This window comes from Euleptes europaea, chromosome 3 (genome assembly GCF_029931775.1).
Source record: "Euleptes europaea isolate rEulEur1 chromosome 3, rEulEur1.hap1, whole genome shotgun sequence".
In the NCBI taxonomy this organism is placed as follows: domain Eukaryota; kingdom Metazoa; phylum Chordata; class Lepidosauria; order Squamata; family Sphaerodactylidae; genus Euleptes; species Euleptes europaea.
In genome coordinates this window covers 23,908,129-24,051,916 of record NC_079314.1, presented here as the reverse complement: position 1 = coordinate 24,051,916, position 143,788 = coordinate 23,908,129, and the positions used below count along the sequence as shown (strand labels likewise).

Sequence of the window (143,788 nt, the reverse complement as noted above, 5' to 3'; positions counted from 1 at the left end):
CTAGCCTCCTCGCCTCATAATCTTTCTGTTCTGCACTTAGGCCAGGGACTTCCTGGAACTCTGCTCAAATACGGCTAAAAGCTGCAGGAGGAGGGACGGTTCTTGCATTGAACTTGCCCAGGCAGCTGCTGCCTTAGGGCAGAAGATGGCAAGGAGACCTTCCGCTTGTAACTAATAGTTCAGATAGGGTATAAGAAGGCCTCAGATCCCATTAACAAGTAGGGTTGCCAGGTCCCTTTTTGCCACTGGCGGAAAGTTTTTGGGGCAGAGCCTGAGGAGGGCAGGGCTTTGGGGAGGGATTTCCATGCCACAGAGTCCAGTGGCCAAAGCAGCCACTTTCTCCAGGCGAACTGATCTCTATCGGCTGGAGATCTGTTGCAATAGCTGGAGCTCTCCAGCTAGTACCTGGAGGTTGGCAACCCTATTAACAAGGTGAAGTGCAAAGCTCCAGGTGTGCGCATGGCAGCTTTTCTCTTGTAAGTTGGCTCTGTCAGCACGTTAGGAAAGCCAACAGGTCAGCCCTTAAGTGCAAGCCAAACACTTTCCCCACCTCCTATTTGAGTTGCCTCCTGTCTCCAGAGTGTCCGGTACTTACAGCAGCGTGCCTCTCCTTGTGTTTTCAGGTGGTCCGCAGCCGTCTAGAAAAGAAGGGGGTTGCTGTCCATAACGTGAGGCTGAATGGCTCGGCGGCCAGCCACGTCCTGCATCACGACAGTGGTCTGGGATACAAAGATCTCGATCTCATTTTCAGGGTGGACCTGAAAAGCGAGGATGTCTTCCAGCTGGTGAAAGACGTCGTGATGGACTGCCTCCTGGACTTCCTCCCAGAAGGGGTAAACAAAGATAAGATCACTCCCATGACTCTGAAAGAGGCCTATGTGCAGAAGCTGGTGAAAGTGTGCAATGAAACGGACCGCTGGAGCCTTATCTCGTTGTCAAACAACAGCGGCAAGAACGTAGAGCTCAAATTTGTAGACACTCTCCGGCGGCAGTTCGAGTTCAGCGTTGATTCCTTCCAGATCATATTGGACTCGCTGTTGCTCTTTGGGGAGTGTTCGGAGAACCCGATGTCTAAGAACTTCCACCCTACGGTCACTGGGGAGAGCATGTACGGGGACTTCGAAGAGGCAATGGACCACCTGAAGCACCGAATCATTGCCACTAGGAATCCAGAGGAGATCAGAGGCGGTGGACTCTTGAAGTACTGCAACCTCCTTGTGAGGGGGTTCAAGGCCAAATCGGAGGTAGACATGAAGGCGCTGCAGAGATACATGTGCTCCAGGTTTTTTATAGACTTCCCCGACATCGGGGAGCAGCAGCGGAAGCTAGAGTCCTACCTACAGAGCCACTTTGTCGGGATGGAGAGTAAGAGGTACGATTGCCTGATGACTCTGCACCGGGTGGTGAACGAGAGTACGGTGTGCCTGATGGGACACGAGAGGCGGCAGACGCTGAACCTCATCGCCATGTTGGCGGTGAGGGTCTTGGCTGAGCAGAACATAATCCCGACGGTCACGAACGTGACCTGCTATTATCAGCCGGCACCCTACGTCAGCGAGATAAATGTCAACTACTATGTAACCCACATGCAACCCCTCATGCCTTGCAGTCACTCCTACCCAACTTGGCTCCCCTGCAACTGAGTTTGGCAATGCCTCAATACTCTGGGGAGGGTGGCGAGGGGGGTTAAAGGCCATTCGCCCCTGAGAAGAAACATAACCAGAACTCTTGCTCCTACATTGGAATGAAGTCAGTCTGCTGTATACTGTGGGGGGGAACTGTGCAGTGTTATGAGTAGTTAACCGGAGATGTTTACAGTAAGAAAATGCTTGAGTTATGTATGGGGTGAGTAGAATTAGGTTAAAAGGTAGAGCTGCACTACCTGAGTTGAAAGATGGATATATTTTTCTTTTTTTTAAGTACAAGAAGTGTTAAGGGCTGTGCAGACTATTTCTGAAGAGATGCCAGAGTGGCTAATTCCTTTTAAAGGACCAAAGAAAATCCTATTCAAGTGCCTGCAACCAAAAAAAGAAAAAAAAGAATTGTACTGTAACCTTGATTTTGTTTTTTGGTAGGGGCAGAGCTCCCTCTTGGTAGATCAAGTAGGGATATCTGGTTTTTGTGTGGGGGGGATAGGGTCACCTGATCATTTCTGTCAAGGGAACCGATGTAGGCTGTGGCTGGAAAGGGCAGCCGTTGCCTCCTGGCTCGCTGTTAGAAGTGGGGCCAGCCCTACTGATCGCAATCAGCGCGTGGGGAGCCGGAGGGGCGTGACGTGACACTTAGAAATGTGGTGTTTTTTTAATGTCATACAGAATCCTCGCAAAGGCTGAAAGGAAGGCGAGGAACCTGTCTCCAAAGTATGGCTCCACTAAAAGCGCGGTGCCCCCCCCAAAAAAAATCTGACTTCAGGAAGTGAATGTCCTGGAGGGGAAGGGGGAAATGCTGGGAATTGTGCGGTAATAAAGAAGCCACTGATTGGTAGGCTGTTGGGGATGAAACAAGCTTGACCTGAAACACCAGCAGAATTGGGCAGACTGATCTGTTCTTGGTGGGGGGGAGGTTTGGCTGTGGCAGAGTTTTGGGCAAAGAGCCCCGGGAGTCTTACTGAGAACTGCGGCTCGTTCTTTGTAACCCCATTCCCCTCCCGCTCTGAGAATGGCAATCCTCTCCTTTTAACTAGATGCCTGTGTCCTGCTGCTTGGGCTCCGTGCCGGAGTAAGATGGCATTTTATGTAACGTAGTGATGGACCTCTGTTAGCCAAGACTTAGGAGGAGAGAAATTGTAGAGTTTCCCTTTTTTCTTTTTTGGCAACTGGAAGGAAGTGGGAGATCTCAGTTAAAGCCAAATCAGACTTGTCTCTGACAGGATTTTAGTGTCATGTATAAATACTGGAGGTGGGAAGTGGCTGCCTGCGCGGCACACAATAGCCCTTCCCTGATGTGTGGGAGCGCATAGCAGTTCCTGTCTAATGTGTTGGTTCGGGTTAACGTGCCCGTGCTTTTTTAGAAAGCCGAAGCAGTCGAATGCTTTAGCTTTTTGGGGTCGTGCCTGCTATAGAAGGGGCTGCGTTAAAACGTTTCATGGTACATCCTTGGAAGGTCGACTTATTTACCAATGTTTGTTTGCAGTAAAGTTGTACCATGTTTGGGGGCAGTTTGGGGGGGAAATGAAATAAAATATCATACTTGGATTGTTGTCTAGGTAAAATTCTGCCTCTTTTCCTGCAAAAAGTGTGAGCTGGGTTGGCAATGACCAAACTGTTCTCAAGCCTGTGGCCACGCTGAGAAAAACACCTGCTCCAGCCATTGCCTCTTCCGCCATTCTTCCTGGACGAGGAGGTGCCACTCATTTCTAAAGAGGTCCAATGAAAGTGTAAATAGGGAGTTCTTCTGCAATATAAATAGCTCTTGGGCTGGCGGGGAGAGGGCTTCCTCTACATACCAGTGATTTCTTCCACGCACAGGAAAATGTGGCTGCGGTGCCTGATATCAGGGGCTTAACTGAGTGTTTTTTCCTCTTTCCACTCGAAAAAGCTGCTTTTCAATATTGTAACTTTGGCAGCTTTTCCGTAATTCACATTTTAAGGCGGGGGGCGGGCGAAATGGGTTTGCACTAATCAAAGTAGCACAGATATCTAGCAGCACTTAACTCTTCTGGCTGAGTTCTCGAGAGGGAAGCTTAAAGGACAGAACTGCCTCTTCCACAAATAAAAAAGCAAATGCAAATACTGTTAATTAAAAAAAAAACTTTCCCCTGTAACCAAGGGCTTTATGGGAGAATTAAAAAAAAAAGTTGCACTTTTTGTAGGGTGTGTATGCGTACAGTGAAATTCCTACAAATGGAAGCTGTGTTGGACATTTTTTTTTTGCCGTGATTGTGCTGTTCTTTTGTATGTGTGAGGGGGTTATCTTAACGGTTTGAAGAGCTGGGCACCTCCAGACTTGTGTTTGACTGTGTTCTGCAGCTACCACACCTGTCATGCGGTAGGCCTGACAAGACTTGCTAGATTCTTTAGAATCTGTCACCATAAATAAATACAATGTATTGAAATCTGTTGGGTTATTCTTCTTGCTTTGATCGCAGAAGTGGGGGGACTGAGGCCGAAGCTTCTGGGCCCGTCACACCCCCTTTCTGTATCCTACCAGTTTGATTGCAACAAGTTGAATTGAGGCGCACACACGCACACACAAAAGGCTCTGCGCTTGTCCAGTGCCAGAGACCATTCTTCCCATGGTGCCACGTACTTCCCGGAGTGTATCAAGAGTTCGAGGGCAGTTGCAAAGAGAATTAAAGCTGCAGATGCCTTATGTAGCATCGGGTGGTATCGGCACAGGGGCAGATGGGAGCACAGCAACAACCTTCTCTTTTGCAAGGGCGCTGTACAGGCCCTCTTAAAGGTAAAGGTCCCCTGTGCACGCACCGGGTCATTCCTGACCGGTGGGGTGACGTCACATCCCGACATTTCCTAGGCAGACTTTGTTTACGGGGGTGGTTTGCCAGTGCCTTCCCCAGTCATCTTCCCTTTACCCCCAGCAAGCTGGGTACTCATTTTACTGACCTCAGGCGGATGGGAGGCTGAGTCAGCCTTGAGCCGGCTACCTGAAACCGACTTCCGTCGGGATCGAACTCAGGTTGTGAGCAGGCTTTGGACTGCAGTACTGCAGCTTACTAGTGAGCCCTCTTAGGGGAAGGGAATGTTGGTCCGGAGCAGGTGTGCCCCTCTCAGGAGTACAAATTCCTGCTGCCCCTTCAGCCCCTGACTTAAAATGAAAGCACCTCTTACCCTTTGGCATTTTATGCAGGGACGTTTCCCCGCAGTCACCCCCCACCCCCGCCGACTACTTCGGAGCTTCCATTTGATTTTGTGTGCCTTTTCCGCCCATCAGAAGTCGCCTTGCTCTCCCTGCACGGTTTGCCCATGTTTTTCAGATGCTGCTTTAGCCATAATCTGGAAAATTTGGGCAAAACGTGCGGGGGAGAGTGAGGCGACCTCTGATGGGCGGGAAAGGCATGCATAATCAAAAGGAAGCCCAGAAGCAGATGGCAGGGGGGTGACCGTGGGGAAACGTCCCTGCATGAAAGGGCCTATATGTAACAAGATGTGATTGCCCTGTTTTTATTGAAATCGTTTGGGACTACTACTGCTTAGGCAGTTAAGGCACAATACACAGCCCTTCTGTGTTGGGAACAATACAGAACCCTGAACTTACCTTCTTCCAAACCTGTTTCCCTCCCTCAGCTGTCAACCTCTGTGGGTGGGGCTGAAGAAGAAAATCGGATGTGGATGGGAGGATTTATGGAGCATGCCTGGCCAATGCTGGCTAAGGAGCTCGTGGTATAACCTATATCCTCTAACCTTAGCCTCTTTGCATAAGTAATTTATAAGCAGGGCTTGGGAGAACGAGCATGTATAAGTGGTAATAGAAGTCAAATATAGGCTATGAATTGCGGGTGGGGGAATACTTAGAGGGGCTGGTTCTCAGCTTCTAATGTGGCCCTGTCGTAATTCTCGATTGCTTTTGATAACCATCAGCAGCATCGGTAAGAGTGTATTTATCTCTGAATGGGCTTTTCAGCACCAGGTTTTTTCCTCCAGCTTTGCTTCTTCACTACATCGTTTTTCCTTCCTTCCTTACACAGTGCATTTTTCTTTTAAGTTTTCCCCATTTTTTTTTCAATCTCCCATTTGTTGTGGCCTGAAAAATACAGGGGAAAACTGGGTGGGGAGGGGTGCGACAAACAAGACTGTGTCTAAAAGTGCGGGGGGGGGGAGGGAACCATTTTTTTAAAGAAATCCAGTAGTAGTGAAAAGCCTGATGTGAGGATCTACCCCTTCCCATTATTGTGCCTTAGTTACCGCCCTGCTAAGGTTTTAGTGCTCTGCTGTTCCTCAAACTCGGTCTCTTCCCACCCCTGCTCCATCACAGCCTGGCTGCCTGTCTCTTCGAATCTGGCCACAGCAGCAAAAACGAGTCACCTGACATGGCTGGCTCTTTTTCATTGTTGGGACAGATCAAGCTAAAACAAAAGGATGCTCGTGGAAAGCACTGGTTGTGATCCGAAAGCGGCTCTTGATGTTTAAGCCTTCTTTGTTTCATATCCAATAATAAAAAAAAATCTATTTTCTCAGAAGGTGGGTCTGTCCTTTTTATTTTTTGGCTAAGCTGAAGCTCCCAGAGCAAAACGATACAGGTGATGGTTACTGTAGCTTTCAAGCATACCAGATCTCGCTACTGCTAGAAGCCAAGCGGGTAGGTGAAGGGGGAAACTCTCAGCCTAGAGCAGAGGTTCCCAAACTGCTCTGTGGAGCACTCGGTGCTCCACAAAGAAGAGTTGGTTTTTATATGCCGACTTTCTCTACCACTTAAGGAAGAATCAAACTGGCTTACAACCACCTTCCCTTCCCCTCCCCACAACAGACACCCTGCGAGGTAGGTGGGGCTGAGAGAGCTCTAACAGAGCTGTAACTTGCCCAAGGTCACCCAGCTGGCTTCGTGTGTAGGAGTGGGGAAACCAATCCAGTTCACCAGATTAGCCTCCGCCGCTCATGTGGAGGGGTGGGAAACCAAACCCGGTTCTCCAGATCAGAGTCCACCGCTCTTAACCACTACACCAGGCTAGCTCCACGAAACATCTAGTGTTCCATGAGACTGGAAAGAAAAATACTACTGTCCTGTCTGGGACGGTCGTCCTCTTCCACTGAGTGTGCAGCTTTTCGGGAACCTCTGCATATGGAGGGTGGTGGGGGCGATCTGGCTGTGACATCTGTCACCCCATTGATCGGCATCAACCCTGCCGATCAATGGGGTGACAGATGTCACAGCCAGATCGCCCTCACATCCTGCTGTCATTTGGTTTAGTATATAGGTGCTAGGTGAAAATTAATGCTCCATGACAAACTTCTCTCCTGAAAAGTGCTCCATGACTCAAAACGTTTGGGAACCTCAAGCCTAGAGGGTTGGCAGCAACACTTACAGCTGCTTCTCTGAAGGGAGGGGCTGCGAAACCCTGAGCTGACTGAACAGCAATTCTTTTATGTATTGTTTAATACTGATTTGCTGTCCTTGGAGGGAGTTGACTGGCTTCTAGCCTGTGGGAAATTAGGAGCTCTTAAGTCTTGTGGGTATACCTGTTTTGAGTGTGTCATGACTTGTTAGCATGTTAGCAGAATTGATTCTTCACCCAGCTGCCAGCTGAACGCTTTGGCTCCTGTTTTTGTTTTGCTGCAGGATCAAAATGGCCTGGCAGCGGTTGATGTGCAGATGTTTATTCAGATTGGGGGGGGGGAAGCAGTTAGCATACATCAACATAGTGGTTAAGAGCGGTGGTTTGGAGCAGTGGACTCTGATCTGAAGAACCGGGTTTGATTCCCCGCTCCTCCACGTGAGCGGCGCAGGCTAATCTGGTGAACTGGATTTGTTTCCCCACTCCTACGCGAAGCCAGCTGGGTGACCTTGGGCTAGTCACACTCTCAGCCCCACCTACCTCCCAGGGTGTCTGTTGTGGGGAGGGGAAGGGGATTGTGAGCTGGTTTGGTTTTCCCTTGTGGTAGAGGAAGTCGGCATATAAAAACCAGCTCTTCTTTAAAAGGCGGGGGGCTGAGACACCCTTCCCTCCGCCTGAGGTCCTGCAGAGCCTCAGCCCATCAGAAGAGACAGTTCCATTGCAAGATGGTCGGAGGTCCCTTCATATGCGCCTGTCTATGGCAAGAGGCTGTGTGTGGGAGTCCTCTCACAGCTGTGTTCTGGAATATGCGGCCTTCTCGAATGCAGCCGACCAGACCACATCTCATCTCAGCATCTAGCGGCTCGCTGCTGTTATCCAGTTTGGGGGATTAAGCGGAGCTTAATTCCCACAAATGGGATTTCAGAATGTCCTAGCATCAGCGCTTGGAAACTGGTCCTAAACAAACAAAAATGTTTGGGAATTGATGTTTTCTCAGTGCTGGGGGCAGCGGGGCTCAGCAGATAACCTGGGCTATATCCTGCTCGCCCATGGAGCTCATTTTGGGTAATCCGGGGCCAGCTGCTGCATTCTTAGCCTGCCCTACCTTGGAGTTGTGAGGATAAATCGGGGGGCACTGTATACTACCCCAAGCTCCTTAGTAGAAAACAAAAGCAGTTTCCTATCACTCTGTTTCTGGTATGATTTCTCCCTCCCCCCCCCAAAAAAAATCTTGGACTGAACTGGTACATATTTTAGCAGATGTTACCATTTGGGGGAGTAGTTCCCCTTCCCCCAAATAACCTATTTACTGATATTGCAGGACAGAAGAGTAACAGCCTTTTTTCCGGGAACAGGTTTTGACATGAGGGTTGCCAACTTCCAGGTATTAACACAACTAAAAACACCTATGCTGTATCTGGGAATGGCCAGAGAACAACCAGCAAATAGGCTCAGGGATATATATAATCAAAATCTAAGTAATTTTTTTTAATCAATGAACCAAATCACAACCATGTGTCAAGGAATACCAGCACCATTCTCCAAACAGTGAATATGCAAAAAAACTAAACACTAATAGCTATAAGTAGAAAGTCCAAGAAATATACAAAAACCCAAACACCAAGAACTACAAGTAAAAAGTCCACAATTATAATTGGCACTTGGTCCAATGTCTTGATTCCAAACGATTTCAGTAGCCTTGTCGAGGGCTGGAAATGTATCTTGTCTTCTTCACCAAAAAGTTCTTCCAAATATCAAATTGCTCAGAAAAGCTAGGGAAATATGCAGGGAACAGGCTTTGACATTAAGGTTGCCAACCTCCAGGTGCTAGCTGGAGAGCTCCTGCTATTACAACTGATCTCCAGCTGATAGAAATCAGCTCACCTGGAGAAAATGGCTGCTTTGGCAATTAGACTCTATGGCATTGAAGTCCCTCCCCAAACCCCATCCTCCTCAGGCTCCACCCCAAAAACCTCCCGCCGGTAACGAAGAGGGACCTGGCAACCCTATTTGACATTCAGTCTGTACATGCTTACAAAGTATGAAATGGTGAGGTGAACTGTAGGATATTCTTGTAAACTATGGCTTTAGTTTTGCAAAGGATGCAAGTAGGCCTTGAAATGCAGGAGGCTGAAGTTGGTTACTTATTCCCAGTTCGTTCCCTATTCCCAGTTCCTTATTCACATTTCCTAGTTCCTGAATGTTTTTGAGGACAATTCAAAAGCTCTGCACCCCAAAATATGGGTCTTATGACGAACTGCCTGGGCTAATGCAAGCGCACTAGCAACTTGGTGACTATTCAAGCAAATGGCAGCCAGGAGCCTCAACTTCCCTAGCAGCAGAAACCACCCACCATGACATCAAAGCTGGCAGTAGCACCACCATAAACCAGTGGGGTATAGTGGTTAAGAGTGGTGGTTTGGAGCGGTGGACTTTAATCTGGTGAACCGGGTTGGTTTCCCCACTCCTACACATGAAGCCAGCTGGGTGACCTTGGGCTAGTCACAGCTCTCTTAGAGCTTTCTCAGCCCCACCTACCTCACGGGGTGACTGTTGTGGGGAGAGGAAGGGAAGGAGATTGTAAACTGGTTTGATTCTCCCTTAAGTGGTAGAGAAAGTCGGCATATAAAAACCAACTCTTCTTATAGTTTGATGGCTATCAAAGCCCATGGCCTAGCAAAGAGTCCACAATTGGCAGGCCAATCTTGTAACTGGCTGAAGTGGAAAAAGTTAAGCACCAGAGAATTGTACACACTGCAGTTTCCATCAGGAACTGGGAGACTGCTGGAGGTTAGCTTGACATCTTTTGGGGGAGGGGCTCTCTCTGGGGTAGTTTCCAATTTCCTGAGAGGCCAGCAGCTCTGGAAAGCATGTAGCTGAGCTCTGCAATCCTTTCAGATCTGCTGGCAAATCTGGGGCATAAGTAGGGTTGTCAACCTACAGGTAGCACCTGGAGATCTCCTAGGGCTGCCAACTTCCAGGTACTAGCTGGAGATCACCTGCTATTACAACTGATCTCCAGCCGATAGAGATCAGTTCACTTGGAGAAAATGGCCGATTTGGCAATTGGACTCTATGGCATTGAAGTCCCTCCCCAAACCCTGCCCTCCTCAGGCTCTGCCCCAAAAACCTCCCACCGGTGGCGAAGAGGAACCTGGCAACTCTAAGATCTCCTGCTATTACAATTGCTCTCCAGACAACCAAGACCAGTTCCCCTGGAGAAAATGGCTGCTTTGGAAGATGGATAGAGTTGCCAAGTGCCCGGCGGTGGCGGGCAAAATCCCGCCAATCCACCTGGCTGCCGGCCTACCAGCTGAGGGACGGCGGGCAATGCAGGAACGTGCACCCGCATGCTGCGCCCACATCACTTCTGGGTTTGCAGGGAAGCGATGTAGACGCTCTAGCAACCTCTGCCGAAACTCTGTGAAAAATTTAGAGTTTCGGTGGAGATGGCTAGAGCATCCGTGTCTTTTCTGGGTAAACCCGGAAGTGACGTAGGTGCAGTGTGCGGGTGCCCCAGCCACGCCCCGGAAAAGCTCCCACCGATGGAGCTAAGGGACCTGGCAGACTCTATGGGACTATATCCTACCAAGGTCCCTCCCCAAGCTCCACCCCCAAAATCTCCAAGTATTTCCCAAGCCAGAGCTAGCAATCCTAGGCTTAAGGAGGTGTATCTGCAGTAATGGTGGGAGGAGGAAGCTATAAAGAAGCCCCCCTGCGGGGGGCGGGGGGGGGCGCTGCTCTGTGCCCACAGGACAATAACATGCGAAAGTAGGAGAGGATTCAGGGGAACACAGCACAAAGAGGCCTGCTGATTGTTAATTCATTCCAGAAAGCTCCCAGGATCTATGAAGAATTCAGCGCTATTCCCATGCTGCTTATGCAGATGTGCAACAGAAAGAGGATGTGCTGAGCACCCCGAGAGAAGCCAAACGGAAGGCCCAAAGGTGCAATTAAAAGTCTACTGTGAAATTCCTGACACATTTCAAAATGCTTCCTCGGGGGAATTTTTTTTTTTTTTTTAACAGACATGTGTAACTTTTCCTTCTGGTAAAACGGAAGTTGCCGCTCCTCCAATTTACCAAAAGGAGAAGTTACAAAAACAAAACCAAATTTCCCCGAGGATGCATCTGGGAACGTGTTAGGATTTTTACATTTAACATCAAATTGTACCTTTGGGCCTTGCCTTCGGGGCTTCTTAGCATATGGCTGGGCCTGCTGCTGATTTTATGTAGGAGAGATGGGGGTCGTCGCAGACACCTGCATCTGGCCTTGGTCTCACTTCCATGCTGAGCAACTGAGTTAAACCATGTTAATAGTAGAACTCTGCTTAGGATTTTCAGCAGCGGGGAGAGGTGGCCATGTTAGTCTGTTGTAGTAAAATAAAACACAGGTCCAGTGGCACCTTCAAGACATTTATTTCAATATCACAGCTCACTTATTTAGATGTGTGACTATCCGCCCCAAAAACCTCCCGCCTGTGGTGAAGAGGGACCTGGCAACCCTAGAAGTAGGATTTCCAGGTCCCTCTTGACAACCGGCGGGAGGTTTTTGGAGCGGAGCCTGAGGTGGGCGGGGTTTGGGAAGGGGAGGGACCTCAATGCCATAGAGTCCAATGGCCAAAGCGGCCATTTTCTCCAGGGGAACTGTTCTCTACCAGCTGGAGATCGGTTGTAATAGCAGGAGATCTCCAGCTAGTACCTGGAGGTTGGCAACCCTACCTAGAAGCAGTCCAAAGATAGTAATGGGGATTTATGAGAAGCTCTACTACGATCTGGGAGGTTCAAATCCCTGTTTTGCCATGGAAGCTTGCTTGGTGACATTGGGCCACTTTCCCAGCCTAACCTACCTCACACAGTTATTGTAAGGATAAAATGGAGGGCAGGAGAACGATGTACGCTGCTTTGGCTGCCCATTGAGAACAGCAAGGTGTAAATAAAATAAAATAAAATAAATAGGTAAATACTACATGAGTAAAGATCCTGAGACAGTAAATACTCCCCCCCCCCAAAAAAAAACCTATTACATGAAGGATTTGGTTTTTGGTATGTCGTGGCAAATATTGAATCCTGTCTGAACATCCTGCCCCTTCCCTGCTCTCCAGTGGTTGTGTGAAAAGGTTTTGGGTGCAACGAAACATTCAGGAACTGGGATGAAGCGTTTTGATTTGTTTTAAGAAAATAGGGGTACGATATCCAGAATGTGGAGAAACACTTGGATTTTCTCCAAAACGCATTTGTGTTCTTGTGAACTCACGTTAATAGCACCACTTGCAATTCCACGCAAATATTTTAATAGGGGAGCATCTCTCCCTTCCAAAATCCCAGATACTCTGAATCCCTACGAAGGAAGCATGCGGGCTACCTAGGTTAATAAGGTGAACAAAGATATTTCAGCAAGCGCAATGTCAGGGATAAACATGACGAGTTTTTAATCCCTTTTGTCAGACGGAGCGATTTGGCCGGAAGAACGCGATCTGTTTCCAGAACAGCACCTCAAGAGTTTTGCCATCCTGGTGACACTTTGGAAACTCTCGCCATTTGAGTATTCCAAGAGCAAATACATTTGTGGCCTTTAAAATGTACAGCTGGATGACATATAATAGCTCCATCGGGTGGTTGTTCTCTGGGCGTGGGCCCATGAGCCAGTGTCCCGTCTGATCAGCGCCATGCTCCGCTTGCTCCACCCGTCTGCACGACAGACAGGCAGGGCGGCGAGAGTTGCCAGGGGTGGTGTCAGCGCGCACTCCACCCACAAGGCATTGTTCTTGCCTAAAGAGGTTACAGGCATCTCGTAACCCATCCTCCCACATGAGACCTATTGGAATTGATAGTGGAAACCCTGCCGAAAACTTGGCAACACAACCAGCACAGAGCGTCCTTTGATTCTTTCCGTCTTCATTCTCTCCGGGATTTTTTCCCCTGAGTGGTTTTAACTTGGCTGTGCTTTTCTAATGTCTGCCTAGACATTTATTGATTAGACGTGGGTGGATTTTTTTTTTTTAAAGAAAGGAAACCTAAAAATTGAAAATGCAATTTTTGAGTTATATGGAAATATTGACTTAGTGGTTACTAGGTATTCAGCTGCCCATAAAACTGACCCTCATAGACCCTCAAAGAGAGCAGCTAGATGGCTGTAAGGAAGGAGTCTGCATGGTATAGTGGTTAAGAGCGGTGGTTTGGAGCAGTGGACTCTGATCTGGAGAACCGGGTTTGATTCCCCGCTCCTCCACATGAGCAGCGGAGGCTAATCTGGTGAACTGGATTTGTTTCCCCACTCCTCCACATGAAGACAGCTGGGTGACCTTGGGCTATCTCCAGCTGATAGAGATCAGTTCCCCTGGAGAAAAGGGCCGCTTTGGCCATTGGATTCTATGGCATTGAAGTCCCTCCCCTCCCCAAACCCCGCCCTCCTCAGGCTCCGCCCCAAAATCCTCCCGCCGGTGGTGAAGAGAGATCTGGCAACTAGGCTTACCAGGTCCCTCTTCTTCTTCAGTGGGAGGTTTTTAGAGTAGAGGTGTGGGGGGTCACGTGCACCCGGAAGTGGTGCATTGCAAAGGGCCAATTTCCACTCAAGCTCCCAGTTTGAGTGGTAAAGGCCTGTTGCGATGCACCACTTCCGGGTGTAAAACGCATCACAAGGGGGCATTTTCCACTCCCAGTTTGAGTGTAAAACAGCCCCTTGTGATGCATTTTACACCCGGAAGTGCTGCATCGCAACAGGCCTTTACCACTCAAACTGGGAGCTTGAGTGGAAACCGGCCCTTTGCAGTGCACCACTTCCTGATGTGAACCGTTAGTGACGTGTTGCCGGTTGCACGGATTGCCCGCCGACCCTCACCTGGTCAGCGGGCAGCCAGGTGGATTGGTGGGGGTTTGCCCGCCACCACCTGGCACTTGGCAACCCTACTGGCAACCCTAGTGGGTAGAGCCCCTGCTTTCTACGTCAAAGGGCCCTGGTTATTTCCTGAAATCTCTGGTTAAAAAAATCAGGTGGTAGGGCAATGTAAAAGACTTTAATCTTTTTTATATATAGTTTTATTTCTTTTATAAACATACAAACATAACATCAGATAATGACATATACACATTCACAATTATCATCATATTATAGTTTACATGGAGCTTGCTTGTTATTATTTTTAAACGTTACATCTTAATAATTACTTGTGACCTGGAGAGCTGCTGTTAGTTTAAGTAAGACTGATGTTGATAGATAGACCTGAGGGTCTGATTCAAGATAAGGCAGCTTCATATGTTCACATGACGAACATAAAATAGGTCTCGTGCAGAGCAAAACTTAACCAGCAGATGTAGTTAGAAAAGAACAAGCAGGGGACCTGCAAAGACTTGCAGAGGATATCTAATTTTCCCCTCTTGCGCTATTTTCTCTTTCCCCTCCCTGAAAGCCTCCATAGCCTCTCCTCATTTCCTGCTTCCTTCTCTCCTTCTCACCCAACAGACAACCTACTTTTATCTGCCCTCCCCGTCTTCAGCTGTTCCTCCCACCCTGGCAGCCTCTACCTAGGAAAATTATGGCCCAGTTGTGTGGTGCTGGCTGCTAGGCCAGGCCCACTTGCATGGTAGGGAACCTACAAGGACTTCTGGGGGGCACATCACTTCACCCGATTCTCCTCCCATTAATATTTCGTCTTTCCCTCCTCCCGGCAACCCCCATATCCTCTCCCATTTCCCTGCCTCGTTCTCTCCTCAGTCATTCACCAAACTACCATTTATCTGCCTCCCATCTCCAGCTATATTTATTATTTATTTACTTCCTTTATACTATGCCTTTCTCCACAGTGGGAGCCAACCCTGTGAGGTAGGTTAGGCTGAACAGTAGCAAGCAGCCAGGCCTAGGTGAGTCATACAGGTTGGGTGGTAGCATCTCACCTGGTGGTTGCTGGGCCTGGTCCCAATGAGTCCTCCCTTGAAGACCAAAACATCCCTAGAAAGAGACCTGCCCCCTCCATCTGCCTTTCACTGACAGAAACCAAGTCTGGAATGCTGGTAAAACAGTTGTAGTTGCCTAGCAATGGCCACTGATGGCATCCATTTCTTAAAGCTACAGGTGCTCTTTTATCATTTTGGGGTTTTAAATCCCCTCCCTGTTTTGTTTTTGTTTTGTTTTTTAAATTTCCGGTTTTTCTGAAAACCTGGGGCATTTTTTGGGTTCATAGAAAGATCTGTTTTGTCCATTCACGGCTCCAGTCTCTGGATTTAAGTATCCTTCGATTTGGCCAGGCTGAAAATCAGAATATATGATGTTTATATGATGATGATGATGTTTGCAGTATAGCTGAACTAATTAGCGTCTGTGGGGGCTGGAATGTGCTATTAGCAGCTATAGCGAGTGGCAAACTCTGGGTCCTTATTAAGACATGATAGGGAGAGGTTAACCAGACGGGAGAGGGATTTAAAAAGGTAAAGGTCCCCTGTGCAAGCACCGGGTCGTTCCTGACCCATGGGGTGACGTCACATCCCAACGTTTACCAGGCAGACTTTGTTTATGGGGTGGTTTGCCAGTGCCTTCCCCAGTCATCTTCCCTTTACCCCCAGCAAGCTGGCTTCTCATTTTACCGACCTCAGAAGGATGGAAGGCTGAGTCAACCTTGAGCCGGCTACCTGAAACCACTCAGGTCGTGAGCAGAGCTTGCAGTACTTCAGCTTACCACTCTGCGCCACGGGGCTGAGAGGGATTTAGCCAACAAAGAAAGAGGAAAGGATAGTAGGTACACTTTTTCTGCTTTGGGGGGATGTGAGCCAATTATCATACGTTTCATGCCATTGGGCGGGTTTGCACCGAGAAGGGAGCAGAGCCTCAATCTCTTTGAGGATATTTGCAAAAGCTGCCGCCTCAGCCAACAGGGTTTGGTTTGGGCCATTCGCAAATGCCCTTAGTGACAAGACTAGGGGTTCGTTACTTGATTGATGGGAGAGTCGCCAGCAGTATGTCACAGCTGGGGTCTCTCAGGCACACTCAAAATGGCAATTTAAAAAAATAGCAAGAAAGGCAGGGTGCTTCTCTGTGCTTGATCACGGGAACAGGCAACATTCACAAGCTTTTCCCACAATCAGCACCTTAAATAGTCATGCAAGAAAGTTGGTGTTGCCATTTGGACCCTCACTTCTGTCTTTTGGGAACAGAGAGAGGCTGCCCGAGCTCTGATCTTTCCAGGTGGATGAAAATGCAGGCTTCTGACTTTTAGGAACAAGTGATTATTCTAAAATGTCATTGTAGCCATTGTATAATATCGTTAGGATTATTTCATCCCCTCATCTACTTCTCCGGCACCTAGAATCCTCTCCCACAGATCCTCCAACCTCACCGACCATCATTCTGTGGAGGAGGGAGATACGAGGGAGATACGGGCACAGGAATGCTGGGCACACCTTACAGCGAACATTGGGCATGGTTTGGATTGTGCCCTTATTTGTCGAGATGTGTTTACATTTCACCCTTTCCCCGAGGCTCAGGGTAGCTCACAACTGAAAGGAAACTCTCCAGAGGAAAACTAATTTTCCCACTGCCTTACCTTTCTGCCCACCCCCCAAGAACAGATAAGCAAGACAATCATTCCCTAAAGCAGTGGTTCCCAACCTTTTTTTGACCAGGGACCACTAGGACTTTTTTGTTCGGTCCAGGGACCCCAAGGTTCAAAATAAAAATTCAGAGAATTTGAAAATAAACTTTAATCGTAACTGTTAGTTAAACATTAAACTTAGAATAATATTTGAATATATATATTTTATATTAGAGAACTTTTAATTGAAAATATTAATTTATTATGGGTTTATAACTTTGTTTCGCGGACCTTAATTTAGTTCTCGCGGACCCCTGGGGGTCCACGGACCCCTGGTTGGGAACCAGTGCCCTAGAGAAACAACCCTCCATTAACTTTCTCTGTCACATCTGCATCCCCTTTCCCCTGCACGCTGTCGCAAATCCTGCCCTGATCCCGATGTTCCTCATAGTGCCCCCCACTCCCATTCCTCATTACTGCCTGATGTTCCCAAAATAGGTCCCGATCAACACGGAAGTTCTTCAGACCTCGAAATCAATGGCTTCATCTTCATGAAGCCAAATCTAACCTAACTGTTCTGCACGAGAGGTGAGAAATATGGCTATAAGGATTACGTTTTATTTCTAGGGAGGAGAGTGCGTGTGAGGGGTCTTCTGCCCACACAACATCTGTGAGTCAGGGGTGGAACTATGACTCAGTGGCAGAGTGTCTCCTTCGTATGGGGAAGGTCCCAGCTTCCATCCCCAGTATCTCTAGTTTATTTATTACAACTCGTCTTTCTAGAATCTAGAACCATCTGTTTAGCTAGACTGAATGCTAACCCCTCAATGGTTATGCAAGGCAGAATTTTGAATATACCTGTCCTTGCTCTTCTGGCTCTATTGATTCCTTTTGGAATGCCGCTTTTATGAGGAACTTAGATCATGTTATATCTCTCCCCTTTTACGATATAAATCTAATGCCTCTGTGTCTACAATGCCTTTTTTATTAAGTGACCGGGATCCCAAGGCTACACTGTCAGTGGCAAGATTTATTTCAGTCCTTATATCCCTCAAACATTAGATTTAAAATTATGCTGCTCAAGATCAATGGATCAAGGAGCTTCTAAGGGGGAAAGGAAAGGAAAGTTTATTTATTATTTTATTCATTCAAAAGGGTCAGGATGTAGGTGATGGGAAAGATCTGTACCTGAGCCCCCGGAGAGCAGCTGCCAGTCAGATAGGACTGATCCTGATAGTCCAAGGGTGTGATACATTGTGTTCAATTTTGTCCTGGACTCTGTATGACAGAGACCTCTTCAGTCTGGCAAAGCCAATCCCTGCTTTCTGGCTGATCTCTTGCTGCTTAACCAGAGGAGTGGCCTTTGGAAATGACTGACAGTCCGCCTCGAGCTGTGCCCCCCACATCAGATCCCTGCGTCCCACATCCCAGCCCAGGCCCTGATCCTTGCCCCCTTCCTGCCACCAGGACATGTTTACCCTTCTTATCTTGGCCACTATCACAAGGGAGTTTCAGCTAGAACAGTGTCACCCTGCCTCCAAAGCCCAAGCGAGCGACTTCAGTTCGTTCCACGGGCTGTTTAGAGCATGCCCTACATTTAGCTGCTTTCAATAGGAGGAGGAGTCGGCAGGCAGGCGAGAGCCGTCCATCTCCTCTTCCCTTAAAATCAAACGAGGCGGTGGAGTTTGGAACCTCTGATTACTTTCAAGCATCTCTGGGCTCCGGCGTGCAATTAAGGCCCTGCTTGAAGCAGGAGCTCACTCCGCAAGGCTGCCGGATGAGTCATGCAAGCACCGCACTCTTAATGAATGCTAACTAAATTCATTAACAGCCAGACAGAATGTTAACATGCTCTCTGCCATCCTCTTCCCCAACCCCTGTGTGTGCGCGTGTGTTTTTTTAATAGCCCTTGAGTACACGTTGAGCCAGTCTTTCCGTATCAACAGCCATCAATGGCTCACACTACACGCACATTCCCATATACGGCCAGCCTGGAAATTGCTTTGCAAAAAGGGTATAATTAAGGCTGAGCAAAGGGGTTTTCCTCATCGGAAAAAGCTTTCAAGTGCCTTGTGCATCTCGCGGTGGAGCACCCCATGGTGTTCCTGTGTGATGTCATGTGTTTATTCACGGCAGCGGTTCCCATGCTCACGGAGGCTCATGGGAATGTTTGAGTGGTTTGTCAGAGAGAACCACTTCTGTCCCAGAATGCTTTGGCCCTCCCAAAGAGAACAACAATAGGTGTACCCTTCTTCGTGACTGGTTGTGATTAATAATAATAAAAAAAAAAAGATCTGGGGAGAGGTGTATTCTGCTGTGGGTTTCCAGGGCTAGAAAGAACTATCTGATGGACGAATGTGTCAGAGAGGTGCTTTAAAAATGTTCTGCACCAAAGCGAGCCAGGTTTGATGCCGACAACTGGGCCAGTCACTCTCTCTTAGACAAATCTACTTCACAGGGTTGTGGTTGTGAGGCTATCATGGACGAAGGGATAAAGATGTTTTGAGCCTCGTTGGGTACCCATTAGGGAGAAAACTTGAGTGTCAGTATCTAAATAAATAAATAAATTCTGTGGTTGGTATAAGTTATGCAGACTAAGCCTTCCTCTCTCTCTCTTTCTTGCTAGCAAGGTGTACTGGTTAAGAGCAATGGTTTGGAGTGGTGGAGTCTGAAATGGAGAACCGAGTTTGATTCCTCACTCCTCCACATGAGCGGCGGAGGCTAATCTGGTGAACTGGGTTGGTTTCCCCACTCTTCCACATGAAGCCAGCTGGGTGACCTTGGGCTAGTCACACTCACTCGGCCCCACCTACCTCACAGAGTGTCTGTTGTGAGGAGGGGAAGGGGATTGTAAGCCGGTTTGAGTCTCCCTTAAGTGGTAGAGAAAGTCAGCATCTAAAAACCAACTCTTCTTCTGACCTACAGGCCTTGAGTAGTATCAATCAATCCCAACTAGGAAAAAGAGGAAGAAAGGAAGAATTCAAGCCAGAGAAGGCAGGCTATAACATATTAGAGAAGATGTCTTGTCACCGGCTGCCCGTTCGCTAATGGATGCAAACCAAGCTCGTTCATCTATTGACAAGAACAAAATTGATTTTAGGAAGGAGACAATATACTGAAGCTCTACCCCTGTAATCACTAGAGACACTCCACAATGTTGTACACATTTACATGGGAGGGAAACTTACTTCTGAGTATACATGCACAGAATCAGACTTCCTCCAGTCCTCATCAGGGATTGCATCAAGTACATCATTACAAGCTCATCTTCGCATTCACAGAGGGCTAGAAACTTGGGTTGTTTATTTTTCAGTGAAACCTTGACATTCTCAGGGTGCGGAACTGTATGCCTAGCAACAAATTCTATGATTGGCTGGCAATCACAGAAAACAGACAAACCTGGGCATGTAATTTTAAAATAATGTGAATGACGTGTAAGTCTTAGGATGGTTTTACAGCATAATTTATAGCAACACTAAAGTATATGATAATTGTATTGCATACGAAGGAGAACTGGAAGATTTTTGCTACCAAGTGAGTTTGGTGTTTGTTTTTAGGGACTGTTGCTCTGGGCAAGAGGCATTTAATTGCTATTTTCAGAAGAATGACAATCAGAAATGCGACCTGAGTGTCATAGTTAAGGTTTTCTTACTCATTCATGCCTTATGCAATGAATAACCTTTTGATACAACCTGAGTAAGGTTGTTAAAATCTGGCTTGGAATGTCCTATGGGCCCAGCCCTTGAAAGAGCTGAGCCCCCGTGATGCCACTGGAAAAACAATCCCCAACATTCAAACCCATGCATGGCCATGTACACATTGCTGTATGAAGACACTGACCCAGTGGTCAGAAAAAAGGTCCAGAGATCAGCTAGTATCTCTTAGTTCTAGGGTTGCCAACCGGCCTGGAGAAAAACGTTCTGTCCCTTTAACATGTGGAAATGGGCAGCTGAAGTTTTTAATGGCATGAAGGTAAAGAACATTGTCTGGTCGATATCAGCCTCTATTAAAGGGACAGGGCATTTATCACCAGGCCAGTTGACACTTACTTAAATGTCAAAGGATGCTGTGTGGGTAGGGTTGCCAGGTTCCTTTTTGCCAACAGTGGGAGATTTTTGGGGTGGAGCCTGAGGAGGGTGGGGTTTGGGGGAGGGGAGGGACTTCAATGCCATAGAGTCCAATTGCCAAAGCAGCCATTTTCTCCAGGGGAACTGATCTCTATCGGTTGAAGATCCGTTGTAATAGCAGGAGATCTCCAGTTAGTACCTGGAAGCTGGCAACCCTATGTGCGGGTTTATGCAAAATGGCAGCGCAGTGGGTAGGGCTGCCAACCTCCATTTGGGTCTTGGAGCTCTCCTAGAATGATAACTGATCTCCAGACTACAGAGATCAGTTTAGGGTTGCCAGCTTCAGGTTGGGAAATACCTGGAGATTTTGGGGGTGGAGGCTGAGGAGGGCGGAGATTGGGGAGGGGAGAGACATCAATGAGGTATAATGCCATAGAGTCCAATTGCCAAAGCAGCCATTTTCTCCAGGTGAACTGATCTCTGTCTCCTGAAGATCAGCTTTAATAGCTGGAGATCTCCTCCTACCATGTGGAGGCTGGCAACCCTAGATCAGTTCCCCTGAAGAAAACGGCTCTGGGTAGGATCTAAATGTAAGGAAATTAAGGGGGGGGGGAGAGAAGCAACCAATGAGTGATATATTTATTATTTATGTGAACAGCAGAGTGTGACTAGCTCAAGTTGGTTTCTATATGCCGACTTTCTCTACCACTTAAGGGAGAATCAAACCGGCTTACAATCACCTTCCCTTCCCCGCCCCACAACTGACACCCTGTGAGGTAGGTGGGGCTGAAAGAGTGTGATTAGCTCAAGGTCACCCAGCTGGCTTCATGTTTAGGGGTGGGGAAACAAATCCAGTTCACCAGATTAGCATCCGTCACTCATGTGGAGGAGTGGGGAATCAAACCCGGTTCTCCAGATCAGAGTCCTCCACTCCAAACCTCCACTCTTAATCACTACACCACACAAGGCAAGGTATAAATGTTTTATATATGTACATACTCAGGGTTAATTAGGATTGGTCACCAGTGTAACATGTTTAGTGGACTAGCCCCATCTGGCTCTTCTCCAATTAATCAGTTAATGCACTGGTTGTTTTTGTATATTGCACCGGCAGGAGGCTTCCAAACATGAGTCCCCAGCTAGTTAGCTGGCTCCTGAAGTGTTCTGTCAATCAATTAAACTCTGATCTATGACAGGAAGCTGCTGAAAGCTCATGAGCTTCTCCCCTCCCTTAACCCTTAAATCTGTTCTCTTCCCCAAAGGTTTAGCATCTGGGCTGCTGACAATTATTATACTTCGCATTTAAGTTCAGACATATGGTGAAACTGCCTACTGCTGATTCAGGCTTTTGGTGTATTGATGTCAGTCATGTCTACTTTGACTGACAGCAGCTCTCTGAGATTAGATTTCAGAGGTCTTCCACATCGCCTACTTATCTGATCCTTTTAAGTGGAGATGCCAGGTATTGAACTTGGGACCTTCTGCATGCCAAGAAGACACTCTGCTCCTAGGGTGGCCAGGTCCCTCTTAGCTACGGGTGAGAGGTTTTGGGGGTGGTGCCTGAGGAGGGCGGGGTTCAGGGAATGGAGGGACTTCAGTGCCATAGAGTCCAATTGCCAACACGGCCATTTTCTCCAGGTGAACTATATCGGCTGGAGATCGCTGGTAATAGCAGGAGATCTCCAGCTAGTACCTGGAGGTGGGCAACCCTATCTGCTCCAGAACTATGGCCCCCTCCCTCATTGCCTCAGTAATTCCTTACAATAACCCTGTAAGGTTGTCTGGTGTTGCTATCCTCGTAGGCAGAGAAAAGCGGCTACTCTAAGGCTACAGTGAATTTGTGACTGTGTTGAGATTTAAACTGGAGGCCCCACATTCCTCGGAGAGTATGTCCCATGAGGCTCATAGCTGCTGTTGGTTCAATCGGGTCTGTAAATCGGAACGTGAAGCCTGCCTCAGACAAAAATGCTCCTTTGCAATATGAAAAGGCTTTCTTTCCTCTGTTTTCTCTCCTGCATGGACATCAGACAGCTGTTAGAATGAGTTCTGCGAGAGAAGCCCACAGCGGAAGCAAAGCTCCTTAGCCTCTCTGTCACCTTCTCCCCAACCCTGGCTGAGCTGTTGCATTGTCCCAGAATTCGCTGCAGCATTCTCATGACTGACAGGGTGTGTGGGGGAAGTTGAGCGAGTCATGAAAGGTGGGTCACTGCAGACGCTGTTTTGGGAAATGGAAGGTCTGTTCAGCTGAGGAAAAACGGCACATGGCACCAGGGTCTTAGGAAAAACTACTTACATCAAAGTTTAACATTCTTTACAGTATAGTAGAAAAGAGCAAGAGTCCAGTAGCACCTTGTGTGTCTGTGTAAAGTGCTGTCAAGTCGCAGCCGACCTATGGCGACCCCTTTTTGGGGTTTTCATGGCAAGAGACTAACAGAGGTGGTTTGCCAGTGCCTTCCTCTGCACAGCAGTCCTAGTATTCCTTGGTGGTCTCCCATCCAAATACTACCTAGGGCTGACCCTGCTTAGCTTCTGAGATCTGAAGAGATCAGGCTAGCCTGGGCCATCCAGGTCAGGGCAGTAGCACCTTAAAGACTAACAAAATTCCTGGCAGGGTACGAGTTTCAGTGAGTATAGAATCATAGGATCATAGAATCATAGAGTTGGAAGGGGCCATAAAGGCCATCTAGTCCAACCCCCTGCTTAATGCAGGATCAGCCTAGAGCATCCCTGACAAGTGCTTGTCCAGCCTCTGCTTTAAGACTGCCAGTGAAGGGAAGCTTACCACCTCCCTATCTGAAGAAGTGAGCTGTGAGTCACGAAAGCTCATAGCTTGCCAGAATTTTGTTAGTCTTTAAGGTCCTGCTGGACTCTTGCTCTTTTCTACTGCTACAGACAGACTAAAACTGCTACCCATCGTGATCTGTTTAGAGTTTAGTAATTTGCCTCGGTAGTGATAAATCAGAACATGTACAGATTTGTGGTGTCGAAATCCTATACAACTGGGTGCTTTCTAGCTTCTTCAATAAAGTTTTTTTTTATTTGAGGTACATTCCCTTTTGTAGAAGCAGTTTACTCGAATCCCTATTATGACTGTGCTGCTTAATGTAAAACCACGTATTTAATTACACCCCATGTTTCTCCCCAGTGGGAACCCAAGGGGCTTACATCATTCTCCTTTCCTCCGTTTTATCCTCACAACAGCCCTGTGAGGTAGGTTAGGCTGACAGTGTCTGATGGCCCAAGGTCAACCAGCAAGCTTCTAGGGTAAAGCAGGGATTCAAACCTGGGTCTCCTAGATCCCAGCCTGACACTCAAACCACTACACCATACTGACCCTCTTTGTAGATCAAAAGAGTTTCCGTCTAAACATTAGGCAGAACTTTCTAACAGTTAGAGCAGTTCCTCAGTGGAACAGACTTCCTCAGGAGGTGGTGAGCTCTCCTTCCCTGGAGGTTTTTAAGCAGAGGCTAGATGGCCATCTGTCAGCAATGCTGATTCTATGACCTTAGGCAGAGAGGGAGGTCATCTTGGCCATCTTCTGGGCATGGAGTAGGGGTCACTGGAGGTGTGGGGGGAGGTAGTTGTGAGTTTCCTGCATTGTGCAGGAGGTTGGACTAGATGACCTTGGTGGTCCCTTCCAACTCTATGATTCTTTTCTGTCTAACAAATGCCCTTGAACTCTCTTGGCATGTGTGAATGTAGGCAGAGCAGAGAGAATGGCTCAAAAGAGGTTCCTCAGAATGCAGTCGGGTTGGGCTGTTGGGTGTTTCCATGAGTGTAGTCAGTGACATCCTAAACAGAGCTCCTCCTTCCAAGGGCCATCAAAGTCAATGGGCGTCGAAGGGTGTAACTTTGCTTAGGATGGCCCTGTGAGTCACAGTCAGGGCCTGCAGCACCAGCAGCGGGTAACTGGATCTCCTCAGACCTTGCAAAGTGTTGCTAAGCAGGGGAAATATTAGAGCGCTTTGACAAACGATCCGTGGCCGGAGACGTCATTGTCCCGCATAGCTTGCTTTCGGCGCTCTGGTTTCCCAGCAGGCTTCCAGCACATGGGTACCCCAGAACGGGCAGCGACAGGTCGACAGAGGAAGACTGGACTTCATCTGCATGTGTCGATGACAAGTTCTACCCTATGACCCCACCCGCAGCTTCCTTGTACAGTGCTAGCAATGAGAAATGGACAGGGGCCAATGTCAAAAGGTTTGCACAACCCAGCAAAAAAGTAGTAGAAGCTGAAGGTGCGGAGGGTGGTGGTGGTATTGCATAACCAGCCCAGGGCCTAATTTAGGAAACTGGAATGGAAAGGGCCTTTAATTGGCTATGAGAGGGAAACGGTGTGTGGCTTTGTACCTGGGCTTCCAAGAGAAGAATTCATCAGCTCCGCAGGCTTAATTGCATGCGTACAGTGCCATTAGGGTTGCCAACCTCCAGGTACTCTGCCATTTAGACGACTTACTATGACATCCATGTAAATCTGTGAAGTACACATTCAATTTCTGGATAAGCACCTTGTCCCGCAGCCACCCAAGGTTTTCTTGGATTGATGAAGCCTGAATAGGCGAAATGGGTAGAGAAATTCCGGAAACCCATCTTTTTTGGAATCCAGTGGCATCTTTGGTGCAATGAGCTACTATATGCATATTTGGAACTTTAATACAATTGTATAATTACTTTGTAAATATTGCAAACGTTGCAATTGGGAATTTTATTGCTGACTGTGTGTTTTGTATCCTGTTATTGGATCTTGTATCCATGTAACTAAAATCAATCTGATAAATAATTCTGATTAGAACTCATAGAATTGGTATAATTTATTATTTATTAGTGCTGTTTCTTTATAAAACCTCCAGGTACTAGCTGGCGATCCCCTGCTTTTACAATGGATCTCCAGCCAATAGAGATCAGTTCGCCTGGAGAAAATGGCCGCTTTGGGAGGTGAGCTCCATGGCAATGAAGTCCCCTCCCCAAACCCCACCCTCCTTAGGCTCCGCCCCAAAAATCTGCCGCCGGCGAAGAGGGACCTGGCAACCCTAAATGCCATCGAGTCGCACCTGACTTATGACAACCCCCCACAAGGGGCTTTCAGTGCAAGAGAGAAGCAGAGGTGGTTTGCCATCGCCTTCCTCTGGTCAGGTTGCCAGCTCCTGGTTGGGAAGTTCCTGGAGATTTGGGGGTGGAGCCTAGGGAGGGCAGGGTTTGGGGAGGGGAGGGGCCTCAGCAGGGTAATATGCCATAGAGTCTATCCACTGAAGCTGCCATTTTCTCCAGAGGAACTGATATCTGTCATCTGGACATCAGTAGTAATTCTTGCGAGATCTCCAGGCTCCACTTGGAAGTTGGCAACCCTGCTCTGCAGAATCTTCCTTGGTGGTCTCCCTTCCAAGTACTGACCCCGCTTAGCTTCCAAGATCTAACAAAATTGGGCTATACCATGCCACTTTCCTTCCCTCATACGGTTGCCAGGTCCCTCTTCGCCACCGGTGGGAGATTTTTGGGGCAGAGCCTGAGGAGGGCACAGTTTTGGGAGGAAAGGGACTTCAATGCCATAGAGTCCAGTTGCCAATGTGGCCATTTTCTCCAGAGAGCTGATCTCTGTCGCCTGGAGATCAGTTGAAATAGCAGGAGATCTCCAGCTAGTATCTGGAGGTTGGCAACCCTACATCCACAGGCTTCATTGGGAGGGGTTTCTAATTAGATAAAACAAATGGGTCCCTATAATGAATTGCTAGCAGAAGGACAGGAAGGGAATGGACTCTTTTTAAAAAATCCACCTTCCCCACACAGGCTTTCCCCTGGCTACGAGTTGATTGTTGGAAGAGAAATGAGGTTCAGAAAACACTTTCTGTTGGCCCCAATCCACTCTACCCTTACCACGGTGTTTTCAGCTGCATGTTCTCTGTCTTGGGAATGACAAGGGGGAAGTAAATTCACCTCAGAAACCAGCCTCCTCTTGTGGTAGTTCTCGCGCTGGAGAAAGGTGAAGCCTACCTAACTTGTGGGTGTATAAAGTGCCGTCACAGCTGACTTCGGGCGACCCCGTAGGGTTTTCAAGGCAAGAGACGTTCAGAGGTGTTTTGCCATTGCCTGCCTCTGCGTGGGCTGAGAGAGTTCTGAGAGAACTGTGACTGGCCCAAGATCACCTAGCAGGCTTCATGTGGAGGAGTGGGGAATTGAACCCGGTTATCCATATTAGAGTCTGCTGCTCTTAACCACTACACCACTCTGGCTCTCCTACCTAACTCCCCCCACCCCAAAACCCGTGGCAAGAAGTCCTTGCATCCTTTTCTCCACTGAAGTGGAGGAAAGCCAGAATTGGTTTAGCCTGAAGAGGAGAAGATTGAGAGGGGATATAATTACCATCTTCAAGTACTTGAAGGGCTGTCATATGGAGGATGGGGCCGAGTTGTTTTCTGTTGCCCCAGAAGGTCGGACCAGAACCAACGGGTTGAAATTAAATCAAAGGAGTTTCCGTTTGCTAATAGTTAGAGCGGTTCCTCAGTGGAACAGGCTTCCTCAGGAGGTGGTGAGCTCTCCTTCCCTGGAAATTTTTAAGAAGAGGCTAGATGGCCATCTGTCAGCAGTGCTGACTCTGTGAACTTAGGCAGATGATGACAGGGAGGGCATCTTGGCCATCTTCTGGGCATGGAGTAGAGAGGTCACTGGGGTGTGTGTGGGGGGGAGTAGTGGTGAATTTCCTGCATTGTGCTGGGGGTTGGACTAGATGGCTCTAGTGGCCCCTTCCAAGTCTATGATTCTATGGTGTTGGGGAAGAAGCAAGAGGGCACCTGGGAACACAGCGGCAGGTGCCATGGTACCCACAGGCACCCTGCCGGGTTTCACCGCCTCACCTCATCCAAAGAATTTTTTTTTAATTTGTGCTATGTGTCTACCCACCTCCCATTGTGACTTCCGGAGAAGCACCTCTTAGCTTTATATCATCCGCTATATAATTGAATTTTCTTTAATCCAATATCTTGATTTCATTTACAGCTCTTCCACAATCTTCATAAAGTCAGTCTTTGCCGTGTCAACCCAGTGCACAAAGGCCTTATGCCAGTCTCTCTTGAAGTCTTCTATATCATATCCATGTAGACTATTAGTTAATTTGGCCATTTGTACAAAATATAACATTTTGTCTCTCCAATCTTTTAACCTCATCCAAAGAATTTCAAGACATTCTGAATGTTGAGTCCTCCCCCTCCCCCAAAAAATTGTTTGTTTCTTTGAGTGCAAACTGGACTGGACACAAGGAGAGGTCACTTGTAATTTCTTTTTGTTCCTTTTCGGCAATCGCACTAGAACATTGGGCTCCAGAGGGCAGTGAGCCTTGGGGGACGGTGACCGGCTGGGGTCATTCATTGAGCAAAATAAGATGGCATTAAGTACTGCCTTCTGATTCTCCCACTTGGACTGTTTGTGATCCTCTTGTTTGCATTCACAGAAAAAAAGGTGAATCTGCCAGGTTTAATATTTGACCGTTGCGGTGGGCAGTTGCCAACAGGCCGCTCTTCCTCCTTGTCCCAAACTCATAGGACATGAAGGACAACAAAGTAACGCAACCATTTGTAGGCAAAACTGGAAGCTAGAAGTCTTGAGCATCAAAGCCACATCTACCACCACAAATCATTTGCATCAGAATAATAGAAATCACAGAGTTGGAAGGGGTCACACAGGCCATCTAGTCCAACCCCCTGCTTAATGCAGGATCAGCCTAGAGCATCCCTGACAAGTGCTTGTCCAGCCTCTGTTTAAAGGCTGAGAGTATGTGAGTGACTCAGGGTCGCCCAGCGAGCTTCCATGGCAGAGCAGGAATTCTAACCCAGGGCTCCCGGATCCTAGTCCGATGCTCTAACTTCTGTGCCATGCTGGCTTTCTCTGTATAGGCAACAAAGAGTTGCCAACCTCCAGGTACTAGCTGGAAACCTCCTGCTATTACAACTGATCTCCAGCCGATAGAGTCAGTTCCCCTGGAGAAAATGGCCGCTTTGGCCATTGAACTCTATGGCATTGAAGTCCCTCCCCTCCCCAAACCCCAACCTCCTCAGGCTCTGCCCAAAAAACCTCCCGCTGGTGGCAAAGAGGGACCTGGCAACCCCAACATCATTTCTTGGGTCATACAGGTAACAGTGGCTCGCATCCTAAGCTGTTCTTCTGCTCTTGGTAAGAACATCACCGTACCAAAGCGTGTGGGTTTTTTGCTGATTCCCCCTTCTCACTGCAGCCCCCTATTTTGATTCACATGATATTCCTGAGAGTCTACTGACTCATGGGGCACAGTATCAGGCACATGAACACATAAAGATGCCTTATACCGAATCAGACCCTTGGTCCATCATAGTCAGTATTGTCTGCTCAGACTGGCAGTGGCTCTCCAGAGTCTCAGGCAGGGGTCTTTCACATCCCCTACTTGCCTAGTCCCGTTAACTGGAGATGCTGGGGATTGAACCTGGGACCTTCTGCATGCCAAGAAGATGCTCTACAAACTGAGCCACAGCCCTTCCCCATAAATGAATGCAGGGGAAGGGGGCAGTTATCACTCACGTGGTGCAGCTGTGCTTGCTTTGCACTGGATCCAAGCTAGTCGACTAGTTATGGCATTCTTTTGCCATGGAGCTTTACAGAGGACCACTGAGAACCAGGAAGGATCGATGGATAGAAATGAACAGGCGACTTGTGGCGCTTTGAATAATTGCTGCATCCACACAGCAGTTTTCCATATGCTTTTCTTGCCTCAGACCCCCCAAAGCCACCATTCCTCCTTGTCACCATTCCTCCTTGTACAAAAACAACAACAACAATCAGGAGTTTTTGGATCACTATAGCATGATGATGATCTGTTGCCAAAATTTAAAAATTCCCAGCTTTCATTTTTTTAAAAATTAACCCTCCAACCCTTTTTGTTGCAGAACTATAAGGAGAAATGGGCAGCCTGCCCTTTTCTGCTTATAACTGTGCAATGAAAAGTGCTAGAGTTTAAAAAAAACATGAAAGCTGAGAACTAGTACATTATAGCAACAGATGATTATAATGCTATATAACAATCTATCAGTTACCTCCCCCCCACCTTTTATGAAAGCCTCAAAAAAGAACCCTTCAGTTGGGGAATGGGGGATGGTGGCTGGGAGAAATGGTGCCAGTATAACATGTAAAAATGTGCACCTGCACATTCAAAAGTGCTTGGACTGTGATCTTTCTACAAAGATCAAACCAAATCAGGTTTTGGAAAGATCAGAGCAAAGCAGGGGGGACACACAGAAAGAGTATAAATAGAGGACAACGTCATGTGGATGCTAAAACGCTTCCGCAGTAAGGAAGCCAAGGCTAAATGAAATATCTGTGTGCAAGCCGCCATGGAAACAGAAAGGTGTAGATGAGGTGTAATCAAATACTAATGGAGGGAGCAGATGAAGATAACTTTTTTATATTTTTGGGGTGAACAACTGTTTTGGTTTTCGGGTTGCCAACCTCATGGTACTAGCTGGAGACCTCCCGCTATTACAACTGATCTCCAGCCGATAGAGATCAGTTCCCCTGGAGAAAAATGGCCGCTTTGGCAATTGGACTCTATGGCATTGAAGTCCCTCCCCTCCCCAAACCCCACCCTCCTCAGGCTCCGCCCCCAAAACCTCCCGCCGTTGGCAAAGAGGGACCTGGCAACCCTATTTGGTTTTAAAGTATAATGCTGATTTTTTGGCTGACAAGTAGGGTTGGGAAATACATCCATTTAGGTGGGGTTTGGAGTTCTCCTGGAATTACAACGGATCGCCAGATTACCGATGTCATTTCCCATGAAGGAAATGGCAGTTCCCCTGGAGGAAATGGCATCACATCTCCACTGAGCTTCCTCCTGAGCACAGACTCCAGCCTCCCTAGGCGTTGGCACTGCCCGGTAATCTCTAGCAATTCCCTACACAGGAGTTGGCAGTCCTGCGCGGTGGAGATCTGTGCCGAGAAACAGAATTGGAGAAAATAAATTATCTCGGGCGTGATTCATGTGAGGGGGAAGGTAAATCACAATGAGACTTTTTTGGGTTGAAACAGCAGGGATGAACCATTTGAAACCATCCCTAACTGAGGCCTTTCTCGTCACCGGAGACATCTGTCCTGCTCCCCAGCCCAAACCACTCCCTGTTCGTTCTGCTAGGGTGTACTTTCTGTTCCCTCTGCCCTCTGTCTCATCCTTCTCTGCTGGGAGGTGTTTGGCAGGCACAGGTGCTTTGGTGAACCGTCTCCTGAAAGGGGGGGGGGAAGGAGGGCAGAGATAGGGTTGCCAACCTCCAGGTAGTAGCAGGAGATTTCCTGCTGTTACAACGGATCTCCAGGCAACAGAGATCAGTTCACCTGGAGAAAATGGCCGCTTTGGCCATTGGACTCTATGGCATTGAAGTCCCTCCCCTCCCCAAACCCCGCCCTCCTCAGGCTCCACCCCAAAAACCTCCCACCGGTGCTGAGGAGGGACCTGGCAAGCCTAGGCAGAGACCATCCCCCAAATCTCCCTGCATTTGCAGAGGCGATGTTGGGAACCCCAGAAACCTGCCATGTGGAAACCAGGGCAATAGGGTTGCCAGGTACCTCTTTGCCACCGGTGGGAGGTTTTTGGGGCAGAGCCTGAGGAGGGTGGGGTTTGGGAAGGGGAGGGGCTTCAATGCCATAGAGTGCAATTACCAAAGCGGCCATTTTCTCCAGGGCAACTGAACCCTATTGGCTGGTGATCAGTTGTAACAGCAGGAGATCTCCAGGTACTACCTGGAGGTTGGCAAGAAAAAAACAGTGCAGGCTGAAAAAAACTGAAAAAAGCAGTGCAGCTGATCACGATTTCTTAAAGGGGACAGCTTCTATTTCAGGCGCTAGCATCATTTCAATTCTTACAAAAAGCAGGATAAATCAATTTCGTTGTTTAATCCATTTGGAATCATGGAATCTAAGAGATGGATAAATTTCATTTCGTGTTGAAGAAGAATTTTGTGCATGTCATTAATATCATGGGAGTGGTCTTTATATTTCCATAGCACAAAGAATCTCAGGTCATTTTCAGAATGTTTTTGTTCTAAAAAATGCCTAGTAAGGGGGGCCTCGAAATTCACCGTGCGTATTCTTGATCTTTGTTCTCCTATGCGGAGTCGTATTTGGCGGGTCATGCTTCCAATATAAAGTTTTGAGCATTTGCATGTAACCGCGTAAACCACGCGGCTTGTGGGACAATTCGAAAAGTGTTGCAGCTTAAATGTAAATTTGGAGGTTGCTGAGCTAAATTCCTTTACAGGTAAGCTTAAGGGACAAACTGAACACCGGCCACATTTAAAATGGCCGACTGCCGAAGAGTGTTGTGTAGGTTTACTCAGATCTGAATGGACCAGGCGATCATGTAGGGAACTAGTTCTGCGCATTCCAAAAATTGGTGGAGACTCACAGCCAGGAATGCCTTGAATCACATGCCAGTGTCTTCTAATGGCTCGCTGTATTTCATAGGAATGCTTACTATAAGTTAAAGAACAAAAAATCTTTCTGTCCCTGTTAGCATTAGGTCTATTCACAAATAAACTAGAACGGTCCCTGTTTCTGGCTTTCTGGCGAGCATCTGATAAGACCGCTATAGGATAATTGCGTTTAAGTAAAGAGGCAGTCATTCTGTTGGAGGCTGCTTCAAAATCCTCATTAAGGGTGGAGTTTCTTTTTAATCTAAGAAAATGGCTGAAAGGCAGGTTATTTTTCAGCGAGACGGGGTGATTTGAAGAGTAATGCAAACCCAAGTCTCTTGCCATACTTTTCCGATAGGGTTTAACAACCAGTTTACCTGTTTGCTGGACGTAGATTTCTAAGTCAAGGAAAGTTATGCTTCTGGGATCACAATTCCCAGAGAACGTTAGATGTTCGTTACGGGAGTTTAGCCAAATGGTAAATTCATGAAAGGTTTGAGCCAAATAAAAAATAAAAAATAAATCATCAACGTAACGTTTAAATAGAAGCATATGTTCACTGAAAGGATTATTATGTAGAATGTTGCTCAATTCAAATTGAATCATAAATAAATTGGCTATTGCCGGGGCGCAAGCAGCGCCCATGGCCACACCTTTAGCTTGTAAAAAGAAATCAAATTCAAACCTAAAAAAATTATTCTCAAACAGCAGATCAACCAGTTGTAACAAAAAGTGCGTGGAGGGAGAAAGCTCTACTTGGGAGTCTAATTTTTCGGCTATGATGTTGCTTGCCTCATCGAGTGGCACGTTGGTATAAAGAGCACTAACGTCCAGTGTAGCCAACACTGCGTTAGTGGGTAACACCATGTTCTCAACATACCATATGAAATCTCTAGAATCCAACACGTATGAAGGTGTTTTATTAGCAAACGGTTGGAGGAAGTGATCAAGATATTTAGTCAGAGGTTCCAAAGAGGATCCTCGGGAGGAGACTATGGGTCTTCCGGGAACAGGGTCAATGTTTTTGTGAATCTTAGGAAGTGTGTAAAATAAAGGCACCTTGGGAAAGGGAACAGTCAAAAAATCAGCAATTTGTTGGTTGATGTATCCTAAATGTAAACCTTCAGATATAACAGTTTGAATTAATTTGGTAAGTTTAGAAGTAATATTAGTAGCCAATTTGGTGTAAAATCTCATATCTGACAATTGTCTTATGATTTCATTTCTATAAGATTCCGTATTCTGGACCACAATGGCTCCGCCCTTATCGGCGGGCCGAATCACGATGGTATCATCATTAGATAATTCTCGAAGGATCTCAAATTGTCGTGGGGTCATATTGGATTGCGGTTGCCACCTATGTCTTTCAATTCTATTAACATCTTGGGAGACTAGATGTTGAAACGTACTAATCAGATGATTTGACGTGTTCGGAATAAAAGTAGATTTACCCCTGAATTGAAGTGGGTCACATGTTTATTTTGGGGGGGAAATCACGCAGTTTTATATTACGGTACAATTTAAACAGCTCTATTCTGGCTCCTTGTATCACGTGATCAACCCTAGTAAGTATATGTGTTTAACGCCGAGTTTCTAACAGTAATCGCTAGCAGCCCACTTCTTTGGGAGCTATAAAATTAAAATTAAAATTCAAAAATCAAACAAATAAAAATACAATTGAAATCCTTTGATTCCTCCAAAAGAACCTCCTTGAAAGTACATATTGTGGGCTTTGTCCTCTACCGCTGAGGTAAGAATTGACTTGCACAGTCTTTTATTCAGTAGTCTTTATTTTTCTGAAGAATGGCATAGCATATTACATGAAAATGTTTTGCATGTTTAATATTTTCAGGCTAATGAAGCCAAGCTTATGGTGAAAGCGCTACAATATCCAGGATAGTGTTTCCTCCCTCTGTTACTTTCACTCACCTTCAAACGTGAAGCAGCCTTGGTCCCTGCAGACGACGATATATCAAGCTATTAGCTTTGGACTTTTATACATTGAACTCCTTTTGTTTTGCTGGAGCGAGCCATTGTGCCTTATTGCATTTTGCTGTCAATTTAGAACAGCCTTTGTACATATTGTGTATACTTTAGATCATTGATGGCAAACCTTTTAGAGACCGAGTGCCCAAACTGCAACCCAAAACCCACTTATTTATCGCCGAGTGCCAATGTGGCAATTTAACCTGAATACTGAGGTTTTAGTTTAGTAAAAACAACTCATACATTAACATCTTTTGCCTTAAAGGAAAAACACAATAACAGAGCTTTCAATGATACAAACAACTTTTTAAAATGCCACTATGTTTTGTGTACATGTAGCTGCCTTATACTGAATCAGACCCTCGGTCCATCAAAGTCAGTATTGTCTGCTCAGACAGGCAGCAGCTCTCCAGGGTCTCAGGCAGAGGTCTTTCACATCACCTAATTGCCCAGTCCCTTGAACTGGAGATGCCAGGGATTGAACCTGGGGCCTTCTGCATGCCAAGCAGATGCTCTACCGCTGAGCCACGGCCCCTCCCCTCCTGGACACGCAGCCGTGCCCAGCTGTTTGATGTTTTCAGAGCCGTGGGTGGGAAGGATTTTCCCCCCCCCCCGCCCATCAAAGATGAACATCCCGCGGCGGCACAGACAGCATGCCCCAGTGGCTGGGCATTGCGCCTCTCCTGGGCGGGAGAACCACAGCAGGATTGGGGCCTGGCAGGCAGCAGCCTCAGCACCCTGTGGTGTGGGGGGGTGGCGGCAGCTGCGAGCTCGCCGCTCATGGGGGGGTCTCCCTCCCTCCTTCCCCCCGACCTTGCTTTGCCTTGCGGTGCAGGGCCGGCGCCGGCTTCCCAGTCTGTCCAGGCTCTGCGGCCAGAGCGCCAGGAAGGCGTGGCCAAGGCCTCCCTCCTGCAGAGCGGCGGCCGCCGCTTGCCCGCCCGAGACCCCCGGCCGCTTCCCCAGCCCTGGAAAGGGCCTGATCCTCAGCCGAGTGCGGGCCGATCGCAAGGGCCAGGGGGGCAGGCAAGGCAAGCGGCCGATGGTGCGGCCCCCGGGGCAACACCCCCGCCCTCGCTCCAGCCCAGGCGACGGGCCCGCCCCTCCCCATGCCGCTGCAGGGCGAGTGGGGGGGGCATACTGGCAGCCTTGGGCCTGGCGCGCTCCTTGGCCCACTGGCGGAGCCTCCACAGCACCTGGCCCGGCCTGCGGAGGGAGGCGTCGGAGAGGGCGCCCCCTCTGAAGGGAGCGCAGTGCAGCCGCCATGCAGAAAGGTTCCGGCTGCCGCAAGCGGAGGAGCGCCTCGCCCGCCCCGTCCATGGCACCGCCAGTACTGCTCCCGGGGGCCCCGGCCCTGCTGCCCCTCGCCGCCCAGCCCCGCGGCCCCCGATGGCAGCGCCGCCTCGACGGAGGTGATCCCGCTGGCAGCCCTGCCAGAGTATAACCCGAGCTACCCCTGTGCCTGGCTGTGTGTGGGCCCCTCACCCAGCTGGGCCCTGAAGGCGCTGGTGGGGAACAGCAGCAGAGTGAGGGCGGGCAGGGGCAGAGCTGGAGAGGCAAGCGACGCCGACCATCAGCTGAGCTGTGGCCGACCCTTCGCCTTCCGCCCCGCCAGCGCTTGTCCGATGCCCAGCTGGCCGGCGGGCCGCTCAGAAGCTGGCGGCGCATGTCTTCGCCTCCCCCTCGCTCGTCCTCCTGTCTCCCAGCCGTTTGTGGGGAGGTCCCTCGCTGTGCTCCTCTCGTGCCGGCCGCAGCTCAACTGAGAGAGAGGGAGAGAGCTGCTTGCCGGCAGAGAGGGCTACGCGTGCCGGAAATGGCACGCGTGCCATAGGTTCGCCAACACGGCCTTAGATAGATACCTTGTTAGTGTTAGCACTGTTGTGTGTTTTTGCACTGTTTGTTGAATCCTGAATATATGTATTTGATATAGTTTGCATGCACTGTTTTTTTCTTGCCAATACTATATAACAGTGATAGTGAGTTTTTCCTTTTTACTACCTGGAGGTTGGCAACCCTACAGGGCGACAACAGGAAAACCACAGAGAGCTGTTCCCACCATGGGGAACAGACCTCTGAGGTAGTTAAACCCGCTGTTAGTGGTATATCTCTGAACTACGAGCTCGCCTTTGAATCATTTTTTCCCCTTCTTCTGGTTGTTCAGGTTTCCTAAACGGTATTAAATGTGTCAGCACTGGGCAATTAAGGCCCAACAACCACAGCCGAAAAGCATTTAAGAGCTGCATTGTGCTTACTTGTTTCCATAGGCTCTAATTACTGCCACGATGTGCATAAAAATATGCTAGGCACAGGCCCATAACCGGGGGACATGTCACTGGCGTTTGATGACACCGCCTGTGTAGTTTGCAACATAACACAGCCGTTCAATTCTTCAGATGATTCGGGGAGATGATCACTGGTTAATTGAGTGCTCAGTTTAGATTTAATAAGGTTCAGCCATGAAAACATTGACTCACAGATGCACCTGCTTCTAAATGGAGCTGGAGTGTACATCACTCTCCGCCCGAGCATTTCTATCAAGCGACCCATTCAGGGGGCCATTTAAAGCTTTGCCAAGTAATAACTGATGTTGCAACGCTTTTATTGACCAGTGGGAATCTAAAGCATTAAGGAACATCAAAGGCCCAAGGATCTAAATTCTGCATTAACCAATTTGGTGAATGGGCTTTTTCAGATTGCAGGGCTATTTCTCATTTCTCTGGGGCAAGTATGTATCATTTAGGCTGTGGTCTTCCTCTTCTTGACAGCCGGTGTACATTAAAATGGGTATGCAGGTGAAGACCGCTGGATTGTGTGGTTTGCAAAAGGAAAGTGCCATATCTAGCTACATGGAATAGCAGTAGGGTTGCCAACCTCCAGGTACTAGCTGGAGATCTCCTGCTGTTACAACTGATCTCCAGCTAATAGAGATCAGTCCCCCTGGAGAAAATGGCCGCTTTGGCTATTGGACTCTATGGCATTGAAGTCCCTCCCCTCCCCTCCCCAAACCCCGCCCCAGAAAACCTCCCACCAATGGCGAAGAGGGACCTGGCATCCCTAAATAGCAGACATCCAAGAGGAAATCCTTAGATTGCCCTTCTGATTTAAGAGAAAAAGCTAGCGGAGACCAATGTACAGGAACAGAACTTTTGTGTTCCCCACGAAAAGTCTTTCAGGTTACTTACATAGGGGTTCAAATCAAAGCCTGAACTGACCCTAGAAGCTAAAATGAGTAAACTGCGGCTATCATATTTTGGTCGTGCCATGAGATGACAAGAGTCACTGGAAAAGACAGTCATGCTAGGAAAGTTTGAGGGCAGCAGGAAAAGAGGAAGACCCAACAAGAGATGGATTGACTCAATAAAGGAAGCCACAGCCTTCAGTTTGCAAGATCTGAGCAAGGCTGTCAAAGATAGGACATTTTGGAGAACTTTCATTCATAGGGTCGCCATGAGTCGGAAGCGACTTGACGGCACTTAACACACACACACATAGGGGTTGTTTCCCCTGGCTTGGATGCTATAGGGAAGTAGTTCCCCCTGCCACTTCCCCACAGGACTGTAGTGTTTCCACACGCCTCCTGCTTTTCCCTGTCTTTCCTGCAGTCTTTTCCAAACCTGCTTTGCTGTGATGGTTTGAGAAAGATCACAGGGAAGTTGGGGCATCTCCCAGGTAAGCAGGAAAGTCTGGATCATCGCAGTCCCATGCACACTGGTACCATTTTCCCTGCCCCAGGCCCACACAGCAGCCATATCCCCCCAATGAGAACTTTTTGGGGGGAGGATAATTGTCAACTTATATTGTTAAAGTAGGATTGCCAGGTCCCTCTTCTCCACCAGTGGGAGGTTTTTTGGGTGGAACCTGAGGAGGGCGGGGTATGGAGAGGGGAGGGACTTCAATGCCATAGAGTCCAACTGCCAAAGTGGCCATTTTCTCCAGGGGGAACTGATCTCTATCAGCTAGAGATCAGTTGTAATAGCAGGAGATCTCTAGCTAGTACCTGGAGGTTGGCAATCCTATGTTAAAGGCAGATTGTTATAACATTAAAATGCTATCCTGTTCTCCGAACTCCCGACTATATGGTTGCCAGGTCCCTCTTTGCCACCGGCAGGAGGCTTTTGGGGCAGAACTCGAGGAGGGCGGGGTTTGGGGAGGGGAGGGACTTCAATGCCATAGAGTCCAATTGTGAAAGCGGCCATTTCCTCCAGGCGGACTGATCTCTATAGGCTGGAGATCCGTTGTAATAGCAGGAGATGTCCAGCTAGTACCTGGAGGTTGGCAACCCTACCCAACTATAATTTTTTTTAAAGAAAGTCCCTTGCCTTTTTCATGGCAGAGATATACCTTTCCCCTGCCATCTTTGAAATCTTTTTTTTAAGAGAAAACAGGCCCTGTGAGCAGCAGATACCCAAACATATTCTTGTGAAAATCGAGTATCGCTGATAAGCAGGACTCTTGTATGACGGTGTGTAACGCGTTGCCAGACTCTGAAGTCATGCTCAGGTGTGGGCTCGATCGAGAGACAGAATTCTGGGAACTGGCTATTACCAAAGCAGAAAGTCAGCAGGAGCCACCTGGCAGAAATCCTGCATAGTCTTCCCCACGCCCTGAGCGCCATTTCACCTTCCCCATCGCCTATTGATACCCTCCGTTCTGAGCACACCCACACCCACACACCACATCGTTGTTAACATGATATTAAATAGAGGTTCCCTCTAATTGTTGCAGGGAAGTCCTTGTAATTGGCTCAGCCTGTCCACTGATGGACAGGGTTTCCACCCCCCCCCCCCAAGTGAAGCGACCGGCCTGCGGTGGGCTCTTTCTCCCTGGTTTATTTATCGTCCGCCTTTCTTGTTGAGACACAAGATGGGTTGCAGAATTATAAAAGCCGAGCAACGAAAGACAAGCAATAACAATACAATAAAACTGGATTACATCATTAGAGAACAATGGAATTTAAGGGCAGTATGGTATGTAAGCAATGCAGTATAAGGGGAAGAGATGACACTGTTGCCAGGTCCCTCTTCACCACCGGCAGGAGAGTTTTGGGGCAGAGCCTGAGGAGCGCGGGGTTTGAGGAGGGGAGGGACTTCAATGCCATAGAGTCCAATTGCTAAAGCTGCCATTTTCTCCAGGGGAACTGATCTCTATTGGCTGGAGATCGCTTGGAGTAGCAGGAGATCTCCAGCTAGTACCTGGAGGTTGGCAACCCTAGATACACTGCAGATTTCACAGACCATTAAATCTACAACCCTATTCCCTAAATTTAAAAGTGCCCTAACCCTCCTGAGTCCCGTGACGCAGAGTGGTAAGCTGCAGTACTGCAGTCCAAAGCTTTGCTCACGACCTGAGTTCGATCCCGACGGAAGTTGGTTTCAGGTAGCCGGCTCAAGGTTGACTCAGCCTTCCATCCTTCCGAGGTCGGTCAAATGAGTACCCAGCTTGCTGGGGGTAAAGGGAAGATGACTGGGGAAGGCACTGGCAAACCACCCCGCAAACAAAGTCTGCCTAGAAAATGTCGGGATGTAACATCACCTAACCCTCCTGACCTGCTAGAGGCTACCACAGCAATGCTAATGCGATGGCTCAGCCAAGTGACCAAAATTTTTTATGGCTGACAGATGCACAAAGTGGTAGGCAGAAATGGGCTCAGGTAAAGGGTAATAGAAAAGAAGAACCATGTCATCCTCAAAACTAGCAGATTTATTGTGGTAGGAGTTATTTTTTCTCTTTTTCATAATACTGGGATTTGGGCTTACGCAATAACGATGACAGGCAGTAAATTTAGGGCAGATGGAAAGAAATACTTTTCCACATGAAGCAGAATCAACCTGTGGAACTCACTACCACAAGATGTCATGATGGCCACTAGCTTAGGGACAAAATACACAACACAGTTTTTATCTGGTTGGGTCCATGACTTGTTTTCTCTGCAACCACACAGCCAGCTTTAGGTTCTTTAGATTCTCTTTAGTTCTTGTGCTTTCACTTTAAATTTTCTTATTTCACATTGCCTCCAACTGGGATAAGGACGAGGGAATCGGTATTGTGAATATAAAACAGAGGAGGGGAGAACCCCAATCTGCTTGAAGTAAGGGTGGAATAAACAGATGATTGTCCTGCGCTGCAGTCAAGAATGAGTTTAAAGTAAAAACTTCTACCATACTTTTGCTACATTAACATTATCCATAACGGCTTCTCCCAAAGAGTGCTGCAAGAAATTGGTGACGGAAGCAATGTGACGATTCGGTTAGAGATTATTGACCTCTCCTTTGCAAAACTATAGTTCCCAGAATTCCAGGGAGAGAGAGGCAAAGGCTTTGATATAGGGTTGCCAGGTCCCTCTTCGCCACCGGAGGGAGGATTTTGTGGTGGAGCCTGAGGAGGGAGGGGTTTTGGGGAGGGGAGGGACTTCAGTGCCAAGGCCCATAGAGTCCAATTGCCAAAGGGGCCATTTTCTCCAGGGAACTGATCTCTATCGAATGAAGATCAGTTGTAACAGCGGGAGAGCTCCAGCTAGCACCTGGAGGTTGGCAACCCTAGCTGTGAAACCAGTCTAAAGCTATGCCTATTTTATTAATTTTCCTGGAGAATGTTACTCCCCACTGATGTGCTGTCCCCCCTTTGCTAACCGTTTATTTTCTACAGTTACGGGGCTGTGTGTGTGGAGATGAAGTGCTTCCTTTCAGCAAAAGTGCAGATGTGCAAGCCCAAACCATTTATCCACGGTGAATGTTGCTCACATGTTCTGGGCTGGACCAGCAATGCATAATGTTGGGAAAGATTTTTCTCCCAAGGCGACCTCAGTAGGCATGTTGTTGGGGAGTAGCCAGGAGACCGCCTTCCTGGGCAGTGTGGCACTTGGTAAAACCAGGGAGGCGGGCCTGACCTCAATTCCCAGTGTGTCTAGCAAGAGGAGGAGAGCCTCAGTTCAGTTTATTTACAGTCGTTGGACCAGAAAATATCAGTACAAAATCACAATTTTAAAACCTCAACTGAATCAGAATCAGATTTATTAGTACGGCATATGCCAGTAAAACATTTGTATCATCTATACATGAGATAAAAGATTACATAGATTTTAAAAAGACAATACCTGGCTAAAATTCTTGACTAATATTTAAGAAACTAAAATTCACTATATATTAAAAGAAATTTTTTAAAAAAAATCTAGTTGCCATGACCCAACTTTAAGCAGCGGACTTTATATATAACTGCTAATCAGATTTTTGAATACGGCGAAGCCACCAAAACACCCATATCAATTACAAAATAGAATTAAAAGATACAATTTCTAAAGCTATGGATATATAATTCTTAAATAGATAAATAAATTAGCTAAAAACATCAGATTAAAATAACATTCTCCATTTTAGGTTTGATTACCAAGCCCCTGCTTTATCTGTCGGATCTTGTATATTGCAGCACAAAATTTAGCTACTTGTTTCATCGTCTGGGCTGACCCTTCCCATAAGGAGATTCCTCAGCCTCCCTTCCTCAGAGCTATCCTTTGTTATATTAAGGAGAGGGGAAATTTAGCTTAAATATTGCCTCCTCATAGAAAGATCATCTGAAGAAAACGTGCGCAATAGACTCGACTTCACCCGGTTTACAGGGACACCCCATTCTGATCTCGATAGCCTCTTAAATCTGGCTTCTAGAATCGCCGAAGGTAGGGCAGAACAAACCCCAACTGAGGATCTCTGTATCTTACTGGCTACATAACAGAACTTTGCCACTGAACAAGAGATAAAAGTATCTTTTATCTTCTAGTGAAAATTTAACAATAAAATCATCTGAATGGCTAACATTCCTAAAATTTCTGGTCAACACAGGTAAAATCAACTTATTTCTAAATGTAGTCCAACTATGATGTCACTTCTGGTTTGCTGGGAAATGGCCATATTGTCCCAACTCCTCATGACTGGCAGCTGCTGTGCCTTCCGGCACCTCCTCACACAGGTGTGTAAAGTATAGGTAACTGGAGGCTCAGGTGCATCCAGCAAGCCCTTGATCCCCAAAATGTTCTATATTATCCACCCATTTTCTACTGGGTGGCTAAAGAGTCTGGGACTTCTCAGTTTAGAAAAAAAGATGACTATGGGGGGAAATGATAAGAGGTTTATAAAATTATGCCTAGGGTGGAGAATGTGGATAAAAAGAGCTTTGTCTCCCTCTTCCGTAACACTAGAACTGGGGGACACCCAAAGCAGTTGATGGGGAATAGATATAGGACAGAATGCCAGTGGTAAGAGGCAACATCAGGGAAGGCCTTGGTTTCTGTGTAGGGTTGCCAACCTCCAGGTACTAGCTGGAGATCTCCTGCTATTACAACAGATCTCCAGCTGACAGAGATCAGTTCACTGGGAGAAAATGGCCACTTTGGCAATTGGACTCCAAACCCCGCCCTCCTCACGGTTCCACCTCCAAAACCTCCTGCCGGTGGTGAAGAGGGACCCTATTTCTGTGTTCTATTTGTTGGTCCTCCAGGTGGGCCACAGGATGAAAAAGAAGGGTGGACTGGATAGATCAGTGGTTGGATCCAGCAGGACTCTTCATCGATTCATGTAACTCCAGGTCTTGAAGCTAGCCTCTTCACTGAGTGGGACAGGTCTGCTGCTGGTGCTGGACGTAGGGTTGCCAGGTCGCCACCAGCAGGAGGTTTTTGGGGCAGAACTGAGGAGGGCGGGGCTTGGGGAGGGGGGGGACTTCAGTTCCATAGAATCCAATTGGCAAAGCGGCCATTTTCTCCAGGGGAACTGATCTCTATCAGCTGGAGATCAGTTGTAATAGCAGGAGATCTCCAGCTAGTACCTGGATGTTGGCAACCCTAGCAGGAAGAGACAACCTGTGACCACAAAACTCTCTTGTGGGCTGCAGATTACTGAGGGGGACAGGGTTGGCAGCCGTTTGGAAGGGGTGGGGATCCCTCATCCCCAATTCCTTTTTCTGATGCTACTCTAACAGTGGGAAATTTTTTTGAAGTCTGTTGAGCCAACAGCATCACATCATTTCTGAGGAAAAAAACCAGAAGAGATGCCACACCTCTCTATAAATTGCCGGAAACTCTGTGGTAAAACCATGGTGTTTCTGGTGATTCCTAGAGAGGACATGTATCACTTCCGAGTTTTCCTGAGAAGTGACATCATGCAGTCGCGGACAGGCACCCCTCCCATCCCCCCATCCCCTGGTTTCCTGCTGGTTGCCAGGCTGGCAATCCTACTCTGGGGTGTGGGGCATAACACCACAATAAATAGAATCATCTTTCCCCCCCCCCACTAATTTGGCATACTCTCCCAGTCATGCTTTCTCTTGAACGAGAGAGATGCTGATGTCTGAAAAGCAGCTAGCGCCTAAATTAGTGCTGCATTGAGCAAGCCCGAATTTTCCGTCTATTCGTGTCTGACGGGGCAAAGGTTCTCCTACGTTGCACTGACGCCCTTCGGTGAGAATTCTCACTCAGCTGGCAACCAAGGTGGATGGTTGCCAGTCAACTATGCCCTTAAGGGAGTAGCTTTGGATTATAATAATAATAACAATAATAACAATAATAATAAAAGGAGCCCCGTGGTGCAGAGCGGTAAGCTGCAGAGAGACCTGGCAACCCTAACGCATAAGTTTGATAGAAAAGAGCAAGAGTCCAGTAGCACCTTAAAGACTAACAAAAATATTTTCTGGCAGGGTCTGAGCTTCCGTGAGCCACAGCTCACTTCTTCAGATACACCTAGAATGTGAATCCATCTGTCTTTAAGTAGAGGAGAGTGAATTCAGACCAGCATTAGTATGTCAATGTTAACAGTATGTCAATGTGAATAGCAGGCGTGATGGGATGAGGGGTGGTATGCAGAAGAGTCTGTGTTGTCCAGGGGAGAGATGGGTGTGGAGAAATCAGCATTGGTAATGAGCCATGAATGCAAGGTCTTTATTCAGCCCAGGTAAATGCATTGACTTTAGTTTGAATATCAACTGTAATTTAGCAGTTTCTCTTTCCAATCTCCCTTTGAAATTCCTTTGTAAGAGAACTGCTACTCTTAAATCTGCAACAGAATGTCCTGGAAGGTTGAAATGTTCTCCCACTGGTTTTTGAATATTGTGGTTTCTGATGTCAGACTTATGTCCATTTAATCCTTGTCTAAGAGACTGACCTGTTTGTCCAATGTAGATTGTGGAAGAGCATTGCTGGCACGTGATGGCATAAATCACATTAGAAGATGAGCAGGAGTATGAACCAGAGATAGTATGGCTGACATTGGTGGGTCCAGAGACATAAGTTTGATGTGACTTGATGGCACACATGTATGAACGTGCGTACTGTCACAAACCCGCCCTGGTTTGTGTGTGTGAGTGCATGTCTGTTCTTCGGTTTCCACCACCTCAAACTAAAATCCAGCCATTTATGTTTATTAGCAGTCTGAGGAGAACCAGTAAAGGCTGTCTCTGTGCATGTGCAAAGGGCAGTTCCCCAACTACCACTCCCCTTTCTTTGTGTGTGTGAATTGAGAGCTAGGTGTGTAGGAAGGTCCATGAACACAGTTGGCTTTCTTAAACAGGAAAGACTTTATTTACTAACTGCAGCTTAACAAACTAGAACACAAGCCAAGGGGGAAATAACAGTATACAATAGGCTACAGCAGATCTAGAGAAAGAAAAGGAAAAAATAATATCTCTAAGCTAACCTTAATGTTACAGATGTTTACCTCAGCATCCCTCTCTTAGGACGCCTTGTGGAACAAATGCTCTCTTGCTTTTTACCTGCTCTCTGCATTAGAACCCAGTCCTTGGGGTTTGAACAATGTTAACAACTGGAGCCTGTTCGGGGAAGAGCCTGAGGAAGGTGGAGTTTGGGGAGGGGAGGGACTTTAATGCCTTAGAGCAGGGGTGGGGAACCTTTTTCCTGCCAAGGGCCATTTGCACATTTATAACATCATTCGGGGGCCATAACCAGGTGTAGATCTCCCTGTGAGGGGGGGAGGCTAGGGTTGCCAGGTCTCCAGCCACCACCTGGAGGCTGGCAACCCCAGGGGAGGCCACGCAGAGAAGGCCTGGAGGGCACCCCCGCTCCCCCATCCTCCCCCCTCCCAGGTGGGAGGGCAGCCAGCGGTGGGCCCGAGCAAACGAGGCGCCAGGGGGGCGCAGCCCGCAGCCGATCCGCAGGGAAGGAAGGGAGGAAGCAAAGAAAACAGAGAACGAGGAAAAGGGAGGGAGGGGAAAAGAGAGAGAAAGGGAGAAAGAAATGGAGGGAGGGGAAGAAAGAAAGAAAAAAAGAAAGAAAAGGACAGAGGGAGACAGACGAAGAGTCAGAAAAAGAGGGAGAGAGGGAGAGAAAGGAGAGTGACAGAAAAAGAGGAAGAAAAGGAAGAAAAGCCTTCCCCCACACACACACACCTGCGCACGCCGGCCCCACGCGACCAGGCCCCAGCCTCCATGCCTCACACACACACACACACACCTGTCCCCGGAGCTACCGAGGGCCAAGGAAAATGTCCTCGGGGGCCGCATACGGCCACCAGGCCGGAGGTTCCCCATCCCTGCCTTAGAGTCCAATTGCCAAAGCGGCCATTTTATCCAGGTGAACTGATCTCTGTCCGTTGGAGATCAGTTGTAATAGCAGATCACCAGCTAGTACCTGGAAGCTGGCAACCCTATGCATCAGACTCTAATGGAGTCCTCTGGACTAGCTTTTAGAGCCCTTTTGTCCTGCCCTATTTGTCTTGTCTTTCGAGATTGCGGCTGCCTTTGCGCAAATTCCTTCCCCGGGTTTAAGGGCAGAGAGTATACGTTCATTTGTGTACAGAATCGCTCTGGAGGTTATCAACAGGGTTGGTTGGTAGGCAGATAGCGACCTTTTAAAAAGCCTTCAACTAATGCAGGGCAGTTATGAGAGCAGATTAATGGGCCGATAGGGCTGAACCATGTTGAGTGCAAACAGCCGTCTCCATTAGAGAGCCTCGACCAGGGAGAACAGCTTGGTTGAAGCCCTTAAGCAGTGGTTATCTCAGACAAATGTTGATGTTGTAGCTGGTTTTTGATTGGCTAAGAAGGAGGAGGTTTTGTTTTGTTTTTGCCTGGCAGGTTTCCTGTGCCTTTAACAGGTATGTGACAGGTGGGAATTCAACAGAGGAAACGTTTCCCCACATGACTGTATTGCCACACAGGGAGGTGTTGCTATACCCGTTGGGTTAATTTAGTTTTTTACTTCATTTATACCTTACCTTTCTCCCCATCAGGTACCCACAGGGCCTTATATCATTTGGCCCTCCTGCATTTTATCTTCACGACAACCCTGTAAAGTAGGTTAGGCTGAGAAACAGAGTGACTAGCTCACGGCCACCCCAACGAACTTCTGTGGCAGAGTGGGGATTCAAATGTGAGTCTCCAAGATACTAGTCCGACACTCTAACTACTATATAGGGTTGCCAGGTGCCCGCTGGTGGCAGGCAAACCCCCGGGAATTTGCTCCTCTGCCCGCCGACCACCTGAGGGTCGGCGGGCAAACGTGCGCGCGCTCGTGCACACCGCACGCGTCACTTCCGGTTTAGAACCAGAAGTGCCGACTCGCAAGGGGCCTTATACCTCTTAGTTTGAGTGGTAAAGGGCCGCATTAGCACTCAAACTTAGAGGTATAAGCTCCCTTGCGAGGCGGTACTTCCCGTTCTAAACTGCAAGCACACACTTTCACACTACAGCCTCCCACTGGAGGAGAAGAAGGACCGGGCAACCCTACTACCATACCACACTGGCTCTTATTTGTTTCTTATTGAGTCAAAGCAAACAAATAGGGTTGCCAGGTCCCTCTTGGCCACCAGCAAGAGGTTTGGGGGGCGGAGTTTGAGGAGGGCAGGGTTTGGAGAGGGAAGGGATTTCAATGCTATAGAGTCCAATTGGCAAAGCAGTCATTTTCTCCAGGTGATACGATCTCTATCAGCTGGAGATCGTATAGCAGGAAATCTCCTGCCACCACCTGGAGGTTTTGGCAATCAAAATTGGATCTAGTGCCCCAAGCAAAAGTTACTGAAAATCTCAAGCACTTATGGCAAAAAAACAAATTACAGACAAAAATTATGCTGTTAAGAATCTATTCAAAATACAAAGTGCACACACATTAATCTGTACAAAATATAATTGATGCAATAACATGCAGTACATGTGTAAGATCTGTTTGGAGATGCATCAACTCGTCCGTGAGACTCTAGGTCCTTCTAGGTTCCAGTTGCGCTATGAAGTATGGTTCTCAGAGAGGTCTCATGAGACACAGGGCGTCTGTGAAAGGATCTTCCCAGCTTTTATTGCATCTGTAAAGTACCATCAAGTCACAGCTGACTTATGGTGACCCCACAGGGTTTTCAAGGCAAGTGATTAAGCAGAGGTGGTTTACCATTGCCTTCCTCTGCAAAGTCTTCCTTGGTGGTCTCCCATCCAAGTACCGACCCAGATTAGCTTCCGAGATCTGACGACATCAAGCCATACCATACCATTCCTCATCCCCAGCTTTTATTATTTATTTTAAATAAACCGCCTCTCCAGAGACCTGTTTGGGGTAAGTCTCAAGGTGTAAAAAAAATACAATAAAAACAATAAAAAGCAGACCAGAGAAACGGCTTAGAAACAGGTGAACGCCCCTATCCCCCGTTAAAAGCCTGGGTGAAAAGAAACATTTTGGCTTGGCACCTAAAGGATAGCACGGTAGGTGCCAGATGAGCCTCAAGGGGGAAGATCATTCTATAGGCAAGGCACCACCACTGAAAATGCCCTGCCTCTAGTCTCCACCTGTCTCACTTCTTCAGGCAGGCATACAGAGAACACTCCAGGGTCTTCATCTCACTTACTACCTTTTTTTTTTTTTAACTGGAGAGGGTGGAGATTGAACCTGGGACTTTCTGCATACAAAGCTTCTGCTTTACCACTGAGCAGTGACCTCCTCCTTTCGATATTTCTGTGTCCTCTGTAAGGTGTTCCAGCTGCAGCAGGAACCGCTCCTCAGAACACTCCTCGTTAATAATGGGGCTGTGTTCAGACACCCTTCGGGGGGCTGCCTCCCTTCCCTTCCTATTTGCATTTGCAGGATCCTAAATATGGTTCCCAGAATTATCGGAAAGGCCTAGCATGCCTGCTGTAGCTATCGCTCGGGTCTCCTTTTCTTCCTCTAAACTGAAAAGGTCATTCCAATAAAGAACTATTCAATATTGACATTTGGAGTTGGTTGTGGTTTTTTTTTTTTTTTTTTTCAGGTTGTTCACACTGAACAAAGGAAAATCCTTATTCAATAGCAAATCAGTGTGGACGGTGAAAGGCTAATGCATCGCTGTACATACACACTTCTTCAAATATACAACATCCAGGATAAAACTTACTGCAAATAATGCAGGGGGTGGATGGAGTGAAGAGTATGATCAGTAAGCATATGGTCAGAAAGGAACGAGAACCTTGTGCTACTACAATGATACCAAAGCATTTTTCCTTCCCCTTCCTAGCTTGGGATTTGACTGAATTGTTCTCCAGTATTCTTAGCCTAGAGTAAATAAAAACACCTTTAGGAAGTTGGTAACTCTGCTCACGACCTGAGTTCGATCCCAACAGAAGTTGGTTTCAGGTAGCCGGCTCAAGGTTGACTCAGCCTTCCATCCTTCCAAGGTTGGTAAAATGAGTCCCCAGCTTGCTGGGGGTAAAGGGAAGATGACTGGGGAAGGCACTGGCAAACCACCCCCGTAAACATAGTCTGCCTAGTAAATGTTGGGATGTGATGTCACCCCATGGGTCAGGAATGACCAGGTGCTTGCACAGGTGCTTGCACCTTAACCTTTAACTAAATAATTAGGGAGAGATACAGCAGTGGATTCAATCAATCCATATTTTGATCAGTTACTCTGTTTCCTTGGCTCCTGGAGCCTCTGGAATTTTATCCCCCTAGTATAGTCCTGCTACTGGAAGGGTGATTCACACGTTACAAATTCTGCGATTACTTCTGACCAGATATGTTTAGGAGTTCTGCGACCGCTTTCCCCAGGCTCTTATGGGGCCTAATTCCAAATAGAACCACACTATGTGAGGAAAGGGGTCTTACGCCTACCCCCTCATGCTATATTCCCAATTTGAAATGGCCCTGTTTTCCTTAGGGTTGCCAACCTCCAGGTACTAGCTGGAGATCTCCTGCTATTACAATTGATTTCCAGCCGATAGAGATCAGTTCACCTGGAGAAAATGGCTGCTTTGGCAATTGGACTCTATGGCACTGAAGTCCCTTTCCCTAACCCCACCCTCCTTAAGCTCGGCCCCCCCCCAAAAAAAAAATCTCCTGCTGGTGGCGACCTGGCAACCCTAGTTTTCCTGGATGAGGAAATTTACCTGCAGCAATGGGTACAATTCATTTTCCCCAGAATAGCAAATAGCAATGCCCAGGGCCATCTCAGGTTGGGGAAAGGGTGCAGGAGACGCTTTAGCCCCTTCTCCCCCCATCCAAATCAGACACCACCCTTCCAGGAATTAGGTTTCTAGCATGGAACTCTAAGCACACATCTGACTAAAATCATCCTGGCGGCTGCAAGGGCTTTGTAATGTGTGAATTGGTCCGGTCTGAATTCCTTAAATCAGGGACCTGCCTGACAAAAAACAAATCACAGAAAATCTGTCGCTCTCTAAGGAGGTGCTGTGTAGACACATGTTAAAAGGCAAGGAAAGGGGAACCAGGGAGGACAGGCCCCAGAATGCTGTGGTTCAGTGGCAGAGAGTCTGCTTAGTATGCAGAAAGTCCTAGTTTCCATTATTGGCATTTCCACAGAAATCTGGGAGCACGTGATGTGAAAGGGCTCTTGACCAGAGGCCCTGGAAAGCTGTGGCAAGCCAGCGTAGACATGACTGACCACGATAGAGCAACGGTCTTACTCCAGGGATACCAGCCTGCAGGTGGGACCTGGGGATCCCCTGGAATTACAGCTCATCTGTACAGAGTTCAGTTCCCCTGGAGAAAATGGATGCTTTGGAGGGAGGACTCTATGGCATTGTACCCAGGGTTGCCAAACTCCAGGTACTAGCTGGAGATCTCCCACTATTACAACTGATCTCTAGCCAATAGAGATCAGTTCACCTGGAGAAAATGGCCGCTTTGGCAAGTGGACTATGGCATTGAAGTCCCTCCCCTCCCCAAACCCCGCCCTCCTCAGGCTCCGCCCCCAAAACCTCCCGCCAGTGGCAAAGAGGGACCTGGCATCCCTAATTGTACCCCACTGAGATTCCTGTCCTCTAGGGTTGCCAACTTCCAGGTAGTAGCTGGAGATCTCCTGCTATTACAACTGATCTCCAGCCAACAGAGATCAGTTCACCCAGAGAAAATGGCCCCTTTGGCAATTGGACTCTATGGCATTGAAGACCCTCTCCTCCCCAAACCCCGCCCTCCTCAGGATCCGCCCCAAAAACCTCCCGCCGGCAGTGAAGAGGGACCTGGCAACCCTGCTGTCCTCCCTAGGCTCCATCCCCAAATCTCCAGGAGTTTCCCAATCTGGATCTGGAAACTCTACCTGTCATCCCCCGCTGGCAGCCAGGAGGGACCTGGCAACCCTTTCTGACTCAGTACAAGGCAGATTTGTGTGTTCTTCCAAAGCAAATTGTTTCCATGGCACTACACAATCTGAACTTCATCATGTAGCTGCACAGAAGCAGAAATGTAACTGGAGAAGTGTTTCCCCTGACTTCCTCACCCTGCCAGATGAAGCTTCACCCACAGAACTTCTGCCTGTTGTGCACCTGTGAAAGCCACAGCAGACCTCCTGATGGGAAAAGGAGACAGCCCAGTCTGTCCCCAATTCACATGAAGCTGCCTTCTACTGAATCAGACCCTTGATCCATAGGGTTACCAAGTCCCTGTTTGCCACTGGCGGGAGGTTTTGGGGGCGGAGCCTGAGGAGGGTGGGGTTTGGGGAGGGGAAGGACTTCAATGCCATAGAGTCCAATTGCCAATGCGGCCATTTTCTCCAGGTAAACTGATCTCTATTGGCTGGAGATCAGGTGTAATAGCAGGAGATCTCCAGCCGCTACCTGGGGGTTGGCAACCCTATTGATCCATCAGAGTCAGTATTGTCTCCTCAGACCGGCAGCGGCTCTCCAGGGTCTCAGGCAGAGGTCTTTCACCTCACCTACTTGCCTAGTCCCTTTAACTGGAGATGCCAGGGATTGAACCTGGGACCATGCCAAGCAGATGCTCTACCACTGAGCCACAGCCCCTCCACGTTTACTAGAATTTCAGCAACACAACCTTATACAAAGATAGGTAGGGGATAAAATATTCTACAGAGGAGACATGTTTAATAATTAAATTCTGGATTGTTTGAGCACTCCTATGATACTGCTGGCTGGCATAGAAAACAACCAAGGGCAGACATTTGCATGGTTCAATCAGATAAATGTATCTGTGCTCAAATGGTGTGTATTATCCCAGCATAGTGATGAAGCTGGAGAAACAAACAGGTGTGGTGGCCTTTCCTGAACTGGTAAGTCTTCAGAAATATAGATCAAGTTGCCTTATCACCGGATAGATTAGAACACACAGCATTAATTCTTATCAACATATACTTGAGAAGGGCTGGGCCTAACAGCTTGGTTTTGGCGATGGGTATCTATTAAAACCAATAGGATCCTAATAACCACTCTATCTAATAGTAAACAGGCTGGGCCCTGGGTGGGTGATGAAAACCACAAGAAGAGGCCATCCAGAGACAAGGGGCACTTTCACACACACTGAATAATGTACTTTCATTCCACTTTCAACGCGCTTTGATGATCGTTTGCAATGGGTTTTGCCGTTTCACACAGTAAAATCCAGCTGCAAAGTGCATTGAAAGTGGATCGAAAGTGCATTATTTGGCATGTGTGAAAGTGCCCAAAGTAGGGGTTTCTACCTATGCAGGGGACTCCCCAAATATGCAACCTGGTCCAATGAGGACTGTGCATGTTCCAGGAGGCAAAGAATAGTGACAGCAGCTGAGATTCAGTTAAAAGGGACAAGGGGAGGAGGGAAATCTGCCTGGTGGAACACTTGAAATCTTAAACCAGGGGTGTCCAACGTAAGGCCCGAGGGCCAGATCTGGCCCCTTGAGAGCTCTTATCTGGCCCGCAAGCCAGCCGAGGCAGTCCCCCCCCCCACATTCTCAATCTGGGTTGGTGAGGCATGGCCTGGTCCAACCAAGTGAAATTTATGTCATATCCAGCCCTCGTAACAATTGAGTTCGACATCCCTGTCTAAAAGAATCCTGGACGGGAGATCATGGAGGATGAGGTTTTCATATTCTCTCTCCTGCCCCACAGTTCCATGTGGGCCCCCATTGTGTAGAATCCTAATGTCAAGTTATGCCACACAGCTAGGGTTGCCAGGTGACTCCTCTCCGGCAGGAGGCTTTTCTTTGTAATCGCGTGCCGACCCTCAGGTGGTCAGCGGGCAGAGGGGTAAATGGCCGGGGGTTTGCCCACCACCAGCGGGCATCTGGCAACCCTACACACAGCGGAGAAAGAAAGTTGTGGAGACGAGCTGAAATGTTCCCTGTTTCTTTCTGTATTATCGTCAGCAGTTTTGGTTCTCTGCTTTCCCCTATGTAAAAATGTGCTTTGAGAGCAAACAGGCTAACACAAATGGGTGCATGCTTTTGAGTTCTGCAGAAATGGATGAAGTGACTTCCGCAGATTGCTGATTCTCTGGGGTTTTTGCATTGCTAATGTGGCTGTTGACTGAGTGCAGAGGCAACCAGGTTTGCAGATGACAGATTCCCAAACATTTTCTCTGCCCCACCCCCATGCCACCTAGAGGTTTGGGAGAGTGTTTAAAAATCTGTAATTGACAAATCACTATAAAAAAGCCTGGGTTACTGGTGGCTGTCATGGGAGATTGGAACAGGACAAATGGCACCAATGTGGGCAGGACCAGAAAATATCGATTTGTTGTCCGCAAGGCGGCACCCTGGACTTTGCAGTAATCTTTCCAAAGAGATCATAGTAAAGCAAGTTTAGTAAAGACTGCTGGAAAACAGGGAATAGCCAGAAGGTACATGAGCACCACGATGCTGTAGGGAATCAGAGGGGGCAACCCACTTCTAATTAACGTTGGAGCTGCACAAAACTTTGGCTGGACCAATGGTCTCTAGCTGTTAGTTATCATTTGGATCTTCTGCTTCAGGTATCCAGTGTTTCTTTGACCAACTTTGGTTTAGGAGGAGACTGTTGTTGCACTTCCAATAATATCTCTGCTGTCATGAACACTACAAGATTTTTTTTTAAACTCCAAGTGCTTCACTGTGACCTGGATATCCTTCTCATCCTCAGAGTCTAGGGTTCTGCGTTAACTCTCTGCCCTCCAGCCAGCGCTGTTCTTCACACACAGAGAGTGAGTGATATTGGGGGGGGGGCATCAAGGTGAGAGCTGTTTAACATTCCATAGCAAGTTTATCAGTGCAGTGGAGGGGGAAATTTATTAACAGCCCCAATTGTGTTGGAATGAGTGACTCAGCATGCCTAGACATTGAGGACGCTACATCACTATAGGTGAGTATAAGTGCTATCTCCTTGAATGAGATGTCTCTCTGTGGTTGATTATGCATGGTCGCTTTAACCTCCTTGATCACCTGTTTCAGCCAGGATCAAATTTTTCAGTATGCACGCTATCACATACCTTGGAAGCGCAACGCTGTTTTGACACAAAACGAACCCAGCTTTTCCCATTCTTCTTCTGACCCGAATTAAACCATTGATCCTGGCTCATTCCGGAGTCCCAGGGCGTGCATACTCCATTAGGGGGAAACACAGAAGATTGGCTTCTCTCACAGCCAATCACACAGTGTGTAAAGAGACAGGGATTCAAGTGCTTCCTGCTTCCTGCTACCTCGGAGCTCTTTCTGAGCAAAAGAAAGGCTTTTTAAAAACGAGGGTCGGATTTCTCCCCCCCCCCTTCTTTCAGATTGCTCAATTTTTTGTTTTTTGTTCTTAAAATGCTTTTTAATGCGGCAGCTGGGTTTGGGGGAAGGAAATCTTCTCTCATGGTAAGCACTGCGAAGTAAGCCAATTACAGAGCAGCATTTAAAGGGGTGGGACTTGATTTGAGCTTGGGAGACTGCTTTTCATGGCTCGATTAGCACACAGATACGTCCCTGATTCAAAACAGATAAAAGGAAGTATTTTTTCACACAACGCATAGTTAAATTGTGGAACTCCCTGCCCCAGGATGTGGTGATGGCTGCCAGCTTGGAGGGCTTTAAGAGGGGAGCGGACATATTCATGGAGGAGAGGGGTATTCATGGCTATTAGTTAGAATGGATACTAGTCATGCTGCATACCTATTCTCTCTAGTATCAGAGGAGCATGCCTATTATTTTGGGTGCGGTGGAACACAGGCAGGATGGTGCTGCTGCACTCGTCTTGTTTGTGGCTTCCTGGAGGCACCTGGTTGGCCACTGTGTGAACAGACTGCTGGACTTGATGGGCCTTGGTCTGATCCAGCAGGGCCTTTCTTATGTTCTTATCATTCAAGCCAATGCATACAGTTTTCCCCAACCTGGGTTACTTTAATGTGCGATGAACCAAGGTCAAAGCAGGGAGATCCAACCCATACATAAAAGGCCTGTCTTAACTTGGGAGCTGCCCTCTAACCCCTCTTCCCCTCCTCTCTCTCTCTGTGCACTTTGTTCTCCCCCATTCTCTGCATGGCTCTTCATGGAGCCGCACATCTCTCCAGGTCTCTCCTGCAGAAACATCCACATACCTGAAGCCAGATTTAGCTGGCCACTTGTGATAGGAAAAGTACTCTTTAATTTAGGTTTCTCTCTCTCCTTTCGATGGCGACCTGGGTGTGAACTGAATCTGCTTGAAGAAATGTAAGTTTTACTTTTGCAATATACTTCTTGGGAGATGTATCTTAGTGCTCGCAATATCGCACCTCTATGATTGTGCAAACTCTGCTATATTAACCAAATATCCCAATAGATTGGTGCGCCTTTTTAGCCCTGGCTGGCCATTTTTTTTCCATCCGATGTGATAGCAAGGGCACCAAAGTCCTTACTGTGCCAAGATCAAGAGAACAACATACCGCAGCATAGCAAAAATTTCCATTGGTTCTTCTTATCGCAAGATAAAAGCCCGAACCCAACTGCCTGAAGAATTAAATTAAACATTCAGCATTCTTATGTAAGCTGCACCTGATTGATATCCCTGAAATCCTTGCTGATGAAATAATCAGAACTTCTAGCTACCTTGAAAAAGGGAAGGAGTATAAATGTTTTAATTAATAAATACATAGAGAGCTGTAACTTTGCAGGTGATATCCACAGATGGTGACAGGGAGTGGCTTGGGGCAGAAAGTGCACTTGACTCAATTCTCCCCCACTCCAGCCACTCATGGCTAAATGATGGTGGGGGGGTAGGGTTGCCCCGTGCAGGTTGGGAAATACCTGGAGATTTGGGGGGCTGAGCCTGAGGAGGGCGGGGTTTGGGGAGGGGAGGGACTTCAATGCCATAGAGTCCAATAGCCAAAGCAGCCATTTTGTCCAGGGGAACTGATCTCTATCGGCTGGAGATCAGTTGTAATAGCGGGAGATCTCCAGCCACCACCTGGAAGTTGTGAGAAACAATAGTACTCAGCTCTCAACAATGTAAGCAAAAAGTGAACATGTATTCAGTACAAATACAAGTAGCCAACAGTGACGAAAATACAAACAATATGTACAATATATACAATGACAAGATATAGAACAAGAAAGTGTAGCTCACTTTAGATGGTAAGTTCAATTGTTGTGTGATATCTAAAGGTAAGTACAATGTCTCTTGTATGTTTCTTTCAGGAAATACCGTAAGCTGAAGCGTGGACGGGAGAGAAGAGAGGTGGGAGAGCCTTCCAGATGATTTTGGACGCTTTCACTGTCATAAGACAGCTTCCTCAGCCATCAGCTTCTCAAACGTTGTTATACATGTTCACTTTTTGCTTACATTGTTGAGAGCCGAGTACTATTGTTTCTCACAGCTAGTCTGATTAGTATTAGTGCTTTACTTTTTGCTAGGTACCACCTGGAAGTTGGCAACCCTATCAAAAAAGTAATGCCTTGGTGACCCTGATTGGGCAGAAAGGCAGAATATAAATTCTGTAAGTAAATAAACAGAGAGCCAGCGTGGAGTAGTGGTTGAGAACGGCAGACTGTAATCTGGAGAACAGGTTTGAATCCCCACTTCTCCACATGAAGCCTTCTGGGTACTTTGGGGCAGTCACAGTTCTCTCAGAACTCTCTCAGCCCACGCGGAGGCAGGCAATGGCAAAACACCTCTGAACGTCTCTTGCCTTGAAAACCCTACGGGGTTGCCCGAAGTCAGCTGTGACGGCACTTTATACACCCACAAGTTAGGTAGGCTTCACCTTTCTCCAGCGCGAGAACTACCACAAGAGGAGGCTGGTTTCTGAGGTGAATTTCCTTCCCCCTTGTCATTCCCAAGACAGAGAACATGCAGCTGAAAACACCGTGGTAAGGGTAGAGTGGATTGGGGCCAACAGAAAGTGTTTTCTGAACCTCATTTCTCTTCCAACAATCAACTTGTAGCCAGGGGAAAGCCTGTGTGGGGAAGGAGTTGTTTTTTTAAAGAGTCCATTCTCTTCCTGTCCTTCCGTTAGTAATTCATTATAGGGACCCAATTGTTTTATCTAATTAGACCCCCCCCCCAATGAAGCCTGTGGGAGGGAAGGTGGCATAACCCAATGTCGTCAGATTGTTAGACTCCTACGGGGTCGACATCAATCAGCGGTGACTTGATGGCACAGTTAGGGTTGCCAGGTCTCTCTTTGCAACCGGCGGGAGGTTTTGGGGGCAGAGCCTGAGGAGGGTGGGATTTGGGGAGGTGAGGGACTTCAATGCCATAGAGTGCAATTGCCAATTAATGGTATCCTGAGAAGAAACCTGTTGGGAGACTGTTAAGAAATAAAATTGTTGGTATCCTGGGAAGGAAAATAGATTCCTTTGAAATGTGGTGTAGGAGAAGAGTGTCACGGATACCGTGGACTGCCAAAAAAACAAATCAGTGGGTTATAGTCTATAAATCAAATCAAGCCTGAACTGACCCTAGAAGCTAGAATGACTAAAATGAGGCTATCGTATTTTGGTCACATCATGAGATGAAAAGAGTCACTGGAAAAGACAGTCATGCTAGGAAAAGTTGAGGGCAGCAGGAAAAGAGGAAGACTCAACAAGAGATGGATTGACTCAATAAAGGAAGCCGAGGCCCTCAATTTGCAAGATCTGAGCAAGGCTGTCAAAGATAGGACATTTTGGAGAACTTTCATTCATAGGGTCGCCATGAGTCGGAAGCGACTTGACGGCACTTAACACACACACATCCTGGGAAGGAACTTTATGAAGGATTCTTGGATGTGGATTCTTTGATATGAAATATCCAGTCTTTGGTTGGTGAAGTGGAACTGATAGAGAACTGAAATGGCCGTCTTCCTCTTCACTTTTGATCCCCTGCTTTGGGACTGAGTAATACTTACCTGGAATCCACACCTGAAAGGAGAAAAAACCTTGAATTGGTATCTGTTGGACTTTTTGTCTGTCTTTTGGATAGTGAATTTTGAAAACCTTAGAATATTGTGACTTTGTGTCTATGCTTAAGAAATAGGACTTTTTGTATGTGTTTGTCAACGTTATTGTATAATACAGTCTGTTGTTTAGCTATACTTTGTATGGTTGATCTGTATTAGCTTTGGAGTAACTACATTTATACACAGAGGTGTCTATTTTAGCTTAGTACCTGGAGGTTGGCAACCTTATGGCAAACACACACTCAAATAAATGAATAAACTGGCACCATTGATACATTTGTGTAAAGAAGCAAAAAATGGATACATATACGGGAAACAAAGGGGAGGATACACACACACACACACACACAGGGAAATGGGGGGGTCCTAGAAAGAGGAACGAATCCTGGTGGCTGTACTCTAGCACAGTTCAGGTCAAAAAGCAACGTGACATTTTTATCCATGGGGAAAATGAGTTGGCTTCTGTGACTCCTTTTACTAACTGAGAAGTCTTGCTCCAGAGGAAGGCGTCTTCTGGAAAAAAAAGACTGCTCCGTTAGCAAGTCAGGTTTCCAACAGACCTGGAGAAACAGGGCCTGTCCTTTCAGTAGAGGTTTAAATGGGATGTTATCTACCATGTGATGTTTATTTACCTCCATGCCATGAAAAGCTTCAGCTGCCTGTTTCCACACATTAAACCTCTGTCCAAAGGGCAGAACTTTTTTCTCCAGGCTTCTTGCCAGCCCTATTAGCAAGAGTCACAGAATTCAGTCTGGCACCTGGGCGATCCTCTGGGAGAGAGCAGAGAGCAGCCAGATAGATAGCAGGTAGTGAAGCTCTCTCCCTTGACTTTGCCTGATCCATTCCCCTTGAAAACAGCTTCCACGGGTCCTTGTTTCAGACATCGTCCTTCTTTTCTCTGTTCCGTCTGTCCTAAATGTGACTTTACACCTGGAGAGATGGCTGCAGCTTCACCTGGATTCACCTCAGAGGCCCTGAGGACTCTTGCTAAGCTCCCATAATCCACACATTTGTCACTGGAGTTGTAAAACCCACAAAAAATTACTCTGACATGAATCAATCGCTACCACAACTTAGCAATTATTTGTACCAGAAGGGTATGTCTTGTGCTTGAAGGGAGAATGAAGTATGTTGTGCTTGGATGAGGGACATGGAAGAGAGAAATCTTCGCTAGCAATTCTACTCCACCCTACCTCAGAGGGCTGCCGGTCTGTCAATTCATTTTCCTGTCAGGAGGACTGTCAGCTTGCAGCCTCAAGATGGATGTTAGATCTTTTAATTACGGGCAGAGCAAAAGCCTTTTCCTTCCTTCCTGGTTCTTTCTTTCTTTCTTTCTTTCTTTCTTTCTTTCTTTCTTTCTTTCTTTCTTTCTTTCTTTCTTTCTTTCTTTCTTTCTTTCTTTCTTTCTTTCTTTCTTTCTTGTTCTTCCTTCCCTCCTTCCTTCCTTCCTTCCTTTCTTGTTCTTTCTTGTTCTTTCTTTCTGGTCCTTCCTTACTTCCTTTCTGGTCCTTCCTTCCTTCCTTTCTGGTTCTTTCTTTCTTTCTTTCTTTCTTTCTTTCTTTCTTTCTTTCTTTCTTTCTTTCTTTCTTTCTTTCTTTCTTTCTTTCTTTCTTTCTTTCTGGTATTTTCTTTCTTTTGCCCTGACCTGAAAGGCCCTGGCTAGCCTGATCTCGTCAGATATCAGAAACTAACCAGAGTCGGCTCTGGTTAGTACTAGAATGGGAGATCACCAAGGGATACCAGGGTTGCTATGCAGAGGAAGGCAAACCATCTCTGGTTTAGTCTCTTGCCTTGAAAAACCTACTGAGACTTGATGGCACTTGACACGCACACATTCTCTTTTTAAATGCTAAGAGCAGAGCTGTTTTTCATACAGTGATGGTTACTTTGCTTTGCTCCACGTTGACGGCCAGAAAATTATTGTCCTCATGTGGATTAAACCTTGTGAAACAGGGTGAAGGATTAAACCTTCTTGCCCTTCCCTGCATGCCCATGAGGAAAATGCTACAGAGAGACTGAGACAGGTGATTTTTGTCTTCTTTTTCAGAGCTCTCTGGAGATCTGGGTCCCCGCCACCACCCCTTTCTTTTTGGTCCTTTAATTTCCCTGTTCCCCTGCCTGCCATGTGCTGAACTTGGAAGCTTGCTGGCTATAGCTGGCACAGAGAGGGCAGAAGGATTGGAAGCAGAACACCCAAAGAGAAACAGTGGCTGCTGAGGGTCAAAACAAAGACCGGAAGGTCTATGAACAATAGGATGCTGTTAAAAAGTCACAGAAGGGCCCCCAGTTTGGATCCAGCCATGATATGGGCTTAGGGTTGCCAGCTCTGGAGATTTTGGGGGTGGAACCTCAGCAGGGTACAATGCCATAGAGGCCCACCCTCTAAAGCACCCATTTTCTCCTGAGGAACTGATCTTGGTCACCTGGAGATCAATTGTAAGAGCATGAGCTCTCCAACCTGGTGGTTGGCAACCCTACACGGGCTGCATCTTTTCCAGCTCTTCCCTCCCACTCGAGCCATCTACGTCCCTTGAAAGGGTGCTCCTGCAGGCCAGTCCACCCCCAGGAACAGTGTGGGAGAGGGGTAGGGTTGCCAACTTCCAGGCAGTAGCTGAAGACCTCCTGCTATTACAATTGCTCTTCAGCCGATAGAGATCAGTTCACCTGGAGAAAACGGCCGCTTGGGCAATTGGACTCTATGGCATTGAAGTCCCTCCCTTCCCCAAACCCCGCCCTCCTCAAGCTCCACCCCAAAACTTCCTGGCAGTTGTGAAGAGGGACCTGGCAACCCTAGAGAGAGGACCAGAGAGAAGTGGCCTAGAGGGTGAACAAGGAATTTACAGAAATTGCCTTCCATTCCTCCACAAAGGGAAATATAGTCCTTCTGCCAGCGGGACCGCCTTTTACACTGATTAGAATCCGACCCCATATTTCATTCCACTCCAGCTTCCTGATCTCAAATGCCCCCAACGTAGGGTTGCCAGGTCCCTCTTCGCCACCAGCGGGAGGTTTTTGGGGTGGAGCCTGAGGCGGGCGGGGTTTAGGGAGGGGGAGGGACTTCAATGCCATAGAGTCCAGTTGCCAAAGTGGCCATTTCCTCCAGGTGGACTGATCTCTATCGGCTGGAGACCAGTCGTAATAGCGGGAGATCTCCAGCTCCTACCTGGAGGCTGGCAACCCTACACCAACGCTGCTTCTTGCCCCATATGTTGGTGTACATTTCCCCCAATGAGGCCTTCAGCAGCTCCGGGTGAGAGGGACACACACCGTGCTTAGGAGGCAAGCCCAGGGTGACCCTGCCAACAGCCGAGAGGGCTGCCTGTGAAGCACACGGTGTAAATTACTTCGCTTAGCAACATTTCACAATGGCCAAGGCAGGGTCTGTTGATTCTGACAGGGGAAGAAAGGAGACAGGTTTCTGCCGTGGAAACAGATTCTGCCCCCCCAGACTCCAACAGAAGCGACGGAAGCTTTGGAGCCATTTAGAGAGGGTTTTTTTTTAAAGGTATTTTAGATTGGTAATCTCTTTGCAAGGCTTATCCCCTCCCCGCCAAGCCCACCAAGTTTTTTCTCCAGTGTGACACAGACGAGGGCAGGAGGTTGAGAATGTCTCCTGACATGGAACGAAAGCAGAGGCCGGGATTCTTGGAATAGCAACTGGCTGAGTTAACAGTCCCAACTCTCTTTGCAGAAACAAAGCCCGGCCGACGGTTGCAGCCTGTTCCAGCTCCCAGCTGGCAGCCTGTCTGGGGGCCGGAGCTGGGGAAAGAGGCAGGATCGGAAAAACCAGCGGAGGTTCCCCTCTGAAAAATCTTATTTACGCAGCCTCCCCACCCCACCCCGCCAACCCCCACAGCAATGTTAGACCACCATGGGAACCCCCGTTTGACCCTATGTATCTCCCTAAAGCTAAAAATGCAAAGCGGGTTTCCAGGAGGGCCATCTGCTCATTGCAGGGATTTGAGACCTTAGCACATAGGGTTGCCAGGTCCCTCTTCACCATCGATGGGAGGTTTTTTTGGCAGAGCCTGAGGAGGGCGGGGTTTGGGGAGGGGAGGGACTTCAATGCCATAGAGTCCAGTTGCCAAAGCAGCCCTTTTCTCCAGGTTAACTGATCTCTATTGGCTGGAGATCAGTTGTAATACCAGGAGATCTCCAGCTAGTAACTGGAGGTTGGCAACCCTATTAGCACACCATTTCACAACCCCTTCCCTTTAAATGCTTTGTACCCGGAGCTGCTCAATCCTCTTATCTGCTTATGAATTGTTCAAGACTGATGATGCAACCACCAGTGTTTGGAGGCTGGCCCTCCGTTTTTACAGGCCCATGGGTGTCTATAGGTCTCGGTTTATTTATGCATGAGAGTTTTACCTGAGGTTCACTGCTTGCTGGGCCCACACTTTCCTGCTGGGAATCTATGCACCAGCAGTCTTCAAGCTCGAATCAAGAAGCTTTTCACACCCCGCCCCTTGAAATGCTGCTTTATAATTGGCTGTAGAGAGAGAAAAGTCCCCCCCCCCAGAAACCCAATTGCTGCATAAAAAAAGCATTTTAAGAACAAAACCAAAAAAGGGAGCTATCTGAAAGAAACCAGGGTGGGGTGGGGAAGAAACCCAAGTCTCATTTTTTAAATCCTTTCTTCTGCTCAGAAAGAATTCCAAGGAAGCAGGAAGCATTTTAATGCCCGCCCCTTGACAGGTTGCTTTGTCATTGGCTATAATTCTGCCTATGAGAGAAACCAAGCTTGTGTGCCCCACGCTTTGCCTTATGCACGGGGATTTCACCTGGGGTGAGCTCAGGGGAGAAGGAAAAATCGGGTTAAATGAGGAACAGGAAGTCCTGGGATTTGTGAGGGCTGGCCGCGAGGTCATCTCTAATGGATGGAAAACTCATGCATAACTCCAAGGAACAACCTAGACAGACCGGGGGCGAACATGAGTGTAAGTACCTATGCATAAACAATCACAGACATAGTTCCCTTCCCCCCCCCCACTAGCAAATCAAGGCTCTCTTCTTTGCAGCTATGTTGGAGGGAGCTAAATGCCCCTACCTACTCTCTTTTTGCCCTGTTGGGGCCACTGGTTCTAAAAGAAGGAAGAAAGAGATAGCTGTAATGTTGCAGGGTCTGCTAGGCTGAGTGGAAGGTGTAATATTTCAGGATCCACAGATAAAGACAGATAAAGGCTTAAAACCTGGGATGTCACGAATTTTGCCGTGAATGTGTGCAGCAACCGGATGGGTCCATGTTCATCTGTGACAATCAGATGCGACCCAGTCATCCAGTTGGTTCAGCCCTGCATGACTTGAACACCTGCCGGGCAGGTTTGCGTCAGGCTTTTTCCAGACTGCACAGGTGAGGACATGCTTCCAATCCAAACAGACCGTCAGCCGTCAATATCACTGAGGATTATTTTGATAAGCACCAAATGTTAGGGTTTTTTTTTAAAAGCAGCATTCAATTATGACTATTTAAATAATTTGGGATTGATTTAAGTGTAGATTTAAACAGTTCCCTGCCGATCAAAGCACAACACAGCAAAGGGGAGGGGGTCACCTTCTGAACCTATTCACTCTGAAATTTGTGGCGAGCCTAGCCATAACAACAGCTGCTGAATGCAAATAATTACCAGCTAGATCTCAGACCGAGTGTCTAAGGCCATTTATGCTTGGTAATTAGCAGCGCATTCCAGGCTGAATTGCCCCACATATTTTTTTGAGTTTTTCACGCTGAACCGTCATTCAGGAAGTGACTGCGAAGCTGGAGCATACCTGCTTCGCATTTCTTAAGAGCCCCTTTAACACGACCTTTTGTGTTTGCTCCATCGCCGCCATGAAGAATCCCCTCGAGCAAGCATGCAAAATCACCGCTGCGCATCAGCTATGCACACGGCGGTTGCTAATGACTATGCAAACAGGAACAAAGGAGCAGGCAAGTGGAGGGAGGAAGTGGAATTTCTCCTTTTGCGTCAGGACCGTGAATAGGCATTTTAAAGGTCGCATTTAAAAAAAAGAGCTTTGAGTGAGTATCAAAATTGACCCTGCATAAACGGCCTAACAGGGCTATCCTAGGAACACTTTCCTGGGAACAGGCCCCATTTAATAGGTCTGAGTAGGGTTCTTCGTAGACATGTTGAGGATTGCATTGTAAACCTCAAGTTTCGTCTTCCATTCTTGCATTTCTTTGTACACAAGGTTCTAAAGCAGGGGTGGGGAACGTCAGGCCCGGGGGCCGTTTAAGGCCAGCAAAATCATTTGGTCTGGCCCTTTGTGGGTCCTGGAAGATCTCTAGTTCAGAAGTATCAAAGACTGGTGATCCACCCCCTCCTGCGGACAGGAATAGCCTGTCCGCGAGTTTGTTTTGCCAGGAAATGGAACCCTTTTCCCTCTTGCAGAAGAGTTGTTAGCCATGGAGCTGCTAGGACCGCCCAAGAAACTGTGTTAACCCTTTCCCACCCGGGCCATGGAGAAACGTATTCCCTCTGTACTACAAGAGGGCTGGGGGCGGAAGTGGCGACAATGGAGGGGTTAAAGGGGTCAGGGCCAGAATGTGCGGGGGGGGCGGGAGTTCTTAGCCAGTTTGTCCTCATTTCATCCCTGCTGGCGGAGGTAGCAGGAGCCGGCTGTAGAATCCGGCCCCAACCATGCAGAATAGGAGCAACTCTGGTGTGTGGCTGGACAGCTACGCCCGACTGGTGCAACAGACCATCCTGTGCCATCGGGTGGGCGAGTGCGCCACCGATTGGCTGCCCGCCTGTTTGCCCGTGTGGTGGGGTCATCTGGGGCAGCTGCCTGTTGAGGGCTTGGTTGGCTAATTTTTAAGTGGATAATTTTGTATGGCCTGCGAATGATGTTATAAATATCCAAATGGCCCTTGGCGGAAAAAAGGGTTTCCCATCCCTGTTCTAAAGGCTTCAATTCCCCTTCCCTTCCCCACAACAACTCATACTATCTGCCTCCCTAAGAAACTTTTTTACATGCTGTTTCTACCCCACGGTAGCCCAGGGATCCAGCAAGGAGATGTCCTATGCATTCTGCTTGTGGTGAACACCACCACAGAGCTGGCAGGAGGAGAAGCATGGATTTCCTCTCTCTATAAGGGAGAACCTGGACTCAGAAATGAATAACAGATTAGTTACAGAGCTCAGAGTGGGTGAGAGAGAACTCAGGCAGATCCGGCAACTACCACATTCAGACAGGATTCACTGACTTCTTCCCCTTTGGTCTGCTGGATTTGCACAGAGCTCAACACACACCTTTCTGCCCTGGCACGGTGTCTAGAAAAACATGGGTGTGATTTTGCAAACACCCAAGCAGGGCTTCCTTTGAGCCTGGGCTTACCAGCCCTGGAAACTGTCCTTCATGCCAGCACTGGCCCTGAAACGTTTAAAGTAACTGTCATGATGCAAACACCTCTAAGCATGTGCAGAAAGCGTTTTTTTCTTATTGCTAATCCAGTGTGGTGTAGTGGTTAAGGTGTTGGGCTGGGAAACCCAAGTTCAAATCCCCATTTGCACCATGGGAGCTTGCTGGGGGACCTTGGGCCCGTCACTTTGGATCCCTGTTGGAGAGAAAGTTGGGATGCAAATGAAGTAAATAAAGAAATACCCCCCTCAAGTCACTCCATTCCCTTTTTGTTATTATAATAAACTAACCTACAGGCCTCCTCTTGCTGCTTATTATGACTGAGTTGTTACTCAGAGCTACAGTACCTATTAAAGATTAGAATATGTTTATTTGATTTTAGATATTTATATCTCACTTTTGTCCCCAATAGGAACCCAAAGCATCTTACAATGTTCTTCCCTCTTCCATGTTATCACCAAACAAGAACTCTGTAAGGTAAGATAGGCTGAGAGAGAATAACTAGCCCAAGGACATCCAGTGAGTCTCTATGACAGAGCATGGATTTGAACCTAGTTCTCCATGATCACAGTCTGACACTCTAACCACTACACGTGGTTAGGCATAAGATGCGCCTAGCTCTTTTCATCCATTACCTCCTACCACTACATCATAGCAAGAATCCAAGATTTCTAGTTTGCACCCGACATTAACACAGCTCCTGGTATTTTCCGTTGCTCAGTAGCTGGTCGTCGGCCATGACTAACAGGCAGCCAGATCAGTGTGCGTGTGTGTGTGTGTTTTTAATTCACAACCCAGCCAAATGTCCCAAGTCACAAGCCAAGAGAAACAGCTCCAAGTTAGCAGTCTGGAGGTGAGAGAAAAATCGCCACAGAACTGGAGGGCTGAGGCACGTACCATCACCAGTATTATGATCCTGCGACAGGCCTGCCCTCACTAGCTCAGAGATTTCTCATCCAAGAAAGGCTACACAGCCAATGTGGTCTCCTCGTTAAAGTGTCAGGCTAGTAGTGGGAGGACCTGATCAATGTACAACATAAAGGCGGTTACGTTGGAAAATACATTCCCCTCTGAGGCTGCCTTCAAGCAGCATGGATTCTCTGTTTTGCATTTATCCCCACTGTGAATGCACAGGCTTATGCAGTGGTAACAGAGCATCTACATGAGATTTTTCTGCATCCTCTCCTCTGTTGGCCACCATTTCCCCTGCATTTTGACCCTGCCGTGACATCAAAGGGCTTTTAAAAAATGGTAAATAGTATAACTCTACAGCAGAAAGTCCCCAACCTTTGTGACCCTGCTGGCACATTTGGAATTCTGACACGCCCAACCTCCGGGTGGATCCTAGAGCTCTCCCAGAATTACTGCTGATCTCTAGACGACAGAGATCCGTTCCACAGGAGAAAATGACAGCTTCAAGAAGGTGGATTCTATAAAATGACCATCCCTTCCGAGCTCCACGCCCTCTCCAAACGTCACCCTCCCCAAGCTCCAGCCCCAAATCTCTTGGAATTTCCGAGCGTAGAGTTGGCAGCCCTACGCTGGCTGACTCTGGGCCAGTTGCACACACTCAGCCTAACCTACCACACAGGGTTGTTGTGAGGATAGAATGGAGGACAGGAGAATGATGTAAGCCGCTTTTGGTCCCCACTGGAGAGAAAGGCAGGAGATAAATTAAGCTAACTACTTTAAAGTATTATATCACCTGTCAAATGGGAACATTTGATATTAACCTGATTTGCTGGAGCAACTGATACAACTAGCAACAAAACAAAACAAAACACTATACTGTGCCAACCAGAGGTAATGGTTAAAGCACTGGACATGGATCTGAAGCGGCCTAGGTTAAAATCCCCACTGAGATGAATCAAACCTAGTCTACTTTACAGGTTCTCATGAGGACTAAATGGGGGTGGGGGTGGGAAATATCATGTATTCTAACTGAGGAGGGGCCGTGGCTCAGTGGTAGAGCCTCTGCTTGGCATGCAGAAGGTCCCAGGTTCAATCCTCAGCATCTCCAGTTAAAGGGGCTAGGCAAGCAGGTCATATGAAAGGCCACAGTCTGAGACCCTAGAGAGCCGCTGCCGGTCTGAGTAGACAATACTGACTTTGATGGACCACGGAATCAGTATAAGACAGCTTCATCATGTGTGAAACCCCTTGGAGAAAGGGTGGTCTGAAAATGGGATAAACCTATCCCTGTTAAATGGGTAGGTAAGGGTAATGGTTCTTAAGTGTAAGGATGATTCTGAAGTGTAAGGATGTGTCACTGGCTACCATCGTATTCCCTATTACTATGTATCGGTGTGAAAGCTGGACAATGAAGAAAGCTGACAGGAAGAAAGTAGATTCCTTTGAAATGTGGTGTTGGAGGAGAGTGTTACGGATACCCTGGACCACCAAAAAAACAAATCAGTGGGTTATAGATCAAATCAAGCCTGAACTGATCCTGGAAGCTAAAATGACTAAACTGAGGCTATCATATTTTGGTCACGTTATGAGAAGACAAGAGTCACTGGCGAAGACTATCATGATAGGAAAAGTTGAGGGCGGCAGGAGAAGAGGAAGACCCAACAAGAGATGGATTGACTCAATAAAGGAAGCCACAGCCCTCAATTTGCAAGATCTGAGCAAGGCTGTCAAAGATAGGACATTTTGGAGGACTTCGATTCCTAGGGTTGCCATGAGTCGGAAGTGACTTGACGGCACTTTACACACACAAAGGTAAAGGTCCCCTGTGCAAGCACCGGGTCATTCCTGACCCATGGGGTGACGTCACATCCCGACGTTTTCTAGGCAGACTTTGTTTACGGGGTGGTTTGCCAGCGCCTTCCCCAGTCATCTTACCTTTACTCCCAGCAAGCTGGGCACTCAGTGTGGTGTAGTGGTTAAGAGCAGTGGTTTGGAGCCGTGGAGTCTGATCTGGAGAACCGGTTTTGATTCCCCACTCCTCCACATGAGCGGTGGAGGCTAATCTGGCGAACTGGATTTGTTTCCCCCACTCCTACACATGAAGCCAGCTGGGTGACCGTGGGCTAGTCACACTCTCTCAGCCCCACCTACCTCACAGGGTGTCTGTTGTGGGAAGGGAAGGTGGTTTGATTCTCCCTTAAGTGGCAGATTAGGTTGGCATATAAAAGCCAACTCTTCTTCTTTACCGACCTGGGAAGGATGAAAGTTTGAGTCGACCTTGAGCTGGGTACCTGAAACCGACTCCCGTCGGGATCGAACTCAGGTCGTGAGCAGAGCTGGGGACTGCGGTACTGCAGCTTTACCCCTCTGCACCACGGATCCCGCTGGAAAATATGACATTCAACCTGCATGACGTCCAGTTCTCTTTGGGGCGAGGCGCTGGTCGCGGATCACTAATGCGGAGCGCGCAGCCTCCCATTGGCACGTCACAAGGGGGGGGGAGAGGCTGACTGAGAAGGAGAGCAAGAAAAGTTTGGAAAAGAGTCCAGTAGCACCTTAAAGACTAACAAAAATATTTTCTAACAAAAATGGGGAGCATTTCGTAGAGCTCCCGTTCTACTAGCCCATCACCTTCATCTTCATCTAGCCACTTCCCGCAAGGAAACGTCTGCTCAATGCCAGTAAATGGGCAATACACCGACACCTAGTGGGAGAAGAAGGGAGGGGGGGGGGACAACCCAGCACAATAAATAATTCCAATTTACTTTTACCCATTTCCCCAACTATTATTATTATTATCTCTTTATTTACAACATTTGTATCCCTCCTTTCTGCCCTCATAAGGGCCACTAGACAGATAACGATTTAAAACACCCATAATAAAATCACATTTTAAAACCATTAAAATCAAGCCCCCAAACACACAGGTATGGTGGTCCCAGACCATTTAGACCTTTTAACCAAAACCTGAAACCTGATCTGGAGCCAGTGCTGCTCCCGGAGTGCCAGTTGCACATGTTCCCTCCATGGGGTCCCCATGAGGACCCGCGCCGCTGCATTCTGGACCAGTTGAAGTTTCCAGAGCAGCCTTAAGAGAAGCCCTGCATAGAGTGAATTGCAGTAGTCCAACCTGTAGGTGACCATGGTGTGGATCATGTGGCTAGATCAGGGCAAGAGAGGTAGGTCACCAGCAGCCTAATCTGGCAAAGATGGTAAAATGCCACTATGCCCACATTAGTGACCTGTGCCTTCATTGACAAGGAGGCATCCAGGATCACACCTAGGTTCTTGAGGGATGCTACCAATATTAATTCCATGCCGACAAGAGCCGGGAGCTGGCATCCCACCCCCACATCTCTTAGACCCAGCCACAGGACATCTGTCTTCAATGGATTCAATTTGTTTGTTTGTTTGTTTGTTGCATTTATAGCCTGCCCTCATTCCAGGCAAGCCGGGCTCAGAGAGGGTCACAACATTTAAAAAAAATTAAAAATCTGAAATTGGATAATTTTTACTCATCCGTATACGAATTCTTTAGTTGCTTTTGTGTTAGTCTATCTGTAAGTCACAACCAAAGTATTTACTGGCAAAGGTCATACAATTGTCACTGGGGAACAGTCTGAGAAGACAGAGGGACAAATAATAATATCCAACACTTTTATAGTGTTTAATGCCATTAAACTAAACCCTACAGGCCTTTAACTACAGTCTTATCCCATCTTTTTGGCCGTCCATCTGTCATTTATACCCTGTATCATTCCTGATTATTATTTTTTGTGATGTGCTTGGGATTCTTTTAATGCTGTTGTTATCCCGTTTTTATGCTAATTTTTTTCTGGTTTATGTACTTCTATGCTGCTTTTGTGATGTTTTCCCATTTTTATGCTGAGTTTATGCTGTTTTTATCTTTTCATGCTGTCTTTAATCCTTTATACGGCTTTCATTAGATGGTGCTTTTGTGACTGCATGGTTGAGATGATTCTATAGCAGGTGAGTGACTGTTTTATTGTATGTTAAAAGTATTTTTGCTTTTTGTTGTCAGCTGCCTTGAACAGATCACTGAAGAGATGGTGAACAAATCTTTGGAGTAAAATTATGAAAAGATACACAAGTCCCACTGATCTGCATTTCTCCCCAGCCCTTCCATGTCTCCCCAGAGACATTTTGTTGAAAAACTGCACAGTGTGATGTTACTGCATTAGCATCTCCCAATCCTGACTCATTTCATTGCCTGCTGCTTGTGGCGTGGATGGGGACAACGTTAATGTGATGACATCACATCCCTTTTTAAAATACACATTACTGGGAGGCATGAAGGAAAGCATGAGCTGGTGATATATGTCTTCTCATATATCCCTAGAAGGTAGGTAATTTTGTGATTCTCATATAGCACAAGGGAGTCGAGAGAGACTCAACTTGAGAGATCGTGGTAGAACCTAGAAATTCCTGCTTCACACTTCAGTGTCTTGCAACCCAGTGTTATGCATGTTTACTCAGAAGTAAGTCCCATGAAGTTCCAAAGGATTTGCTCCCATGTAGAGGAGTACATTTTGCTTTTCCATTGCAAGAATCTTGGAGCTGAAATATTAAGCATACTCACTCAGGAATAAACCCCATTGAATTCAGTAGGATTTACTAGGGCTGTGCATATTGATAAACCCGAAATTAGCAGTTTCAGCAATATTTAGTTTTGGTTTTACCAAATACCAAAACCTGGGAATCTGCCCGAAGCCAAACAGTAGATCGCCGAATCAGCCAAATGGATTTTCGGCTTTGGCTTTCCCCAGGCTTTTCCCTATGGGAATTTTTTATGAACTCTGGTGGAGGCATTTTTGGAGGGAGAGCTCCCAAATTTCCGGGTAGCTTCAACAGATTCTCCTTGCATGAAACCTGAAGTCTGGTGAAGGTTGGTTCAGGGGGTCCAATTTTATGGGGTCCTGAAGGGGTCACCCCCTCCTCCATAGAGAAGCAGTTTACAGTGCTTCTCTGTGGAGGAGGAGGTCGACCCCTTTGGGACCCCATAAAATCAGACCCCCTGACTCAGTCTTCACCAAACTTTGGTATTCATGCAAGGAGAGCCCCTTGAAGCTACCCTGAAAATTTGGGAACTCTACCTCCAAAAATGCCCCCACAGGAGCTTTGAAAAAAATCCCAATAGACTATAAAGGACCCAATCCCCCCCCCCCAGTAAACCCTGAAATAAAGCCGAAACACCCCTTTACTAGTATGGCTTATGGTTTACAAAAATAATAATAATAATAATAATTGGGCCCAATAAACCCAAACCTGAAATTTACCAAAAAAATTTTGCATAACCTTAGGATTTACAAAAGAGTAAAAGTGCTTCAAATGTATGTCCATTGGAATACATTCAAATTATATATGTATAAAAAAATTCACAAGCAGGAATGCATTTGCCTAGCAGAGAATTAATAGTATATTTTTATCTTGAACTAAAACACCACTATAAATCAGTCACAACTTGATCTGCCAGCCCCTGTTTAAATTCTTGTGGTATAAGAGATTAGCACCCTGGGTTTATGCATCACTCCTTGGCCTGTCTTATGTGAGATGCATTACTCATCAGAATCCGCACCCAAGCTGAGTTCTCCTCCTAGGAAACCATCTATCATTTTTTTAATGTAACTTTAGAAAAAGTACTCCTGAAATACCAGACTGGGTCCATAAAAATATCTTTAAGTCAGCTTCATTTCTTCAATGAACCCTTTACTATCCCCCAAAGAGTTATTATTTTGCCTCATGTCTGGTAAAGCAGTGTCTAGTGGAAAATCCTCTGCTACTAGCAGAAAAGACTCTTGAAAGGGAGCTTGCAGTAGAGGGAGGTGCTGCCGTTAGTGGAATAAATCCATGGGATCCATCCCACCATTTCATCAGTGTATCTTGTTCGTTAGGACAATCGTATGCTTTCTCCTCCGTCTTGTTTCTGCCTGGTGTGGATGTTTTGCAGTCATGGTTTTCAGTTCCAGAGTTTGGCTTACGTCTGGGCTGTCCATGCAAAGCCAAATTCAAAAAAATTCAAAATTCAAATTTATTAATACAGTCAACTGACCAATCACGTGCCAACACATCAAAAATTCCAGACACAATAGTTTTGCACTGCAGAAACACAGACTGCCTGTACATATAAAGGTATAAGATTAATAAAAGCAACCCCTGGTTAAAATTATCATCTTAAAATTGATAAAATTGTAAAATATTCTAACAATCATTTTCTAATAAAGTTCTGCGTATTTTAATAGCAACAGCACAGAACTTGGCAGCTTGGAGTGTAAGCTGAGGGTCTTCTAATAGGAGCTCAACCGGCTCATCAGGGAATTTACCAAGTAGGGGGGAAATAAGCTTTGATCTAACTTTGTGGTAGAATGGGCAACATATCAGTGCATGTTCGATGGTTTCAATGTCCTCTGTGCCACACGGACATAACCTCTCTGATCTAGGGATCTTCTTATATTTCCCCTCTAAAACAGCCGATGGTAGGGCCTGGCATTTGGCAAGGGTAAAGGCCTTCCTATAATTAATAGACTCAAGATGATAAAAATAAGCCGCAGGTAAGACTAAGTATCTAGATTTATCAGGTGCTAGGAAAAATGGTGATCCATGCAAAGCCAAGCCATTGTGTGTGGGGGGTGGGGGGACCTGTGACTTTGTCATGCATGCGCACAAGAAAAACAAATGCGCCAAAAGAGTCTGAAGAAACTTTCCTCTGTTTGACCGATGCTTCTTTTAAAGGCTTGGGCATGAAATGACAGAGCTAATTCCAACGGGCAGGAGGCCAGGACTTCCCAGTAACTGCATCACCCAAGAATGGAAATTAAACTAGGAAAACCAGAGAACCATCTTGTTAACTATCGAGGCGTTTCTTGCACACACTAGCCATCCATCCTACTTGACAAGCAGAAGTAGGGGCCCCCATTGTGGCCCAGGGCCGGATCTTGGGCGGAGGGGGTCTGGCTGGGGCACTTGCCCCCGACGCAAGAAGAGGGGGTGCCAGCACAGGCCTAGGGAGCACAGGCATGAGCAAAAGGAGCAGCGCCGCGCCACAGCACGGGTGCAGCTGCCTGCCCACGGACTGGCTTCTTCATGCGCCACAATCCGGGCCGTTGCTCTCCCTCTCTTTTTGTTTCTGCAGGGGTGGCTGCCCCATGCACCGCCCGGTGCGTTTGTCTCCGCCCCAACGCCTGACTCCAGCGTGCACGTGCATACACACAGCACACACCCTCCCTCCACCCCGTCCCGGGCGCTCCTTCCCAAAGCTCAGTGCCTGTTGTAGCCGTCTTGTTTAATCCTCACAGCACTGTCGTAGGAACTCCTACTCCTGACCGATCTTCCTAATTGATGGTTGGCGTTTGAGGGCACAAGAACACCCAGCTGATGAGGTGTGGGGTGTGTGTCTCTAGAAAGATCTGTGCACATTGCCCTCTGCTGGCTTCGCAGGAATGGGAGAGACCAGGAGGCCCTCAGTTCACACCTCTACTTTACAGCCTCACACACTTAGGGGCATTTTTCACGGAGCGGGGTAGAGGACGCATGTGTGGAAGGGAGAGAGGGAGACTGGGGTGGGCAGCGAAGCTCTTCCTCGAGGCTCAAGGCCTCTGGGCAGCAGGAGAGGGAAAGCTGCGGCCTCCGTCTCTTCTGCTGGCCCGTTTCCCCAGCCCCCCCAGCCCCTTTTTTTCTCGGTTCCTGGAAACAGAAGGCTTAATCCCCCCCAAAAAAGCGGTGGCCCTCTGGGGCTCCTTGGCCATTGATGCACAGGAGGTTTTGCCTTGGGTTTGCACAATTCCAGATGCACATTTTCCCCATCCAAATTCTCAAAACTCAACAGTAAGTAGGGCTGTCAATTCGGTTCGGCCCGAACTGAAAATCAGCCAAATTTCCCCTGATTCGGTGGTTTTTAGTTCGGGAGGAACCGAACTCAAAACTGGCAGGCAACCGGGGGGCCCGAATTCAGCGAGTTCGGGAGTTCGCGAATAAATTCGGCAAATTCGGCCGTCAGTAAGCAGCATAACCGTCAGTAAGCAGCATTCTCCTCCCCCGGCCAATCGGTGGGCAAGCTGGGTCTTCTACTGGCCAATCAGTCAGGATTGAGTACTGGAGGAATCAGCTGATGTGCGGCCCAGCCAGGGAGAGAGAACGAGAGAGCGAAATCCTCGTGTGTGTGTGGGGGGGGTGCTTGTGCACATTCGCTCCTTTCTGTGGCTGCAGGGGGCGTATTTTTTGGGGTACAGACACAAAACTTTCACTGGAGTTTCAGACCAGTGTTCTTAAAATACCCCCCAAGTTTTGTGAACATTGGGTCAGGGGGTCCCGAGATATGGGCTCCCCCCTTTTTCTTTCCATGGCTGCAGGGGGCGCATTTTGGGGGGTACAGATCCCAAACTTTGAGCGGAGTTTCAGACCAGTGTTCTTAAGATACCCCCCAAGTTTTGTAAACATTGGGTCAGGGGGTCTCGAGATACGGGCTCTCCCCCTTTTCCCTCCCCCCTTTTTCCATTTATGTGGCTGCAGGGGGCGCTTTTTTGGGGATATAGCCCCCAAACTTTTAGCATAGCTTCAGTCAATTATTCTTAAGATGCTACCCAAGTTTTGTAAAGATGGGTTCAGTGGGGGCAGAAATATCGCCTCCCTTTTCTCTTTCCATGGCTGCAGGGGGCGCATTTTTGGGGGTGCAGATCCCAAACTTTGAGCGGAGTTTCAGACCAGTGTTCTTAAGATACCCCCCAAGTTTTGTGAACATTGGGTCAGGGGGTCCAGAGATATGGCCTTTCCCCTTTCCCCTTTTCCCTATTGGGATGAATGGATCAGCCGATCCTGTGCATCTCCAGAGCAAAACGTTCCGTGCCTAATTGGAATCATCTTGGATTATTTACAAGTCCTCTTCAGCCCCTCTTGATGAAACAGAAGACAGCCACAGTAAGACCCCTTTGGGGGCTTTAATCTATAATTTTTCTCCTGTGTATGTGTGTGGGGGGGGGGGAAAGCAGAGTCTGTGTGTGTGTGGGGAGGGAGCAGTTTCTGTGGCTGGGGGGGAAGCCAAAGGGGGCTTTCGTCGGTTCTGCCTGGGGTGTGTGTTCCCCCTCGAGTCTCTCGCTCCCTGGTTTGAGGGGGGAGGTTTCAGTTGTGTGTTGCAAAGGTGTTGTTTAACAAGGTTGTGTTGTTTTGCAAACTTGTCAGCTGTTGTCGGGGCTGGGAGCTTTGTGCGTGGGCGGCAAGCTCTGCTGAGAGATGCACATTAAGGGTGGGGGACCCCTTTCAGGGCCCATATCTCAGCCCCCCCTGACCCAATCTTTACAAAACTTGGGGAGTCTTTCAATAAACATCCTTTGAAGCTCTGCCGAAAGTTTGGGACCTCTAACCCCAAAAATGCCCCCCCCAGAGCCGCGGAAAGGCGCGATTGTGTTTTTAATGGTTTTATTCGGCCGAATTTTTTTCCGAACTTTGAATTCCCGCCGAATTGAACGGATCCGAAGTGGGGGAGTTCGGACTTCGGCACATACCGAACCCACAAGGGCCAAATTCGGCCGAATCCGAACTGTACCGAATTTTTTTTTTTGACAGCCCTAACAGTAAGCACCCCATGCAGGGTTTTGAGAATTCGGATGGGGGAAATGTGCATCTAGAGAGCGGCAAATCCAAGGCGAAACCTCCCAGGCATAACACACATTGGGAGGAAGGGAGCCTCTGGGTTTCAGGCGGGGACTGGTTACTCGTTTTAACTAACAGTGCAGAATGCAAGGCGGGGTCAACCTTGCGCCAGCCCACTGAAGCCGACCCCACTGTGGGTTCAATTCTTTAGCATCTGAACAACAACTTTGCTATTTACACACCATCTCTGCAGCAATGCAAAAGCAAGTCATGATGGCGCCTCCGCAGATTTGTCACCTGGGAAACAATTGGGTCTTTATGGCCCCCAATTAGGGGAAAGGATGTTGCCTGGAAGGCAGCTTTGACTGAGCTTCCATCCTCGTTCCCACATGCTACAAACACAAAGTAACATTACACCAAAGTGCGTTTGTAAGGGGGCTTATTTTCTGTATGGAGCCCTCAAAGGTTCGATATTAATCCCTGTTAGGCCGCAGCCTGACCAAATCTTTTGTAGCAAAAGGAAACCAAGGTGGTTTTTTGTTTACGTCTGTCCCCTCGGGGAATATTAAACTACAGATGTGAGCTGAGTTTCATCCTAAGAAAGGGCTAATCTACCATGGTCAATGAAACTCAAACAACACTCTGAATTTGGATATAAAACAGTTCTCTTAAACACATATGAGTTGGTTTGGTGTTGTAGCTGCACTTACATTCATGGATTCATACACAAATAGACAGTCAAAGACAGAAAGCAAAATAAGGTTACACATCCAAACCTCTATTAACATCAGAATCCACATACAGGCGGGAGAGGTGGTCAGCAACTATTTTGTCTCTCCCTTTAATGTGTACTATCGTGAAATCAAAGTCTTGCCGGGTTAGACTCTATCACAAAAAAATTCTGGTTTGTGCTCTTCACCCTATCCAAGCAACAAAGAGGGGCATTATCAGTTTGCAACTCAAATTTTGGTCCACACAAGTAAGGTCTCAGCTTGGTCAGGCCCCAGAAAATAGGTACACATTCCCATTCTATTACAGTCAGGTATCTTTTTCTGGGAAGTAATTTTTGAAATACAATATCCATGAGTCAGCATAAGCAGTTCATGGGGGGGTAAGCGTAAGGACGGGGATGAGCCAGTGAAAATTGTGTGCTTGCATTCCAAAATAGCACAGGTAATGCAAATTGGGGCATTCAATCACATCTTGTGTTGGTGGTGGCGGATACCTCAGTGAAGATTTCAACACTGTGTGCGGCTGCTGTAAATGTGGATAACTCCAGGCTTGCCAAAATTATTTTAAAAAAAACCATAATAACATAGGAACACACAAAAGGCCCTGCTGGATCAGACCAAGGCCCATCAAGTCAAGCAGTCCATTTACACAGTGGGCAAACAGGTGCCTCTAGGAAGCTACAAACAAGACGAGTGCAGCAGCACCATCCTGCCTGTGTTCCACCGCACCCAAAATAATAGGCATGCTCCTCTGATACCAGAGAGAGTAGGTATGCAGCATGACTACTATCCATTCTAACTAACAGCCATGAAAACCCCTTTCCGCAATGAATATGTCCACTCCCCCCTTCCACTCCTCCAAGCTGGCAGCCTTCACCACATCCTGGGGCAGGGAGTTCCACAATTTAACTATGCGTTGTGTGAAGAAATATTTCCTTTTGTCTGTTTATAATCTCTCTGTCTCCAGCTTTAGCAGATGACCCCGTGTTCTAGTATTATGTGAGAGGGAGAACAACTTCTCCCTGCCCACTATCTGTACACAATACACAATTATCCAGACCTCTGTCATATCTCCCCTTAGCCGCCTTCTGTCAAAGCTACACAGCCCTAAGCGTCCTAAACGCTCCACCGTGGACAGTTGCTCTAGTCCCCTAATCATTTTGGCAGCTGTTTTCTGCACCTTCTGCACCTTCTTAAGCTCTGTAATCTCCTTTTTTAGGTGTGGTGACCAGAACTGCACACAGTATTCCAAGTGTGGTCTCACCAAACATATGTACAATGGCAGTATGATATCAGCAGTTTCAATCTGTATTCCTTGTCTAATTATGGCCAGCTTGGAATTTGCCTGGTTTACAGCAGCCGCACAGTGGTTTCTCATCTTCATTCAGCTATCCACTAACGCCCCAAGATCCCTCTCTTGGTCTGTCGACCCATAAGTGTTTATGTGAAGTTGTGATTTTTCCCCCCAATTTGCCTCACTTTCCCCCCCTTTTGCCAATGAGCGCTTGCGCAGGGGGTTCTCGGTGCAGGAGGGCGGAGCACTGTACTTTGCAAGCACGCGCGGTGTAGTCTCATGTGATGGCGTCATTGCGAGGGACAGTTGGGTTGGGGGAGAGAGCCATTGGAGGCCACATAACTTCGGTCCCTCCGCCACAATCATCATGTACAATGCATGGTTAAAATGCAGAACCCCATGCCCACGATGAGTTGATGGTAGTAGCCAACTTTGCAGCCTGGAAGAGGGGAGTAACAGTATTCAATGGGAAGAGGGATATCCATGGCCACAAGCAGAAAGAGAGCTGGCGCATACTACGTACCTGACCAATCGGACTCGGGGACCTCGGCTTAGCAAGTCCGAGGGAGGTGGAGAGTCCATGTACATATGACACAAGGCATTCTGCACTGCTGTTTTCCTTTTTACTTACAATTTGTACAGCAAGAGGAGAGAGGTTGGCAAGGCTGCACTATTGGAATCACCCCTAATGGAGGGAGCAGACGTTGTGGGTGGCAGCAACATACAACCACCTGTAAACGTGCACCCACCGACTGCAATACTAACGGAATGACTAGGCAATTGGGGGGGGGGATTGAAACAATTTCGAGTCAGTGCCCGGGCACGTCCGGGAGAGTGTTGTCAAATCACCAGCGAGGGAACGACATCTAGAGTCCAGATGGAGTGAAGCAGAATCATGGGCAAAGTGGGCGAGGTTGGTCGGATTTGGGGCGGTGAGTCACGAGCGGAATGGAAGGGGAAGGACAAGGGAGCAGAGGTAAGTGGTGCAGAATACTGCGCAGTTCTTCCCGTGAAAAATCAAAACTGCTTCGGGATGGGGGCGGAAGGTACGCTGTCATGAAAAAGTAATTTAAATTGGGTTTTGTTTGTTTTTTGCTCCACGGCAAAAGAGAAGCAAAATCACTCATCTGGAAACATTTCAGGTTGGAAACACAGTGGGGGGGGCATAGGCACCCTCTCTGTGCGATGCAGTTCTGATCCAGATTGGGCTCCGTGTGCATAGGAATTGAGTTCCCAGTGAGGAACTCGCAACCGCTCGTCTAGCTGACAGGTCTTGTGATGAACTAGTATGGTGTAGTGTAGTGGTTAGGGTATCAGAGTAGTATCTGAGAGACTCGGGTTCAAATCCCCACTCTGTCACAGAATGTGATGGGTCACTCTCTCTCTCAGCTTACCCTGCCTCACAGGGTTGTTGCGAGGATGAAATGGAGGAAGAAAGAATGATATATACCACCCTGAGCTCCTCGAAGGAAGGAGGAACAAACACGTACTAAATAAATAAATGAGCAAGTCGGCCCCACCCAAAGCTGTCTTTAAAAAAAAACTTTACGTTTTAGTGAATGGGTCATTTTTTGAACTGTGCTCCATCCCTGGGCACACCCAAAATTGCTGGGTTCTGTTCTCTGGCTCCACCTCACCCCTCCCATTTGCACTTCAAACAAAAAACAAATTTCATGGCAAGAAAATCTCAGTTCTGAAAACCTGCTATTAGTGATGTACACTTGCAAATTTTAATTCCTTTTTTTTCTGCTTTAGGAGGAAAAGAGCAAGGCATTAGAGAGAGGTCACTGACACATTTCTCCCTTATTACCAGAAATCTGATTTTAGTTTCTATGTTTTTAGCAGACCTGCACTCTTTCAACCATAAGAACTAGAAGCCTGGGGTTTTAAAAATAACATAAAAATAAAGCTACAATTGTCAGGAAACTGAATCCAGCGTGCAATACCCTATTCCACATTTTCCCAATGCAACCGGTTGAGAATCCATGTTGTTGTTTTCTTTTCCGCAGTTCCTGCAACTGGTAGACTCTTCCTGACCAGCTCTTCCGACTCCCTGTGACTGGCAACACCCTGTATAGCATCTATAGACCACCTACTGCTATGCAAATCCCACATCACAGCCGCAGCTGCAGAGGTAGTATATGGGCCACCGAATAACCACGACCAGATAAACAGGATTGACAGCATTCCAGCTTGAATACTGGGCACATTGGGGAGCTATGGAGAAGGAGGCAAGCTGTCCCCGACACATGCACGTAGCTCTTCCCAGCAGCGGAGATTCCCCCCGCCCCGCCCCCTTTGATGGAATTAAGGCTTCTACAACTGTCAGTAGATTTATGCTTTGGAGCAGCTGAAAGAGAAGCCCCAGTCCAACTGGCAAGGATCCCTCCTAGTCAGGAAGACTGTTCAGACAAGGAAAAAAGTGGGGAAGGAAGGATGGGAATATAGAGGTGAAAGAACAGACCTCTTGTTAGAATCCTCCAACGAGCACAGTCTCAGGGTGACGAATAGAGTTGCCAACCTCCAGGTACCAGCTGGAGATCTCCTGCTATTACAACTGGTCTCCAGCTGGTAGAGTTCAGTTCCCCTGGAGAAAAGGGCCGCTTTGGCAATTGGACTCTATGGCGTTGAAGTCCCTCCCCTCCCCACACCCAGCCCTCCTCAGGCTCCGCCCCAAAACCTCCCGCCAGTGGCAAAGAGGGACCTGGCAACCCTAGTGCCGAACCTTTCCTCAGTTCCTTTGGTCTTCATAACACTCCTGTGAAGTAAGCATCATTCTTAATTTAGAACCAGGAAAGTAAAACTAAGACAGAGTTCTGTTCAGACATCCAATATGGCAGAACTGGAATGTAACAGTTTCCCAAAAATTTTTCCTGGCGAGGCACATATCCATGTATTCTTTGTTTATCTCTTCATCCCACTTTGTTCCCGAATAGGGACTCAAAGCAGCTTACAACATTGTTCTCACCGCCATTTTATCCTCACAATAACAACCCTGTAAGCAGTGGCGGATCTACATTTTTGGGGCCCTGAAGCTTGAACTGTTATGGGGTCCCCTTCGCAACCAGCAACAACAGGGCAACATCCAACAAGGTCCAAAGGCCCTTGCTGCCCTTGCAAGGACCTCGAGGCCCAAATGGCGGAGAACAGGGTGGTGGGATGGAGTCCTTGAAAATGGGCCGTACAGTGAGCCCCTTCCCACCAGCAACGAGGTCTGGGTAACCGCTCTTATCTTCTTCAGTGGGCTTGTTCTATGGCAGATGTATTGGTTCCTTCTCCAATAGAGAGGTAGAAAGAAGGTCATCAGAGGGGGCTCGTTAGGATAAAGAGGTGAAAATCTGATTTTTGGTATTAAAATGCACAAGCAAGACAAGTGCAGCCTGAATTGAGAATTCAGATGTCTTTTTATGGTTCCGATTGGCTCTAGCCTAAAGGCTGAGCTATAGGACTATTAAGCCGTGCACCAGCGAAGGATTCAAGGATCTAGCTGCCAAAATGTAGGCTATGAATAGATTCTGGTGAGCTGCAAGCCCCCAAGAAAATTTTGAAATTTGACCAATTACGGGGACATTTTGAGGCCATTTGATGTGGGTATTAGAGATATTCTAAGGTCAATATTAAATACTTCAACCCATTGGCTTATGATTCTATCACTAAAATAGCCTTATTTTAATAACAAACACTTTTAAAAACTCCATCGATTTTGTTGAAAACTTTACTCATTAAAAAAAAATGTTGCTTCGAGGCCCTCTAGGATTAGGGGCCTTGAAGCTTAAGTTTCATTAGTTTTATAGTAGATCCACCACTGCCTGGGAGGTAGGTTGAGAAAGTATGCAGCTGGACCAAGATCACCCAGCAAGCTTCCATGGCCGAGTGGGAATTTGAATCTGGATCCTATCCTAGTCCGACATTCTAATCACTGCAACAAATTGGGTCTCACCATGGGAAAGGCCAAAATCATCAGGTAAACCCCCATCCTCGTCCTCTCGCTCACCTCTTGAATTTCTGCCTGTCAGGCAGGTGTTACCAGCAAAAGATTGAAGCAGGCAGTAGTTAACGTAAAGGTCCCCTGTGCAAGCACCGGGTCATTCCTGACCCATGGGGTGACGTCACATCCCAACGTTTACTAGGCAGACTGTTTACGGGGCGGTTTGCCAGTGCCTTCTCCAGTCATCTTCCCTTTACCCCCGGCAAGCTGGGTACTCATTTTTCCGACCTTGGAAGGATGGAAGGCTGAGTTGACCTTGAGCCGGCTACCTGAAACCAACTTCTGTTGGGATCGAACTCAGGTCGTGAGCAGAGCTTTGGACTGCGGTTCTGTAGCTTACCACTCTGCGCCACGGGGCTCTTGACGCAGGCAGTAGGGGGAAGTTTCTATTCCTGTTTCTGTGCTGATGTAGTATATGTATGAAAAACAAAATGAAGCAACAAAGCCTGTGCACCCTTACCTGGAGTAAGCCCTATTGAACAAAATGGAACTTACTTCTAAGGAAGCATGCATAGATTGCATTGTAAATAGAGCAAGGCAAATTGTTTGGCTTCAAAATCCATCAGGTTTCTGAAAAATTCTGGGCTGCAATTCCCACCATGAAGGCAAACTGATATGGTTGCCACCTTTTTCCCCAGCAAGCCTCCTGTGCAGATTTTTCCAGCACTGCACCCCATGTAGAAAAAAGTGTCACTTGCTGAGTTCATTTGGTTATGTAAGTTATTTTCACCACACAGCCCAAGTTTATTTTATTTATGTCACAACATTTATATGCTGCTTTTCTGCCGTCAAAGGGGCCACTGAGGCAGCTAACAATTTAAAATAGTTAACAGTTAACACGCTTATGGCAAGAGAATAAAACAAGAGTCCAGTGTTACCTTAAAGACTAAAAAAAAAACATATTCCACCATAAGCTTTTGTGACTCATACCTCACTTCATCAGATGAATTAGAGTATATATATTTAAAACGTCAATTTATATATACAACAGAATGTGTGTTTGTGTGTATAGGGGTGCTTGTAAGAGTGCCTGGTTCAAAACAAGATCCAAAGAGTAATTATCCGTTCACCCAGTGTGGGTGTGAGACATTCCCCGCTGTTGTTAGATAGACAAAATGGAAAACCTAGTGTGGGATGAGATAAACAGATACAATAGGAAGTTACAGTGATCAAGCCGAATATAATTAATGTCTGTAAAGGGACGGGATGTTCAAGATATGACCACAGCACACTTTGAAAAATATCACAGGAATGAGGTCTCACATTTGTAATCTTTATTAGTTAATCTGGAATAACAGTCACTCCTAGGGATGTCAGCTAGGGTTGCCAACCTCCAGGTACTAGCTGGAGATCTCCTGCTATTACAACTGATTTCCAGCCAATAGAAATCAGTTCCCCTGGAGAAAATGGCCGCTTTGGCAATTGGGCTCTCTATGGCATTGAAGTCCCTCTTCTCCCCAAACCCCTACCTCCCCAGGCTCTGCCCAAAAACCCTCCTGCCAGTGGCAACCCTAATGCCAGCTCATCTCCAGTCTACAAAGATCAGTTCCCCTGGAGAAAATGGATGCTTTGGAGGGTGGACTTGGTGGCCTTGTACCCCACTGAGGTCCCTGTCCTCCTCACACTTCAGCCCCAAATCTTCCGGAGTTTGCCCACCTGGGACTGGCAACCCTAGCCCCCCCCCTTCCCACTGTTGGCAAGGGAGGACCTGGCAACTGTAACTCCTTGATGCCATACAATCACCTAGATCTGTAGTTCTCCAAACTTTTGAAGTGGAAGACCCTGAGCAGGGCGGGGTTTGGGGAGAAGAGGGACTTCAATGCTATGTAGGGTTGCCAACCTCCAGGTACGAGCTGGAGATCTCCTGCTATTACAACTGATCTCCAGCTGATAGAGTTCACCTGGAGAAAATGGCCACTTTGGCAATTGGACTCTATGGCATTGAAGTCCTGCCCCTCCCCAAACCCCACCCTTCAATGCCATAGAGTCCAATTACCAAAGCAGCCATTTTCTCCAGGTGAACTGATCTCTATCGGCTGGAGATCAGTTGTAATAGTAGGAGATCTCCAGCTAGTACCTGGAGGTTGGCAACCCTAATTGTACCTCTATATAACCATACAAAGAAGGAGCCCCGTTTTCTAGGAAAGGTGGTGGAGAAATGTTCTGTGTGAGAACCCATTCAAGGGCACTGTCATCCCGTGGCACCGACTCTCCCCATTGCGTTAAGTCATAGCGAGGCCTGGAGAACCTCTCCCCATTGACATCAGGGGCTTCCCCCTGTCACTTCTCCATAAGAGGAACTGTTCAGGCAGCCCCGCAGAGCCCCCAGGCTTTCCCCTCAGCCCTCCCTTATTCTCATCTCCATAAGAGGAGAGGTGGATGGGAGAAAAAGCCAGGGCCCCCTTCTTGGCACCCCGGCACATTCCTTTCTGGCCTGTCACTGACAGATATAGGCCTAGCTGCACTCCCCGCTGACGTCAGAGACGTGAAGCCTGCGGGGACGGAATTCAGCTGTGCCTGCACAGAAGAACGCTCCTTTGCAAGACTTTGGGCCTGCTAGCTCCATCATTGCGCACACACCCCTTCCCTAATCAGAAAAAAAGTAGTTGCCCCCCAATGGGCGAAAACGCGTGGTCGCTTTGGCCTCCTTTATTCCCTGCGTCAGCCAGGATTCAGCCAAGAAACTGAATTTACATCCCCAAATATATACTAAATAAGGATTTAAATAACATCCCCTGGTAAAGAGACACTACGTGCCACTCCTGTAGGGTTGCCACCTCAGGGCTGGGAAATACCAGGAGATTTGGGGGGCGGAGCCTGAGGAGGGCTGGGTTTGGTGAGGAGCATAATGCCATAGAGTCCGCCTTCCAAAGCAACCATTTTCTCTAGGTGAATTGATATGTCAACTGGAGAGCAGTTGTAATAGTGGGAGATCTCCAGCCACTACCTGGAGGTTGGCAACTGTACTCTCCAGGGCTGATGGACACCCTATTTCTTACTAGTTGCACATACTGAGAGCCAGCTTGGTGTAGTGGTTAAGAGCGGTGGTTTGGAGCGGTGGAGTCTGATATGGAGAACCAGGTTTGATTCCCCCACTCCTCCACATGAGCGGCGGAAACTCTGGTGAATTGGATTTGTTTCCCCACTCCAACACATGAAGCCAGCTGGATGACCTTGGGCTAGTCACAGTCTCTTAGCCCCACCTACCTCATAGGGTGTCTCTTGTGGGGAGGGGAAGGGAAGAAGATTGTAAGCTGGTTTGATCCTTCCTTAAGTGGTAGAGATAGAGAAAGTCGGAATATAAAAACCAACTCTTCTTCTCCTTCATAGTCATTTGGGCTGAGGCAGTTGGGAGATTAAATTAAAGGATTCCTGGCAAAGGGGAGTGTTTTGAAGGAAGGATTTGAAGGAAGAAAGAGGAGAGGTACAATACTCAGGATTTTTTAATACTACCTCAGGATCAGTAGGAATGTACACATTGACCTTCCCCCTTCAATGTGAGCTGGCTGGTGTTCCGAAATAACCGCCCTCATTAACCTAGATACTGCCAGTCAGCCCCAAATTAAAGAAGACAGGGATGACCTGCGGTTCATGGACCATCTCTCTTTACAAGCAAGATCTCTCCGTTCAAGGGCTTCCTTTGCACCCGCGCTGCCAGGAGGCCATAATGCCCAGAAGCTTCACTGGCGAGGACTGCCAGCTTGCAGCGCGGCCAACGGCTTAGGGCAGCCAACAGAAATAGACACGAGCCGTTGTGGAAAGGCTATTAATAAGGGATGCCGTCAAGGGGCCTTGAAGCCGAACCTGCTTTTAACCTTTTGGAAACTGCAGATTCCAGACAGGGAGCAAGAGGCCAGGACTTGGAAAGTTACAGGATCGGACATGGACGCTGCGTTGAGGCTACGCTCTCTCCAACCCACAAAGCCCAAATTGTCAAGAGAGGAGGTAGTAGCAGGAGATCTCCTGCTATTAATAACTGATCTCCAGCCGACGGAGATCAGTTCACCAGGAGAAAATGGCTGCTCTGGCAATTGAACTCTATGACTTCAATACCATACAGTCCAACTGCCAAAGAGACCATTTTCTCCAGGGGAACTGATCTCTACCAGCTGGAGATCAGTTATAATAGCAGGAGATCTCCAGCTAGTACCTGGAGGTTGACAAGCCTACTTATATCGCAGGCCTGTTGTGAGGATAAAATGGAGGAAAGGAGAATTATTAAATTGCTTACTCCCCACTGGGGAGGAAAGTGGGGTATAAATGAATAATGGCCTTTTATGCAGGGACGTTTCCCCGCGGTCAGCCCGGCCGACTCAGGGCTTCCTTTTGATTATGCATGCCTTTTCCACCCATCAGAGGTCACCTCGCTCTCCCCGCATGTTTTGCCCGTGTTTTCCAGATGCAGTTTTAGCCAGAATCTGGAAAATGCAGGCAAAATGCAGGGGAAGAGCGAGGTGATCTCTGATAGGCAGAAAATGCATGCATAATGAAAAGGAAGCCCCGAAGCAATCGGCGGGGTTGACCGCGGAGAAACGTCCCTGCATAAAAGGCCAGTCTGTCCCCAAGAACTCAGGATTTAAACTCACGGGGTCACATAGAGGTGGTGCTGGATTTGATCCATAGGCTGAGAAGCAGAGTGGAAATAGACTTGGGATAATCAGATCTGTTTGTGTTCAGGGGTAAAACAAACTGGTTCTCAAAGGTTTATCTGGATCAGTGACTTAAGGGCCTTAAGTGAGAAGACGAAATTAGCACAAAATGAGCTTAGCACACTAACCTGGTGGGAAGGAAGGAGCAGAATTAAATAGCGTTGCAGGTGGGCTCAACTCAGCTCCAAAGAGCATAGGGTAAGCAGGATGGATCCCCCAGGACCACTTTGTTTGGGGATGTCTAAAATATGCAGATACCTATTAATTAGCGGATGCGGTGGGCAAGTTTTAATGAGTAATGGTGAAATGGCTGAGCTTTTAAATTCTTATTTCGTTTCACTTTTGTTTCAGAGGAACTAATACGCAACGGGGAGGGGAGGGGAGGAGTAATCAAGCAAAGGGATTTTGATTTAGAATAAGTAGGTATATGGTCTAGGAAAACCAGTTTGCTTTAAATCCATATAAGTCTTCAGGACCAGATGACTTGCATCCTAGGGTATTGAAGGAGTTGGTGGATGTCATCTCAGAAACCATTTCTTTTATTTTTGTAAAATTTTGGAGGATGGAGGAAGTACCGGGATAGGGTGACCAACCTCCAAGTACTAGCTGGAGATCTCCTGCTATTACAACTGATCTCCAGGCGATAGAGATCAGTTCCCCTGAAGAAAATGGCCGTTTGGGCAATTGGACGTTATGGCACTGAAGTCCCTTCCTTCCCCAAACCCCGCCCTTCTCAGGCTCCGGCCCAAAACATCCAGCTGGTGGCAAAGAGGGACCTGGCAACCCTAATCATAAAGCCTGTCTCTCTCCCCCCCACCCACGTTTTCTAATTTATCCTCTACTTTAAACCACAAAGGTGTTTTGGAGCGGTAGACTCTGAACTGGAGAACCAGGTTTGATTCCCCCCTACTCCACATGAGCAGTGGAGGCTAATCTGGTGAACTCGGTTGGTTTCCCACTCCTCCATGTGAAGCCAGCTGGGTGACCTTGGGCTAGTCACAGTTCTCTTAGAGCTCTCTCAGCCCCACCTACCTCATAGGGTGTCTGTTGTGGGGAGGGGAAGGGAAGGTGATTGTAAGCCGGTTTGATCCTTACGTGGTAGAGAAAGTCGGCATATAAAAACCAACTCTTCTTCTTCCTTTGGGTCCCTTAAGAGGGGAAAAGTGGGATAGAAATACTTAAAATAAAATAAATGAGCTCCTCGGAGGAAGTGTGGGATAAAAAGAAAGAGCAAAGATTCTAAACTTCTGAGATTAGAAAGGCTAAGAAAGTGGGCTGGCCCAGTGGTTTTCTTTGTCATCTGGGCAAATGGGTTTCTGGCTTCAGAAAGGTTTTTGAACATCCGCTGCAGGGCTGGGCCGGGCATCACCTTTTTGACTAATCCCCCAAGCCTGTGGGAGACTCCCCTTCCTGCTTCCTCGAGTGACAAAGAGATTTGGGCAACAATTTGTCTCTAATCTCTGGTTCCTGAGGGCTCTGTCACTCCAGGCTGCTAGTGACAGCTGTGGGAAGTACATTTTGCCTTGTGTGTTCAGGTTGTGCAGTCTCTACTCTAGAGCCCCTAGGACCAGCTCCAGGTTTTGGGGGGAACCTGGGCAAAATACCGTGGTTTGGAGAGAGCCTGGGCAATGGGCTGCCTGCCCCGCCCTTAATCATGCTACCATCTCATGCACATGCATGCACACACACCCTCCTAGAAGAAGGAGCTCTGCACAAATCTTTCATGCACCTTTAAAGCTTTACCAGTGCCAGCAAGACTCAAAAGTAGGGTTGCAAACCTCCAGGGAGTTGGAATCAAAATCACAGCAGCAGTGGACAGTATAAGGTCTTGATTGTTCTTATATGTATCTTTCACTCTTGTATTGTTGGTGTCATATGTGTAAGCACCAATAAGAATTTTTTGCTACTTTTGTAGTGGAGACTCCGTTGCAGATTTTCTAACCATTGGTGTTGGCACGGAGGTGCCTATTTTGTATTGTAACTACCTGGAGGTTGGCAACCCTAGTTTGCAGAGCAGGACATGCAACTCATAAGAAAGCTTGGGTCTCTGAAACTGTGACCAGCCTCTCACACACGTAAGTATTTATCTGCAACCATAAGAGCTACAATCCTGGGTTTGGGGGGGGGGAGTTGCTCCCTGTACTTTGTGCGTTAGAGACCAAACATGGGCCTTGCTGAAGCAGTTCTGTGGATTTGGCCAAGCTTGTGTAAGTGCTTCTGCACTCTCGCTCTCTCTCGCTCGCTCTCTCTCTCACACACACAGCCATTGTACACAACCTCAGTATGTCAGATGTAAATACTGTGACCTTGTGAGTACGTCTAATTGGTGTGCTATTTGCTGGTTGTTTTCTTCCCTTGTGAATGAGGTTGCCAGCCAGCAACTGGCACCTGGTGGGAGACAGAAGTGTATGAGATCTTGCAACATCACACACACTGCTGTTTAGGGTTGTCAACCTCCAGGTAGTCGCTGGAGATCTCCTGCTATTGCAACTGATCTCCAGCCGATAGAGATGAGTTCCCCTGGAGGAAATGGCCACTCTGGCAATTGGACTCTATGGCATTGAAGTCCCTCCCCTCCCCAAATGCCGCCCTCCTCAGGCTCCACCCCAAAAACCTCCCACTGGTAGCGAAGAGGGATCTGGCAACCCTACTGCTGTTTGAAATATGTGAATGGGGCTTTGGTTTAGTTCCAAAGTGGATACTTAGAGCAGGGGTGTCAAAGATATGGCCCGTGGGCCAGATCCGGACCCTTGAGAGCTCTTATCAGGCCTGCGAGCCGGCTGAGGCAGCAACCCCCCTCCCCAGGCCCACACGGCCCGGCCCAACCAAGTGACATTTATGTCATATCCAGCCCTCGTAACAAATGAGTTCGACACCCCTGACTTAGGGATTTCCTATATTCAGCTGTATATAGATGATTACTTCAGGAAAGCAAGTTCCCTCCGGGAAGCAAGTCCCAGAGGTGGGACTTTTAAATCAGTTTTTTAGAGGTCTGTTATCGTTAACAAAAAAAAGAGAGAAATAAACAAAAAGAGAGAGAGAGAGAGAAATTTGGTACAAAATTATGTGGAAGAGAAGATGCTCCTAAAATTAAATTATGCCCTTGGTTGATTGATTAAAATATTTATACACTAACTTCCTCTTGCCCTGACCTGGATGGCCCAGGCTAGCCTGATCTGGTCAGATCTCAGAAGCTAAGCAGGGTCAGCCCTGGTTAGTATTTGGATGGGAGACCACCAAGGAATACCAGGGTTGCTGTGCAGAGGAAGGCACTGGCAAACCACCTCTGTTAGTCTCTTGCCATGAAAACCCCAAAAGGGGTCGCCATAAGTCGGCTGCGACTTGAAGGCACTTTACACACACACACACACAACTTCCTCTTGTGGTTCCGGCCTATTTACAATTCCAAAGATTAAAACATACAAAATACAGTAAAAACACATTACCTCCCTCCATGAGAAAATGCCTGCATCTTGAACCCACTTAAAAGCCCTCACAAATAAAACAGTCTTACAGCACCTCCTGAAAACCTCCCTTAGGAGCCTATTCCACAAGGTGGGCATGGCTATGGAGAAGGAACGGGTTCTGATAGTTGACAAGTGGGCTACTTTAAGCAGGGAGACTAGAAGGTGGCAATCTGAGGGACCTGTGGGGAGAGATAATCCTTCACTTATGAGGGTCCTCAGATGTGATGGGATGTAAAAGTGATAAACAGCATCTTGAATCAAACTGGGAGCTGATGCAGCTGTTTTAAAATGGGTTGCATGTAGCAATTGAATCCTGTGAATTCATTGAGTAGTTCTTGGTCTTCTCCCAGGTAAGCAAGAAGGAACAACAGCAGAAAGAGACAGAGAGAAGGGGGGAGGAGGGGAAGAAATAGTTGTGGGTCAACCAGTCAGGCAGCCAGGCGAGATCTTATGTCCCGCTGGCTACTGACATAGAATATTATAGTGGTCGTCAAAGCACGCCAGGAGGCATCCCATGTGCCATTCAATTTATATAAGGTATTACCTCATCTAACTGTTACTTGTACCTGGAACAAAGATTCTGCTGCCATATCATTAATATCAAGCAATGGGCTGCGGTTCAGAGCACGTGCTCTGTCTACAGAAGGTCCCAGGTTCAGTCTCTATCACCCACCCACCCCTGAGGTAGAGAGCTGAGTTTCCAGTCTTGTAAAGTCAGTCTCTCACAACAAAGACTATATGCTGGAGCCAAGCAAAGTACATGAGAGGGAGGGCACCTTCACCATCTTCTGAGCATGGAGTATGGGTCACTGGGGGTGTGGGTAGTTTGGAATTTCCTGCATTGTGCAGGGGGTTGGACTAGATGGCCATGGTGGTCCCTTCCCTCTCTATGATTCTATGTTTCTACATCTTATTTAGGCAAATAGAGCTTAGAATGTAACAAGTGAGAACAAAGGACAATTCACAAATTATTCCTAGTGTGAAGTTAATTATACATTGGACATCCTCCCCCAAACTATCAATTAACTATTAGCTTTGACATATTTATGTTAACATTAACCTCTAACTCCCACATCTCCAACAAGGAGATGGATCAATTGGAAAGGAGGCCAATGAATCTGCAATAACACCTTTGGGTGTCGTAGCCTGAAACTGAAATCAGATATGAAGGTATGCTTTAAACTACGAGCTGTATTGTTCTGCTCCAGTACAGCACACCCCAGAAGAAGCTAGCAAGAAAAGAGGTTCGCAGTGCAGTCCTAAACAATGCGACACTGCTAAGGAATCCATAGTCAGTGTCCAAAGAATGTGTGTGTGTGGAGAGTGTCGTCGACCCCTTATGGGGTTTTCCTGGCAAGAGACTAACAGAGGTGGTTTGCCAGTGCCTTCCTCTACACAGCAACCCTGGAATTCCTTGGTGGTCTCCCATCCAAATACTAACCAAGGCTGACCCTGCTTAGCATCTGAGATCTGACGAGATCAGGCTAGCCTGGGCCATCCAGGTCATAGTAGATGTAAAAGAAATAAGCATTCTGCTTTTTAAACACAACTTTGGCAAGATGTGCCCCAGAAGGTCGAACCAGAACCAACGGGTTGAAATTAAATCAAGAGTTTCCGTCTAAACATTAGGAAGAATTTTCTAACAGTTAGAGTGGTTCCTCAGTGGAACAGGCTTCCTCTGGAGGTGGTGAGCTCTCCTTCCCTGGAGGTTTTTAAGAGGAGGTTGGATGGCCATCTGTCAGCAATGCTGATTCTGTGACCCTAGGCAGATGATGAGGGGGGGGGGCATCTTGGCCATCTTCTGGTCACTGGGGGTGTGTGGGAGGATGTAGTTGTGAGTTTCTTGCATTGTGCAGGGGGTTGGACTAGATGACCCTGGTGGTCCCTTCCAACTCTATGATTCTAAGATACCTTGGGGGAAAAGGGGACAGTTTAGGGCTGACAGGCAGACACAAAAAACGAAATGTTCTTAAAATGGTAGGATATTGCTGGGGTAGTGGGGGGAGCCTTGTACTGTTTTTTAACTTTTCTTTTTAAAATTTCTATGAGAACTGCAGTGGATATACAGATTATTATTCACAGATTATTTTTCCTTTAAGGGAAGCCAAGAGTGCCCTCTTGTGGATAATCATGGTATAAGAAGACTTTTTTTTTCCTGGAAGAGAATTCGGATTGTTTTAAAGTCCATTTGGAATATATTTCATGCAACACTCTATGTAGAGGGGTTGGTTTGTTGAACTATTGTGAACATTTTTCCAGAAAGTTCCTCAGGAAATCCTGAATATTTCAATGGACTGTAAAGTTCTGAACAGATTCAGTTGCCAGCTTTGGGCTTCAAATACCCAAATCTTCTTTCTTTGATACAGAAGGTACAAAAAGAAGGGATGAAGATCACAAAGCTCTGCCCATCTCTGAAAAGCAAAGCATGTGAATTATGTGAGCCATAAATTAGGGCTGCCAACAGGCCTGGAGAAAAAAACACCTTGTCCCAGCGTGGTGTCGTGGTTAAGAGGGGTGGTTTGGAGCAGTGGGACTCTGATCTGGAGAACCGGCTTTGATTCCCCACTCCTCCACATGAGCAGCGGAGGCTAATCTGGTGAACTGGATTGGTTTCCCCACCCCTACCCATGAAGCCAGCTGGGTGACCTTGGGCTAGTCACAGCTCTCCTAGAGCTCTCTCAGCCTCACCTACCTCACAGGGTGTTTGTTGTGGGGAGGAGAAGGGAAGGTGATTGTAAGCCAGTCTGATTCTCCCTTAAGTGGAAGAGAAAGTTGGCATATAAAAACCAACTCTTCTTCTTCTTCTTTAACAGAGACCTAATGGGATGTTATTTACCAGGTGATGTTGTTTATCTCCATGAAAAGCTTTACCTGCCCATTTCCACACATTAAGCCTCTATTCGAGGGACAGGGTGTTTTTCTGCAGGTCTGTCAGTGGGCCCTTGCTGCAGTTCAGATTGGGACCACACAGAAAGACAAACAAGCTACATTAGGGATTAGTCCAGGGGTGGGGAACATCAGGCCTGGGGGCCGTTTAAGGCCCGCAAAATCATTTGGTCTGGCCCTTTGTGGATCCTGGCAGATCTGTAGCTCAGAAGGATCTAAGACTGGTGATCCGCCCCCTCCCATGGACAGGAATAGCCTCTATTCAAGGCAGATGTGAATTTGTTTTGCTGAGAAAAGGAACCTTCCCCCCCCCCTGCAGAAGAGTCATTAGCTATGGAGCTGCTAGGGCCACCCAAGAAACTGTGTTAACCCTTTCCTACCCAGGCCGTGGAGAAACATATTCCCTCTGTGCTACAAGTGAGCTGGGGGCAGAAGTGGTGACAATGGAGGGGTTAAAGGGGGCAGGGCCAGAATGCATGTGGGGGTTTCCTAGCCAGTGTGTCCTCATTTCATCCCTGCAGGTGGAGGTAGCAGTAGTCGGCTGTAGAATCTGGCCCCGACCATGCGGAGCAGGAGCAACTCCAGCATGCAGCTGGACGGCTACACCCGGCTGGTGCAACAGACTATCCTGTGCCACCAAGTGGGTGAGTGCACCACTGGTTGGATGCCTGTCTGCTTGCCCGTGCAGGGGTGGAGGTCATCTGGGGCAGCTGCCTGCTTGGGGTTTGGTCGGCTAATGTTTAAGTTGATAATTCTGTATGGCCCGCAAATGATGTTATAAATATCCAAATGGCCCTTGGTGGAAAAAAGGTGCCCCGCCCCTGGATTAGTCCAAACTGCAGGCGCATGCATCATTTATAGGGTTGCCAACCTCCAGGTAGTCCTGGAAAAGATAAAGGCTCAGCGCTGTATGGATAATGGGAAAGATCCAGACAGCACTCACAAATAATTTATACAAAAAGTATAATAAAGTGAGTGTGTGTGTGTATATATATATATATATATATATATACACACACACACACACACACACACACACACACACAGGTAACGAGGATACACATACAAAATTAATAATGGAAGTCCAGTATAATATCAAGTTCAAATATAAATGTCCAAAGACATAAGATAAATAAATATCTGAATATCCTGCGAAACAGGTAAGTCAATATTTATAATCCAGAATGGACTTCTCCTATACTTATAGACAGCTGAAGGAGCAGATGTCCCAGGTGAGAGCCACGGAGGGAAGGTGACAGGACGTGTTGTCTAGATTCAAACCACGTTTCGCTTATGGCTTCATCAGCAACATGTATCTGTGTATCATAAATAAACATGCAAGTACAATACCAATAAAACATAATTACAAAAAAAAACAAGACTTATAAAATAAGACTTTTTTTGGTAATTAAATTTTTTTGGGGTTTTTTTGTAATTATTTTTTTGGTAATTATGGTAATTATGTTTTATTGGTATTGTACTTGCATGTTTATTTATGATACGCAGATACATGTTGCTGATGAAGCCATAAGTGAAACGTGGTTTGAATCTAGACAACACGTCCTGTCACCTTCCTTCCGTGGCTCTCGCCTGGGACATCTGCTCCTTCAGCTGTCTGTAAGTATAGGAGAAGTCCATTCTGGATTATAAATATTGACTTACCAGTTTCTCAGGATATTCGGATATTTATTTATCTTATGTCTTTGGACATTTATATTTGAACTTGATATTATACTGGACTTCCATTATTAATTTTGTATGTATATCCTCGTTACCTGTGTGTGTGTGTGTGTGTGTGTGTGTGTGTACATATATATATTCTCACTTTTTGCACTGTTTCACACTTGATAAAATTATACCTTTTGTATAAATTATTTGTGAGTGCTGTCTGGATCTTTCCCAACCTCCAGGTAGTAGCAGGAGATCTCCTGCTATTTCAACTGATCTCCAGCCAATAGAGATCAGTTTGCCTGGAGAAAATGGCTGCTTTGCCAGTTGGATTCTATGGCATTGAAGCCCCTCCCCTCCCCAAACCCCGCCCTCCTCAGGCTCCGCCCCAAAAACCTCCCACCGGTGGCAAAGTCGGACCTGGCAACCCTAATCATTTACCTTTTGCACACCTATGGATCTTTGAAATAGATCACAATGGGTAGCCATGTTAGTCTGTCTCGAGCAGTAGAAAAGAGCAGGAGTGCAGTAGCACCTTAGAAGACTAACAAAATTTCTGGCAGGGTATGAGCTTTTGTGAGCCACAGCTCACTTCTTCAGATGCAGCTAGAATGTGATTCCATCTATCCTTAAGTAGAGAAGAGTGGATTAGACACACAGTGGCAATGTAAATGTCAACAGCAAGTAAATGGCATTAGCAGGCATGATTGGATTAGGTGTGATATGCAGAGGGGTAATAGGCACAGAGAAATCAGCATTGGTAATGAGACAGGAATCCCACATCTCTATTAAATCCTGGAGAATGCATAGTCTTGAGCTTCATTATTAGTTGTAATTCAGCAGTCTCTCTTTCTAATCCCCCTTTGAAATCCCTTTGTAATCTCGACCAGCAGGCAAAGGAAAACCTGCAAGCCATGAAGCAAGACCTGCAGACAGCCGAGAAGGCCTTCCGCATGGAGCTCCTGACCATGCCCCTGGTCATGTGGCAAATGAGGAGGAAGGAGCTGATCCATCTGAAGAAAATGCAGCTGCCACAGTTGTGGCCGCAATGACAGCGAACAACTTTGTCACTGCGGGCTCTGTGGCTCAGTAGCCAAACCTCTGCTTTACACACAGGAAGTCCCAGGTTAGGTCCTTGGGTTTGGATCTGGGCTAGCTGTTTCCATGGGTGCGAAGGTCCCTGCCCACAGAACACTATTCCCACCCAACCCCCATAACAGCCTGAAATGCTCCCCCATATCCTACTGCCACCGGAGAGAGAAGGCTGTAAAATCACACTCCTTGGGCAGAAATCCTTTGCCTGTGGAAACCTCTTGTCTGGATCCAAGCCTTGGCATGTCCAGTTAAAAGGATCAGGCAGAAGGTGATGGGAAAGAACTCCAAAATACCAAAGCATGTGGCTGGTTAAGGGACAATACTCATAGATTTAATTATGTACCAACATTATAACTACCTATATATACTGACTGAATTACATCCAAAGTAACAATACACAATAATTCTACTGGCATAGAATCAAGAGTTTAGGGGAGGGGCTGTGGCTCAGTGGTAGAGCATCTGCTTGGCATGCAGAAGGGCCCAGGTTCAATCCCCAGCATCTCCAGTTAAAGGGACTAGGCAAGTAGGTGATGTGAAAGGGCCTCTGCCTGAGACCCTAGAGAGCCGCTTCCGGTCTGAGTAGACAATACTGATTTTGATGGACCAAGGGTCTGATTCAGTATAAGGCAGCTTCAAGAGTCCAGGTACAGCCTGTTGTGTACGTATATAATATGTTGCCAGTAAGCAGGGGAAACCCGCGGAGCTTGCGGTTCTCCGAGGCTCCTAAGTCTGTACGTGCCCATTGGCCACTAGGGTTGCTTCCCCCCCCCCATCACAGTCTGGGGGGGAGTGGCCGCAGGTGGCCAGGGAGGCATATAAGTGGGGGGTTTGACCACTGTAGTCCTGTTCTTGTTCACAATAAAGCGGTTGCCGTTGGAACTCTGTCTCCGACCTCATGTGTCCTCCCCACGCGGACATAACACAGTCCTTGAGCTTGTTCTTCCATATGGAATGAGGAGTTTGTCAGATTAGGTATCATTTTGGACAAATAAGATTGATGTGAAGTTCTCATGAAGATTTTTACGAAACAGGATCAGGAGCGGCAACCCGTCTAGTACTGAAGAGATTATTTATAGCTAGTTTTCTACTGACACTGAAGAGATTATTTATAACTTTATGTATTAACTGATCTACTGGTGTGCATCAATGAAGAGATATCCACAACATATGGAAGAACAAGCTTCAAGGATTGTATATTGTCTCTTGATTCAATGCCAGTAGAATTATTGTGTATTGTTACTTTGGATGGAATTCAGTCAGTATATATATGTGTGTGTGTTAAGGGCCGTCAAGTCGCTTCCGACTCATGGCGACCCTAGGAATCGAAGTCCTCCAAAATGTCCTATCTTTGACAGCCTTGCTCAGATCTTGCAAATTGAGGGCTGTGGCTTCCTTTATTGAGTCAGTCCATCTCTTGTTGGGTCTTCCTCTTCTCCTGCTGTCCCCACTTTTCCTAGGTAGTTATAATGTTGGTACACAATTAAATCTATGAGTATTGTCCCTTAGCCACATGCTTTTGTATTTTGGGGTTTGATTGCTGTGTGGGTATGGCGTGGCTACTATTTTTTCTTGATGGGAAAGAACTCCGACAGAGCCCATGGAGAGCTGCTGCTAGTCAACGACCTTATTCTACCAAGGATCTGACTCTGGGCAAGGCAGCTTCATGTGCTCCAAACTCCCCCTCCATTCGCAGCCTTCAAAAAAATAAAAGAAAAAGGAACTGAAAGCGATTAGATGAAATTCGCATTTTATTATCCAAATCAAAAATATAAACCCACACTAAGCAGGCATCATATTTTCATAGGGAGAGGAAGCCCACGACTGAAAGAAAACAGAAAACTAACAGAACAGCTTTTCCCAACAAACAGCTGGGCGAATATATAAAATAAAACATAGAAATAGATGCGTCGATAGCAGATATTCGGGGTTGTTTTTATGCCTCTGACGAAATCAAATTAGCACCTTTTTCCCCTGACAATAGATGGGGGCATTTTTGCTCTCTCCTTTAGGTGAAACACTCCGAGAAGATCTCCCGCACAAACTCTGTTGGAAGTAACAAGATTCCTACGTGTGTGTCCTTGAGAGAGAGAAATGGGGGGTGGGGGGATGAGGAAGGGAGAGGCAGAAAGACAGAAGCCGGCAGCCAACAGTCTAATAGGCTCAGTTTTGTCTTTCTTGTCTTGAGGTGGGCTGTTGATCAAGGTCACCCAAGTAAAAAACGTTGAAGCTCAGACGGATGGTTCAGCCAGCAAGCGCTTTGGAACGAGGTGTATGGGATCCATTGGCATGACACAGAATGACCAACCATCCCGTTGAGCACAATTCTTGCCTGGGTCATCCTAGGACAGGCCACCAAAGGGGCTGAAGCTTAGACCATGCTGTATCTGGACTGATCACTGTCCAAAGACGAAGCGGTATTCTCCATATGTGAGGCGATCAGGCAGTTCTGGTACTGAGTCCGTGTGATCTGAAGAAGAAGAAGAGTTGGTTTTTATATGCCAACTTTCTCTACCAATTAAGGAAGAATCAAACTGGCTTACAATCACCTTCCCTTCCCCTCCCCACAACAGACACCCTGTGAGGTAGATGGGGCTGAGAGAGCGTGACTGGCCCAAGGTCACCCAGCTGGCTTCATGTGTAGGAATGGGGAAACCATCACATTAGCCTCCGCCACTCATGTGGAGGAGTGGGGAATCAAACCCGGTTCTCCAGATGAGAGTCCACCGCTCCAAACCACCGCTCTTAACCACTACACCACGCTGGCTTTAATCTGCATTAAAGAAGAAAGATGCCACGATCCCCTCCCCCCCTTTTTTCTTTTTTTACCTTTAAATGGCTAACTTTTGGCAGGGATGGCACAGGCAGAAACATGGTATCTGTACTCTGGGACTGGAGCACAAAAGCTCACATGTGTGGGTTAGGCACAAAGTTAGGGATACCAACAGGTAGCCCTCCCTACCTTCCCTCTCCTGGCTAAATTTTGCTCCGTGAAAGACACCCTCTGCACCCTAATCCCAGATGTAACAAAAATGAAACAAAAAAAAGGAACAGAGGCTGCAGCAACAGAACCTGCCTGTTGGCTTGGCTTGCCAGGTCCCTCTTCACCATCGGCGGGAGGTTTTGGGGGGCAGAGCCTGAGGAGGGCGGGGTTTGGGGAGGGACCTAATACACTGCTTGATGTATCCACATCCTTAAGAGCCCGGCATACAACAGAAGGTGAGACAGTGAAGCCAGGTTTTAGCGTATAAGAAATAAAGAAATTCACAGGGAGCTTCACTGTCCCAGAAGGGCTTTTGATATTTCTTACTGCCCATTATGTTATGATTATAATATTAGGATGTGTGATAAGTTATAATTTTATATTGACCACTGAGGAAGGCCTTTCCAGGCCAAAATGCGTCTGGTCCTTTTTGGATCTCGTATTGGTCAAAGAAAGATTGTACATCGCAGTTGTTTATGTTTGTATATACTGAATGTGTAAGTTTTTGCCTTTACTAGGAGTTTTATGCTTTTAATCTAAATGTGAACCTTATTAAAATTTATATATTTGGAATTTTAGCATTTTTCAGCTCACCCTCTTTGGTTTGCAAAGAGGGACTTCAATGCCATAGAGTCCAATTGCCAACGTGGCCATTTTCTCCAGGTGAACGGATCTCTATCTGCTGGAGATCAGTTGTAATAGCAAGAGATCTCCAGCTAGTACCTGGAGGTTACTCAAACGGGACACCACTGTGTAAGTACAGAATGTAAGGAAGCAAACACAGGAGCGAAAGTGTATCACAAAGTGCAAAATATAATATGATACAAGCTACATAACATGAAAAACAGGACCAATGACAGTGCAACAATATATCTGTCCTAACAGCTATAAATTTATAGCTTAGATTTAGATGAAGGTGGAGTGAAAATTGGAGGGAGGAACATTAATAATTTGAGATATGCTGATGACACTACATTATTGGCAGGAAACAGTGAAGATTTGAAACGACTACTTCTGAAAGTTAAAAGAGAAAGTGCCAAAGCAGGACTACAGCTGAATATCAAGAAAACAAAAGTAATGACTACAGGAGAATTACACCACTTTAAGGTTGACAATGAGGAAATTGAAATTGTTCAAGACTTTCTATTCCTTGGCTCCACCATCAACCAAAAGGGAGACTGCAGCCAAGAAATCAGAAGGAGGCTGAGACTGGGAAGGGCAGCCATGAAGGAGCTAGAAAATATTTTGAAGTGTAAGGATGTGTCACTGGCCACCAAGACTAGATTAATTCATGCCATCGTATTCCCTATTACTATGTATGGGTGTGAAAGCTGGACAGTAAAGAAAACTGATAGGAAGAAAATAGATTCCTTTGAAATGTGGTGCTGGAGGAGAGTGTTACAGATTCTGTGGACTGCCAAAAAACAAATCAGTGGGATATAGATCAAATCAAGCCTGAACTGACCCTAGAAGCTAAAATGACTAAACAATGGCTATCGTATTTTGGTCACGTTATGAGACGACAAGAGTCACTGGAAAAGACAGTCATGCTAGGAAAAGTTGAGGGCAGCAGGAAAAGAGGAAGACCCAATAAGAGATGGATTGACTCAATAAAGGAAGCCACAGCCTTCAATTTGCAAGATCTGAGCAAGGCTGTCAAAGATAGGACATTTTGGAGGACTTTCATTTATAGGGTCGCCATGAGTCGGAAGCGACTTGAAGGCACTTAACACACACACACACAATAGCTATAAATAGCCAAATAAATAACAAAGGATTACTATCCCCAAATGGGCTTGCATGTGTTGTAAAAGTCCAGTATTGGTGCAACAGCCTGTAAGAGTATATGTAATAGTGAATCTTCTTATTTTCAGATGTCCTTCAGCCAGGTACAAGAGGAAAAAGCAGGTTCCAAGAAAAGAAGGGGAGTCGGCCGTTTCAGATTCTTCCTCAGTCCCTCTTCAATTCAAAACATGACTGTACAAAGTCTCCTCTCAATTTATAACTGGAACCACCTCTAGTATAATCTAATTTTCATTAGTTCCATTATTAAGAAAGTCAGATCGGTTCCCAGAGGGATACCCTGGAGGTTGGCAACCCTTCTATTGGATGTTGGGTGAGTGCATAGTGTGTCCATGCCAAAGGTTTGCAGCCTCTGGCTCTAGGGCTAAATGTGGCTCAGGGTGGAACGCCAGTACGTGGAGGGAATGACAGTAAAAGTTTTTGCTGGGACTAAAGAGCTCTGAAAGATGCTTGACAGAAAGGGAAACGATAGAGGGGAACAGTTGCCAGGGATCCTGCTGTGAACCCTGCACAGATTTACACCAGTGCGCTAAAACAAAAGCGCAAGGTGCTCCTGTGTATGTGTGTGGAAAGTGTCAGCAAGTAGCAGCCAACGTATGGCAACCCAGTAGGGTTTTCAAGGCAAGAGACTCACAGAGGTGGTTTGCCGTTGGCTGCAACGGCATAGCAACCCTGGTATTCCCTGGTGGTCTCCCATCCAAGTACTAACCAGGCCCAACCCTGCTTAGCTTCTGAGATCTGACGAGATCAGGCTGGCCTGGGCCATCCCAGTCAGACACTCCTGTGCATAGTGAATACTTATTGTGAGACTTTGTGTGTGCCGATTCCCAATAAAGGACTCACAGTGAGCTGTATTTGGGCTGTGGATGTTTTATAGACTATTTAACAACTCGTCAATGATCAGGAATATTCAAGGATAATGACACTGAATGTGCTAAGCTTTATTATGATAATTTTAAAAGTGGTTTGTTCACTACCCAGAGACCTGGGTTCAGATCCCCACTGTGCAATGGAGGCTTGCTGAGTGACCCTGGGCCAGTTGCACACTCATGGACTGGCCTACATTGCAGGGTTGCTGTGAGGATAAAATGGAGGAGAGGAAAATTATGTATGCTGCTTTGGGTAGAAGCAGAAGAAGCAGAAGCAGAAGACAACGACGATGACTTGGTTTTTATATGCCGACTTTCTCTCCCACTTAAGGAAGAATAAATCCGGCTTACATCACCTTCCCTTCCGCTTCCCACAACAGACACCCTGTGAGGTAGATGGGACTGAGAGAGCTCAAAGAGAGTTGTGACTAGCCCAAGGTCACCCAGCTGGCTTCATGTGGAGGAGTGGGGAAACCAACCCGGTTCAACAGATTAGTGTTCACCGCTCATGTGGAGGAGTGGGGAATCGTACCTGCTTCTCCAGAACAGAGTCCACCACTCCAAGCTACCGCTCTTAACCACTACACCACGCTGGCTCTCAAGAGATTCTCTCAAGTACAGGATGAATCCCCCGGCTACCTACAATCCCCCATGGCTTTGCCCAAGATCTCCTTCTCAGGACTCCTGCAGTCCTGCTTATGCCTTACCTTGATATACGTCAGATCAGTGAGGGCGTGGACTGTGAAGTCTGCCAGATATGGGAGACTGGAGGCAGGCAGGATCTGGCTGACACTGCTGGTAGCAGCATGGTGATCGTGAAGACTTGATGAGCCCAAGTGGCTGAGGTTGCCACTGCGTATATCTAATGACAGACACAGGGCACAGTGAGGTGGGAATTCGGCCTTCCCTGCTGCTCCCTGCCCCCTCGTTTCGCCCAGCCAACCTCCCTCCCCTTCTTGGAACAACCTTGACTATTAAACAGGAGGCCTTTCTTCTCAAATGGGCAGGAGAGGGGAAGCCTCTCTGGCTGTATCGAGAAACAAAGGCTAATTGACATATTGCCATCGCATACGATATGCAATTGTCATTTTTAAAAAGGTAAAGGTCCCCTGTGCATTCCTGACCCATGAGTAGACCTTGAGCAGGCTACCTGAAACCAACTTCCGTCGGGATCGAACTCAGGTCGTGAGCAGAGCTTTTGACTGCAGTACTGCAGCTTACCCCTCTGCACCATGGGATAAATTGTCATTTACCGACTCATTTAAAAAATAGCCCTCTGGTTGTGCGGTGCGGGAATGGCAGCCACGGGGGCAAGGAAAGCGCAGGGGAAACCTCCCACGTGGATGTTCCTTTGCCACGGTGAATGCCCCAATGGCAGTGGAAATGACAAGGAAAATGTTGGAAAGAACGAGGAAAATATCACCATGTGGATGCACCTTTATTCACACACAGTAAGAGCCAGCTACGTATACAAGGATAGATTCTGAATCATCTAAAGCAGCAGTTCTCAACCTTTTTTGCTCCATTCCCACTTTCCATCACTGTTCAGAATATAATTCCCTCCTTTCCAGGGTAGTCATAAACTTTCTTGAATGTCGCAGATTAAATTAAAAACAAACTACAATTTGTACATAATCTACAAGACATCACACTTTGCTGAACGGTGGTCCCAATTATCCCCCTGGAACCCTAAAATTCTGCCCCAGGGGGGAATTCTCCCCCTGCTGAGAACCCATGATCTAAAGCAAAGCTTCTTAAACAGTTCATCGTGACCCCATATGGGGACGCGTATCTGAATGTGGGGGTCGCGGAAAATTTGGCAACAGTATGCAAATTAGTATGCAAATTTGCTTTTGTCTAATTAAATGGCAAAATTATATGTATACCAAAGAATTGTTTTAAAATAAATTTCTTTATGATTAATTATCAGTAAATGTTTGATTTGTATACCTATTTTATATACCTACATACCCGGGGTTGCGTAAAAATTTCTCGGGCAAAAAGGGGTTGCGAGTGGAAAAAGTTTAAGAAGCCCTGATCTAAAGGATTGTTTCCCTTGCAAAGCCATTCAGGTGGCTATTCCTAGGGGAAGGCCGGGGGAGAGACTCGGGATTGATTCGTGTTGCTATTTATTCACTCTTACAATTGTTAGCAAATTAGTTTTGTTATCTGTTCAGACCCGCAGTAAATATGCAATATTGTTAGCATCCACGAGTCAATGCCTAGTATGCCACGTTGTTGTTTTTTAAGTGTCAGAAGCCGGGGCTGCTGGATTGGAAGGGGGAAAAAAACCCCGGAACTTCAGTGTCCTTTGTAGGAGGTCTTTGTAGCCTCAGTACTGGGAGAGGAGGGGGTTAAACTCACTCCTGCATCCTGACTCTCCGCAGCCTTGCTGCTAGGACCCCCAGGGACCCAGGAAGTCCCAGGGAAAACCCGTGGAGAGCATTCCCGTGAGATTTGAGACAAGGTATGGTTTCATCCCTCAGGGGGGAATTCCTAGGGTTGCCAGGTTCCTCTTCGCCACGGGAGGTTTTTGGGGCGGAGCCTGATGAGGACAGGGTTTGGGGAGAGACTTCACTGCCATACAGTCCAGTTGCCAAAGCAGCCATTTTCTCCAGGTGAAGTGATCTGTAGCGGCTGGAGATCAGTTGTAATAGCAGGAGACCTCCAGCTAGTACCTGGAAGCTGGCAACCCTAGGAATTCCCCTGGTCATCTTCTGGGCCTGCTGGCCAGCTGGCAACAGGCCCAGCTACTGGGCATGGCTCCTTAAAGGAGCCACACGACCTTACTGGCACTGCTGGCCTATGGAGCATTGTTGCTGCTCCAGGACCCACCAGCTTCTCCTTGGAGACCAGCAACAGATGAAACCACGTCACTGGACCCATGGGTGGCAAGAAATTGTTCTCTCATCTGCTGGTCTTGGTAAGTTAGAGTTGCCAACCTCCAGGTACTAGCTGGATATCTCCTGCTATTACAACTGATCTCCAGCCGATAGAGATCAGCTCACCTGGAGAAATTGGCCACTTTGGCAACTGGATTCTATGGCATTAAAGTCCCTCCTGATGTGCCTGTATTATTGTATTAATTCCCAATGACAATAACACAGTAGGAGGTTGAGAGTTCAAAGCAGTTTGTTTATTAGGCCCAATGTACACACCGGGTGAGAATTGCCCCAAATGCGCAGAAGAATTCACACACCAGAACAGAGGATTGCAACAATGTTTATAACTTCTGGTCAGGGGTGTTACAAACACGTAATATAGTGCGTAGAGACACAAAGACCGAATAATTGATACTTTTGGTTTAGCATATCCTATCAGTGTGGTTTTGAGGCGTGGATTTAGGTGGCTACATGATCTGTAAAGGAGAAACGAAACTTAACATTCTCATCTGACACCCCTAAATCACTGCCTTGGGCCTCATTAGGGCAGCTAGCTGTACCAGGCCTGCAAGGATGATCTCACTGGCACCTGATTCGTAGTGGATGCCAGTTTATGCTAACTCAGTGATCACACAGGAGTGAATAGGAACCAAAGAATAATACTTGACCCCTTATACATGGGGTATTGCCATTATATATCTGTGCAGAATATGGTATTGTGCTAGATGCTAACCCTTATACCCCGGGCTTAGCATCTTTATAAGCGTGAGTATGCGGTGAGTATAAAAGCATACATTTCCAATAACAATGAAGATGATAGGCATTACACACCCCTCCCCAAACCCCGCCCCCCTCAGGCTCCACCCCAAAAACCTACTGTCGGTGCGAAGAGGGACCTGGCAACCCTAGTGCAGGGGTTGGGCTCCCCGATCCCAAACATAAAGCTGTCCCCACCCCCCAAATAGGGCTGCCAGGTCTGCCCTCTCCTCTGGCAGGAGGCTTTTGGGGCAGAGCTGAGGGGATCGCGCGCACGTGCTGATGTGCCGACGCGCGTGCGTGTCACTTCTGGTTTACAACCTGAAGTGCCGCCTCGCGAGGGGCCTTATACCACAAACTCCCAGTTTGAGTGGGAAAAGGCCCCTTGCAATGCGTTTATATCCAGAAGTGCCGCATCACAAGCATCCCTTTCCCACTCAAACTGGGAGTTTGAGTGGCGTAAGGCCCCTCGCAAGGCGGAACTTCCGGTTGTAAACCGGAAGTGACGTGCCGCGGTGTGTACGCGCGTGTGCACGTTTGCCCGTCGACCCTCAGCTGGTTGGCGGGCAGAGGGGTGAATTGCCAGGGGATTGCCCGCCGCTACCGGGCACCTGCCAACCCTATCCCTAAAGCCCTTCAGTGACACAACAGGGAACATGAATAGATGCAAGGAGCTGATGGGAAGGAGACGTGTTGGAAGGAATGGACTGTCGCTTAATGCTAGCATAGTGTGGTACCCAGATTTTTGAGCCTCAGGGGAGGGCAGTAGAGAGTCAGTACAGGGGCAGATAGGATGCTCTCTGGCCTTTCCTTTGTCCACTGCTGCTGCTTTGTTGCCCAGGATGCTACTCTCAGAGGTCCCTTCCTCCTGGTCCCTTCCCTTCTCTCGCTCTCTTCCTCCATCCACCTTGAGGGCTGGACATGCTTTCTACAATCTCTCTCCATCCTAGCTTAGATAGGTAGCTAGAAAAAGCCTTGACTCTGCCTTTCCTATCCAGTATGGAGTTCTCTTACAATAAATATTTTCTATTTCTTTTCTAAGTAACAAGCCTAAGTGAGAACTTATTCCTCAAGCAGCCAAACTATAGAATTCCACCGTGCAGAGACTCAAGAACTGCTTTCAAGAACAGCATCTGCTGGGGCGGGACCTTGGAGAATACACACTCTCCCAGAAGGTGTTTGGACTGTGCTGTTCCACAAAGATCAGAGAAAAGCAGGTTTGGAAAAAAACATACCAAGGACATGGGAAGGACAACTGGAACACAATTAGAGCATGATGTTGTATGGATGCTCTGGGGGGGAAGTTGTCTACTTCAGAAGCAAAAGCATAGAAAAACCTGCATGTGGAAGCAACCTTTGTTTCTTCCTTGCTGCCTCGATAATTTTTAAAGCTGTCTCCAAATAAAACCACTAGAGGGCACCAGACCTCATCTGCCAATGAATTTACTGGATTTCCCTATATAGTCCATGATTGGATTACTAGTACTGCCCCATATCTTTTTAAAGACTGGTTTTCCTCTCTGTTGCCACCAGGTTCCTTTTATTCTCACGAGGATTTATCTGAAAGTGCTGCCAAATATTTGCTTCTCTGAGGGTTTCCAAATCAAAGCCCATTAGCAATCATAACAAGAAAAAAATAAACTTTGAAAAAACTTGCTAAGAGCTGTACAAGCTTATAAAGTAGGGTTGCCAGGCCCCTCTTCACCACCAGTGGGAGGGTTTTTGGGTGAAGCCTGAGGAGGGCGGGGTTTGGGGAGGGGAGGGGCTTCAATGCCATAGAGTCCAATTGCCAAAGCAGCCATTTTCTCCAGGTGAACTGATGTCTATCAGCTGGAGATCAGTTGTAATGGCAGGAGATCTCCAGCTACTACCTGGAGACTACCTGGCAACCCTATTCTGTGTGTAAATGCCGTCAAGATGCAGCCAACTTACAGCAACCCTCTTTCAAGACAAGAGACTAACAGAGGTGGTTTGCCATTGCCTTCCTCTGCATAGCAACTTTGGTATTCCTTGGTGGTCTCCCATCCAAGTACTAACCAGGACCAACCCATGCTTAGCTTCTGAGATCATACGAGATCAGGCTAGCCTGGGCCATACAGGCCATACAGCCTCTTATCTTTAGGGAGTTTTATAAAAAAATAATTTTTGCTAAAGGTGAGCTCCTAGCAAAACTATAGTGCTCCTTGCAAGACCTCGGCTGTTCTGCAAGAAAAACATGCTAGTGCATGCTTAGAACTTTCTGGAATGGGGAGAAGGGAATAGTGTCAACCCACTCTTCTCTCTTAGGCATGCCCTTAAACATTTTTCTGTGTGCTCAAAGCTGACTGTGGCCTTTCATGCAGGGACGTTTCCCTGCGGTCACCTCCACCGACTGTTTCAGGGCTTCCTTTTGATTATGCATGCCTTTTCCACCAGTCAGAGAATTTTCCAGATTCTGGCTAAAACAACACCTGGAAAACATAGGCAAAATGCACGGGAGAGCGAGGCGACCCCTGACAAGCGGGAAAAGCATGCATAATCAAATGGGTGCCCCGAAGCAGTCGGCGGAGGTGACTGCGGGGAAACGTCCCTGCAAGGCCATTGACCAGAAAAGGAGCAACTTGCACATTGGCCTAGTCGGTGATCCCACTCTTGTATAGGGTTGCCAGGTGCCTGCTGGTGGCGGGCAAACCCCCGGCAATTTACCCCTCTGCCCGCCGACCACCTGAGGGTGGGCGGGCAAACGTGTACGCGCGCGTACATACCGCACGCACGTCAATTCCGGTTTAGAACCGGAAGTGCTACCTCGAGAGGGGCCTTATATCACTCAGGGCCGCTTTACCACTCAAACTAAGAGGTATAAGGCCTCTTGCGAGGAAGCACTTCCGGCTCTAAACCGGAAGTGACGCGCACGCAAGCACATCCTTCGATAGCAGCCGAATAGCCTCCCGCCGGAGGACAGGGGGGACCTGGCAACCCTACTCTTGTACAGGATTGAGAGACGTGGTTGCAGTTCGGAGTTAGAAAAACACAGGCACAGATTGAATTTTCTGCACTGCAGTAAACTGCACTGCACCTCATGTTTATATTATATTGATATGCATTGTGAGACGCAGCTTGGAGTAATGGTTGAACTGCGGGACTAGGACAGGGTCCCCAAACATTTTGAGTCTGTGGGCAGCTTTGGAATTCTGACACAGCATTGTGGGTGCAGCCACAAAACGGCTGCTGCAGCTCAGCTCCAGTCACACAGTGAAGATCCTTGTGCTGTGGTGGCAGCTACTGCCAAAAGCCACATAAAAAAAAAAAATCTGCCCAGCCAATAGGGTTGCCAGGTCCCTCTTAGCCACCAGTGGGAGGTTTTTGGGGCGGAGCCTGAGGAGGGCGGGGTTTCAGGTGGGGAAGGGACTTCAGTGTAGGGTTGCCAACCTCCAGGTACTTGAGGCAAAAAAGGGGCTAAGTGCTGTAGTGAGGTAGGCAGAAAAAACAGCACTCTAATAACAATATTAAATATATGCACATGTACTTACAAAATACTAAATATATACAATACCAGCAAGACACTCAAGAAACAAAACAATGTGAAGTACAAACAAACACGTACGGCAAATACAACGGGGAAACACACTGCGGTGAAACCCGTACTTCGAACCTGTGGTAATATGTACAATGTATGCAGTCAATAAACAACTTTTAACTATCAATGAGCAACTTCTCGACAGTCATATATATAGCGCAAAATGCTGCTGTACTGTGGACTGTTATGCAAAATGAATCAGAAAAGTCTCCAGGTTCGAAGGCAGAAGAATTCTGGTACGTGTTGTCTAGATCGTTTTGGACACGTTTCGCAGTGGGCTTCTTCAGCCGCAATATATTGAAAATATAGAAATATCAATCCATAGTAGGTGAATATTGGAAGACCTCATAAGGTTCTAGTCTGTATCTCAAGAGCGGATTCCCCGTTGTATTTGTTCTAGGTGTTTGTTTGTACTTCACATTGTTTTATTTCTTGAGTGTCTTGCTGGTATTGTATATATTTAGTATTTTATAATTACATGTGCATATATTTAATACTGTTATTAGAGTGTTGTTTGTTCTGCCAACCTCCAGGTACTAGCTGGAGATCTCCTGCTATTACAATGGATCTCCTGCCGATAGAGATCAGTTTGCCTGGAGAAATGGCTGCTTTGGTAATTGGACTTATGACATTGAAGTCCCTCCCCTCCCCAAACCCCGCCCTCCTCAGGCCCCACCTCAAAAACCTCACGCCAGTTTTTATAGATGGTATATAATTCCTGTGATGATAAGTTAAATGAAAAAAGGAGATACGGATTTATGTTGGAAATGTGGTAAGGAAAGAGGAACATTTATGCATGCATGGTGGATATGTAAAAGTTTTTGGAAAAAAGTAATAAGAGAAACTAATAATTTGTTTAATATTAGAGTAAAAAGGAATCCCGCATTTTGTTTATTGGGGATTCCACAAGATAAAATGGACAAAAATGACAAGGTCATATGTCAATACAGTTTTGCTGCTGCAAGAATCATAATAGCAAAAGTTTGGAAGCAAGTAAATAAACCTTCCATTAATGACTGGAGAGAGAAATTATGGATGTATATGAGGATGGCCAAACTAACAGAATTCCTACATGGAAACGATATGGAAGAATTTAAAAAAATATGGGCAAAGGCCATCACATATTGGGATAAACTGAGGAAAATGGATTTTACTATTTTAGTTAATGAGTTATAGAAACGAGGTTTATATTTTTCTGTTAATGTTAACATTGCAATCTTTAAACTGTTCAGACACTTCTCTGGAAGTCTGGTGATGGGTCACTTTTTATGGTGGGTGGAGGGTTGAAAGGGTATTTTTGATTTTTGATTGTATTAAGTAGTTTAAATAATTGATACTCTTTTGTATTTTTTATTATTGTATATGTTTGATTTGTTTTGTTTTATGTTTTATATTTTATGTTATAAAAATTTAAAAAACTATAAAAAAAACTCACGCAGGTGGTGAAGAGGGACCTGGCAACCCTACTTCAGTTCCATAGAGTCCAATTGCCAAAGCGGCCATTTCCTCCAGGCGGACTGATCTCTATCGGCTGGAGATCAATTTTAATAGCGAGAGATCTCCAGCTAGTACCTGGAGGTTTCAATACAAAGTTAGCCCATTGTTACAAAGGTTATGAACAAGAAAACAACAGGAAGGCAAAGTCACAAGTAGTATACAAAAGTGTGAACGTTGTTGTAAGATATCAAGAATTATGTCAAATACAAAGTGCAATAATACAGTGAGGGAAAAAAGTATTTGATCCCCTGCTGAATTTGCCTGTTTGCCCTCTGACGAAGAAATGACCAGTCCATAATTTTAATGGTAGGTCTATTGTAGCTGTGAGAGACAGAATAACAACAGGAAATTTAACAACGGGCAAATTTAGCAGGGGATCAAATACTTTTTCCCCTCACTGTATATAAAAAAGTACAGCAGGTATACAAATTGTAGGGATGTCCAAGAAAGAAAGTCCTTTTAGGTCATAGAATAAACCTTGTAGGAATTTACTTCAAGGCAGTAAATCAGCTTGCTATATAGCATGCAAATCTTGGACAATGATGCTGTTTCTGAGTTCCCTTGACATGTATCAAGAGTGTTGGCAACAGGGATCCGGTAATCTTCCTGTTTCGATTATTAATCTTCCTCAGATAAGGCTATATATTAAGGGAACATAACATGACATAGTTCTTGATACTCTTACAACAACGTTCACACTTTTGCATACTACTTGTGGCTTTGCCTTCCTGTTGTTTTCTTGTTCAGTACCTGGAGGTTGGCAACCCTGGATCAGCTGTAATTCTGGAAGAGCTCCAGGTGCCACTTGCAGGTTTGGTAACACGGACATCCTGCTCCTGTTAAGAGGCAAGGGATAAAAGTCGGCTCTTGGGAGAAGGACGAGGGCTGACCTGATAGGCAAGGCAGGCAAGATTGACCCAGGGCCATGACGCCGAAGTAGGAGAAGGGTCCGTTCTCAAACTTCATGTTTTCCTGACAAGCTTCGACCTCCACTCTCCCCTGTAAAAGAGAGGTGGCATTAGAATCTTCAAAGCCTGCCCTGCCGAAAAAGATCAACTGCCGTTGCTTCCATGCAGATTTCCCATTGTGGACTCATTGCTGCCAAAGCACCAAGTCCTTCCCCTCCCCTCGCATCTGCCACTTTCCCCTTCCCTGCACGATCATAGGGCTTTTATCCCTGCTTTTTTAATCCAGTGGGGACCCAAAAGCTTAGAATACCATTGCCCCTTTCTCAATTTTATCCTCACAACAACCACCCCGTGAGGTGGGCTAGGCTAAAAGACTGGCTCAAGGTCACCCAGAGAGCTTCTGTGGCCGAGTGGGGATTCAAACCTCGGTCTCCCAGATCCTAGTCCGACACTCTAACTGCTACACCATGTTGGCCTCCCTGCTGGGAATCAACTCTCACTGTCTTGAGGCATCCAAACAATTAACAAAATTGGCTTCGAAACTGTATCTTGTAAGAAGAGGTAGGTGGAAGCGGCTGGTGTGGTCAAGAGGAGAAGGAGAAAGCCCAGTTCAACACAGGTCATTTATGCATGGGTACTTTCACTCACGTTCGCCCCCGGTCTGTCTCGGTTGTCCCTTGGAGTTATGCGTGAGTTTTCCATCCATTAGAGATGACCTTGCAGCCAGCCCTCATCCAGCTCTTCCTATTCCTCTGTTAACCCGACTCTTCCTCCCCCCTGAGAAAAGCCCGGGTGAAATCCCACACAGAAGGCAAAGTGCGGGACACCGAAGGTTGATTTTGCTCACAGCCAATTACAAAGCAGCATGTCCAGAGGCGGGGATTCAAATGCTTTCTGCTTCCTCTGAGCTCTTTCTGAGCACAAGAAAGGCTTTATAAAACCGAGGCTTGGATTTCTCTCCCCCACCCCCTTTCAGATTGCTCTGGGTTTTTTGGGGGTTTTTTGTTCTAAAAATGCTTTTTTTATGTGGCAATTGGATTTGTGGGGGGGGGTTCCTCTCACAGTAAGCACTACAAGTAAGCTGATTAAAAAGCGGAATTTAAAGGGGCAGAAGAAAATGGATTCCTTTGAAATGTGGTGTTGGAGGAGAGTGTTACGGATTCCGTGGACTGCCAAAAAAACAAATCAGTGGGTTATAGATCAAATCAAGCCTGAACTGACCCTAGAAGCTAAAATGACTAAACTGAGGCTATCGTATTTTGGTCACGTCATGAGACGACAAGAGTCACTGGAAAAGACAGTCATGCTAGGAAAAGTTGAGGGCAGCAGGAAAAGAGGAAGACTGTTGGGTATTAGATAGCGAGCTTTGCTACATGTCAGACAGTTAAGGGTTAATATTGTAACTAACCAAGTGGTCAGTATAGTGGCCATCGACCTCGTGCCTGGTGGTCACGTATACCACAATTTGCATGTTTAACTGCTTTCGATATCCTTTGTTTAGAAGTGAAAGCAGTTAGTTGCTTTCTGGTTCCCTTTTGGATGCCAGCATGTTAGGATGGAGAGGCTTTCTTGTCGTTTAAGAATGCTTACTCGAGAGTAAGTTTAGCACCTACCAGAACCTTTCTGGCAAGCATAGGAAACTTAGAATGTAGTAAGGATTATTTGTTTTGCTCCCAGTGAATTTCCCTTACCCTTGAGTTTAGAGTAAACTTTGCTTATTACTAAGACAAACATCTTGTGTCTTTTGTGCGTGTGTGTGATCAAGCTTTATTTTCAATAGACCAGGACCAATGATCCACTCCCTCTGAATGGTAGCAGTAAGCCCTTATGAATCTAACAAAGACCCAACAAGAGATGGATTGACTCAATAAAGGAAGCCACAGCCTTCAATTTGCAAGATCTGAGCAAGACTGTCAAAGATAGGACAATTTGGAGGACTTTCATTCATAAGGTCGCCATGAGTCGGACGCGACTTGAAGGCACTTAACACAAACACAAAGGGGCGGGACTTGATTTGAGCTTGGAGACTGCTGGTGCATAGATTCCCAATGGGAAAGTGTGGGTCCAGCCAGTAACAAACCTCAGGTAAAACTCCCATGCATAAATTACCACAGTCCCTCCCTGCTGGGGAATTTGTTTTTCTACTGATCCGCTCATGCTGCACCAAGTTGGTACGGACTTCTCAAATGTTATGGTGCAAACAGTCACATGTATTGATGGTGTTGTGTATGTATATAGTTGGGGAGTAAGCAAGGGAGACTTAGGAGCTTGAGTTCTGCACGAAGGATCCTAAACCCTGCTCACCCTATTGGTCAAGCAAACGGACCCCATTGGCTCTAAGCCAATATGTACCATTGGTCACCAGGAGGTTATGTCCCCCTATCACGGATCAAGGGGGCATATAAACAGGGGTTGCTTATTGTGTTAACCAGTTCTGTTCCTGTAATCAATAAACGCAGTTGTTGTTTGAACTCTGTCTCCGACCTCATGAATCCTTCCCACGCGGACTTAACAGATGGGTTCCCAGTAGTGTGCCCCATGGCTATACCACAGAGGATCTGGGGGCTAAAAGTTCCTGCTCTGTTCCCAGAACCTCCTGCTTCCTCTGCCAATAGGAAGGTGTAGGGGGAGCCGTGCACTACCTGCAAGATGAGGATGAAGTAGTCAGCCACCTTGTTCCTCTGGTACAAATAGTGCTGGGGAGCCTTCTTGTTCTCCTCATCAAACTTGAGTTCACAGATGACGTCACGGTATTTCAGGAGACGCAACAGGAACTTCTCCGGAAGGACGGAAGGAGAGAATGGAGACACCGCTGCATGCCAGGGAGGGATCATAGAGTTAGGGTGGTGTGACAGAGCGTCCCTGTGTTTTGGTTTTGGTTTGTTTTTGTTTGTTGGAGGGGTTGCATCTGGGCTGGGGAAGAGTTCTGAACAACTCAAAAGTTTGCATGCGATTTCATGGTGTTTTGGCTCATCCTGGTGAAAAGTTCTGTGTGCCTTCATCTACAGAGGTGAGGGGGACAGCATTCAGCAACGTGGCTTTCTTGGTAGTGGCACCCAATTTATGGAACCTTTTCCAGGAGGTTTGCCAGGCACTTGTTGTTTTGCCTATACCTGGCTTGGTGTATACATTTGAAAAAACAATTGATATACCATAAGTCTCCATATCTGACGAAGGGAGATTTATTCTCATTAACACATGAAGCTGCCTTCTACTGAACCAGACCCTTGGTCCATCAAAGTCAGTATTGTCTACTCAGACCGGCAGCGGCTCTCCAGGGTCTCAGGCTGAGGCTTTGCTATCACCTACTTGCCTAGTTGTCAGGCCTGCTCTCTGCGTTTAGGGATAGTTTTGGTTTCTCACAGATGCTCTGCTTTGCTCAAGGACTCCAGTCCCTTTAACTGGAGATGCCGGGGATTGAACCTGGGACCTTCTGCATGCCAAACAGATGCTGTACCACTGAGCCACGGCCCCTCTCAAAAGTTCACACCCCTCCCACAAACCTTGTTGGTCTCGAAGGTGCTACTGGATTTAAGTCTAGCTGTTTGATAAGTAGGGTTGCCAGCTCCAGGTTGGAAAATACCTGGAGATTTTGGGGGTGGATCCTGAAGAGGCCGTGGTTTGGGGAGGGACTTCAATGCCATAGAGTCCAATGGCAGAAGCAGCCATTTTCTCCAGGTGGACTGATCTCTATCCACTATTTTAGTGTGAAATCAGGTTCTGAGTTCCCAGCTGTAGATAACTGTGCCTGTTCATACCAAATTGTTTCTAGCATAGATGTGTCCAGATTAGGGTTGCCAACCTCCAGGTACTAGCTGGAGATCTCCTGCTATTACAACCTATCTCCAGCCGATAGAGATCAGTTTGCCTGGAGCAAATGGCCACTTTGGCAATTGGACTCTATGGCATTGAAGTCCCTCCCCTCTTCAAACCCCATCCTCCTCAGGCTCCGCCCCAAAAACCTCCTGCCAGTAGTGAAGAGGGACCTGGCAACCCTAGTCCAGACTATAAATGGTAAAGGGAGGGGGTGCTCCTCCCTTGGGTAAATGCATTCCCAAAGAGAACCACGTATGTGGTAGGGTTGTCAGATCCCTCTTCGCCACTGGCGGGAGGTTTTGGGGCGGAGCCCGAGGAGGGCAGTGTTTGGGGAGGGGAGGGACTAATGCCATAGAGTCCAATAGCCAAAGTGGCCATTTTCTCCAGGTGAACTGATTTCTGTCGGCTGGAGATCAGTTGCGATAGCAGGAGATCTCCAGCTAGTACCTGTAGTTGGCAACCCTACCATGCAGAGAAGCCTAGAAGTCGGCTGGAGATCAGTTGTAATAGCAGGAGATCTTCTGCTATTACCTGGAGGATAAAAAAATAGTACAGGACTCTTAATATCTTACAAACATTATAAATGTAGTGATAAAAGTGAAAGTGCAAACATACATCAAATAAGCCTTACAATCTATACATGTAATGACACGACACAAAAATGAAACCTAACACAGTGACTAACAATCTTGGCTACAATATATCACGTAGAACTATATTACAAGAAAATTTGAAACATTTCTGGTCACACTGGACTCTCAAGCTCTTTTTATAATAATGTTCGTATAAAAAGAGCTTGAGAGTCCAGTGTGACCAGAAATGTTTCAAATTTTCTTGTAATATAGTTCTACGTGATATATTGTAGCCAAGATTGTTAGTCACTGTGTTAGGTTTCATTTTTGTGTCGTGTCATTACATGTATAGATTATAAGGCTTATTTGATGTATGTTTGCACCTTCACTTTTATCACTAAATTTATAATGTTTGTAAGATATTAAGAGTCCCGTACTATTTTTTATCGCAGCTTGACTGATTTAGTACGTGTGCAATTTTTGCTCCAGCATTACCTGGAGGATGGCAAGCCTACGTATGCGGCCCTGAATTCATTGCATGAAGGATAAAGAAGGGGGGGTGGCTAAAGATGGGAGTAGGTGGTGCCAAGTGAAGGCACTCCCTCCCGCAGCTTGCTCACCACTTCCCCATTTCAATTTCCTATGACATTTGTTTCTTTTAAAGCTGCCAGGAACACTTCAGAGCAACTTGTGTTCACGCTGTACAGCCTAGTGCGAGGCGCTCGCCTTGTGTGGCACGCAACGTTTCTCTCCCATGCCAGGTGACCCTTCCCCCAAGCTGAGGACTCTGACCTGTGGAAAGAAAGCGGTGTGCAGCCAAGAGTAGCTGAGGAGAGATCCTGACTCTGGTTTCACTACTATTGCCCTTGAAGGCAGAGAAGTCCCTCTTCCTCCAGTTGCTGACATGTCTCTTGCTGCGGTTGTCAGCTGTGAAGGAAGCAGACACGTTAAAGCTCACCATGCAAAGTCCACCATGTTGAATAAGACACTAGGAAGGGGAAGCGTACGATGCATCCCAGCTAGGGATGGCAGTCTCCAGGTGGGACCGGGGTGGGGGTGGGTCCCCCGGAATTGCAGCTCATCTCCAGACTACAGAGATCAGTTCCCCTGAAGAAAATGGATGCTTTGGAGGGTGGACATTGTGGCATTGTACCCCGCCGAGGTCCCTGTCCTTCCCAGGCTCCACCCCCAAATCTCCAGGAGTTCCCCAACCTGGAGCTGGCAGCCCTGCCTCCCTACTCTCCACCGGTGGTCATGGAGGACCTGGCAACCTTAATCCCAACCCAACTGCTTGCAAACCGCCGTCTTTGCACATGAAAACGTAATGCAGGAAGAACAACACTCGGGTGCCGCTATTTTCTAGGGAAATGGCGAATGAAAGGGACTAACTGTAGATATCCGATTCATCCAGGATCTCGCACTTGATTATCTCTTCAATGACGTCCTCCAGGGTGACCACTCCCACTACTTCGTGAACAGGGTCATGCCCACTCTCAACGCTCATCTTTCGGACCACAGCCAGGTGACTTTTACCTGTGGAAAACATTTCGGTGGTATTACTGCGACAAGCATCACACCAGGTAGGTTTAAAAACTGACAAATTAATTTTTTTTCGGGGGGAGATGTTAAGTATTACATTCAATAAATAATATCCCATATCTAGTCTAATCTTGAGTACGGTGATGCTCTTTCTTAGGATAGGTTATGTATCATTCACATCTGAACCCCCTCCTTTCCTCCAAGAAGCTTGAGGTGGTGTACGTGTCTCTCTCTCTTCCTCCCTTTTTATCTTCACAACCACTCTGTGAGTCAGGTTAAGCAAGAATGACCGGCCTGAGATCACCCAGAGAGCTTTATGTTTTGACAAAGATTAGTCTAACTAAGGTTGAAACTGTGAGTACTTCGGGAATTTTGAGGAAGAGTGATGCGCACCAACAGAAAATGGCTGCCATGTGGGGGTCCTCGCGTCTCCAAGAATAGAGAGAAGCTATCATTTAAATAAATGGGAGGGAGGCTGGGTTAGGGTATTGGATTTTCCCCTGCCTCCTCCACCATACATATATTGGGGGTTACCACACTTGTATTCCCAGCGATGTATTAAGAGTTTGAAAACGTTATAAAAAATACTGTTTGCACTTTCTATGTATTCCCACCGATGTATTAAGAGTTTGAAAACGTTATAAAAAATACTGTTTGCACTTTGTTTGGCCTCTTTAGCTGTGAAGACGTCTTCCAACCATTTATAAGCGATGTTCTTTATAACATTTTCGAACTCTTAATACATCGCTGGAAATACAAAGTGCGGTAACCCTCATTGTCAATTAACTGGCTCATTATATGAACATTTTAGGGGCATTAAAGATTTCAATATGTGAAGAGGGCCTTAAATCCTGGACAGGAGGGGTCAGGGGAGTGCGCACATATCCCGGCAACTGTTGCTATGATTTTTGGAACCTTGAAAAGGGACGGCAATAGCAGTTGAAAGATGGGAAGAGAAGAGCAATGGTTGTATGTGGGGGGGAGGGAGAAGCAGCCAGACTTATTTTTGAGATCCTAACTGAGGAAAACAGTCCTGTTCAGATTGTGGAGTGTCGGAAGGAAAACCCCTAAAATGCCTAGGACAGAAAGGCTGTGAGGAGCAGCGAGACTGTGGCATTATTGTGGAAGCGGCCCAGTCGGGAGGTGTTGAGCAAGACACTACAAGGAAAATACAAACTACGTTTATGACAGTTACAACTAACATTGAAAGCACTGCCTTGGGAGGCTTTGAGGGCAGTGCCCGGGTGGAGTGGCGTTTGGGGAAGAGGTCACTTCCTGGTGATGCTGTAGGAATTTACCCTAATATCTATGGTAGACCCGGGGAAATCTATGGTAGACACAGGGAGCGCCACTGTGGAGGCCATTTTCTGGCCAGTTTTTTCTCCTAGTTGTCAGTTTCTTGAGGATGAGGGATTGGGGCTAAGGGCAGGGATTGACCCACTAAAGGTAAAGGTCCCCTGTGCAAGCACCGGGTCATTCCTGACCCATGGGGTGACGTCATATCCCGACATTTACTAGGCAGACTTTGTTTTACGGGGTGGTTTGCCAGTTGCAGGTAGACAAATGGCAATCCTTGTAACAGTGTTAATTGTGCAAATTATTGTAAACTGTATGCCATAACCAGGACATTGTGGTAGTTGGAGGTATCTGCTCCTTGCGAGGTGTTTGTTTATTATTAAGTAGAAGGGCGTTCTCTTTTAAAAAATATTTCAGTGTTTGGGTTTCTAGGCACTTGCTCCAAATCACCATACAAATGAAATGGTGGCTTATACATGCCATGCTTACGAGTAAATAGGTAGGGTTGGCAGGTCCCTCTTCGCCATCGGTGGGAGGTTTTGGGGCGGAGCCTGAGGAGGGCAGGGTCTGGGGAGGCGAGGGACTTCAGTGCCATAGAGTCCAGTGGCCAAAGCATCCATTTTCCCCAGGTGAACTGATCTCTTATCGGCTGGAGATCAGTTGTAATCGCAGGAGATGTCCAGCTATTACCGGGAGGTTGGCAACCCTATAAATACAACGAGTGCGGAGTTCGCCTTCCTTACCGGTTTTGAATTCTGCAAGCACGGCGTCCAGTTTGGTGTCGTGCAAGACAAAATGGATGGGGTGGTTGTAAAACTGGGTGATGGTCTTGAGCGGGGTGGCGTCATCAGGGTCCACAAAGGCAAGATCCTTGATGTACAACATATCAACAATGTTAGCCCTCTCCTTGTTATAGACGGGGATGCGAGTGTATCCGCTTTCCATGATGTCGCTCATTGTATCAAAGTCCAGGATTGCATTGTGGCTTAGCAAGAAGCAGTCGACTAATGGAGTCATGACGTGCTCCACTGTCTTGGACCTCAGTTCCAGGGCGCCCTGGATGATATTCAACTCCTCCTTCAGGAGGTCACTGTAGGGCTCGGTCACCTTCAGCATCTCCATAAGCTTCTCTCGATTGTAAACAGTGCCCATTTCCTTACCAAGTACACAGTCTAGGATCTTGCTGATGGGGTAAGAGACTGGGAACGTCAGCAGCATCACTAACCTGGTGATAAGGAGGGTGTTGGCACTCACAGCCAAGCCATGGCGGGAGCAGATAGCCTGGGGGATAATCTCCCCCAAGAGGACAATGCCCAGGGTGGAGACCGCAATGGAGATAGAATTGGTGTTCACCAGAGAATCAAACAGGATGGTAAGGCTGGCATTCACCAAAACATTGCCCAGCAGCAAAGAGCACAACAAATAGTTGCCCTTCCGGCGGATGGGCTCAATCTGAGCAGCATAGATCCTCTCGTTTTCTGTGCCGCAGTTCTGCACGATGCGCAACTCCATGGGATCCAGCGCCATCAAGCCCAGATTGAGGCCGCTGAACAACGCTGAAAGCCCTATGAGGACGGCAATGAGGGAGACATGAAGCCACATGGGCAGGTGATGGTCCGTGTCCTCCACCACTTCGATAAGCATATCATCAGACAGGAGCTGCTGCCCATTCTCGCGCTTTATGCACATCATATACTTATTGCCGTGGGTGTTCTTCCGCAGGGCCTTGACCTCTACGACTAGAACGGCAGAAGTATCTCGTAAGGCAAGAATGGAGGGTAAGACGTGCAGGTCTTGGTTGTCTTCAGAGCAGCTGGTGTTAAGGCTGCTGGCATCGGACGGGACCGCCACAAAGTGCGTCATCTTCCCAATACGAGAGTCAATACCCTGCCCATAGAGCCGGAGGTGGATTATGCTTCCTTCCACCACTTTGATGGTGCCCTTGCTTGAGACGCTGGTACCTGGCTTGGAGCTGTGTTCCAGCCTCATGCCTATGATGTTTGGGTCAGTGCTGGGAGGCTGCTGTAAGGGCAGAAGGAGCAAGGGGGGGATTGTCAGCAGTGCTGATAGGAACCCCGTAGCCATACCTCTTTTTTTTCCCCTCAAGTACCTGCACAAATGTATCTCTGCTGGTCAAGAACTTCACTTAGTAAAAGCTTCCGTCTGAGCAGTCACTAACTGGGAATAGTGGCCTGGGGGGTAACCCATGTCATAAACCCATCTCCTATGCAGACACGCCCACCACATTTGCATGCATTCCATCCTGGTATCTTAAGTAACCTCACATCTGGGATTCTCTTTAAGGAAATAGCTGGTAATAATAAATTTTTATTTGTGGCTAATATGCCAGATAAAACAGATAAAACAGAAACTGAACATACAGAGTAGATGTTTACAACCAAGGCCAACAAAATTAGGAATCACCCAATTTTACACTTCCATAGATTAGGGAACATTGGGGCAACGTAGCTTCATTGCTACTGCAAAATATTTTGCAACCTGGGTGGTGACTGCTGAGCTGTCTCCCAGCAGAAACCTTGTGGTCCATTCACCCTCAACACCAGAGCCCATTTCCCTAATTAAAGGGTCAATCGTATTGAAACGGGCTGACTTGTAGAGGGGACATCTAAAAAATACGTGCTCAATGGTCTCCAGCTTGCCCGTGTCACACGGGCAAAGTTTCCCCACCCTGGGGATCTTCTTAAATCTCCCTTCTAATATGGAAATAGCTGGTATATTCCCTTCTGGTTAGAGTTATCGGCCATTTATGCATGGCTGTTTCCTCGCGGTCACCCCGCCGACTACTTTGGGGCTTTGCTTTGATTATGCTTGCATTTTCCAACCATCAGAGGTCGCCTCGCTCTCCCTGCGCATTTCCGCACATTTCCCCCATGTATTCTTTATTTGTGCTTAGCCAGCATCCAGAAAACGTGGGGGAAACACGCAGAAACGCACGGGGAGAGCAAGGCGACTTCTGACCGTCAGAAAATGCAAGCATAATCAAAGCAAAGCCCCGAAGTAGTCAGCGGGGTGACCGCGAGGAAACAGCCTTGCATAAATGGCCATCCTCACATGAAACTACCTGAGACTGAGTCAGACCCCTTGGTCTGTCAAGGTCAGTCCTGTCTGCTTCAATTGGCTGCGGCTCTCCATGGCAGAGGTCTCAGATATCACCAACAACCCGATCCCGTTATATGGAGATGTCTGGGATGGGACCTGCATGCAAATCAGGCTGAGTCCTAAATAAAGCCGCTGTGCCCCGTGGCAATGAGGGGTAAGCTGCAGTACTGCAGTCAAACGCTCTGCTCACAACCTGAGTTTGATCCCTACGGAAGTCAGTTGCAGATAGCCGGCTCAAGGTCGACTCAGCCTTCCATCCTTCCGACATCAGTAAAATGAGTCCCCAGCTTGCTGGGGGTAAAGGGAAGATGGCTGGGGAAGGCACTGGCAAACCACCCCCGTAAACACAGTCTGCCTGGTAAACGTCAGGATGTGACGTCACCCCATGGGTCAGTAATGACCCAGTGCTTGCACAGGGGACTACCTTTATCTTTTTATTGAATCAGACCACTGCTCTGCCAAGGTCAGGACTGTCGCGCACATTTAGGCTAACTGACCTTACAGGGTTGTTGAGAGGATAAAATGGCGGAGGGGAGAATGATGCAAGCTGCTTTGGGTCCCCATTGTGGAGAAAGGTAGGGTATACATAAATAATAAATTTACCTTAAGATTGTGTGTGTGTGTGTGTGTGTGTGTGTAAAGTGCCGTCAAGCTACAGACGACTTATGGCAACCCCAGCAAGAGGTTTTCAAGGCAAATGAGAAGCAGAGATGGATTACCATTGCCTGCCTCTGCAGAGTCTTCCTTATTGGCTTCCATTCTAAGTATCGACTCTACTTAGCTTCCGAGATCCAATGAGATCCGGCTAGGGTTGCCAACCTCCAGGGAGTGGCTGGAGATCTCCTGCTACTACAACTGATCTCCAGCCAATACAAGATCAGTTCCCCTGGAGAAAATGGTCGCTTTGGCAATTGTACTCTGTGGCATTGAAGTCCCTCCCCTCCCCAAACCCCGCCCTCCTCAGGCTCCGCCCCAAAAACCACCGGTGGCGACAAGGGACCTGGCAACCCTAGATCCAGCAGTATCGTGCTGCCTTCCCATACCTGAAGATAGGGGACAAATAAAAGGTAGATTGGTTGATGAATGGGAAGAAGAAAAGGAAGCAGGGAAAGGGAAGTTGTGGGAGCTGCCAGGAGGAAGGAAATAGTGTGGGGAGGGGGATACAAAGGAAAGGTGCGCACTGCAAGTCCTTTCAGGTTCCCCATTGGGCAGCTGGGCCTGCCCTATTCTGGTGGCTGAACATATGAACATATGAAGCTGCCTCAAACTGAATCCGACCCTTGCTCCATCAAAGTCAGTGTTGTCTACTCAGACCGGCAGTGGCTCTCCAGGGTCTCAGACAGAGGTCTTTCATATCACCTACTTGCCTAGTCCTTTAACTGGAGAAGCCGGGGATTGAACCTGGGACCTTCTGCATGCCAAGCAGAGGCTCTACCACTGAGACACGGCTGGCACCGCACAACAGCCTGGCCCAAACTAGCAGCACCACACACGTTTGCATGTTAGAGGCTGCCAGTAGGACGGAAGGGACGGATTTCTGGCCAAGGGAAGTTTCAAAGGGGTCTTTGTCGCAAAAGAGCGGACCGATGAAGGACAGGAACCAGATTGTCTCACCGTTGTCGCATTCCGTTCTTTTTGACTAGGTTCTGCTGTAATAGGGCCAACGGCCGATTTGAATCTAATCGCTCTCCAGAGTGAGTAGAATGAGAGGATTTAAGACCAAGCTGTGCATTTCATACCATTAAGGGAAACTTTGCAGGGGATAATGTGTTCCTTTGCCTATCTGAACCCTCTAAGCCCCCTATTAAAATTATCTCCGTTTTCCTTTTGGCCAGCAGGCCCTGGAGGAGATTAAGACAGCAACCTGGACATGTGTCTCTCTTGTTATGCCCTCTCTCGTGATGCCCTTCCTGGGCATATGTACTTTTGTCTTTTCTGTTTCTTTTTTGATTTTAAAGTCGGTTGGAAGTCTAGAAAAGGAGAGAACACACACTGTCTTCAGGCTAGCGACAGTTTTCCCTCCCTGCTGAAAGTATAGTGTGCGCAAATAATATTCCACCTTTCCTCTTTCTCCCTTCCTTTAGCATCTCCCAGGCAGTCACAACTTATAAGCATGCCAGGTGTACTGGTGAGAGTGTCGGACTAGGATCTGAAAGTCTTGGGTTCAAATCCCCATGGAGCCATGGAAGCGTTCTGGGCAATCTTGGTCTGGTTGCTCTCTCTCACCCTACCTGCCTCACAGGGTTGTTGAGCAGACAAAGTGGAAGATGGGAGCATAATGTTGTAAGCTGCCTTGGGTCTCCCTTGGAGAGAAAAATGGGATATTAACATTTAAATAAAAGCAGGTGCTTCCTTGGAGGCAGCTATGGGCTGCAGAATCTCTGCATTAGGGTTGCCAACCTTCAGGTCCTAGCTGGAGATCTCCTGCTATCACAACTGATCTCCAGCCAATAAAGATCAGTTGACCTGGAGAAAATGGCTGCTTTGGCAATTGGACTCTATGGCACTGAAGTCCATCCACTTTCCAAACCTCATCCTCCTCAGGCTCCACCCCAAAAACCTCCCGCCAGTTGTGAAGAGAGACCTGGCAACCCTACTCTGTGTGCATTTTGAGTTCTCTGCCTTGAACTCACTCTGATTTTCAGACTAGGATCTAGATCATAATGGGTGTGAACCGCATTAGTCTGTCTGTAGCAGTAGAAAAGAGCAAGAGTCATCAGCACCTTAAAGACTAACAAAATTTCTGGCAGGGTATTGAGCTTTTGTGAGTCACAGCTCACTTCTTCCGATATCTGAAGAAGTGAGCTGTGACTCATGAAAGCTCACACCCTGCCAGAAATTTTGTTAGACTAGGATCTGAAAGTCTTGGGTTCAAATCCCCACCCTCCAATAGAAGCTTGCTGGGCCTCAGCCTAACCTACCTCCCAGGATCGAGGAGAGCAGTGTAAGCTGCTTCGGGTCCCCACTGCGGAGAAAGTCAAAGTATAAATGAAGTAAATAATATGTCTTCTTATTCTTCGTCTATAAAGTGGGTAACTGCAATTTAGATCATTCCCTTACTACGTCCTGTGTATGTCCATGGCATGGCTCACTTTCTTGAGTTGTCAGCTCTGCGTGCAGGTTATTTTCTGCTTTCTGAGTGTGGCACTGACGTAGCCTGTGTTGAGTCCTTGGGAAGACCGATATTATGTCTGTATGTTGTTATTTGGCAGCAGTGGACTTTGGAACACACACAAATGTTGTACATCTTAGCCAAACAAGTCTTTTTCTCCATGCAGGGGTCCCCAACGTGGCACCCGCCAACACCTTTCCTGGTGCCCGCCGACAGTTTTTGGAAAGTGGGAGGGGCTAGGTGGGGCGGGTGCCCAGCAGGGCTTCTGATTGGGCAGATTAAAAGGCATCCTGTTAAACAGAGCTTCTGCCTGAAATACTAAAGAGGTACTATTACAGTTACATATAACCTCACTCCCTGACATTTTGTGGCTGGCTCTGCCTCCTGTGGCAGCCATTTTGTGGTTGCGCCCACCGCCCTGTGTCAGAATTCCAGAGGTGCCCAGAGGCTCAAAGAGGTTGGGGACCCTTGCTCTACCCCTCTACTCTGCCTCGGTGCCGTTTCAGGCTTAAGCACCAAAATGTCTAGGGTCATCTTGCCCACCAGCTCCCTGTCCCACTAGCTCTTTCATCTTTAGTCTGTAGGTAGGAAACCTGAAATTGCAGCATTGATACCAAAAAAAAATTTTAGGGAGAGAAAGCAGAGCAGGGAAGGGGAAAGGGGCACAGCTCAGAGGTAGAGCATCTGCTTTGCATGCAAACGATCCTAGGTTCAGTCCTTGGCACTCCCAGTATAAGAGGTGATGTGAAAGGCCTTCCCTGAGACTCTGGAGAGCCGCTGCCACTCAGAGTAGGCAATACTGACCCTGATAGACCAAAGAACATAAGAAAGGCCATGCTGGATCACACCGAGGCCCATCGAGTCCAGCAGTCTGTGGCCAACCAGGTGTCTCTAGGAAGCCCACAAGCAAGACGAGTGCAGCAGCATTATCCTGCCTGTGTTCCAAAGCACCTAATATAATAGGCATTCTCCTCTGACACTGGAGAGAATAGGTATGCATCATGACTAGCATCCATTTTTACTAGTATCCATGAATACCCCTCTCCTCCATGAACATGACTCAGGCATGACTCAGGATAATTTAGCTTCATGCCTTCACAAGTGAATCAGATGTTTCAGGTTGCTGCTAGGGATGGGTCTGAACAGGCCCAAGACTGTCGCCCTGAGGTGTCTCCCGGCTATTAACCCTGAGTTACCCTTCTGGGACTGTCAACCCCAGTGGCAGATTCCTCAGCTTCAACCAGATCTTTCTGACATCTACCTGAAGTAGATTCTCTTTAGGGGCTTGACTGAGACCCTGCATGCGGCTGTGGCAGCAGTAGAGCATCTGCTCGGCATGCAGAAGGTCCCAGGTTCAATCCCTGGCATCCCCAGTTGAAAGGGATTAGGCAGGTAGGTGATGTGAAAGACCTCCGCCTGAGACCCTGGAGAGCCGCTGCCAGTTTGAGTAGACAATACTGACTTTGATGGAGCAAGGGTCTGATTCAGTATAAGGCAGCTTTATGTGTTCATGTGTACATTTGGGTAGGGGCCGTGGCTCAGTGGCAGAGCATCTGCTTGGCATGTAGAAGGTCCCAGGTTCAATCCCCGGCATCTTCAGTTAAAGGGACCAGGCAAGTAGGTGATGTGAGAGACCCCTGCCTGAGACCCTGGAGAGCCACTGCCGGTCTGAGTAGACAATACTGACTTGGATGGACCAAGGCTCTGACTCAGCATAAGGCAGCTTCATGTGTTCATGTGACATCCCGAAGACAAAACCTGCTACAGCATATGGCTCAGAACATTTTAAAACATAGCAAAGTTTTGGACAGGGAGGCCTTTAAAAGGAACTCACTTTTTAATTATAGTGCAGACAAAAGAAAGCATGAGTCAGCAGCAGACAAGGCTCCTGGCCTTTCCACCATATGGGTTTTGGATGTGACGCACTTCATTTGCACAGCGTGACGCAGCTAGCAGGAAAAAAGTCTCCAGCCTTGGAAGGGAGCCAGGACTGCAAACCTGTCAGGAGCATCTCAAGGACACTTAAAAAAAACAACACAGACACACATTGACTTCAAACAACAAAAAAGACGTGGCTGTAATTGTTTGCTAGGACAACTCCTCATAAGTCGTATCAGTAACATACAGCATTTTCAAAGGGATAGCCTTGTCAGTCTGTTGCTGTGAAAAAAAAAAAAAAAAGGAGTGTTGTAGCATCTCAAAAGCTTATTTCGGCATAAACATTCACAAGTCAAACCCCGGTCCATTAGATGCATGGACAGTCCTTTTGCAGACACTTTTATAACCAAAATAGAAAATAAATGGTGGTGGTGGTGGTGGTGGAGGAGGAGGAGGAGGAGAATTTGTTTTTATTTGCCGACTTTCTCCACCACTTAAGGGACACAAGAACCTAAGAAAAGCCCTGCTGGATCAGACCAAGGTCCATCAAGTCCAGCAGTCTGTTCACACAGTGGCCAACCAGGTGCCTCTAGGAAGCCCACAAACAAGATGACTGCAGCAGCACCGGCCCGCCTGTGTTCCACAGCACCTAATACAATAGGCATGCTCCTCTGATCCTGGAGAGAATACGAAGAATCAAACCGGCTTACAATCACCTTGCTTTCCCCTCCCCACAACAGACACCCTGTGAGGTAGGTGGGGCTGAGAGAGCTCTAAGAGAGCTGTGAATGGCCCAAGGTCACCCAGCCTCCGACACTCATATGGAGGAGTGGGGAATCAACCACAGTTCTCCGGATCAGAGTCCATCACTCCAAACCACCGTTCTTAACCACTGCATCACGCTGGAGGAGGGAGAACTGTAGCAGAGACCTGGCATCAATCCTGTTATGAATCGTTCAAGTGTGAAAGGGACTGGAATGGATGTAATTGTTATACACAGTAGATGAGGAGAGAGGTCCCAGTTTTTCATAGGACACTACAGGATTTACAACAGGTCTCTCTCTGGTCCAGCTCCCCTTCTTCCTTTTGTAACTTTGGCTATAAAGGTGTCTGCACAGTGGCTGTATACTCCATGCATCTGATGAAGTGGGGTCTGACTCATGAAAATTATTTGTTATGATCTATTGGGTGGGGGGAACCAGTAAAAACTGAACTACATTAAGCAGCCCTCCTGAGGTTCATGCACCATGCACCTTTGGATCTGAATAAGGATTATTTCTCACCGGTTCATTACAGTGATGTAATTCCCCCCACCCAGTACATCACTGAGGTTTAGTGCCCCAGAAAATAGTCAGGATTTCTCTCTGATGCACTTGGGGTATGTCGACATGTTCAGAAATGCAGCTATGAGGAAATGGATTGCATTATGATTACCATTCATTGCCCACCCTTCTTAAGCATCTGACATTCAACAAGAAGAAGAGTTAGTTTTTATATGCCGACTTTCGCTACCACTTAAGGGAGACTCAAACCGGCTTACAATCACCTTCCCTTCCCCTCCCCACAACAGACACCCTGTGAGGTAGGTGGGGCTGAGAGAGCTCTAAGAGAGCTGTGACTTGCCCAAGGTCACCCAGCTGGCTTCATGTGGAAGAGTGGGGAAACAAATCCAGTTCACCAGATTAGCCTCCGCTACTCATGTAGACGAGTGGGGAATCAAACCTGGTTCTCCAGATCAGACTTCACGGCTCCAAACCACTGCTCTTAACCACTACACCACTCCGGCAAGCGCTCATACCCCAAACATGTCATCTAACAAACTGGCGCCACATAATTTTAGGATTTCCGTGAAACCTTCTCAAGAAGCCTCACGTACTGTAATGATGCTGCCCCCAGATAAAGCGCTTTGTGGATCATAGCCTCAGCATTAATAACATCGTCGTTCGTAGCACAAGGATCAAGGATTGTGGGTCTTCCCTGTTTTACTCTCTCCCCCCACCCCCCAGAAGCCATTTCTGAACCTGGGAAAGTTAGGTAAAGGCTTGGACTGGATGACCTGCAAGAGAAGGGGAAGTCTGACATTAAGGCCTAAGCCATACCCAGAATGCTATGCATGAACCCAAGTAGTTAAGAGCAGAAATGCACTTATGAACCTTAGACTCATAGAGTTGGAAGGGACCACCAGGGTCATCTAGTCCAACCCCCTGCACAATGCAGGAAATTCACAACTACTTCCCCCCCACACCCCCAGTGACCTACTCCATGCCCAGATGGCCAAAGTGCCCTCCCTCTCATCATCTGCCTATGGTTATAGAATCAGCATTGCTGACAGATAGCCATCTAGCCTCTTCTTTAAAAACTCCAGGGAAGGAGTGCTTATCACCTCCCGAGGAAGTCTGTTCCAGTGATGAACCGCTCTGTTAGAAAATTCTTCCTAATGTCTAGACAGAAACTCTTTTGATTCAATTTCAACCCGTTGGTTCTGGTCCGACCTTCTGGAGCAACAGAAAACAACTTGGCACCATCCTCCATATGACAGCCCTTCAAGTACTTGAAGATGGTTATCATATCCCCTCTCAGTCTTCTCCTCTTCAGACTAAACATATCCAGCTCCTTCCTTTCCTCATAGGACTGGTTCCCAAAGTGGGCAGTACCACCCCCTGGGGAGCGGTGGGATTACCTAATGGGGCACTAAGAGGCAAGGAGGCAGCAGAGGGTACTAGAGGTGGGCCCCTTCAACTGTGCTATTGGGTAGGGGGCACTGGGGTTGAGCTTGTGGAACCAAGGGGGCGGTGGCCTGAAAAGTTTGGGAACCACTGCCTTATACATATATCTACTCTGTAATAACATACTTGTTGAAATAGAAACAACAACTGGGAAGTTAACTTTCCCTCTTACAGTGGTTTGCCAAAGGGTCAACTTGACATCTATGCCTCTGACCAGCTATGCTTCCAACCATCTCTAATTATGCCACTAGGGAAAATCAGAAGTTCTGGTTTGGGCTTTAAGTGTTGTTTTTTTGCAATAATGGAACGTTGTTTACATACATCTATAAAATACTAAGCTGTCTACTAATGGATTCAGAGTCTCCAGTGGTGACCTATGGGTCATTGCCGCCTCTCTCCCATTTGCGTAGATGCTTATTTGTTCACGAATCGTTTTCTTGTTGTACGCATTGTTTTCCTAATTAAAGCTATACCTCTAGATTTCAAGGTTTCTCTGAGTCCATTCTTACACGCAGCTTGATGCGAACCTGGAGTTCTCCCACACAAGGCCCCTCCCAGCTCAATCACGTGATGACTCTAAGACACACACCCCCAAAGACTCCTTATGCAATGAGCAAAATGTTTATTTAGGTAAGAAATGGGTGCTGTCTTCCAGCAGGTGCCCACGACAGACATTTGTACATTCATTTCCACCAAGCCTTAGGACAGCATCGGTGAGTCAGGAATCATTCGACAGAAACATCCGGGAGGCAAAGATTATATAACAGACCAGCTGTCTCTCTTCCACATTCAGGTAGTTCCTACAACTCATAAAAATGCAGCACAGCTCACACGTCAGCAGTTTTTTTTAAAAAAAATGCGTAGATAAATTCTCTCCTATAGCAGTCAAATGATAACAGAAGTTCACCCCAAAAAGGACCTGAAGAATAAATAGCAACCCTTTAATCTGTCCAGTCTTTGACAGTCTTATAACTGATCATGATTTTCCTGAAGGAAACAAAACTATCTCTTGGCATACAGATTGTGAGAGGGTGTCATTTCTGTATTCTTCAAAACCTCCCCCTCCAAAGTCTCTTGAATCCTTCTCTACCACTTCACCTGATTGCAAAAGCAATACAATTTGACCAGGGACGTCTTACCTGCTGGCAATTAGAACTGCCTAGACTGTACAACAAAATCAGCAGGTACATGAGCATGGAATTCAACATTAAAGAAGGACGAGGAGCTGGTTTTTATAGGCCGACTTTCTCTACCACTTAAGGAAGAATCAGACCAGCTTAGAATCACCTTCCCTTCCCCTCCCCACCACAGACACCCTATGAGGTAAATGGGGCTGAGAGAGTGTGACTAGCCCAAGTTCACCCAGCTGGCTTCGTGTGCAGGAGTGGGGAAACCAACCAAGTTCACCAGATTAGCCTCCGCCATTCATGTGGAGGAGTGGGGGAATCAAACCCAATTCTCCAGATCAGACTCCACCGCTCCAAACCACCGCTCTTAACCACACTACGCACAGCTTCTCTTTCAGCATATTCCGGGTATGAAGACCTCTGCTCTGACCCCTGATTCGACCTAATCTCTCGGCAAGGTGGCTTAAAGTGCAGTTATTGCAATATGTACAAAGCTTGGATTTATTTTTTTAATGCCATACATCCAAATCTGTTGGCTGCAAAAGGCTACGGCCAGGGGACCTGCAACCAACGGTTCAAGAGCCAAATGAAGCTCAGTGCTGAACCAAATACGGCTGTATTAGAAAAGAAAATGAAATCTTTAAGTTTTAGCCTCTGTAATTTTAGGACATTATCAAGCATTCTAATTTTACCCACTTTTAGTATTTGTTCAGATATCAATTAGTTATGCACCTTGATAATCTTGCCATTTTTAACCATTTTAATAGCAAATCTATTTTGTATTTGTTTTTATCCTATACTATTTAACTATGCATATTTGCTTTATTCAATGGTCTATGACTACAAATAAATTTTTGTTGTTTTGAGTGGGAAATCTTTAAGTTGTGGAATGAGTTGGTTGGATGCCTGAATAACCAGGATACAAAGGGAATGACAAACAAAGATTCTTATGGAACTAAAGGGCTTTTTAGTGATGCATTAGGGAAAGGGTTACGGTGAACCGCTACCAGGAATGCAAGTGTGAACCATGTGCATGTTTATGCTAGTGCCCTAAAGCAACTGTGCAAGGTGCTCCTGAGTATATTGATGACTTATTGTGAGACCTTGTGGTGCCCCTTTTTAATGGTGTGAAACAACCAGCGTTTGGGCTGCAGAAACTTCATGGGTTATGAATCAACAAGACCGTTATCAGTACGGTTAATATTTTCACTTATGCAAACGGACTCTCTTACACTGGCTGACTGTTGATCACTTGCTCGGAATTTCGATGACATTTGGCTTTTGAATTATAAAAGGCTGCAGACCCACGAGCTAAGGGCACAACCCCTTAGCGCTCCTGTCCAAAGCTAGATGAAATTAATGGGGATCCAGCAGGACCACAGTACGAAACGGTGCATGGCTCCCATTCATTCCAATGGCACTTGGACAGGAGCACTTCGTCACCAATGGTGGGCCAAAACAGTACCCTGTGGAAACCAAGCAGCAAACAAAAAAGTCACCATCTATGTCCAAAGTGCTATAAAAATGTTTTCAAGCTCCCATCAGCTAACTGGCAGCACGGAGAAGTTCACCCTCATTGGAAGCCATTTGCTTTCCTGTGACCAGGAAAAGATTCTCAACATGAGAAGTGATTCTGTTTCTGTGTGCTGGACCTGGTGCATTCAAGACAATAGGAAAGCCCAGCTGTTATGAGTTAAGCACTCTACAGGAGGCCATGAAAAGACTTATGATAACAATAGTCGGCGAAGGAGTTGCTTCTTAGTCCAAACCAATGCAATGTCCAGAACGGCAGGAGGATCAGTTCAGTTTGCATCTAGCTTGCGGCAGTCCCAGAGCAAGTTTTTCCCCAGCTGATAACAAATGGTTTCATATGGACGAGGGCAAAATTAAGGCAGGCTTATTGGATCCAGTTCCCCGTGACCAAGAAAGGGAAAATGGGTAAGAAATTATAACAACCGGCAGTGTGGGCAAACAAAATACCAATTTTGAGTTGGAACTAGTGGGGAAATCTCTGGCGACACCCAAATCAGCAGCAGGTGAGACATCTGTCCTTCTACAACACAGTTTCTTCGAGCTTGACCTTGTGGTAAATCCCATGCAACCCAGTTGACATAACGTGGATTGTCCTCCTTATCAACCAGAGGTTCCTTCTTTACGGATAAAATCAGGTTTTAAAAGCAACAGCCCTTTCACTTAACAGGGAAATTGCCGGTGAGCCACTGGTGGCCAGAACCAAGCTAAATCATAGAAGAATCTTAGAGTTGGAAAGGACCACCAGGGTAATCTAGTCCAACCCCCTGCAGAATGCAGGAAATTCCAAACTACCTCCCCCCCCCACATCCCCAGTGACCCCAACTCCATGCCCAGAAGATGGCCAAGTTGCCCTCCCTCTCATGATCTGCCTAAAGTCGTAGAATCATCATTGCTGACAGATGGCCATCTAGCCTCTGCTTCAAAACCTCCAGGGAAGGAGGGCTTACCACCGGCTCCTTCATGGAGCAGCCCCTGCAGTACCGGCAGCACCACATGGTCCATTCCACTAAAGCCCCAGGCTATGGCGAGTGGACCTTGTGATGCTGCTGGCACTATAAGGACTTCTCTGCTCAGCTTGCTCCGGGGCTCATTAATGTGCCAATCTGCTCATTTCAGAAGGGGCAATGCCAGGATACAGGAAAACTAATGGGTGTCAGCATTACACGAGCCAAGCTGGAATATTTCCAGGTCCTGAAGAAACATGGCACCCTACATCACAGGACCAGACCCGAGACGGCAGGAAACGACAGACGGGCACAGCCCTGTCTTTTCCTTCTGCTTCCCCAGGGGTAGCCTAGAGAGCCATTTCTCCCCATATCCCTGACGATGAGCATTTCGTAGAGGACCTGAAGCCAATGGTCCCTGCCAAAGGTTTCTTCCATGGCCATGAATTCCACAGTTGCAGCCAAACCAAACTGAAGTCTTGTTGGAACACTTTAGAAGAAGAGTTGGTTTTTATATGCTGGCTTTCTCTGCCACTTAAGGGAGAATCAACCCAGTTTACAATCCCCTTCCCTTCCCCTCCCCACAACATGCACCCTGTGAGGTAGGTGGGGCTGAGAGAGCTCTAAGAGAGCTGTGACTTGCCCAAGGTCACCCAGCTGGCTTCATGTGGAGTGGGGAAACCAACCCAGTTCACCAGATTAGCCTCCACTGCTCATGTGGAGGAGTGGGGAATCAAACCCGGTTCTCCAGATTCCACTGCTCCAAACCACCGCTCTTAACCACACTGGCTTTAAAGACTAGGGAGCCTCAAAGGTTGAGCTGGAAACAGACCCTGTGTTTTAAACAAATTTACAGTGTACACCTTGTAATAAATATAATTATTTTGTTATAGTTTGAGTTTCCAGCTCAACCTTTGAGGTTCCGTGTTCTTTTCTGGTTGAGGTCCCCCCCCCCCATTTTTTTTGGTTGCACTTTAAAGACTATTTTTTTACTTCTGACCTAATCTTTCATGACTGCAGCCCACTTCATCAGCAGTATGAGATGGATCCTTGGCAAATACAAACACACACACCAGCTTGGGTTGCCAACCTCGAGGTAGTGGCTGGAGATCTCCCACTATTGCAACTGCTCTCCAGTCGGCAGAGATCAGTTCACCTGGAGAAAATGGCCGCTTGGGCAATTGGGCTCAATGGCATTGAAGTCCCTCCCCAAACCCCGCCCGCCTCAGTCTCCGCCCCAAAAACCTCCTGCCAGTGGCGAAGAGGGACCTGGCAACCCTAACACCAGCATTTCCTAAGGTTGGCATCTGCCATGAGAATCAGGCACTCCCTTGGCAGTGCAAATGGGTCACAAGTGGAGAAGGAGTCAAAGAACCAGGCTACCAACAGAGAAAGAATGGTGCCATCAGTTACGGTGTATCCATTATGGCGTTAGACCAGGATCTTGGAGACCCAGACTCAAATCCCCACTCCCCTATGGAAGCTTGGTGGATGACCTTGGGCCGGGTAACACACTGTCAGCCTACCCTACCTCACAGTATGGTTGTGAGAGCAAAATGGAAGGGGGTGGAGTGATTAATGTATGGCAGGACAAATGTTTCTAAGCCAAGAACTGATTGTCACCAGCACGGGTGACATCATCACACGCACAGGTCTTCATCCATGGAATTCGGCACATGTCCCCACTTATAAGAACATAAGAAAGGCCCTGCTGGATCAGACCAAGGCCCATCAAGTCCGGCAGTCTGTTCACACAGTGGCCAACCAGGTACCCCCAGGAAGCCACAAACAAGACGACTGCAGCAGCATCCTGCCTGTGTTCCACAGCACCTAAGATAATAGGCATGCTCCTCTGATCCTGGAGAGATTAGGCATGCATCAACTAGTATCCATTTTTACTAGTAGCCATGGCTGTGGCTCAGAGCTAGAGCCTCTGCTTGGCATGCAGGTCCCAGGTTCAATCCTCGGCATCTCCAGTTAAAAGGACCAGGCTGCAGGTAGTGAGAGACCCCTGTCTGAGGCCCTGGAGAGCTGCTGCTGGTCTGAGTAGACAATACTGACTTTGATGGACCGAGGGTCTGATTCAGTATAAGGCAGCTTCATGTGTTCAGGAGCATGTCCACTCCCCTCTTAAAGCCTTCCAAGCTGGCAGCCAGCACTGCATCCTGGGGCAGGGAGTTCCACCATTTAACACTTCCAGGGCCATGAAAGAAGACAGTGCGACCGCCCCTGGTTCGAAGAAGTCCCTCCTTTCGCTCAGGTCACTGGAGCCAAAGGTGTCCTGCCCCTCTCTTCCAAGTTGGAAGCCATCACTGCATCCTGGGGCAGGGAGTTCCACCATTTAACACTTCCAAGGCCATGAAAGAAGACAGCGCGACCGCCCCTGGTTCAAAGAAGTCCCTCCTTTCGCTCAGGTCACTGGAGCCAAAGGTGTCCCGCCCCTCTCTTCCAAGTTGGCAGCCATCACCACATCCTGCGGCAGGGAGTTCCCCAATGCAACACTTCCAAAGCCATGAAAGAAGACAGCGCGGCCACCCCTGGTTCGAAGAAGTCCCTCCTTTCGCTCAGGTCACTGGAGCCAAAGGTGTCCCGCCCCTCTCTTCCAAGCTGGCAGCCATCACCACATCCTGCGGCAGGGAGTTCCACTATTTAACACTTCCAAGGCCATGAAAGAAGACAGCGCGACCGCCCCTGGTTCAAAGAAGTCCCTCCTTTCGCTCAGGTCACTGGAGCCAAAGGTGTCCCGCCCCTCTCTTCCAAGTTGGCAGCCATCACCACATCCTGCGGCAGGGAGTTCCCCAATGCAACACTTCCAAAGCCATGAAAGAAGACAGCGCGGCCACCCCTGGTTCGAAGAAGTCCCTCCTTTCGGAGCCGGGGGCGTGCCGCCCCTCTAAGGCCGGGCTCCCCCCGCCGCCTGCGGGGAAGCGACCGCCCCCTGCAGGCTCCTCTTGAAAGGCGACTCGGGCGGCTCGGGCGCGCCCCCCCGGCCGCGGCGCGCCCTGCAGGCCGCCCAGGGCGCGCAGCCGCCCAGCCCCAGCGCCGAGGCCAGCAGGGCCGGGGCGCGCGCCTTCCTGCAGCGCCGCAGGCTCTTCCGCAGGCGCTGCCCGTGCGCCGCCAGGTAGAGCTCGGCCTGCGCCGCCCCGCCGCCCAGGCGGCCCAGGCTCTCGGCGCGGCCGGCCGCGCGCCCCTCGGCCTGCAGGAAGACGCGGTGCAGCTGCTGCACGCGGCTCTCCAGCTCCGACACCACCCGGCGCCGCCCCTCGGCCTCCAGCAGCCGCCGCCGCGCCTCGGCCAGCTCCAGGGCCCCCCGCACGGCCGCGGGCAGCGCCGGCGCCGCGCCTCGCGCCTCGCGGCCGGCCGCGCCGGACCCGCACTCCGCCTTGGCCGCCGCCGAGCCCGGGGAGCCGCGCGGCGGCAGGGCTCGGCCGACGGGGGCCGCTGCGCCGCCGGGCATCGCAGGCGCGCGCTTTGGAGACGCCGCGCTCACCTCTGCGCCTTGGAGAGGCGGGGGGCGCGGCGGGGGGGGGCGGCTCTCCGTCCCGCCGGGGGGCCGAAGGGGGACCTCCCCGGCGCCGAGCCCTCCTGGGAAGCCCTCCCGGCGTGGCTGCTCCCGGCTGGGCTAGGACGGGCTTCCCCTCGAAGGCGCGGGGAGAGGGGCGACGGCGACGCCGGATCGGTGCTTCTGGCAGCGGCGCCGAGCGCTCTTATAACGGGGGTGGGTGGGTGGGCAGGGCGCTGAGAGATGCGTCCCCGAGCCAGTCGGAGCGGCGCAACCCGCTGATCCCCGCCCGGGGCCCTCCCCGCGCCGTCCGAGGCTCCGCGGCCCTCCCCGGCCCCAATCTGTCCGCTGGGCTCCCTCTTCGCCGGCCGGGGCGTCGCCTCCGCACACGCCCGCTGGGGGGGGGGGGCTCTTCGCTGCTATTCCTACTCCGCCCTCCATGCATTTGTGTGTGTGTGTAAAGTGCCGTCAAGTCGCAGCCGACTTATGGCGACCCCTTTTGGGGGGTTTTCAAGGCAAGAGACTAACAGAGGAGGTTTGCCAGTGCCTTCCTCTGCACAGCAACCCTGGTATTCCTTGGTGGTCTCCCATCCAAATACTAACCAGGGTCAACCCTGCTTAGCTTCTGAGATCTGATGGGATCAGTCTAGCCTGGGCCATCCAGGTCAGGGCCATCAATGCATTTACCTGGGCTCAATAAAGACCTTGCATTCATGGCTCATGACCAATGCTGATTTCTCCACCCCCATCTCCCCCCTGGACATCACCGCCTCTTCTGCATACCACCCCTAATCCCATCACGCCTGTTATTCACATTTACCACAATATTCAAAAACCAGTGGGAGAACATTTCAACCTTCCAGGACATTCTGCTGCAGATTTAAGAGTAGCAGTTCTCTTACAAAGGAATTTTAAAGGGAGATTGGAAAGAGAAACTGCTGAATTACAGTTGATATTCAAACTAAAGTCAATGCATTTACCTGGGCTGAATAAAGACCTTGCATTCATGGCCCATTACCAATGCTGATTTCTCCACACCCATCTCTCCCCTGGACATCACAGACTCTTCTGCATATCACACCTAATCCCATCAAGCCTGCTATTCACATTTACATACTGTTCCTCTACTTAAAGACCGATGGATTTACATTCTAGCTGTATCTGAAGAAGTGAGCTGTGGCTCACGAAAGCTCATACCCTACCAGAAAATATTTTTGTTAGTCTTTAAGGTGCTACTGGACTCTTGCCCTTTTTGACATTTACAGACTGTTAACATTGACATACTAATGCTGGTCTGAATTCACTCTCCTCTACTTAAAGACAGATGGATTCACACGCCCATGCCGGCATCCCAGAGGGCATTCCCGGGGTGTTCCGGGGGGCGGAGCTGCTGGTAGGCAGCCTCCTAACCCCTTCCAGCCTGGGCACGCACCCCTCCGCCTCAGCGGTGCTGTGCCAGGTTTTTTGCTGGTGCAGCATGGCTTTAGTCTGTGGGGCTCCGCCACCCCCGTTTTTATTTTTGTTAGTTAAATGGCCCTTTTTCCTGCTCATGGCAGCCTCCAAACCTCTTTGGAGGCAACAGCAGCTTCCGGGCCACTCTGTCCCCTGGTGCCACTGGGCTCAGGAATGGACTGTAAATCCTGGTCGGTTAATACTGGTCAGTTAGGCAGTTCAAGGTATTTCTGATGGCGGCCAGCTCTTTTTCTGCATCTTGCAAAATGCAGGTGTCCCCTTGCAGATAAGATTTCTGCGACAAGCTTCAGGGAGTTTTATCACCAAGCTGCCACTTGATCCATCTCTGCCGTCACTGAGTTCTGAAAAGGCAGCGGAAGAGAGGATGAAACCTTGGAAACTTTCTCAGGGGGAGGTTTCTATAGAGATCCATGCAGGGTCAAAGGGGGGAAAAATACCAGCCTCTCGAGGGAGCTGTTGAGAAAGGAGATATTGGCTGCTGCCCAAGCCCAGTGTGTATCTTTGTACCATTGCAATCACCCATATCTCTCAATGTGAGCAGAAGCCCTGGCATCCTGCTCTTAAGCCCCTTTGAAAACCAAGGGACTCACTTCTGAGTCAACGTGGTTAGGCTCATGCTGCAAAATAACCCAAGTTCGTGAATCACAAAGCACCCAACCTGCTTCTGCAGTAGATTAATGCTGCAGTCCTTTGCACATAGACACAGGAGTAAGCACCTTTGGGTTATGGGTTATGTTAAAAGGAATGACTGACAATGCCTAATGGTTTTTTTCTTTTAAATATCTGTTTCCAGGGGATTTTGTTTTAGAAGCATCAGGATGGGATGGGGTTGTGGGGGAGGTCCCTCATTTAGCTTTCTTGAGCCAAGGGGAAAGGCACGGTACAAATATTTTAAATAATAAAAACCTGGAACATTGAACACACATGAACACATGAAGCTGCCTTATACTGAATCAGACCCTCGGTCCATCAAAGTCAGTATTGTCTACTCTGACCGGCAGCGGCTCTCCAGGGTCTCAAGCAGAGGTCTTTCACATCACCTACTTGCCTAGTCCCTTTGACTGGAGATGCCGGGGATTGGACCTGGGACCTTCTGCACGCCAAGCAGATACTCTACCACTGAGCCACGGCCCCTCCCCACTATTGTTAGGCTATGGAGAGAGGTGGGTTGTAGAGGTACATACATCCCTTCTTGTAGCATGAAAGCTGGCTCAATCAGGTTTTTGCTGTATAAACCCAGAGCAATAATTGTGTGCTCAAACTGTTTGGTTTTTCATCACACACACCCCACACACACACACCTTGAGAAAAATCACTTGATATTTCTCTAGACTTTCCAAGCTTATCTGGTTATATTGCTCTCCTAGAACACAGCCCATCTGTTGACATGCTTGTACGTTCTGTGAAATACAGCATCCTTCCACTAGATGCTCCACCTGATGCTGTAACATGTCTGCCAATAGCTTGGTTACGTAAGGCTTTATTAATAAGACTGAAAGTGGGATGGGCTGGCAGGAGATCAGAGGCCCACTCAGAACAAGTGAGAGATGTTCTGAGTTGCAGATGTATTTAAAAAAAATATTATGGTAAAAATTATATATATATATATATATATATATATATATATATATATATATATATATATATATATATATATATATATATATATATATATGGTAAAAATAAAATATACCAATTTATATATATATACATATACACATACATACACATATATATACATACATATACATACATAGAAGTGGCATTCCCTCCTTTGTTTGATTGAGAGCCAGCATGGTGTAATGGTTAAGAGCGGTGTTTTGGAGCGGTGAACTCTAATCTGGAGAACCGGGTTTGATTCCCCACTCCTACACAGGATGCCAGCTGGGTGACCTTGGGCTGGTCACAGAGCTCTCTTAGCCCCACCTACCTCAAGTATCTGTTGTGGGGAGGGGAAGGGAAGGTGATTGGAAGTCGGTTTGATTCTTCCTTAAGTGGTAGATAAAGTTGGCATCTAAAAACCAACTCTTCTTCTTTGTGTGAGAGAAGGGAGAATGCCTCTTCTAAGATGAGTCATGTTTCATAGCAGCCTGGTATCTTGGTCATCTTCTGGACATGGAATAGAGGTCACTGGGGGTGTGGGGGGAGGTAGTTGTGAATTTCCTGCATTGTGCAGGGGGTTGGACTAGATGACCCTGGTGGTCTCTACCAACTCTATGATTCTATGGGCTTAGAAGAGGCATTCACTCCGAGTTCAAAATGAGAGAATCCTTCTTCTTAGATGCCGTCTATGCTTTTTCTAAAGACTTGCAAAGGGCCAAACTACACATTATGGCTTTAGTGGGTCTGTTCACTGGACTTGGTTCTCTTTCCCAGTAGCCACACATCAAGAGCAGGGAACTGCTCTTTAAAGGATTGCAGGGGCCTAATTGGGCTCGGGACTGTTGTGTGGGGGCAGGAAGGGCTCCTGCCTTCTCCTGCACTGTTTTCCTGATGTGGCATGGCCCCACTGAGGCATTATTTGTCCCATGGGAAGGCTTTCCAAGCAGTATTCAGTCCAGGAAACATGGAAGAAAACTTAAAAACACAGTTTTTAAAATCTGCTGCCCTATTTCAATAAGGGGATTTTTTTTAATAACTCAAAAGGTTATAATTGATTAATGGAATGAGATGAAAACAGAAATAAATTGTTTACTAAGACCAGGCATTGTTAACACAGGAGTGTGCAAGCTTTAGAAAGAAGAAGAAGGAACTGGTTGCATTCGAGTCTCTGGGCACTTTCACACATACCAAATAATGCACTTTCAATCCACTTTGCAGTTGGATTTTACTGTGGCCATTTATGCAGGGTCGATTCTGCTCCTCGCTCAATGCTGATTTTTTAAATCTGACCTTTAAAATGACTATTCACGGTCCGATGCAAGAGGAGAAAGTCAAACAAATTCCACCACACTCGCCTGCTCCTTCGTTCCTTTGTTTGCATAGCCATTAGCAACAGTCATTTGCATAGCTAAGCTGCGGCTGGGATTCTGCATGCTTCCTTGAGGGGATTCTTCCAGACGGGGGCGGAGCAAATACAAAAGGTCGCGTTAAGGGGGCTCTTAAGAAATGCAGAGCAGGTCTGCGGCGGCTTCGCAGTGACGTCTGGAATGATGGTTCAGCGTGAAGAAATAAATATGCGGGGCACTTCAGCCTGGAACGTGCTGCTAATTACCAAGCATAAACGGCCTGTGTGAAATGGCAAAATCCACTTGCAAACGATGGTTAAAATGGTTCTTGTAGGTTATTCGGGCTGTGTAACCGTGGTCTTGGTATTTTTTTTCCTGACGTTTCGCCAGCAGCTGTGGCAGGCATCTTCAGAGGAGTAACACTGAAGGACAGTGTCTCTCTGTCAAGTGTGTAGGAAGAGTAATATATAGTCAGAAGGGGGTTGGGTTTGAGCTGAGTCATTGTCCTGCAAAGCATTAAAGGTAATGTGCTAATCATTGTCCTGTAAGTATCAAGATAATGTGCTAATGAGGGTGTGGTATGTTAATGTGGAACCAACGTATCCTGAAGTGATCTGTTAACGTGTGGAATCCAAAGCTAATCTGCATGGCTATTGTAGACTGTAGTCTTTGTTAGTCTGGAGGTTTTCAGGACAGGAAGCCAAGCCTTATTCATTCTTAAACTCTCTTCTTTTCTGTTAAAGTTGTGCTGATGTTTATGAATTTCAATGGCTTCTCTGTGCAATCTGACAAAATAGTTGGTAGAATTGTCCATTATTTCAGTGTCTTGGAATAAGACCCTATATCCTGTTTGGGTCAGTCCATGTTCAGCCACTGCTGATTTCTCAGGTTGACCAATGGTTTAAAATGCGTTGAAAGTGGATCAGAAGTGCATTATTCAGCATGTGTGAAAGCACCTTGGGTGTATGGGAGGCTGAATTTTCCAAACTACGCTGAAATTGTGTTGTAGGAAGAATAGAACAGGTGATCACAGAGCCTTGAGGAATAAGGGGAGCTGCCCCAGATACAAGGTTAATGTGTAATGAGCCTCGGGGGGACAGGTTTTACTCATCAGAAAACAGCGCAAAGCAGTAGTGATCAAATAGCGGCCATAGGCAATTATTTTTTTATTCCCTCGTGGATCTGAGCCCAACCCCCATAATAAGCTGTTTCCAGAAGCCAGTTTGCCTGAGGGAAGCAAACAGCAAAGCCATCTGTTAATCTTCAGCGTTTTCCAGAGACAGTTGCATAAGCCACATAAAAGAAGAGAGGCCTCCAAATTGTAATGCGGTTGTGGGAGTGGGGGGGAAGGTGAGAGGAATAAAAGTGGAATCAAGAAAAAACAGACCTGAAGCACCTGGAGTACCTGCTTATTCATAACAGTTTCTCCCTGTGGTAGTTGCTTCCATGTACTCTCAGTATAACACCTCAGGGGCTCGGGAGGTGCTAACTGCACTGATATTTTGTATGCTGAAAAAGAAGAAGAAAAGTTGGTTTTTATATGACCAATTTTCTCTACCACTTAAGGGAGACTCAAAGCGGCTTACAATCACCTTCCCTTCCCCGCCCCACAACAGACACCCTGTGAGGTAGGTGGGGCTGAGAGAGTGTGACTGGCCCAAGGTCACCCAGCAGACTTCATGTGTAGGAGTGGGGAAACAAATCCAGTTCCCCAGATTAGCCTCCGCTGCTCATGTGGAGGAGTGGGGAATCAAACCCAGTTCTCCAGATCAGAATCCACCGCTCCAAACCACCGCTATTAACCACTGCTCCAAGAGAGATAAAGTGCTTTGTAGATTAATGTTTCCACAGGGGTCGCTGTATTAGTTGGAGCAAAGTGTAGCAGAAGTCCAGTGGCACCTTAAAGGCCAACAAAATGTATTCCGGCCTCAGCTTTCATGAGTTTTATTTATCTATGTTATTTACTTCATTTATATTCCACTTTTCTCCCCTCAAGGGACACAATGAGACCTACAATATCCTCCATTCTCTTTTTTATCCTCACAACAACCCTGTGAGGTAAGTTAAGCAGAGAGTGTGTGACTGGCCCAAGGTCACCCAGCGAGCATCCATGGCAGAGGGGGGATTTGAACCGGCATATCACAAATCACAGTCTACCACTCCAGCAGCTACACCATTCTGTTCCATTCTGCTCTGCTGAATGCATCTGATGAAGTGAGCTCTGACTCATGAAAAATGATGTTGTTAGTCTTTATGTTACTTATTAATTTTACTTCATTTTTAGCCCACCTTTCTTGCTGAGTTTCAAGGTGGATTACAAAATACAGAAAACAATTACAAAGTATAGAACACAGTTTGATCAAACAGTATAAAACATTTAATAAACAATGCAATAGGGCTAGAATTACAACACTGGAAAACAATGGAAACATCTGATTTCTGCTTAAATTTAATCTCTCCGGGTTTAATGTTCCTGGGTGAATATTTTAGGCTTTGCAGTTAAATTGTTTTACTCTGGGCTTCTGCTCATTACAAGGCCTTCCAGGACACATCTATTTAGCCAACCTAGTAGGATGACAGCCCTGACCTGGATGGCCCAGGCTAGCCTGATCTCAGATCTCAGAAGCTAAGCAGGGTCAGCCCTGGTTAGTATTTGGATGGGAGACCACCAAGGAAGTCCAGGGTTGCTGTGCAGAGGAAGGCACTGGCAAATCACCTCTGTTAGTCTCTTGCCATGAAAACCCCAAAAATAGGTTGCCATAAGTTGGCTGCAACTTGAAGGCACTTTACACACACACACACACACACACACACACAAAGTAGGATGACATAGATAAAACCTTTTCCACAAGGTGTCTGTTTTTTAATGCAAAACTGCTTTGATTCCCCCCCCCCCGCCCAACATCCCACAGGAGAGGTGAACTGATCTATTTTGAATAAAATCCAGCCTTCCATGTTGACAAGCTGATGAAATATCTTTGCTTTCTGTCAGGCACAGGGTTTTCATAAGCAGCATTCTGGTGAGTTTTGTTTCCTGCTTTCAGTTCCCTCCTGAGACGTGGTATTTAGAACTGATTTCTGTATGGCTGCAGGGTTTTACTCTGCAGTCTTCTTCAATCATTCATAAGTATTAACTCTCTCCTCACCACTGACTGCATTGTGTTTGGGATTTTTGACTGATACACGAGACCATGTATCACTGGCACCACATTCAGAGTTTCCATCAAAGGTTAGCACAATTTATAGCACACTTACTTGTATGAAAGAGCCAATGCCCATTCACTTTCCAAATGAAACCGGACACCAGTCTTTGGATAAATGTGAGCTTTCAATATAACATCTTCGGCTGTTCGTGCGTTGAATATAACACGAGAATTACTCGATGCATGTATAAAGAAAACCAAGCGTACGCTTCATGGGTTGTGCTGCATTCACTGTTAACTTGTGAACAGGGTTCAAATAAGCGCATGGCATCATGTGAAAGTTTGTTCCCCTTTGATCCAAAGACTCAGGAGGAGGAGGAGGAGTTGGTTTTTATATGCCGACTTTCTCTACCACTTAAGGGAGAATCAAACAGGCTTACAATCACCTTCCCTTCCCCTCCCCACAACAGACACCCTGTGAGGTATGTGGGACTGAGAGAGCTCTAAGATCTGTGACTAGCCCAAGGACACCCAGCTGGCTTCATCTGTAGTGGGGAAACCAATCTGGTTCACCAGATTAGCCTCCACCACTCACGTGGAGGAGTGGGGAATCAAACCCAGTTCTCCAGATCAGATCCACAGCTCCAAACCACTGCTCTTAAC

At 47.4% G+C, this 143,788-nt stretch overlaps 3 protein-coding genes across 3 annotated transcripts in view; 1 reads left to right on the top strand and 2 right to left on the bottom strand.

The window, feature by feature from the left end:
* TENT5B (terminal nucleotidyltransferase 5B) overlaps nucleotides 1-1,673 on the top strand; it is a 15,571-nt gene extending 13,898 nt beyond the window's left edge. The window contains exon 2 of the mRNA XM_056847673.1: nucleotides 624-1,673. Coding sequence (XP_056703651.1) covers nucleotides 624-1,643 — 1,020 coding nt within the window. The 3' untranslated portion in view covers nucleotides 1,644-1,673. The remainder of the gene's footprint in view (nucleotides 1-623) is intronic.
* Nucleotides 1,674-72,651: 70,978 nt separating this feature from the next.
* LOC130474730 (metal transporter CNNM4-like) lies at nucleotides 72,652-119,611 on the bottom strand. Its single transcript, XM_056846427.1, has 7 exons — nucleotides 118,363-119,611; nucleotides 116,174-116,317; nucleotides 115,577-115,711; nucleotides 113,039-113,208; nucleotides 110,379-110,487; nucleotides 101,505-101,659; nucleotides 72,652-72,780 (listed from the first exon to the last, which is right to left on the bottom strand). Exons 1-7 carry the CDS (start codon nucleotides 119,606-119,608, stop codon nucleotides 72,652-72,654), a joined length of 2,088 nt encoding a protein of 695 aa, XP_056702405.1. The 5' UTR covers nucleotides 119,609-119,611.
* Nucleotides 119,612-134,952: 15,341 nt separating this feature from the next.
* Nucleotides 134,953-135,516, bottom strand: TRNP1 (TMF1 regulated nuclear protein 1). The gene has a single exon (XM_056846425.1). It carries the CDS (start codon nucleotides 135,514-135,516, stop codon nucleotides 134,953-134,955), a length of 564 nt encoding a protein of 187 aa, XP_056702403.1.
* Between the last annotated feature and the right edge of the window lie 8,272 nt (nucleotides 135,517-143,788).

Excerpts from the sequence above, each read along its gene's own strand:
- TRNP1 (XM_056846425.1), bottom strand. The coding sequence starts at position 135,516 with ATGCCCGGCGGCGCAGCGGCCCCCGTCGGCCGAGCCCTGCCGCCGCGC.
- LOC130474730 (XM_056846427.1), bottom strand. The coding sequence starts at position 119,608 with ATGAGGCTGGAACACAGCTCCAAGCCAGGTACCAGCGTCTCAAGCAAG. Across the intron at positions 116,318-118,362 it reads GCTTGCAGAATTCAAAACCG|GTAAAAGTCACCTGGCTGTG; the intron begins GTAAGGAAGGCG and ends TGTTTTCCACAG. Across the intron at positions 72,781-101,504 it reads CTGATCTGACGTATATCAAG|GCCTGTGCTGGCACCCCCTC; the intron begins GTAAGGCATAAG and ends TGTGCTCCCTAG.